General features: G+C 39.9%; 1 protein-coding gene across 1 annotated transcript; it reads left to right on the top strand.

Moving 5' to 3' along the window:
- The first annotated feature begins 50,496 nt into the window (after positions 1 to 50,496).
- SLC7A11 (solute carrier family 7 member 11) lies at positions 50,497 to 111,000 on the top strand. The gene is made up of 12 exons (XM_074821501.1): positions 50,497 to 50,773; positions 53,698 to 53,824; positions 57,894 to 58,009; positions 65,688 to 65,813; positions 68,050 to 68,149; positions 71,238 to 71,282; positions 96,643 to 96,766; positions 97,943 to 98,046; positions 98,545 to 98,641; positions 101,698 to 101,847; positions 103,553 to 103,730; positions 108,797 to 111,000. Exons 1-12 carry the CDS (start codon positions 50,497 to 50,499, stop codon positions 108,862 to 108,864), a joined length of 1,512 nt encoding a protein of 503 aa, XP_074677602.1. The 3' UTR covers positions 108,865 to 111,000.
- The last annotated feature ends 33,179 nt before the right edge of the window (positions 111,001 to 144,179 follow it).

Below are 144,179 nucleotides of genomic sequence, written 5' to 3'. Positions count from 1 at the left end.
CAAGGGAAAAATAATGATCAACTACTGGGTGCAGGAAGAAATATATGAGCCTTGAGTTCTTAAAGAGGCAAAACTTCTCTTAGATTTTAGCAGTAAATCCTATGTTGAGGCACGGAGTGGTATTTATTTAATTATACAAAAATTCATGCGGAGAGGGTGGAATGACGAAGCCAATCACACAGGCCTTAATTAGACAAAATTCTACTGAATTCGTCTCTCTTGCTTCCATTCTTTGGGAAAATGTTCTTGTGAAAAAGTTAGTTAACGCTTGGCTTGACATACCACAGTTATCCTGCCCTGTGATGTTAAAGCCAGTTTACGCTAATAGCTGCAACGGGGCCATACTTTTACAGAACAGTTTTGGGCGAGGATCGGGATATAAAGTCCTCTGTAGAGTCATGCTAATAGATGAGGCTTCCTGCAGGAATGCAAAGCCACAGGGGTTGTACGGTAAGAGAAGAATATTTATTATCATATTTTTTGCTCCTGGGCTGCACAAGCTCTGTCATGTTGATATGATACCAACATTTTAATTAGAAAATTCCAGAATGGAGGCTTTTAGCTGTTATATGCTGTGGTATTATCCTTTTATTAATACCAAAAAAAAAAAAAAAGCATTTACAATTAGCTACCCATGATGCAAAATCCAGTGAAATTACATTGGACGAATATAGGCCTACCTGCCTGCAATGTGTTATTAATAGCTAGCGTTAAAGATGATTTTGAGAGAAAAGCCACAATATTCCAGTTTTTCACCATATACTTGGAATAAACCATTAAGTCAAAAATACTGTCTCTTATTGTCTCAGATCTCCTTTATATTACCGTCCCTAAAATTTGTTTAAAACATAATTGTTTCATATGTTAAGTTTTTTGAAGGTAAGCTTACATCTATAAATAATCTTTAAAGTCTTTAAGCATTTTTCTCATGAGGAAGTCATGCTGGCTGTTTTGTATGTCATGATGGTCAGTAGCAATTTACCTTTCTTCCTCTAAAAAGACTTTTCAGGACCTCAATTTGCATATACTTGTGAAATGAATGGATATGAGAGTTGATGTGATTGCTTGTTTGTGAACGTATTTCAAAGGTAAAATAGTCACCACTGGATTTTCTTTGTCTGAAAACCAAGTCTCACATTTGACAGGCTGCTTATTTGTATTTGATAACTGACCATTACTTCTCCCAGCTCAGTCATGTCCTAAAGCCTTTATTATCTTGCTATTGTCTTGCAGGTCAGAGGCTACAGAACAAATTATTGTGATAAATGTCAATAGTTAATTTAACTCCCTTTAAAATTTTCTGTGTCGTAAACCTTAAATTAAAGACTAATGACATCTCTTTTATTATTCTCCATGGCAGTAAAAACAGTATTACTTCTGGCTTTGGCTCACAAGGAAAGGATAAAGTGACTTGAAAAACTGTTGCAAAAATATAGGGGCAGAGAGGTTTGGCCTACTGCCTTTCACATTTACCTGACACTCTGCCCAGCACTCTCAGTAAGAAGGTGGCTGATCCACTCAGCCTGATCCTCACCCTGCCTGGCAGCTGGTGGCTTCCCGGCATGGCTGGTCTCCTTTGGCACGGGGAATTATGCAAGTAGTCAGACCTCTCAGAGCTGTTTGAAATTCCTGAAGGTTTTGCTATTAATTGCAGTCAGCTATAATGAACTGCATGACAAGTTTTCTCCCCTTGTTCTTACATTGAGAAGGAAAAGACAACTAAATTTATTTATTTTTTTTTTTAAATGACATGCACGAGCAGAATGGGCATCCCATTTTACAGATAACACAGAAACTTGAATTCATATTGGAGCCAATTAATTCCTAGTGAAATTCTAACTCCATTCACTGAGGCTGGACTAGAATTAATTTTTAAAATAATTTTTAGCCATTGCCTTTGTGCAGTACCTGCCTCTGTTTTGAAGAATGGTATTTTCAAGCTCTTTCCTTCTTAAAAGGAAACGTGCTCTAAAAGGGTTATCCCCCAACACTGTGTAGAATATGAACTAGAATGCTCCACACTAGAATGTGTGGAGAGAAGAAATCTATGAAAAAAGCCCAAAACTAAGGGAGCTGGAGGAGATGGGCAGGGAACCTATTTTCACTGACACCTCTGATTTTGTAACCTCCCTGTAACTATAGAAAATTTGGAGTTTCCAGCAGAATGGGAGGTGCTTTTCTCAGTTTAATAGGTAATGTTTTAAATCTTAATGTTAGGGTCTATCTGGTTTTATTGTTATCACTTCAAAAATGTGAGTCTAAGCATGTGAGCAAGGCATTGTCTAATAATATGTGTTTATTTTTCACTAGCAGTTTCACTCATAGTAGGTACTGTGGAAGAGGCGTAAGTCTGTGATTCAGGCTGAAGTCATGAGGTATGACCATAGGTCACTTTCCTTGATTAGGAAAGTGCTGTATGCTACTAGGAATGCAAGCATATAGCGATGGATATTTCTGTGACTTGCCCTCCCACAAACTTTATGCAAAGAGGCTGACAGTGCTGTTAGCAACTACAGTCAGATGTTCATGTTCTTGATTATAAGCATGTAAAAAAACAGCCAAAAAAAACCCCAATCAACCCACAAGAAAAATTGTGAAGATGAATCATTTATGAAAGAGCAACAAAGGCATTGCCTTTCTTTGCAGATGACAAATCGTGACCTGGCATTAGATGTCACAACAACAACATGGTGTTACACATCTCATTATACCATTGCACCTGTACTGTCAAAGTATCTCTTGCCACTTGTGTGGTCTGTAGTGGTGGTCATCTGTCACACTTATGGATTCAAGGACAGAATGGCTGGTTTATGCAAGTGTTTCTCCATCATCTCTTGATTATGTCATTAGGTTAGAGGTGAAGTGTCTTGTGATTAAGTTTTTGAGGTTATATTCAGTTACTGTTGACAGATGCAGATACTTGTTAGTTAAATGTCATTCAAAAAGAAGTTTAAAGTTATCTTGAAGTTATCTATTTTTTTAATGTGAAAGTTATTTTGGGATTTTTGTTTTTAGTCATTAAAATTTTTTTGTTACCTAAATTGGCTTAAGGACTAGCTGGTTATTTTGTATTTTATTCTTCTGCCTACCTTGAGAAATAAATATTAATCATAGCTGCAATCTTCTTAGGCTTTCTGTGTTTAATGTTACACATCACTAAGAACTTTGAGGATCCTTTGAATCTTTACTGAGTTTTTTAGAGCATAATAAAATTAAAACAAATGGTGAAAAGCTGAGCAATGTTCTGCATTAATCCATCTGTCATGTTAGTCTTTAAAGTGAATTTTATTTTTTACCAGGAAGATAATTTTGGTAGAATTATCACTCTGTAATAATAATCTGGGAAAAGTTTATACGAAGTTTGATTATCTCCTTGAGGAAATCATAAATATTGGATGTTACTAACACAGTGTCACACAATCTTGATTTTTCTTCTCTGTTGAGATAGCTTACTTGATAAAGCACATGAGTTCAGAGATAAAGGTTGAGAAAAAAGGAAGGAATACTGTTGTGAATGGTTTTAGTGCTACTGACATTATACCATTTTCTCATTGCTTCCGCAAGTGCCCTCTGACGATGCAAGGTTTCATTCTTCTATTCTCCAAACCCACACATTCTATTTTGTCAGACTTGCAGCACATTCATGAAATGAGGACGAAGATCTCAGTGGACTCCTGGAGCAAATTTGTTTTGTGAATCTGAAAGGTCTGAAAGAGAGGAGCTTTATTTGGCGTCCTCCAACGTGTCTCTATTGAGTTGCCAGCAGGTCTTTAGTCAGTGTTTTTCCATGTCTCTTTCCATCTTCAGTCTGTTCAGAGGTTCAGGGTAACCAGAGTGCTCCACTGGTGTAATTGATTCATGGTAGAGTCCAGGAAGAGTTGAAGAAAATATGAGCAAAAATCCATCCAAGAAAAATAATCATTTGGAGGAGACAGGTAGGGGACCTTGTTTTCTGCCTGTGTGCACCGCATTGGCACCTCCACTTCCTGTATTTTCCCTGCTATAAAGGGAGAGTCTCATCAGCTGAAAGTTTGAGTTCTCAAGTATATTATCTGTGTAGCCCCTGTGTCATATAGCAGAACTGATCTCAAACTGGTAACCTGGTCAGCTGTGTGTGGTTTGTTAGTTTGTTAGGGATTTTTTTTTATTGGCATACAGGAAGAATTCTTACAAGGTGGAAAAAATATCAGTGGATTCAATTGTATTTTATTCCTATTTGTTTTAAAATACAGCATTATGGTTGTATTAAATTTTCAGGATGTTTTGAATGTTTGATCTGAGAATGAGAAAACCTCATAGGCTTCGGAATGGAAGTAACTGATATTGGAAGGGGATGAGAAAATAAATACTACAGAAATTTTGTAAAATATTTTAATATTGTGGATGAAATAGTTTTGTGAGTAGTAAGTAGGACTGGGGTTCTCTTGGGGTCTGAGCCTTTCATTTCTAATGTATCAATTATTTCTTCTTCTGAAATATACAGGGAAAATGCTAGGGTAGCCACCTTACTCCACAAACTATTATTTGAAAATAGGCAATTAGGAGAGCAAATAATTTAATATTAGTTGACAGCCTGTAATACAAATAGTAAGAAAAGGTAGGAGCCTAAGGAAGCAGTAGCTATATTTGGAGTTGAGGAATTAAAAAGATCTTAATAGTGAAGCATGGTAATAGCTAGAGGATAGGCACAAGAAAGCAGGAAATTGCTGGTATACAAAAAATTTGGACTCTGTGTTGCCACTGAAGCTGAGTCAGCTTGAATCTGAACACTAATTGGCACTCATAGGCTGCTCTCTGTACTTCTCCTTCATGACCTGGACCTGTCTCGGGTGATGGTATGTGCTGAGTACCGGAGTAAATGACAGTTGTGATGGACAAATTTGGGCCTCATTTCCCAGAGGGCTGGGTCTTCATTAGGAAGAATGTGTTTTGAAAGACTGAAAATAGAGTCAAGTCCTGGTGATACTAAAATAGCTGGAAGGTTTCATGTGCTAAGATTAGATTTATACATCCTCCCATTTCAGGAGGGAGAAAATGGGAGGATGTGTTGCAGTGAAGGGGTACAGCCTGGAGCATGAGAGTGAAATGGGAATTTCATGAGATAGGGTCATCCCAAACCTACAGTCAAACTTCTTGGCTTTCTAGATCACATAATTCATGGTATGGGAACAAACCTTATTATAGATCTTTCATAATGAAGAAGGACCTACCTTACATGTCAACTGCTGCCAGACCTGTGGGTGATAATACACGTACCACCTGTGTGAAAACCATTCCAGTGGATAACAGCAGTAGCAGCAACAGGAGATGAATGCCCTAAGACAGGGAAGAGCTCATTCAGCAGAAAAAAAAGGATATATGTTTTTCTTTGAGGAATTTATAATGAGTTCACAGCAAAGACTGAGCTGGAACAAATAATTAATCTTTCACTCTAGGCAAATCAGTAAAATGCATTCTGTTTTTAATTTTGGGGGGTTTAATTTTCTGTATGATAAATCTCCAGCTGAACAGTCGCTACCTGAAATGCAGTTTGCTTAAATATTACACTGTGATTTTTGGATGGCTTTTAATCATAACTAACTATAATTAGAATAATAATTTTTCAAAGTATTTTTCTTTTTCACTTTTTTAAGGAAAAAGCAAAAAACCTTTTTAATTAAATTAGAAGAAAAGTTTGTTCTTCCCTTTTTAGTGCTCATTCAGAATGCTTACCATTTGTTAAATTTTCTGCTCTTCTCTCCCACTATTTAAGGTTGTCTTTAATTATGCTCCATTTCTTCATGGCAAATTATTAGAAAGTAGAATCTGTAGTGGTGAATAAAACAATGTGAAGTTTTCTCTATTCTCTCAGAAACCTGGATTCTGAATAGCTTAGAATAATATGCAGTTCCTGAATATTATCTAATTATATGTGGCTTGGTTGGTTTTTTTGAACTAATCCCTAGGGGAACAGAATTACTGCTCTCTTTCTTTATAGTTTAAAGTCCCCATCTTGCAAAGACATTTGCATAACAGTTTAGTAGTTGTTCCTAATTTAAGAACTATATACCCCTCTGAGTTTGAAGTGTGTTTTTAGAGAGGCCATTTAAGATATCTCCTAGATTGCTGATTGGATATTTAGTTCTGTGAGGTTAGTCTACAGACACAGTTTATTATAGATCTCATTAAAAAATTATCTATAGAATGCGTATCCTTTATTTAAAATAGTGACATGGGATTTCAATGTCATGTTTGGACTGACTTTGCATTGAAAAATGGAGTTGGTTAATAAACACAGATTTATGGAGGAAAAACATCTTAGCTGGACAACAGGTGAAACAATCTTGATTAGTAATGGAGCCTGTTCCTTAAAAATCTGAATACACTATAAATATAATATGGCATTTGTGGAAAAAAAAAAAAAAAGGAGTGATCTTTCACATCGAATGGTAGCTCACAAGGCTAGGAGGTCTCAGCAAGACTGTCTCCTCTGGTTATTCTGATATTTTCTTTTGTTTTATGTTCTCCATGTGTACAATTGTGATTGTATCAGAGAAGTCATGGATTTCAGCAACACCTTCTGGCAAGGTTCTCCTTCAGACACTTACCCGTCCCTCCTCTCAGTCAGATGAGTCCCTGTTTATGGAGTGCCTACAGATGCTCTCAGGAAACCGCTTGTGCTGGGATTCATCTTGCCTGTCTCAGATATCTCTGGGGTTGATGCCTGAATCGGAGGCAGTCACCCTAAGCATCCTGTACAACCAAAGGAGAGAAATGTGCATTTTTAGTACACGATTCTCCTGACTAATTTTCAGTTCCTTCTGAGCTGTGGCCTGTTTCTTTCCGTTGACTCTAACGGCAGTCCTGAAAGGTATGGGATACTAGATGTAGGTATGTCCCCCTTGTCAGAGGAGTGACTCATTTCTGTATAGTAGTTGACATTTCTAATGGGTGTTGTCCGTGCGTATTTCATGAACTACTTTCTTTCACTAATACAGGAGAGCAGAGTAGAGGAGGAGGGATCTTGTAACACTGATTTTGGAGGAAATGAGATAATCTAAATACATAGGTAATCAAATAGTTTCCCCTAGAATTTAATTTGAAATTGAAGTTTTCAAACACAACTACCTCTGTGCTGTTTCTCAGTGGAGTGTAGCTTCTGTGCACACATGTGAACTCTTCAATACGTAAAAAATGGCTTAGGCCCAAATGAAATCCTACAAGTTTGTTCTACAACTTTATCTTCTGTGTTCTTTTGGGTTTTCTCAGCTGCACAATACAGGTTCAGGGAAGTTTTGTAGTTCAGGGTACCCTACAGATATGAACTATAGTCACAAAACAGGGACTGAGTTGGGGCTACAGATGACTGAAATCTTCTAGTGACTGGAGATGAACAGGGATGTTCTGTACTTTTAGTTTCAATTAAGAATAATCAAAACTTTCTTGCCTGTTAATTTGTGAGCTATAGAATTATATATTTTTTTTTTTAAAAAAAAAAAGATGTATCAGACAACTCTGCTGAAACATTTTCTCAGTGCTGGAACTTCCTGAACTAGTCTAAATACAAAAATATTGATTAATGTTTTGTATTTATAAAACTGATATTTCAGGCCAGAGAGATTTACCCTTTGTGCTTAGGGTGAACCCAGTAGTTTATGCTTGAATTAGAGGTACCTGATCTGGTACAAAAATCTGTTGTGGCTGGTTCTGATGAGCTTATGCCAGACTCTTTAAGAGATGCAATTCTCTACTGTTCCCCGCTTTTTCTCTGTCATACATAAAAATCAGTTTCCTGTATTTTAATTGTATCATGGGTTCATATAAAAACTTTACAAAACTATAAGCTAATTTAATGCTTATTGTAAATGTCATTCATAATGATACTCTTGTGCCAAAATTGGCTTCACCACTGGTTTCTCTCCACCGTGTTGGAGAAGTATATGAGCTGTTGATGAGTGTCAACATTTCATCAGAGACTTTTGCAGTTTTCTGGAAGCTCTGGCTTCTGGAGGGGAGACCCTCATTTTTTATTAGAACAAGAAGAGAGTGTGTTTTAAATCTCTTGGCTCAGCTGTTCTGCAAGGAAAAGCCTGAAAATACAAGCTTAATTCCTTCTCAGTGTCCAGATACCATGAGACAAAGGGATCCATCATGAGAAAGATATTTTTCAAAGGCATTTGAGGAAGGGGATTGTTTCAGGAGGGGTAAGGGCTGACTAATGAATTTTATAATGCCAGAAACTGGCAAGACTGTGTTCTAGAACTGAATTTAAACTGTGCAACTGGAGGTACAGAAATGACTTCTCCCTTTTATCTTGTGTGTGACAACTAACAATTTAATCTGCTCTGTTTGTTGTGCAGGTCGTATGCTCTTCCTGGTTAGTGGATTACAGGAACAAAAAGCACCTGTGCTTGCAAAACAATTACTCTGATCCTCTAATTGCTCGTGTGATATAAAGCAAGATAATCTTTCAGATATTAAACAGACACGTTTAGATTCTGAATAATTTGATGCTCAGCAGTGTGCTGGGTGTTCTGATCGCCCAGTTGAGGGCCCACGTTTCATTTGGAGGTCACCTTAACAAAAGAAGGTGTCATATGAACAATAACAGTGTGCCTCTTTGATCAGTCACTTATGCAAAGCTACTTTACTTCCCTTTCAAAGAAAATTCTTGCTGAAGTACAAGATGTGAAGTTCACAGGAGTCTTGACTGATTCAGGGTTGGCTATTGTGTAAAACAGTGCTGGGCATGACCAAAGCCTCTTCTGATCCTTATATCGCTTATACCACTTTGTAAAACTTGAGCGGGAATGTGTGAGCAGGGAGGAGCGGACTGAAAGGGACAGGAGCTAGATTTTCTTCAGTGCCTGTTTGTCCCTGGTGGGACAACTGTTTGCAAAATAAACAGTATCTTCTCCCCTTTGACAAAGGGGAGATAACTCTTTCTGTAATAAATATTTGTTTCCTTTAAACTCATCGTCTTTGTCACTTCAGTTAGCCCCTTCTCATCATGTCCATTATTTTACAAGAGTTTTGTTTCAGTTTGGTTGGTGGTGGACAGAGGAGAGAAAATAAGCTCTCGTGTCAGGGAGGGAGGACCAGGCTGGCAGATGCAGGTTGTCAGGGTGCTGTCAGCTGCTGCTGGCACTGCTGGAAGTTTCAGAGAGTCTGGTGCTAGTGGCATTTTACTTTACTCCAGATGGAGGCTTAATCCTCATAGAGATGTGCGTCAGGGTGGCAGCTGAGGCTGTTCCTGGCCTGCTCTTCTCCTTCCGAAAGAGCCCAAAAGGCTACTGCCATGTGAACTAAACCCTTCCCCAATTACCTCTACTGCTCCCTGATCCCCAGCACAGAACAGCTTCTCACACTGGCTTGCACAGATGTGTGCTCAGCAAGGAGTGCAGGCGTCCTTTGTACCTTGTCACACCCTTTGAGTTAGGTGCTTTAAAGGTAGCTGCTTCAGTATTCATTCACTGGTTTGTCGCCTCTGCATCTCTTTTGCTTGCTTTTTTAATGGTATTGGCTTGTATGAGAAGAGGAAATAGACAACTGGCCCTGTTAGAATTGCCACACAAATTGGCACCATATCATTTCCATGTTTATGCTAAGATAAACTTTGATTTCTGTCAGTTTTATTATTCAGATGATGTGAATAAAATCTGACAGTGTAACAGAGCACTCAAGACATGAATACTGTGCTTTAACACTAGCTTGAATTCACTGGGTCATTGAATAAAGTATGAAAAGAGCATGCCAGTCCAAAATCAGATTGTTATGTTTGCAGTGACTTGGACGCTCTGTTGCCTCTGCCTCTGTGTGCTTTTCAGGGAGTCTTTAAGTTACAGGAAAACCACTTTTATTTGCCCACACCTTGGCTTCCCCATTGCTTTGGATTTCTAACCCCAATATAGTTGAAGCTCTTGTACTCAAAGTCTAGCAAAACTTGTTGTCTTCATACCCTTATTTGTTCTCATTAGTATGTCTGTGATGTAGAGATTAGATATCCACATGATTAGAAAGAGACTTAGCTTTATGTAAAACTATTCCTTCTCCTTGAAGGGTGGTGGAGTAGTGTTGTCTAGGCTCCTTGGCTGGCCACCATCTTTTTCTCCATCTTTTCTCTAGATAGTTCACTGTCAGAAGAGGGAGTGCAGCAGGAATGTCACTGGTTGAGAACAATTAGTCCAGATAATTTTGATTTGTGGCTTAACATACAGTGGTTTTAGGGCTATGTATAAAACCAATGAGGCTTATAGACTGTTAGAGGTTCCAAAGGTCTCAGGATGTGGCTTAATCATTCTAGAAATGAACCAGCTGTGATACGAGTGTAAATCTGTCTTCTCGTCAGTCTCTGTAGTATAGTCTTTGTGCTTCTGAGGAGAATGTTGGACATCTCAGAGATGAAAGAGGTAATACAAAATGCAGGAAAGCTTGTTCTTCATATCGACCGGGGAATGTTGCAGATAAAGCAGCAACACAATTTATTGATTTGTGCATGTTGTCATATTCATGTTAATTTTTGAAGTGGTAATATTCTTAAAATAAGTATAGTTGTTTCTAATTGGTTTATTTTTAAAAAAACTGTGTTCAGTTCCTCTCTTCAGCTTTCATGCTTACACCTCAGACACATTGCAGTGAAGAAACTTGGTTTGTTCTTCTAGACGTTGTCAATTATAACCAGGATAGGCTTCTGACCTAATACAGTGTATATGCTAGTTCTGGATGAAATAGGTAATACTCGGCTATTTTTAGTAAGCCCCACTCATAGTCCTATTAAGTCTTTATTTCAGTAGCCTGCAATGAGGATCGGTTGAAATCACAAGACTGGGATCAGAATTAGAAAGAGTATTAGGAAACTGAAACTTCTGTTATCTCCCTCGCTTGTACAGAACTCACAAGGGAAGGATACGATGCTGAGGCTGCTTTTCCTAACAACCTCACCAAAAGCAGTTCTGAAATAATTTTGATTGTGTTGTACTTGAAGACAGTGATTGAAAGCCTCTTTGCAAGTATATTGTGTTAAGCAGGCGAAAGCCGACACAAGGACACTCTGAAACTGCTTTCCATTTTGCAGTTGGTAGGAGATGGGATTGTTTAGCAATAAAGATTACCAAACTGGCGACGTACCTACATGCTGTCTCTATTTTCTCACTGCAATTACATATACACACACACACACCCCCCCCATCTTCTCCAGAAGAACTGTCTGCATACCAATAAACTGCAAAACCACTTTCAAAGCTGTTGTAAGAAAGGAAAACAATGTTCACATTTTATCTTGTACTTCCTTCATATCAATCACTGGCTTGCACCTCATGTTTATTATTCATACAAGGGGTTGTAAGGGGAGCCATCTTTCCTTTTTTATGCAGGACAGATTAATTTTCTGGTCATGGATTATAGATATGGAGGGCTTTTGTTTATAAACCCATTATGTAAGCTCTTTGCCCTGCTTGTAGTTTATAGAGCATAGACAGCATGATTCTCTTCCCACTTACATGAGCTTTAGACTGCTGTAACTCACAGGAATTCACTTAAGTTATTGCTAGTTTACAGTACTGTAAGAGAAGAGTCAGAGAATACTTAGCTTTAGGAAAATAGAACAGGTTTGCAGGTCTCTGATATCTGGTATTATGTATTCCTGAAACCTCAAAATTATGTGTGTCTTGTAAGAAGGCATTTTCTTTATCAGAACACTGCTAATGGAATTTGTTTTGAAAATCAGGAATCTACACCATTCAAATAGTAAGCTTTCAAGTCTCTGTCACATTGGATTTGAAGTACAATGATGTCTGGAGAAGAGTACATGTATTTTTTCAGCCTGTACTGCTTGCTTTTGGAGCTTTTGGATTTCTACTACCAAGGTTTGCACCCCAGTGTTCATAGAAAGGAAACCTAGATGTGCAGGCTATATCCAAGTTAGTTACAAAGTTGTTATGTGCCAATATTGCTCGTGAGAATGCTGCTGTGAAATTGTATGTGTTTTGTACAGGACTTAGTTCTTCATAGGTCTGGAAATGGTGGGATGGGGAGTCTTTTCTCGGCTACCTCTGAAGTTGACTTGGTTAGTGGACGTTAGCTTCCTTCAGAAATCTTGCATAAATCTTTTTGGTAACATCAATATCTATCTGTTAGACCAAAAATTGAATTAGCATGTAGACTGGAGAAACATTTAGGGATGACTGCATGGGATGGGTGACATCATCTTACTGACCCACCACTGCTTGTGCTGTCATTGCCATGGGCAGGGAATTCTGTACTCCAGATCTGCCTGAACGGCACCATTCACGTGCTCCCCTTCCTTTTCTCTTTCGCTTTTTCTTGAGCCGTCTGTTTTGACTGCGCAAGTCAGGGGTCCTTAAGTAAAGTCACCTAGCAAGCTCATCAAAGCACTGACTCATGTTAATAGTAAAGTAGGAACATTAGTAGATCTGTATTTTCTGCCTCTGAAGGAAATCCATAGGGAACAGAATTTACCATACACGTGGAAGGACATTTAGCTAACAGCATTGCATCCTTTTCAGAAAATCGCTTCTCTGACTAGCATCTAGTCATTTCCTGCATGACCCTTGTATTATATTGGTCGCCTTGGTATGTTTTTCCTACATTACTTGTCCATACAGTGCTATTCTGTTGCATTATTAATGGCAACCTTTTCCCTGCATGCTGTCTTGTTAGTCAGCCATTGTTTTGACCTCTTGGCCTGAGTTATCCAGGAGGAAAATGTCAGTGGACAAACTTGTAGCTTGTTTGGTGCCCCTTCAAGAAAGCTGCTCTTGTTTTGTGGGTTTTTTTCTACCTGTGGTAATTTATAGCAACTGCCACCCTTGAAAGTGCAGAGCACAAAGGTGAGTCTATAATTATGGCTAAAGGCAGATCCCTGAAATGTTGAGCTTTGCTTTAGTGCTGTGGTTTGCATCAGAATTTCAGACAAGGCAAGTCCATGATCTAGGAGAAACAAAACAGCAGCGGGAGCCCATAACCAACTAACCATCTGACTAACACAGCTTGACCCAACATGTGATCAGAAAAGTGCAAACACAAAAGCTTTCTCTGGAGAAATGTTTGTGGATGGCAGCTAGCATTTGTCTTGTGCTGTCATATCTAAGCATGACTGCTTGATTGAGGTTTGCTTTTTTTCCATAGAAAGTGTATGATTGCCTGATGTTCATCAGTGTTTCTTGCAAGTTAGCTGTCAACCTGCTGGGAATTCCAGATCAGAATAATAATTGCAGGATTATCCTAGCTCTGCTGGACGATGTTACTTTCCTAACGCTTCCCCCAAGCTTTGTCTAAAGTCTTTTGTGAGTTTTTTTCTAGATGGGAAATGGAATGAAATACTTATTTTGCTTTTCTAGCAATCCCTAGATAGGAGAAGGGTTATGAATATTAAATTTTATATCTGGAAATATTTTCACTCATTTACTGTTGCCATTTTCCAATAAACACTTCATTGTAATGAATATTATTGAGGGCTCTGGCATATGATCACTAGAAGTGGCAATAAATATTTGGAGCTTAATGTTGAGCCAGTCTAATGGAAGACAGTGTTTCTTGTTGACTCCAGTAACTTTGGATCATGCCCTAAGTGCTCTCTCAGTCTTTCGATGTCTGCTTGTCTTTCCAGTGAAATCTGATGAACTTACTGTGAGATGCTGAGAGTGTTTGAAGAGTGAGAATAAAAGGAGGAACTGAGTTATTTGACAGTAGATCTGATAGAGAAGGAAAAGAATAATGTTGTAGGAAAGAAGATGTAATCTTAAATATTTACCACTCTGTTGTCAATGTCTCTGGACTGATTTAATATTGCATTATAAAAAAAATAAAAAGTAGATTGTGTGAGACACACTTTCATTTTACATGAAAAATAAATTTATCTGCAATCCAGTAAATGTTTAGGAAAGTTAGGATACTGTCTTGTATAAAGAACCTAAGATCAATATCACTAACTTTTTAAAAGGACCTAAAGTTGTGCTTTTATTGTATGTTATAAATAATGTTGTCCTTAGTATTGTGTCCTCAGGCAAACAGATCAGGAACTCTTTAAGGAGCAGAATTTGAGTTCAGTGTGCTCAGGTTTTTGCTGCCTGTGTCTAAACTCCACATACTTCCATATCCTTGTTTGTTTTTTTCGATTAAAAAGTTTGCCTGCTTTTTTAGGAATGGCTGTCAGTTCCAGGGTTACTTCTGGTTCAGACAGATACAGCTAAAGAACAAAACATTGGGTTCAGATTATTCCTTTAGGAGCTAAGCAGGGGTACAGTGCCTGGGATATCTACTAAGCTGGAATTTTTCAGTTTTTTGGTGGAAGAACAAAGTGTAAAGTAACTTTTCTAATTTTATGTGTAAATGACATTATTTTGTGAGTGAAGTTACATGGAAGTCGGGTCTTTTCCTGCTAAGCACACAGCTGTTGAAATGAATGAGTAGGTTGTAGCTTCTGTACTGCTCACATACAATTTGAAAGCATGTTTGTGTACCAGCACACTCTGTAGCTCAGTACAGGATTTGTACCAAGGCAGAGATGGGTCCTGAGTGGTTTTATAGCCACCATGACCAGTATTTTTCTTCTGGCCAGTGAGTGGTGAAGAGCCCATAGGTCTCACCATCTCCTCGGACCCAGGATCAGAAATTCTGGGCAAATGGTACCAGACTGCCTGCTTAACGGGCAGTTTTCAGGCAGGGCAGAGTGAAGTAGTTGTTATTTGTTCCCACATAAACCCTGTTTCAGGTGTTGAAATGTTTCACCAGGCTGTGGTCAGCCTAACCCAGGGTGGTGTCCCAAGAGCTATCAGTGTCAAAGGACTCAGAGAAAAAGTAGCAAAAACCACCCTGGATAACTTTTCAAAGACGAAGCACAGCTTCTCATTAGGTGTATTCTATATGTTATTGTCTGTCTGGTATATTTTCACATTGATGTAGGGATCTATTTGGGATTTATATGGACACTGTTGGATCCACACCCCCAAACCTTTGTCTTCGTGGCTTTGGTTTGTTAATTAGATTTAAATGTAATGTGCCCTGACTATTAATTTAATTACATTTTATTACTGACTATTTTTTTGGCAGTATCCTGTATCTAACTGTCCAGGCTGGCCTCTGAAGGGAGCTAGTTTGAAACATAGCTCCAAGGGAAAGGTTTAGAGAGGAAAGACTCTGAATGAAGGGTCTGTGCTGGTGAAGGAGATAGTGGTCAATATACACAGAGCAAAGGAGTATGATGTTTTTCTCTTACTTTTGTTTCCATTTTTTTCCAAGGCATATTACCATGCAAAATTTGCTCAAGCTCTCACACATCTAGAGAAGACCTCATAGGTAGATACACATAAATGCAAATTGAAAAAAATGCCCCCACTGAAGTAGTTATTTTAAATAGCCTAATAATAATTTAAATAACCTGTAAAGTTATAGTAGAAATATTATACAGAATTATGCATCTCAAGAAGATGCTTATTGGACCTCAGTGGATGTGTGCATACAGATCAGTAAACGTTAAATTTATTATTTCTGGTTAGTCTTAGAAACCCACCAAAACACTGAATTACAGCATGAAAGGACACGTGTTTAGGGTTGAGTTTGTGCTTAAAGCAAGGGCTGAGCATCTGTGTAGAGCTTAAATCTCCCTGCCCCTGTGAATTCTTCCCCAAATCACTGTCCTTTTTGAAGCCTGAAGTAGATTTGCTAATAAAGCACAAGTTGGTCTTTGGGCAGAGACTGCTGAACCACCCTTCTCCACTGGGGCTAACTTCCAGGAGGGACCCACCACCATCCTGGTCCTCCGGCATGGCTGGCTGCTCAGCAGGGCCGGTGGCTTTGTCAGGAATGCAGCAGTGAATTAGCATCAGACAGCTAAAGCTGTTCCTGCCCGTAGCTGTCTGCTCCACCCCACCGGTGGTAAACCAACTTTGATGTCAGGTTACCTTAAAATGCCGGGCTGAAAAGCGGGGTGAGTTGGGAGTTGATTCATGAGTGGATCAGACATCCATGCCTCGGGGGCAGCAACATCTGTTAGGCAGGTGGGGAGGAAGGCAGGGAGTGGTAGCAACTTCAGCTGTCCAATTTTCCTCTGCTGCTGCATGTCTATCAGAGCCCTGCGGTCACAGGTTGCCCTTGATTAAAATGTCCTTCCCAGGCTGAGAGTTGCCGCTCGTTGTTCTCAATGGGATTGAGGTTTACAGGATCAAAGGTTCTGGCTTTGCTCGACATATGGCCACAGGCCTATTGCAAAAGCGAACTCTTCCTACTAGATGAGCCTGAGCTGTGCGACGCTTTCTCCAGCCCTCAGCATAGGAAGAAGGAGGACTGCAGTTTGAAATTCCAAGAGCTTCCTTTTCCTCCTGCATTTTCAGTTTTTCTGATATTTTCTCCACCTTACTGGATTTGATGATACTTGTACTTAATTTTACAAAGCTTGGTCATTTTCTTTGCTTACGTTGCACTATGGTTTTCTAACATGTTTCAGGAAACCTTTTCCCTGTTCAGACTTTAAAGGCAGTGCTCATTCAGCTGCAGGCAGCAGTTAGCTATCCGAATATCACAGGGTTAGCCTGGTCAACAGCACACTCTTTTTTAGTGTGTCCCAGTTGTTCTCAATCTAAGGACCAGCTATCATAGACAAAAATACGTGGTCAGTCCTGGACGCTGTGGTCAAAATAGTTAACTTTAAAAATTTAGGTGTAATTTTAATTTTTTTCTGCTTTTTTTTTTTTTTTTTGTGTGTGGCTTTTATCTGTAGGAGTCTTTATGTGGTTTTATTAAAAATGATAACTGTCATTTATGATTTCCTGATGTCTTACAGAACATAGGCTGAGGAATGCTGATCATGTGAAAAGTTTTGCCAGCCTCTGAGAAATTTCAGTCACAGCCAAAGTCTTCATTAGTAAAGCTGAAGTTGCTGAAAGTTGTCATTTATGCTTGTATTTTCTTGACCAACCTTTCACATTCAAGTAAGATGGAGGGAGTTGGTTTGCCTGATGAAATTGGTCTGGTGGCGTACTCTGGGACTTTACCTAAGCTACACCTAGACTATATACTAAGGTCATATATGGTGTATCCAGGTGTCCTCTGTATAGAAGCTAGATTTCAAGAGTAAAATATGGCTTGGGACACATGTGGAACTGGGAGATGGTATGCACTCCTGCCTTGGAGTGGAGTGCATGCCAAGACTGGTAATACAGATGTAGCTCAGACCTCTTCTGTTTCTGCTTATGACAAAAATAGCATTCCTAAATAGTACTGCCTTTCTTCCTGGCATGAAATCCATTCAAAAGAAAAGAAAGACACTTGTTCTTATCTTTTATACTGAAGAAATTAGTTGCATTGGAAACAGTGCAGAAAGAATGAACCTCACTGTGGGATGTTCTGGCAGTACTTACTCAGCAGAGACAAATAAGGAGGGAGAACATCAGAAAGCAGAGGATATATGGGTAAGTGAAACAAGCCCTGTCATGAAAGGCTTAATCAGAAACTGAAAGTTTTCTCCTTGGTTCTCTTCATAATTTAAAAAAGAAAAAATATTTTCCAGCCATTGCCTCTTATTTATATGTATTAGTTAGTGAGAAACACAGGAGTAGTACTGCTGGTGCTCAGCCCCTGCCAAAGTGTAAAAGCTGGAGTGGAGCTCCTCTCAACTCCGATTCACTTCTGAGCACTGGAAAAATAAAAATACAGATGCCCAGAACAGGCTAAAAAAAAAAAAAAAAAAAAATCAGTAGTCCCAGTGAAACACATCTTTATACTCTCCAAAAGTTTGTTCTGCCTAAATGCTCATGTTTTTCCTATAGCCAGTTCACATCCCATTATTTTACAGTTATGAGAGTACTATTCTTCTAAGATGCCAAATCAGATATATACCTTAGAATAGGAAAATATTAGGCCAGATGCATCTCTCCACTCATTTTCAGTCTGCTGATAATGAGCCAAGATTGACTTGGCTCTGTAGAAGTACAGAAGTAGATTCAGATTAGTTATACACTAAATACACTTGCATGATAGTTAGGAAAAAATCTGTTCAGAACCCCCAAAAGAAGTTGCTACTTCTCTGAAATAAAACATTCCCCTTCTATATATACATCTGCTTACTTTCTCTTTTTCCTTTTGCAGACCCCTTAAATGAATGAGGGATTGTTTATTTTCAGTTAATTAAAACTATTGACTAAATTATTTCATTATCTCAAGTTTATTGAATCATTCTGCTTCTAGAGTGAGTAAGAAAGATTTGATCACATAAATATGTATAGCTTGGGAAAGTATCCATTTAATGTGGGAATTGGCATGGGTTTGTGCCAAATTTTATTTTAGATTTTTTTTTTTTACAAATAAAGGTCATCAGATATTTAATCTGTTTCTATCTCTCTGAAGTGAGTGCTAGCATTGCATTAGTCAGGTATAGTGTTGGGTGTGTTCTTACTCTTTACATTGCTTTCCTTCTTTCCTTCCAATCAGGGTCAGTCTTCTGCCTCAGATTAATGTATGAAGATAACTAGAACAGATGGCATCTCCCATGGGATTGCATATGGTTTAGGGTGGAAAAGGCACCACAGCCACAGACAGACTTTCGCTAGACCCCTAGCAGACTCCCCCAACCTCTTTTCCATGCAGCCCTTGCTACACAGTGCATCCCAACATGTCTAATTGCACTGTAATGAGGGATTAAAATCCCCAACTACGGCCTGCCTCAGAAGGACAGTGGGGAAGAGGGAAGGTGTTGCAAGTGCCATATTCCAAACTGCCCTGTGTTTCTGTCTTGTTTCTTCCTAGCCAGTCTTCCCCAACTCCTGTTTTCATATGTTCAGCTTTATATTTTTTCCGCTTCCACTGTAAGAACCGTTACTGAGGGGATGTAAGTGAAGTTGTCAACCAAATGTTTTCATTTTCACCTTTGAAGATTTGCTATTTCTTATGCTCCATCATTTTTCTCATTCAGATTTGTTATTCTGAGCAAGTGCCTTGGGGAAGCATTAAAATAATGTATGGACCTCTGCAGCTCCTGCCTCTACCCTTTCTCTAACAAGCATGTACAGGAGTTTGAGACCCACACAGGGTGCACGGATGGTTGTTAAACTAGGTTCCCCTCTTTGACTTTTAAGCATGTCTGCTAGAGCCTGCTCTTGAAGTCTGCTTTGCTGGCTGCCCGCACACCTCTGCTTCACCTCCGATCTTGGGCAGCCTTTTCCATCATGTTCTCAATTTCCTTCCTAATAATTCCTGGTTTCAAACATTTTTCTCTATCTTGTGATAGTAAGCCAGCATTTTCTACAGTGACTTCAGGGCATCTGAGTGGTACTACCTAGTTTAGAGCCACAACTGTGCAGGCGTGTTGAGGATTACTGTTTCCACGTGTACCATGAGGCACTTGCCAGTGTAGTATTTATCAAGTGAGAGGGTTAGAGTATGTTCACATGCATTTTTTTGCCATTCTTTGTAGCCAGCTTAATCATTCAGGGGAATCAGACCTGTGTGTCATGGACAGAGTTTGGCACTTTGCTGTCTTCTCTCTTCTCAGATTATTGATTTATACAGACACTGGGGATGCAGAATGGGGTGTAGCACAGACCCCACTGATAGCTTCCCTCTGCTGCAAAAACTGGCCCTTTCTTTTCATATCTTTTACCTTGTTATTAATTCAGGAAGGGATCTTCCCTTCTCTCCTGGGTACTTCCTTTGAAATTAACTGAAAGTTCTTGTGTAATTGAGGACGGACTGTAAATCTCTGGGTTCAGAGGGGGGCCACAAAAATGATCAGCGGAGGGTGGCTGCAGAAGGCGACAGATGGGTGTGATGTAAACTCTGGATAAATGTCAACTGCAAATAAAGTCACCTGTCAGGAAAGAGGATGCTTTCTTCTTTTCTATATAAAAATGATCAGAGGGATGGAGCACCTCTCCTATGAGGACAGGCTGAGACAGTTGGGGTTGGAGAAGAGAAGGCTCCGCAGAGACCTTATAGCAGCCTTCCAGTACTTAAAGGGGGCTTATAAGAAAGATGGGGAAAAACTTTTTAGTAGGGCCTGTTGTGATAGGACAAGAAGTAAATTTTTTAAATTAAAAGAGGGTAGATTCAGACTAGATATAAGGAAGAAATATTTTATGATGAGGGTGGTGAAACACTGCAATGTGTTGCCCAGAGAGGTGGTAGATGCCCCATTCATGGAAACATTCAAGGTCAGGTTGGATGGGGCTTTGAGCAACCTGATCTAGTGGAAGATGCCCCTGCTTATTGGGGTGGTGGGGGGCTGTTGGACTAGATGACCTTTATAAGTGTTCCTTCCAACCCAAACTATTCTATGATTCTAAGTTAATTAAGCAGGATGAATCTGGATTGTGTTTGTCTTTTCTTCTGCAGGAAAGAAGTTGTGATCTTTCAAAAATTGTGAAGGAATGAGATGATATCCTGTGCAGGCAGAAAAGCATACCTCCTTCAGATGGTTCAGTCTTTGTTGTGGTGTCTTGGAAATAACATGGGTATTTCTGCTAAGCACTCTGCATCATTAAATACAGTAAGATCTTTGCATTATTAATTGTTCTCACATTCTGTGAAGCAGGAAAACAGCCAAAGGTGCATAATCTTAATTCCCAGTCCCCTTATATAATTTAACTAGTGTTCAGTGACCTTTAGCTGGAGAATGATTTTTCAAAAGCCTTTTCAAAATCTATTTTTTACATGACATCCATACTTTCAGCTATGCCTGAGATTTTGCCAAGCTTAGGGGAAGGTCAAGACATCATATAAAACAGATCATCTTGCTTCTAGCCACACTCCAATAAAGAAATAAAATAGATCAATAAAGCATGTTGAAGCCATTATAATCCAGATTTTGGAAATTCCTGTTAGCAGAGCACTTGCAGGTATTAACAGAAAATATGTTTTCTTTAAGGATGAGTGACTGCAATAGCTGCTGTCACTCAGTGACTGAGAGCTTTCTCTGCATGCAGATATCATGCCCAGCTCAAAAATGTGTCATTCAAGTGGCAGTCTTGATATGTGTCTTATTATGGTCAGATTGGTAAAAGGAGAAGTATGTCAAAACTCTGATCACCCTTCAAGCTAAGCTAACCCTTTTTGGAAGCTTGGAAATTTTTCACTGGAGATGTTTGTACCTATGTAGTCCTGACTGGGCAACCACCGTTTTTCCCCCTCTATTAAGATAAAATGTTAAATTATTTAAACTCTGTTTTCTTGAAGATATTGATGTACAAATAGCAGACATAAATAATAACAGAATCATCAAATTTGATAATATGTCATCAGTGATTCAAACAGAAGAATTCATTGATCTTTTTAAATAAAAGCAAACCAAAATCCTCTGTGTACTCCAGTGCAAGGCATTCCCCAGGGAAAAAGAAAATCCAGGAAGTGCTTTATGCTTGACTTGCTGTGGTATATTTCCTATTATAATAATAAAAAATTCCAATTGTCACTTGCTCTATTTTCTAGCTATTCACCTTTTATATACATAAATCTTCAAGGGTGAGTTCAGGAAATTAAGATAGAAGCAACAAAGAGAGATCAATATTTGCTATCTTTTTTAAAGAAAGTTTTACTTGGTTTGAATGGATCCTGTTATAAAATATGGTCAATATGTTGCACATTTTGAACTACATCCTAGGCTGATCATCCATATTTCAAAGAAATAGCATAGAAATGTGGGCAAGACTGATTGATTTTTAGGGAATTTTTAGGGAAACTATTCTATTGTACAATGTTCATGTAAGAAAAAACTCCAAGTGTGAAACAGTTGCGATACAGTGATGTTTCTTATCTAAATAAAATCACAGGTTTTAAATGAGCTTAATTTTTCTATAGAAGATATTCTTCCAATTCCTCTCCTTGTGATGCTCATAGAAATGTAGGCAAAACTGAATGATTCTGTCTGAGAGGTCCAGAACTGAGTAGTCAGAAAAACCAATGACTAATGTCTGATTAATTCTAAAGTAGCTGAGATAAAGCTGCTATAGGACTATGTATTTATTTGTTTATAATGTTCCTAGCCCAAAGTGTTTTGTTGAGCACTGATGTGTTGGGTAACTTCTCTGGTAATTTTATGTGTAAGAGGTCTATATAGCAGTAAAGATACTCCTCCTGCCAGGTGAGGATTGTTTTCCAGAGCAGATGTTACACTTTGTTATGGTATTTAATATGTTAAAGGTTCAAGCTTCCAGAAGAGCATGTGAGTCTGTAACTGTGGTCACCCCCAGCTTCTCTGTGAGAGTAGAATAAACTCAGCAAAATGAAGGAGAAGTCAATTTAGACCCCTTGAGAATGTGGGCTATGGGCAGGAAGTTTAATGTGTTTTCCTGTTCTCCATTTCATCCCATTATTCTCAGTCTTATTTCTCATCTCTTCTTGAAATTTAATCCTTACACATACAAGTAGTTAATTCTAATGGACGTCTGAAGGGTGAAGCATTATATGCCAATGTGTGGTGTCAGACCTTGAGGGTATAAAATGGGAGTCTGAATCCGTCCTTCCTCAGGAGACAACAGGCACATGCAATCTTTCTTTTGTGTTCTGCTGGGAATAAAATACATGACTTCTATGTTTGAGTTCTAAAGCCCAAGGCTAAATTTATAGGACTGACAGTTGCTATAGATGTAGTGCTGTTTGTGGAGTGATCAGGCTTGTTCTGGAAACTGCTGACATGGATCTCTAGCTCAACAGTTTCTGAAGTTAATTTTCTGAGTAAAGTCATAACTTCTAGAGCCATGAAGTAACTTCCAAAGAGATTTTAACTTGCAATGAATTGGTTACAGTTTGGAGACATTCTAAAGCAAATGCCATGTAGATTTTACATGATGTCACATCCAAAACATATTCTTGGAAAATGGACACAGTTGAACTAGAGGAAAAAATACAGAGAATGGACTTTTTGTTTGCCAGATATTAATAACTTTAACATCAAAACTCAAGTACATCTTAAAAAAGAAAAACACATGCTGCTCCAATAAAGATCCTCAAGTAAGTCCTTCTTAATAACTATTGTTCCTATCCCCATTAGCATCTAAAGCAGATAGAAATGAAGCTTGTAAGTGCCAGAGAGAGATCAGCAAACTTTTTCTGTTGAAGTCACCAATTACAAAATGTTTCCCTTTTAAAGCACATCCAAGCATAACAGCAGTCTCTTTCTCAATAGGTTAAGTAATCTTTTCATTCGACAGACTTCATTTAATTGTGTACTCTTGGAGGGTGATGTGTTGTTTTCCAGTATTTGTTTACAGGGACTTTTATTCCTGGGAAGTTTTTAGCTGTTATTTCTTTGTAGTTTGTGGGGTTTTGTAATGATTTTTTTTTTATTCACTTCCAGAAAACTTTAAATTTGAGGTCTTTGTAAGCTAACCTGTATTTTCATAAAGTGATATGTAGGATTGTAGACCTCTGTTTTAGAAGTGAGGTATAATGATGTATAGCTGTGAAGTTAATAAGCTGTCAAGCATTAGGCATTTAAAAAAATGAAACTGTTGTTTACCCTTAGCTATCCAGAGATTCTGAAATACAGGCTCTGCACCAGTTTTTAAAAAGTCCAATTCTGCAGTACAAGGGGCATTTATTTACAGTTTCTTGTCTCATAATTTTGAGTATTATGAAAAAGATCTTTTTTCTAGAGATGTAAAATATAATTGAACCTAGAATATATGACTGAAAACATTCTGACGGCAAGTAGTCATTACAAATTATGCATTAGTGGGCCTCACTTGAAGCCGAATAGTATTGGATTGTTTATATTCAACAAAAAGGAATAAGATAGTATTTCCTGATATAGAGGAGCATTCCTTGTGAAGGTGGCTTTGCAAGCAGAGCTGTCTGGAAAGCAGAACTTACTGTCCTGAGTGCAGCACTCTGCAGCTCCTGGGACCCAGACTAATTTTGCTGTGTGGGTCTCTGCTGCTGTGTGTCCGTATACCAGCTCTTTCACCACTGGCTCAGGGATCTCCACCCAGCCCTCCACTGGACAGTGGGAGTTTGCCCTTTGCCTCTTTGGCTAGGATTAATTTGTTCAAATGTAGACCTCTGTGGTGTGTCTCCATCTGAGGAAAATGTTGAACTCCTTTTAGAAAAAAGGATGAATGTCTGGGGCATGTCTGATCTCATTCTGAAGGTAGATATGTGAAACAGATCAGATGACCCTGGCCCTAAAAATGTCCTCCTCTCTGCTCTTTATTAACAGAGCCTATGGTATAATCTATAGCTGAATGTTATGTAGACTACGCTACATGACCTGTCAAAGCTCAGTCATCTAAACCTAAATGTTGGCAGTTAAATATACATTTTGGGGAAATTCAGAATGGTCATAAACCCAGGAGTAGTAGCAGCCTGAGGACCAGAAAGCTGTGAATATGAATATTCACTTACTTGAGATCAAGACTTGCTTGCAAACGTTGGCCTTTGTCGGTTTACCACCTTTAAAAGTATAATAATACTGCTTTTTAATTGCAGATGATTTTGTGCTCTCCATAAAGTAAACCAGGCCTACAGTCATATAAGAAATAGACCATCAAGGTATGGCAAGTCTTAATCTCTTTGCACTGGCCATTAAAGATAACTTGATACAAAACCTGATATATTAATCCTGATTTGCATGTGTGTTACTGTCTATACGTATAGGACAATAGGATATTCATTACCGCAATAGCTATTTCTGAATGTACCCTTATTCTATTAAAAAAATATTTGGTACTTCTTTCCTTTCACTTCCTTTGAAAGTGTGTGTATGGAGTTGATTGTAAATAGCTTCACCTAAAGTGAAAGACTGAGAGGTACTCTGTTTCAGGATGTGCCTGTGGAATAAGATTTGCATCTGTGTGATACTTACATTATAATGCAGCTCTTATGTGTTGACCTTTTGGCTCTGGGCAATGTTAAAAATGCTGAATTTCCTCTTAGATGCAAAACAGCAGCAGTGTCTCAAATAGAAGCTAAAAGCATATCACTAGTAAACGATCAACTGTTCTCTGTTAACAGAGGCAGTCTGAAGCCCTTCATCCAATTTAAGTGATACCTGTAATAGAAGTGCTCAGTTTGGTCATTGGAATCTAAATCACACAAGATGAAACACGTTAAAATGCTGAACTAATATAGCTGCTTGGGACTGCAAGAAGGAAAAATTAATAAGAGACCATGGGATCAAGGTTGGCTAGCTGTGATTGAAAATTAGAAGTGTTGAGCACTGTGTGATTTCTTTGCTGTAAATGGAATGAAAGCAATTTTGAAAGCTTAACAAGTCTGTCTCCCTGTTGCTCTTTGTAATTCAAAGCAAGTGTCTTTGCTGGTAATTTCTGCCAGAGTCTCCTGAAACCCCAATAGTTAGGGAGAATAATTCTGTTTGTTTTCTAAATTCTGATCTATCTTTCTTCTTATTCCTTCTGAACACAGGAGTCAGGGTTAATTTTAGAGAGGAAATGCAATTTGAATGTTATAAGCAGTGGCATCTAGGTAACTTGCAGAGGAACTCTGCAGTGTGCCTTGGAGTCATGGATCCCCTTTTGAGATGGCTGGGGGAAAGTGCCACAGTTCTGGCTAGTCCAGGTTCCTGGATTTCTTTTTGGTGGAGTTGAGATGCAGCTGGACTATGGGCATGGAAGCTGCAATTTGATTCTTTAAATTATGCCTTGTACTGAAGCACCTTGCAATGTGATCTGTCCTAGTCTTGTCCATTTGATACTTAAATTTGAGAATTAAACATACTCTATCTCAAGGGCAGTATAACTTCCATCTGTTTAAATGCTGCATGCCTTTTGGTATATTGTATTATACAAGTGCAAGAAGAGGAAATCTGACCTTTTTCTAAGATAAAATATTGAGTGTCCTAGTGCCAGTGGACTGTGATGGACGATGCAGTATCAGGACTAGTACTGCTACGAGGAATGTTTTTATAAACTTACAGTTTGCAGGCAGTGAAAGACAGATAAAAGAGAAGTGATTCAGTTACTTAACTCTAGTAGACACCTATACCTGCTGATATAACCTCTGTGTGGCTTACAGATGTGATACAGGATCTATGGGATACCCGTGACCAGCTGGAACATCAGCTGAGGCAGGAAGATACCTGACAGCATTACAAATGGACAACAGACCAGTGTCTAGGCACATAAATTCCTCTCAAAGTGGCAAGAATTTAACAGTGACTTCCTGGCCCTGCTTCTGCTTTATTAAGCTCCTTAGTATGACAGGTTCTGCTCTCCTCTTCCCTTACTGGCAGGGTAATACTTTATGTCTTCTAACACTTGTTTTAAAAGTCAGCAAATTTGGGGATAACATTTTGACTATCACCATTATAAGGGAAGGATAGCTGGGTTGACACATTTTAACTGTTGCATAATTCATCCTCCTAACTAATAATTTCTGTAATAAATAGAAGATTTTCATGTTGTATTGTTCTTCAGCTCACAAAGAGGAGCTATACACTCTTTAAATTGTTCTGTGGCTTTTCTCAAGATATGTGTAAGTGAATAAGTAGGAAAACATCACAGCAAGGTTTCCAGAAGTTCAAATAAGTGTCTGTCTGGTTCCATGGTATATCAACTCTGCCTTATAAAATGACAGCTGCTGCACCTGATAAAAATGTAAAAGCTATGGTACAGAAAAAAGGTCATAAGTTACCTTAGTACCTATACAGTTGTTAACTACTGGTGAAGAGCCACTGTCTGCCACAGAGGGGTCGTACGTTTTAAGTGCATGGCCAACACAATCATTTATGCCTTTGTGTAGTCAAAGCAAACCATTCCATTTTATTTTCAGAGAAAGCACGTATAAATTTATGCCTATTTTCAAATGAATTCTTTTATATTCAAATAAAAGCAGCAAACATATTGCTTTCTTAGATACAACATCATTTTCCCCCTTAGGACAAGATGAATGTATAGAAGTGAATGGGAGATGTGAACTGCTAATGCATCACTTAATTTCCAGCAGTGCCTTAAATGATAAGGATTTAGACTTGCAAGCCTGTAAAGCTGGGTGAAATTTTTCAGTGAAAATGGGGGAAAGAGGGGGGAAATCTGTGACATAAATAATTCCCGGTTTTGGACAAGCTCTTATTGTGAGCACTCCTGTAAGGCACAATGTGGCCTAAAGTCATCATGCAGGAAATTTAGATGTGTGAGGGCCTCAGGAAAATACAGTTAGAAAATCACTTCCAGACCTAGTAAGGAAAGGCAGGACTACTTGGGTAAGAGAACAGTACTTGGAATAATACCTCAATAATTCTGCTTGCTGATTTGGTGTGCATTTATTGGCAATTGTTGTTGTGCTCCTTCCCCTCCCCCTGCCCCCAACCTTCTTTGTGCTTCCCAGATTTTCTTTTTAATTAGTTCTCTTTGGTCCTAACATGTAGGAGAATTAAACAAGGCTCTCCAGGCTGCTAGTAAGATCAAAATCTGTAAAATGAAATGGAAGATAGAAACGAAACTTTGTTTGAACATTAAACAAAGAAAAATAATTATGATGAAGATCATCATAATAAGATGAGTCCTCAATTACCACAGCAGTCTGGCCATGAAACTATAAAAAGGAGAAAAAAAAAAAATCCACCCTAGCATTTCTCATTTTAATTAAACTGTGTCATTTTTAAGTGCTGCCATAAATTTTACAACCAGGTTTATAAATCCTGATTTTGAGCCTAAGTCTGATTTCAGGTTGGGAGGTGCTGTGCCCACACAGGTTTCCGTGGATTTACATCAGAATAACTTTGATGTAAGAAAGGTCTTTTTCCTCTTGTGTAGACCAAAACAAATACAATACAAAGAAAGCAGCAGTTGAAAGACAGCAGATGCAGAACAACAGAGTATCAGTGAGCCTGGATTTTAGGTGCTACAATTAAACTTTTTCACTTTATGTACCTTCCTTTAGTGTGTCTATGGTGATGTTTAGTTGCTAGATAGCAGGGGATGTGTAGACATGAATAATCTGTGAAGCCCACTGGAACTGGGATGTGCTAGGAGCTCACAAGCTCTTCTGCCTGGAGCCCAAGAAGGGCTATTTGTAAAATAATATAGGCAATATTAAGAAAAACATACAGTAAAATTTGATGCAAGTTATTCAATTTTTCTTCTCTTATTGAGAAGTTCTGAATTTAAAAAGAGAAAAGTTGTTCTTAGGACAGTCTAACTATAATAAAGCCATTCCTTCAAGTTTTTATGGTGTCTTCTGAGAGAAAAACCTCACGCTGGTGTGCTCGTTTTAACTTACTGAGTCTCCACAGCATATGGAAAGGCTGAGATATACAAAGGTAACTGTGGCCACTCCTGAAATGCAGTAGTCTCTTAAGAGAGTGCACGACTGCATTGACAAGTTTCATGGAGGAAATGGAGGAGGTAGGAAAGGAGGGGGAGCAGGGTGACCGCAGGAGCTGCTGGTCATTGAACTGCAATTACCTGAGTAGAAATTTAATTAGGGCGCTATCACTGATACAGCTGATTTTATAAAGTCGCTACCCAATCTTTATTGATCCTAACTGGACTTGGAATTTATTGTTCCTTTGAAAGGAACCTGGCAGGCAGCTAAACACCACACAGCTGCTTCTCAGTGGGATGGGGGAGAGAATCGGAAAAAAAGTGCGTTGAAGGAAGGGAAAATAATAATGATAAAAGAATTAGAATATGCAAAACAAGTGATGCACAATGCAGTTGTTCACCACCCGCTGACCAATGCCCAGTCAGTTCCCACGCAGTGGCCCCCAGCCAGCTTTCCCCCCAGATTATATACTGAACGTGACATCATATGGTATGGAATATCCCTTTGGCCAGTTTGGGTCAGCTGCCCTAGCTGTGTCCCCTCTCAACTTCTTCTTCCCCTCCAGCCCTTTCACTGGCAGGGCATTGCTTAGCAACAACTAAAACATAAGTGTGTTATCAACATTATTCTCATATTAAATCCAAAACACAGCACTGTACCAGCTACTAGGAAGACAACTCTGTCCCAGCTGAAACCAGGACAGCCATCTATTTTATGTAATGCCCATGATGTGCTTTTTGGAATAATCCTAGGTGCTGGTGTTGGGATGGGGAAGTGCTCCTGAAGCATATGATGACCTTGGATCATTTGTGTAGACAATAGACAGCTTCAGTGTTCTCTCTTGAGACACTGTCCTTTCTCTTATTTTCATGGTAAAAAACTGCCTTTGTGATAGTGAAGAGATGTTGGTGTCTCTGCAACAGGTTGGTGGAACACAAGAAGGTTATCTCTTGGCTCACCACATCCTGAAGGTATGCGGGCAGTATTTTTTCAAAAATTGCTCCTGTGCTGCAATCAGCATCTTTGTGACCTTGCGGAATGAAAGAAGGCGTACATACTTGTTCATCTTCCACAGGCTTTCATTTTTGCAGTAAGAACAGCAGTCTTGCTGGGACCAAAATTACTGTCTCTGTGCACCATGAAAACTCTAGGGGATTCACCTGTTAAGCCTTCAATGAATATACATGGAGGTTGCTTTTTTTGCAGGTATGAGACTAGCACATCCATTCAGACCAGTGAGAGACTTTTGTTTTAGGAAAATTCTTATTCTCCACAGGGATATTGTTACAGTTATTCAGTAATTTTTACTCTTACAAAGCTATATTTAGTTTTATGCTTTTTTAATTTTTGTCTTCTACTATAAGCCTGCTAATAAAAACTTCAGACCTGTACAGCCACCTCTATTTTTGTGCATTTAGGAATAATTGGATTTTTTTCCATCTTTCTTTGTTGGATTTTAAAAGTGACACCATCTTTCCCTTGCATCAGTGCTGACAAAGCATGTTATAACTGAGGTGCAACTGCAGACTTGAGTAATGACTTAATACCCACCTTCATCTCCTGTTATATTACCAGAAGAATAATGTAATTGAACTATAACATCATTCTGGAAACTTATCAGTGGGATTAAAGGGACACCAGGCATATTTTGGCTAGTGTGTGACTTTCAGAGATACTTCACACGTTGCAGAGCATTATTACCTGGTTATAGCATCTATGGAATTTATTTTAAAGGAAAGCTAACTGTATAATTATTTGGCTGTGATGAAGTTGCTGCTGGTGTCAACTGTCTAGCACTAATCTCAACATTATATTGCAGCAGAATGCAGATGGCTTTACAGTCTTCCATTGTCCTACAGCTAGAAGTACTAGTGCCAGTATTGCATGATATCGCTGTTAACACAAAAAATCACCGCCTGCCATAGTAAAAATAATAATAATTGAAAAAAAAAAAAAGTGCACAGCCAAGCGTATTAGAGACTTCATTGTCAAAAGCTATCCACAGGACACAAGATTAGAAGTACTTACTGCCATGTCCTCGTCACAAAGGCTGTGCTTTAGCAGTTTCCTATTCAGCAAAAACCTAGCATTGACATCCCCTGCCATAGCTGTAAGGTGACCACGCAGCTTAGCCTTTTGCTCTGGTCATTCATATGTGGCTAAAGATTTGTTTGCGTGATGGATTTTTCCGTATCTTTTCTTACTGTAGTTATTACAATTTTAGAATTGCTGAATGTTTTGACCTCAGTTGCAGCCTAAGCTTATCCTTTTTCTTTGCATTCTATTCTGATATTATTTTCCTCCTAGCATACTACAAGGTTTGGGAAGACAATTTTAAGTAACAAAAGATTCAGAGCTGGGATTGTGACTGTGACAATTAAATGTTCTTAAGATTTCCTCCTGCTATGCTATAAATTAGTGAAGAAGTTTCTGTGAAAATACTAATCTTAACATGAAGTGGAGGTAAAACTAAAAAACCCATGTACAGTATTCTTTAATTACCTATAAAGATGATGAATAATTCCATAACATCTTAATTTTTATTTTAAGTATGCTTGAGTGTGTGATGGACAAAGAAGTGCTAACAGCAAAATTGGAACAGGTAGAAATGCTTCCTCATGCATATCAAATCTTTTTGACCTGACATTTATGACATGCAGTGATATGCAATTTCCAGAAAGACCACCTGCGTTTGAGGCAGCTGTTGGGACAGCGAGGAATGCAGGCATGTATTGTGTTATGCTCCAACCTTATGAAATGTCCATCTCCCACGCTTATTCACATAGAGAGTTTTCAGCAGAGGAGCAGAACTGTTGAAAGAAACGGAGCCAAGGACTCTGCAAAGCTGGGAGCTGGGCCATGTGTGATTGCAGATAGGAGATCAAAACATTAGATGTAGAGTAGAAATGGAGTTCCAGGTCTTCATAAAGCTGCAAATGGTAATAAAAATTGTGGGTTTGGAGATGTTCAGGAAGGATATTCTAAAGCATGTCATTGAATAATCTTCCTCTGACCACTTTTATGCATTGTGTAGAAGTCCCCACTATTGGTCTTCTTCAGTAAGTGCATATTTTTTTCTCATTCATTTTGTCCTGAGATGTTGCAACTGTAGTAATTCGTAAGACATCTATGTTCATGGATGACCTTTGCTTAGACAGTATCGCCTAGACCCATACTTTAGTATTACTATGACTTCAGAATTTTATTTCTCATAATTCTTACTACTTCTGTGCCATCAGCAATTTTTCTATTTTACCCCATTTCTCTCTTTGCCAATAAACACAGCAAAGCATATTAGTGTTATTAAAATTCTATTGAGTGTATTAACTTGATGATCTTTTACCTTAAAAAGCATTATTTTTCAGTTTTTAATTCATAACAGAACTTTTATTTTTCTTAATTACTGAACTTTATTGCACTGAATGTAAAAAATCTGTAAAAACATTTTTGAAACTCTGAATCTAGCTTCCACCTTCTGTTTCTCTTTTAGTAATTTCTTGCAGTTGTGTAGAGGAGGAGGACAAATCTCCTGCTCAGAAATTTCTAGTGAAAATTCTCATGTAGGCATTTTCATGCTGTCTACAGCAAATGGTTGTCATCCTACTAATCTTTAGTGTAGAGTTGTATGTTTATATATATGTATAATATCCTACATAAAGTACTAAGAATTGAGCGTTTTGGTAGAATTTTATGCACATGTTGGTTTCATACTCTATAAACAAAACACAGAGGAGACTAACTGCAAGAAATTTATTATCTCAGCATCTATGCACAGGGGTAAAAACCCTGCAGTTTTCTGATACGTTGCAATGTTTTTCACTGTCACCTCTTGTTTTTCTGAATACATTGATGCACTATTGTGAAACTCATTAGAAAGCTGGGCTGTTTTTCAAAGCTAGCTGCTCTTGCTTGACTGGGGCAGAAGCATGCAGCAGTAAGTTGTTTCTTCTGTGATTCCTTTTATGTTCTCAGGATCTGCAGGATCCCAAGTAAGAGCAAACTGTGCCTAGCCATGCTTATATGGGTAATGATATATTTTTTTGCCATCTAAGGGCAGCTTCTTGCATCTTTATCCCTTAAACAAGATTTTCTGCCAAATTTTGTCCATCACTATGTCATAATAATACATAGTGTTACTTTTGTGTAGCTAGAGAGCAGCTTGTTGTAGATTTGATCTAACATAATAATGTCTTGACATACAGTAGAGTACACACAATTACTTCAACTGATAGTTAACATCCATGGGAAAAGCTTTTCCTAGAGAGATGGAGCTTAAAAATAACCAGTGACCTCTGACTCTCCATCTGGCTGCACTTGGTTTAAAGCTGGGCTGTGTAATGCTAGATAAGCAGAGGAACGACACCACCTTTTGTTGCGAGAGCCTTTTATGGCCCAGAAGGATTATATGGATGTGTCTGAAAAGCAGAGGAGCTCAGGAACAGGTCACAAAGACAAACACAGGAGGGGGAAATTCAATTTTTTCAAGTTCCTCTTTTCCCTGTAATAAGTGTGCCCTCCAAACCCTCTTTTCCACTTTTCCCAGTGTTGTTTCCTCAGTTATCAATATTTTCCCTGGCCAAAGATATGTCCATGCCAGTGTATTTGGCAGACTACTGGCTTTACTTTAACACTAGGTGTCGTTATGTTGGTGGGTGGTCCTGTTTCTTGCTTTTGTTATGCTGACCCTGGAGCTTTGTAAAGGGACCTTGTACCAGATATGCTCTGCTGTAAGTTTACCTCACCTAGATGACTCCTTTTACCCTCCTTCAATGCTATGGGGTAGTTCATCTGGTAAAAACCTCATTCTGCTGCCTCCTCTTCTGAAGGGGCTTGCAATTTATCCTTCTTGTTGATGCACATACACACAAGTCCTAAATAGGTTGGTAGGTAATCATTATCTTGAAGTGGTAGGCAGTAATTGCTGTATTAAAATTCTATGTAGCTTATTTGCTGTGCAGGACTACAGCAGAATTGTACGTACCTCACCAGCAAGTTGATTAGATATGCTTTAGGCATCATCTTTTCCAATTTTTAAAAAATTAATCACGCATAGTTTTCATATTAACTTAGAACAGGGCAAGGGGTGAAAACGAGACAGTTCTTGCAGCACGCTCTGCGTGTTCTGTGTCTTTTTATGAGCCTAGTCTAACCTCTGTCTGCCTCTGACCCATACCTGAAGGAAGAAACGGAGAAGTATTGTAATGAATCCACCCTCTCCAGGCAGGATTTCTATTCCTCATAGAAAAGATGCAAATGAAAAAAAAAAAAAAGAGTTGCTGAGCATTCATGCTGACCTTGCCAGCACTAGAATGGCTATGGTAACATATGTTAGCATATGCCATGATGTTAACACGGTGAAGGTGGAGATGCTGTCTAGCAGAGGCACAGAGTATTTGCATAGTACAAAAAAATGACAAATGACATAACCTTAGCCTGCAAAAGTACTCAGCTATCAGTGAATCTCTTTCTACACCAGGGATTTTGCTATCTTTATTTGGCTTGACAAAGTGATTTAGTCTCCCCTCCCCTGCCAATGAGTGTAGTTGTAATGGCAAACCTTGCTGTACAGTGTCCTCTCAAAAGAAGAGGAATTCCTCTCAAAAGTATAGGAATTACAGCAGTCTAAAGATCCACTTTTGCACATCTAACAATGTTTGCGGGGAGAGACAGAGGCTTGCGTGGGCTTTTAGTAGTCACCCATCTTTATGTAGCTGATTGTAACAATTTTAGTGAAGCGGTGATGATCTTGCCCAGCTTCCCATGTTATGATAAAGTCTTTGGTTCTAGTCCATTGGTAGAACTGGACAAGGAAGCATGTTGTACCATGTGGCTTTATTTTCCATGACATTGGGTCCAGCTGGGTTTTGAGAACTGACCGAGTATTGTTGATGTGTTTATACTACAGATGGGAGAGATGCCTGCCGCATCAATGAACCTGTGTGGATGGACAGGGGCACTGGAGTAGCCACAGCAGCATGAATACCCAGGGTGAGAAGATGCCTGCGTGTGCCCATGTACAGAGTGGTCTGAGGAATTTCTGTTGTGTAGGTTGGTTTACATTTGTAAATTAAAGACCCAATCCCTGCCTTGAAGGGTTTGCAGCCTAAATCCTACTGAAATATATGGGACTACTTAGCAGATTAAGGTATAGGAGTCACTGGGTAGGCAGTGGGACTCGTGATGTTAGCTGTGAATACAAGAAAGGGGAAGTAGCAAGTGGTGAAAACAGAAGTCCCAGTATCCTCCCATGGTCCACAGTTATTTAGAGGCTATCAGTTGTTTTCCTCATTTTAAAAACAGAGTGAAAAATTCCCTCTTATTTGTTACTCGCATGGGGGAAGTTTTGAGAAAATTCCCCAAATTTTACATTAGAAAACCTGACATGTACTCTGAAATGAGCCAATTTTGCTGTTTGTAACTCACTAATCTGTAATGATTTGCACAGCAAACAGTGATGCCACAAGCACAAGATTATGATGAAAGTTATGAAAAAAGCTATAGAAGCAAATTATGTATTAGTAATGGGTATACTGAACACAACAGACAAAGGAGAGTGGCCTGCTTTCTATTTAAAACAAAACAAATTGCTTGATAGCCATGTAAAAATAAAATGATCAGTACCATTAGCGTCTCTGCAGTTACATGCTGAGATTAGTCAGTGATTATTTCATTGGACGAGATTCTGGAATAAGCGTAGTTAAATCACACAGACTCGGCCATGCTTTTCTTTCTGTATTGCTGTGCAGAAAGTAAATGTAACGACTGTCTCCCTTTTTCTTTCATGCAGATTGTGTGGTATGATAAATAAATATACTGCATTCCTGATTACTACTGCTAGCTGGTAGAGTTACTTTTGCAGTGGAGGTGGTTTATATTATAAAGTTCAATATTTTCTTGATGGTTCATGACAAGAGGTTGTCGTGCAGCCAACGCACATTTCTTTGAACCGCTAGATGCAAGAAGTTGCTTATGGGCCTTCATCCCTGTCTCCTTCCAAGAGAACATGAAGTTGATTTTTTTCTTCCTTTTAATTTGGTTTCTCTCTTTTTCATGTGTAACCTACGTACTGGGAGTAACAATAGAATTACCAATTTCCATGCACAAATGTTATTTGCTTCAAAATGAGGATCTGCCAAACCTACTTCGATCCATGAAATCTGTCTCAATGCCTCTTTTTTTTTTTTTGGTAAATTTGTTATTGGATCTCTACTAAAAATGTTCATGGCTGATTTATGTCCAGAAAACTTTACCTGAATAAGCAGGAGCTTAAGATCTCTGTGAGAACTGAATAGCATTCAAATAGTTAATATCTTAAACACAGCAAACAGTTTTCTCTTCAAGGGTAATGAAAGGTCTGAAACATAGATCCACTCTCTGGTGTAAGGTAATTGAATGAAGAATACACAAATTATAAGAAATGAAACAACTACAGTGGAAAAAATCCTGCTTATTTTATTCTGACATCCAAATTACCCCATTTTTGGAGCCATGTGTGAGAGCAGAGTTGGCCTAAATCAAGTCCGCTTGCAAAAGGGTATGAGAGAAAGATACTGCACTAAAGCATTAGTCTGTTTGTTTATAAGTATAGTGAGATCAGCCTCTCACTGGACTAACGTACCACTTCTTCTTATCTACAGCTCAGATTAGCTCAGCCAACTTTGTACTTTGAGAGAATTTTACTTAAAAAAGTGAAATACTACTTGTTTGAAGTTTTTCTGGGGGAATTAGTTTGAAATATTTAAACACTACAAAGGTTTCTGACCTAAATGAACAGTGTAAGAGACCCAAGGGTCTCTTTTACCTTTGGCTTTTTTTCCACCTGGAGAAAACTTAATGTAATAGTTACAATGTGCTATAATCTGTTTCTCGGAGGTCCCATTCTGAAATTTATCTTCCTCATTTTTGGCATTTAAATCTGACCACTACTTCCTGAGGAATTTAAAAGGGAAATGTTGAGATGTTCATAGTTTAAGTGCGTACAGATGTCAAATTGCTTTGTGAATGATATTCAACAATGTTAATGGAAAAAAAATAATCCTGTGATAGAAATTAGTGAAGATCAAGATTTGTTGGTTTTTTCTATATGTTTCCTTAAAGTTGTTGAAAAACACACCTTAGAAATCTTCCCTGTAAACTGAAAGCAAGAAATTTAAAGAGCACGGCCTGGTTTGTTTTTGGTTTTTTTTTTTTTTTTTTTTTTTTTTTTTTTAATATGAGTGGTCTAAAACAAAAGAAATAATTTCAAACAAAAATAAATAAAATATCTTTTTTTTCTTCAGAGTTGAAGTATGTCTGAAAAGGGCTTATGCAAATTCATGGTGGAGATGTGTTCTGGCAATTAAAATAGTGATAATTCAGATACAACTTTTCTGTTGAGAAATCTTAAAACTGCAGCTGTAGTCAACTCTTTGTGGCCTTTGTTGGGGAACCCAATTTGCCAGGCCTCGAAGAACTGCTGTGGTGGTGGCATTGAGCTAGTATACAGCAGTTAATGAGGTAACCAGAGATGACTTCTTTGTTGTGAAAAGAAGTGTTTCTAGAAAAGAAAGCTGGATAATAGTGGCTCAGTATTACCCACAGACCTCTGGCCTCACTTTTTTCCACTAGAAAAAAACCCTTTGTATTTTTTCTTTCCCTTAACTTTGAGAGTGCACCAAGGGAACACGTCAGGTTATCATGGAAAGGCTTCAACATGAAGTAGTGTACAAGTAATTGACTTAACTATTCAAACCTGGAAAAATGGTGAGATCTGTTAGTTACAATGTTTGTTTCTCCAATTTTCTTGCCATACTCAGCCTACCTACTGTGTGTGAATTGTAATTCTAGAAGTGGGCCAAACTGTGATGTCATTAATGTTTTGGAGATGTAGATGAGGGTGAAAGCTGGCCAGCTGATGGGATGAGGTGGCACAATGTTCAAAAGCAGCGGTGCTGCGTTCTGCCTTGGTGGAGGTGTCACTCCAAAGAGTGCCTTTTAATGTGATTCACCCAAGGCATTTCTATTTTATTTCTGTCTGCAATGGCTTTGGATGCTAACCCAAAGGTGTTTTTCTAACTGAACAGGTTTTGTTGATATACACACTGGGGACAGGAGAGAATGCAGAGATAAGCATGCAACAACTGAATTGTGTAAATGAACAGTTGTGACCCTGAGTTGTTCCAGTGGTTCTGTGATTTAATACTCTCTGCTTCGAGTGAGATTTACTACGCGGTCTGCATCCTCACAGTCTGTAGCACAGAATTTTGTTGTGCTAGATGCATCTGTTAAATGATTTCCAGCTTCCTTTATATGTTATTCCAAAAGGGGGAAAATATATAAAATAGGAGGCAAAAAAAAAAAAAAAAAAGGTGTTATTGCAGGACAGAAAGAAAGGAGGATTAAAAAAATGGAAAGAACTGGCATTTACTAGTTGGCTGTTCATGTTAATCCTCTTTAACACACACGTGACTTCAGCTGGAAAACCTCTCACATTTTTCAATCTGTTGTGAAGAAGCGAGCTTAGTGGCAGTCATAAGAACCTTTAAAAATCTCTAAGCAGTTTCTAGCCCCTCTCAGTGTCACTCTCTGACTCTGTAGGCTGGCAGACTGGCACTGCTCAGAGACCTAGGACCAAATGATAAATGCTAACCCTGTTTCTATATATTTCAAATAGTCTGTTGTACCACAATTAGTGGTTCAAAATGACATGTCAGAAATTGATGTGTGGATTTTAATGCTGTTTTTGAAAAGAAACTTAAACAGAATCTTTAGTTTCAAAGTGGAGTTTAATCATTTGTAGCATGTGCCATACAAAACATACCTTGGAATTCCCTGATTTCAGTTGTTGAGATATTTCAGAGTAATTACAAGTCCTGAAAAGACAAAGCAGAGCATAATTATGAAGGCTTTCCCTCTTGAATTACAGAGGTAATAAAAGTTTTTAAAAAAAAGATGTAGTACAATAGATCATTTTGTCTCTTGCATTGTCAAAGTTGGAGTAGGTTTATACATTGTCATTTGCAGTACTTATCCAGATTAATTTTAGATGTCTCGAGGAGCTGGATTATACTACCATATATGTCCAGAGCTACAGATACGGGGTTATTTCTGTTGTTTTTTCTTTCCTGGGAGGTATCTTAAATGGATTATCAGGAAATATGGGCTGACTGAGAACACTTTCACAAATAATTATGGTTCTTATGGCCTGACAGTGTGGAGAAAATTGTATGACAATGGTTTTAGACCTTAAAATAAAGCTTATACCTTTGACAATTCAGAAGAAATACCAAAAAGCTAGAAAAGAAAGAAAATGGTCAGGCTTGGGTTTTTTTCCCCACCATTAATTATTCTGTATTATCTGAGCTTAAGAACTGAAAAGAACAGCTGACTGCCTGAAATGCTACTGTATGCTGAGCTCGAGTTTGTTTGTATCTCTTTGGTGGTATCATACTGTCTTTATTTTGCCTAAATTTTTAACGCAGTGATACTGATGAACTTTACTGATGAGTCCTTTCATATTGTAAGAAATGTGATACGTAACTGTCTGGATACACCAAACAAGTCCTTTAGCTCCTCATAGATCTCACTGATTATGAGAGCCTGGATTTTGCTGTGTATAAATGCTTCAGTTAGACAGGTTACCGATAAACACTGTAAACCTATAGAAACTGAATGAAGGGTGAAACATGGAGAATATATCTGAGAAGATCTATTTTGCATGATGATTGTAGGATGAAATTCATTAATACATATGAGGATGTATTTTGTCATACCAAGGTATTATCCTTAAATCAGATTTTGATTAATTGATGCTGACAGACTCTTCCTACTTGATTTCCAGATCCTAGCTAGTATTAATGAGTGCAACGGCAATTTTAATACTGTGTTTTATAAATATGTGTGTCAATCATGGTTTCATGCACAGTTTCTTTGTTAACTCAAAAGATCATCTGTAAAATTTACATGTGCATGTAAATTTAAAAGAAATATATTTTTTTCCTTGTAAAATGATGCAGTGAGAGTGATTAAAAAGTGTCCTGGAAAGTGAGACATTATAAACAGAGGGAAAGCCCTTTAGGAATGTGACCCCGAGAAGTCTGGGAACCTGGTCCACAAATCCTTCTGCCACTAAAATTCTGATGGCAGGTTGTAAAACTCAGCGTGAATGTTGAATTGTATTTCAAATTACTTTTTTTAAATAAAGTAATGGTAAAGCAGTGTATGACTGTACTTAGATAAACCTTCCACCAGGTGATATTTGAAAGATAATACTTATAAAGGGAACAATATATGAATGGAAGCAGCCAGGCAGGCTGGGGGAGTGGCCATCACTTTATGCACACAACTGCATTTTCAACATAATTAGGTGTCTAATTGAGCATTATAATTTAACTGACACATTTAAACATGTAATTTATTTGAATGCACACTGCTTGTAATCTGTTTATAATGTTTTGCTCTTCAGGACGGTGTCAGACTTTAGAAGATGAAAATATCCTTCTGATGAACAGAAAAAGAACCAAAAAGAATATATTGAAGAGCCCTGAATGCACATGAATTTACATAATTTCAAATTAGGAGTATGGAAGCAGAAAAGCCATGCAGATAAAGTTAAGTATTGTGAATAACTGTAAGCAGCATCTTAATTTTAAATACCAGAGATGTACTGTATGTACTTCATGTTATCAGGTGATTGTGCAAAGCTGACTAGTTTAGCTGGCAGTTAGGTAGGAAGGAGAATTTGGTAACAGAGAGCTTTAAACTGCACCTCTGTCTTGTCTGGAGGAAAGAAACGTCCCTTTTTCAATGTGATAGATATTGCCAATATGTCAATGTTTATGCAGGGGGAGATTCTGAACCTGAGGTTGATAGGCTATGCCATGAGGTGATCACTGAATTACAGGGATTTTTTTTACTTCTGCACTGATCATGCTGGAGTGGTGCTGGTGACTGCCTGCCTGCCATTTTGCCTGCTGTTTCTGTCTTGCAGTCCTTATAGCAGTGCCTCAAGTACGGCTGTCTCTTTTCATATCTGAACAGGGACAAGGGCATATAATCCCTAGGCTCTGTTAAAATACACACTGAGAAGCCTGTCAACTGGTTGCAGAGAAAGGAGCCAAAAGTCCCTTCATTCACACTTGTGTACTCCCTGGTGTGCCGAAATGTTCACTCTCTGGGTGATAGCAAAGCACCTGGACATTTATTTTCAAGAAAAAACAAACCAATGCATATTTGGTGTTGTTCCCAGATTTATTTTTTTTTTACTTTCAACCTTTATTTGCTGAAAAAATAGTTGCGGGTTTCCTTTTAACCCAGTAAACTTTTGTACTGTTACACGTCATTTTATATTTTGTGGTGCTGAGTTTTGAATCTGCTTCTTCAATTACAGAAACTGCCAGCAGACATATGAAAATCCAGAGTATGGAGGCTGAAGCATTCCTGCTTTTTAGCTTTGGAATTATTTTTGCATACTCTGACAATTTCCCCTTATAATCTGAGTCAGTGATAGCTGCAGTTATGGAATGCAAGACGACTAATGCAAAATTTTACTGCCAAAGTAGAGAAGAAAACAACTTTTTCAAACCAGAGGTTGGCATAATTCCTGCCTTTTCTCCCCACCTTTCTTTCTGCTCTCTGCCCTCCCAAGTCTGTAATTAACAGAAGTGGAGAAGAAGTAGTAAATGTAAGGCCATGTGAGGGGAAATAAAAATGTATGGGCCTTTTACCCCAAGGAGTTACAGCTTGCTTTCTGATGAGACATACTGTGATTTCATGTCATTTGAGTTTATTATGCTCAGTGTAGTGTAAGAGGTGATGGAAGAAGTTCTGCCCCAGGTGTATGTGAGGTAGAGTTTTAGCTTCAGTCTTTAGCCTAAGTGATTGAAAATTGAGTTTGTGTTGTTTGTTTAAATCAAAAGAAAATGTACTGATTAAGCAGATGATACATTGGACTGTTTGGAATGGGAAGTTTACTTGATTTTCAGATTGAACAAGATGAATTAATTTATTAGGAGATCCTGCAGCTTATAGAGGTGGATTTTGTATGTCTGGATAGATAAGGTTGGGGTAGGATAAGCTCCTAAAATAAAATTAAAACAGGGTATGTAAAAAGCTCTCCCAAATCTTGGAGAGATTCGTCTATCACTGTGGAGCCACTGTGTTGGTGCATAGGTTCCGGAATATGTGGTTGCATGTGCATGCCATGGAGAAAACTGGACTTTGTACCCTTCATGGGGAGATGAAGGGAGAGTTAGGAAGATGGGCAGTGGCTCAGAGCATCGTTTCTCATTTCCAGTTCTCTGACAGAGTAATTGTCAGGAAGTTGAATTTCTATTTTGTCGCCCAGCGTGTTCAGAATAGCTTTTGTCAGGAGAAGCGATATTAGAAATATAATGCGAAATACATTCTAAAAAGTAAAATTCTTTACTACTTTGACCTTTTAGTCCTTTGCACTGTGCTTCATGGTGATATCCTACACTCTGTGAAGATTAGCAAGGCTATCCGTATGAAGAGGAGAGCCCATCAAAAAACTCTCTACTCTGGCAGTTTTTGGTATTTTGAGAGTCAGTGCCTCTTCTGTTCTTCCTTGATGATAAAGGAGCAATGAAGACTTTCCCATTTGGGAGGGGAGCGCTGGTGGAAGGGGAGAATCAGCGGAATTACTTCCAAATTTCCTGTAATAAAGTAGTTCCTATTTCAATGATACTGCTTATTCATGCTGTGTTGTCTAAAGAAAAACAGAAATTTCTGCCTTTGTACTGTGAGTTGAGTTGACTCTGCACTGGAGGGAAACAGATGTGGCAGCCCTCAGACTAGCTTAAGAAACGGCACCAATGCCAAAAGGCAATCTGGTAACTGCTGTTTCCTCACTGAGGTTTCCGCTTGGTTGCACGCTAGTGTGGACACAACAGGCTGGCTCAGCTGGCCAGTCAAGTCCTCCTCCAATGTGTAAGGCTGGCATAGCCCGAGGGGCAGGCAGGACAAGAAGTAGTTCTGGATTAAGATGCTTTGCTTGGTGCAGGTTTACCTGAGCCATCTGGATAATGATGGGTACCTGGATCAAAAGTGGATTCTACATTATTCATGGAGATTTATTGAGACTTGGGCATTCATAGCCCCCTGGAAAGGGGCATGGAAAAATAAAGAGGAAATTCTGAATAGCTCCTGCTTTAGCTCAGAATTTAGACAGTGTGCTTTTAAATGGGAGAAAAGGTGAGAAATAAAGATGAAAAATGAAAATAAAGAAACAACTAATGGCAAGATATCCCTCAGGTACCAAACTCATTACTGTCATGTCTGAGGAGGTGCCTCTAAATCTATGTTGTTTTCAGAAAATTGAACTGGGATATTTTCCCTAGTTTTTCTGAAAGGGTTTAATAAATTGAAGTTGATTAATTATTAATAAAAAAATATACTCAGATGATTAGCATTATCTCTCTGCTTAGAATATACTCCTGTCCAAAAAAAAATTTATTCAAATTTTTTGTTTAAATTAAGAATAAATAAAAGCCTGCATTATGTAACCTGAATAGAAATTGATACAGGAGCAGGTAGTTTCCCCTGACTTAAATTTCTGGGGTACTTTGACCTATTCTCCGCTAAGTGTTCACATGATTTACAGTGCAGCATCTTTCTGTACTCCCTCTTCAAGCCTTCTGTATGCAGGAGGAGTACCTTTTACAGGGAGGTATTGTGCTGCTTGAAAATGACCATAGTTAGCTTCATGTACTGGTTTTATTCAAGTACAATTTGTACTTTGACTCATAAAGCTGATGAGATAATAGAGATATCGATATACTCAGGACTGTATACTTAAGGGGAAGGTCCCTTCTGTGTGTGACAGGTTACGCAGTGGGCGGGATTTGCTTTTGCTATAGAGGTGGCTGACTACAGACATTTTCTAATCCATGTAATGGCTCCAAATTTCAGCAGCGTGTGTGAGAGAGCGCAGTGAGAATCTTTCATCCCATTCAGGATGGATCCCCTTACAGTGAGGAGCCTGGACCCCCTGGAAAAGTGTGAGGAATACTGTTTATATCAGTTTATTTTAAGGCAGGAGTCCTCAAAGTGTGCTCTTAGAGGCCTCTCAACTCTCTTCCTTGAAGTGCAGGCAAGATACTAACAAAGAAGAATAAAACACTGTAGTTAGTGTCAGTTTTGTTGTAAAAGAGCCTATGATAAAAGTGGAGGCATTTGGTAGAAGAGCTTTCTTTCTTAATCTTTGGACTAGATTGAATGTAGGAGGGATGGAAAAAGGCTAGCATTGGTGCATTATACACAGAGGGGGTTGAGCTGTTGGTTGTTTGTAAGCTTATATGTGAAGCATGAATTTGAAATGTACTTGGAAATCCATGTCGCTACTTTTTGTTGTCCTGGAGACTTGACTCCTGAGGCTCTGGATAACCTGTACCTCCTCAAATGCGGTGAGGGGGAAGAGGGCAGATTTCTGACATGGTAGCTGTTTTGCACAAAATTTGAAAATCTATAGTAGACAAGACAGAGATGCCCTCATCATGCCCACGCACTGCACGTGTCTGCTGTACGTTGGCTTCATAATGTCCTTACTAAATGTCACAAAGCATGAGAAAATTACTACAATTGAATAGACAGTGTCTCTGAAGAATATATTGTGAATGTGGAAAAGAGGAACTTCGCTTTCAAAGAAGAAACAGAGGCTGACCTCAGCACTAAGATGCTCGTCTCTATTGAAATGTGGGAATAATATATGGAGCCGCACTAGTACAAACTGCTGAAGCGCCTTGGCGGTGCTCCAAACGAGTGCCCTTTCTGATGGAGTTTTTAATACTTCAAGAAGACATAGTATGTGCATTTAGATGCCAATAAAATGATTCCCAGTAGGATCCATAGGCTGCATTTCAATGCTAAATTATGATGACAGTGTGAATGATGGACCACCAATCACCAGTGAAGCATTTCTGCACAGACGTGCTTTTGCTTTCTGCAGTTTAATCCCTTCTTGTGGCAAACTCTGTCACTGCTTCAACCCTTAATTGAGATGCTTCTGTCCGTCTGTCTCAATGCACATGTTGTGCCGTTGCTGCTGACTCTAAAGCAGCCCTAACTACCTGGCAGTTTATTGACTGGAGCCTGACCTTATTGCGTTCATGACCTGCAAGAGGCCACAGCCAAGACTTGTTTGGTCTCCAGACAAAAAGCTACATTAAATGAACCAAAAGAGAAATCCATAGATGCAGCTATTGCTGCATCTGGCAATTGAGAGAGGAATGAGAAGGGAACTAAAAATCCCATTGCAATTATTCTTGGGCAAGAGGGTAGTTTTCTGTTTCAGAAAAATCAAATAACTTTGAATGTATGCTCCATTTAGTCGAAGTTGTATGCAACAGGACGGGAATGAGCTTGCTAAATCTAACAGGAAAGAAGGGTGACCTTCTGTTAAGGGTGAGAATAAGGAACTGGAGCTCAGGTTAAGACAAGTGATCTGAAAGATTTCCCCATAGAGTGGTCAGTAAATTAAAACTTTGCTTAAGTTCTTGAAATTCCCTTTCCAAGATTCTGGATAGATTATTTTGGTAATAGAATTCATCTATAATTCATATATGGCTGAATCTGTCATGTCTGTGAATTGGGATAAGTATCATTAACCTTTTTAAAAAAACAAAAATTTGATTCACAGTGGAAAAACATGATTCACATAAAGTGCAGCACCTGGCCAAATGGAGGAGTAAGGCAAATGCCCAGGATCCTCTTTCTTGTATACATGATACTGTATAAATTGTATGAAAAATACAGTAAAAGGGAATAGAGAGTAATTAAATAGCCAAGCCTAAATTTTATAATCTAGGCAGCTGTTATATGATTTATGTGAAGAATTCTCATCAGGAAAATGGAGAAATGAACTAGGAAAGAAAACATTCTTGGTGTTAATTCTATCTATCTTGAATTTTTTTAAGAAATTCTAATTTTTTTTTTCAGAAGTGCTGATTAATTCTGTTCACATGCTCAGCCTAGCCTGAGACAACTCAAGTAAAATCCTGACTCTCTGAAGCCAACAGCAATCTTGCCATTGTGCCAGGTATCTGGCACATGCAATTTTCACTGAAATTTACCCTGAGGTCTTGATTTCTTGAAAGCTGTGGGGTATCTCAATGTTTGCATCCAAAAGCTGAGGAACAGTAACATAGTGACTCTGAAAATTGTTGTCTCATTCTGCTGATAAGAAGTGCAAACAGAAAACTCAAGAATAATATTTATGTACAGCATTGCTTAGGTTACAATTGAATATATCCTGATTATGAAAAATTAGATGGTATAATGCACAATCATGCTTTCACATATACAGGACTTCAGTAAGAACTGGCTTTCTCTCATATGGAGATTTCTTGCTTGGTACTGGGCACTAATGATTCTTGTCCGCTTAAAAAAAACTAAAAATCATTAATGTCAAACCGTTCAGCCAAAATCACCATGCCTTTTGAGAAAAACCTTTAATAGTGAGAAAAATAGGAGGGATTTCTGAAATACTTTTTTTTTTTTTTTTTCTTTTCTGACTGAAAATTGACTGTCAGCAATCAGCAAATTGGAGACAGGGAAACTTTCAGAAGTATTTGTCTTCTAAACTGCTGTCATTGTCTGCAGTCTTCTTGGAACCAGATTTCTATTTGCTGACTGCATAGACATTTTGTTGGAAGCTTTTTACTGAAAATACAAGAAATAACATTTGAATCGCTTTTGGATTTCTTATAGGATTTTGTCTTATTTTTAAAGCCTCTGGGCTGGATGTGTATTCCATTCCTTCTCACTTTTTGTTTTTCTTCTAAATATCTTCTTTGTATCCGGCACAAAGTGGAATGCAAAATAATTAAGCAAGTAATCTGTGAATGTCTGACTACAAAATACACTCCCCCCCAGCATTCTCAGTAATTTTGCTTTTAACTAAAGCTTTGACCTGTAGTAGAGACAATAACAGATTGGTTTAGTCCTCTCACAGTTCTAGGTTTGCATTATAACTTAAAAACCTGTCCCAGTCTACTGAGATTTTTGTATACTTCATGATACTTTTCTCACTTAATTCCCAAAGACACCTTAGTTCTTAAATTTCTTACAGATTTTTTTTTTTCCCCTAATGCTAGTTAAAGTATTTTTCAACACTAGAAAATGAGTAGAAAATCCCCAGTCAAAACTTTTCAATGCTAGATTATCTACATGAAACAAATACTTTTAGGTATTTTGCCCTCCTTTGACATTTGAAACCAGACTACTGCCTTCCTACAGGGCCACTTTCTGAGGCTCGCAAACAGCTTGGCATTATACGGACAGGACCAAGCTCAGTTTTTCTAAACAACTTTTTCATGCCATGCCACCCACATAAAAGAGTTTGGGGCTTTCCTCGCCTCTTCAGTCTTGACACATTTCCTTTTTTATTCCCATGGCTCCAGTCAGTGTGGCAATGTGTGGCCTGGAGGCTTGGCTTGTGACTCTTTGGATTTGCTCGATGCAATAATCTGATATAAAAATGCCCGGAAGGATTGTCAAGGTATGCTTGCTACACCTAAAAACTAAGGAGGTTTTGTGGGCTTGAGAAGTGGAAACTCAAGTCCAGGCTTGAAATTTAGGTCCTTCACTTTGTTCTGTGTGTGTTGTAGTGTTCCCATAAGGGCAATGCTTTTTGTGTGCGTTTCATAGCATTCTCCATGGGAATATCAAAATTATAGCTTCTTTGGAATCAGAGATGCAGTTGTGTCCAGGTATTTGGCACAAGCTCTACTAGCATGAAAAATGGGGGTGCCCCCCCTATTGGGCATGTTCAGCCTGTGGAACACTGTAGTAACATTATTCCTTGTGATGCTCAGGTATTTCATTTGCGGGAGCAGTGTGGTGCAGCTGACAGAAAGGTTGTGTTACACACACCGTGCAAGATCCCAGCAGCACAGCCGGTCCTGGTCACCAGAGCCCACTGATTACAGGAGGTGACTGGCATAGGGAGGTGACTCCTTCGGCCAGTGGTTTACCTCTTTGCAGGGTGTAGGCGTAGGAGGACTCACAGGCAGAAACAGACAGTGGATAGGTAGTTCAGGGCTGACGGTGAGATTCAAAAGGAAAACATTTCACAGTGATGATCTTGGTTATGCTTTAAAATGTTTGTTTAGGAGGAAATGTCTATAAATTGGGGAAAAAAAAACCCCACCAGAGAGGAACAATAAAAGGCTGTGCACAATGCCAGCTGCCATTAGAGGTTGAAGGTTTATTTTCAGACCATCGGTTTTAGAAACATTGCTTCAAATAATTTCATCGGTCTATGGAAAATTGCACCTTATACCTTTTTGTTCTGTTTTCAGAGTGGATTTTTATGGAAGAACGGGGCTGTTCTGAGTGTTGGACAGGTTGAGCCCTGTGCTTTCAGAAGAGCTCTCGGAAAAGACATTGAGTATTGTGTGTTGTGGTTGCATAGTGAGACCATGGTTCTTGCTCTGAGATGAATAGTTCAAATGAAAGTAGCTGGTGGGCTGCAAATAATCAGCACAGATTTTGTGAGTATACTGTATAATGGGGGGTCCCAGAGAGTAATGGGCCTTTTCCAGTTTCATGCCCTCCTTGGAGCTGGGCTTGGGTGATGAAAAATTCTCATGAAATTTCCAGAATATAACAAATAATCCCCCAGCATCAAATAAGTATCCCCTATCCTGGGTGGAACTGATAATTGGAAGTAAGGCTTGAACTTAAAGGAGAAAAAGTGCTCCTATTTTTTTGTTTATTTTTAGTGGATAGCATTGAGAAGCAGTGTACATAACAGTGCTCACTGGGAAGGCTCCAAAAAGCGTGATCACTAGCAAGCTGCCAGTAGTTAGGAAAAAGAGTTTTCTGCATCCAGTCTTCCTCAGTTCCCACCTTAGAAATTTCTCTGGGAATTTCATATGGTCCTAAGCTTTGCATGTGTGTTATCTCTATACCGCAGAAGAAGCAAGCACCCTTTTGCCTGCGTGGGGGAGCATTAATAGCTATGTCCAACGGGCAAACAGGCTGGCTAGTGGTCAAATGAAATTTGAAAGCCTTTATACTGTCCAGTGTTTTACTGAATAGCTGATGCAGACATGGATTGTTGGGAGCTGCCTCGGGATCGTCTGGGAGGTTACTGAGCTTTTGGTTTGATCTTGGAGCCATCTTCATGTGTAAATAAAGGGTAAGTATTAGTTAAGAATGATTATCTTAAAGTATTAGATGTTTTAAGATGTCATGTGTTTCTTCATTAAACAGCCTTTGAAAATTAAAATAAAGGTCATCAGCCCAACCCAGTTCTGTGGTTAATGCTTTTTCCTGGTTTGATTTGATCTAATTAGTTACTTCAGGCATTTATAATCTTATTGGGGGACAGCCTAAGAAATGTACATCTGGGGAAAATAATTCTACAGAGCACACCACCTACTTGTGGCTCTGCATGTAACTGGTGCTGTGAAAATTGGCTTGCTTTGGACTGTGCGGTGACCAGAGGAGGTCCTGCCCACAGCCGGGCCGTCCAGTCGCCCATGGCACGTGCTTGGAGGGGCAATCGCTTCCCCCACAGGTCGGGCACATGGTGCAGTGACAATGGGAGTGTGAGCTGTACAGAGAAGTGAGGGATCAGCTGCTGCACACAGCAGCAGATGGAGAGAGAAGTAGGATGTGTCCAGAAAATAGGCAAGCACTACCAGTATGTAGTCAAAAGCTACAATCCCTTTGGTTTTTACCTGTGTGCATTTAAACCAGATAAGCTTTTTTAATGCCTTCTTTTATCTCAGTACAAATTATTATAGATGAGTTATAACTGAAAATATGAGGCTTTAAAAATACTGAAGTTTTACAGCTGCAATGTGTTGATACTCCAGGATCTCCTCTTTCTCACATAAATTTGAAAGCACAGTAGTGCTCTGAGCTCAGTGCCTGTTTTTCAAATGATAAAGTGTTTTAACTGCTATCTTTTCCCCCCCCTCAATCCTAGGTCCTAATTAAGCAGTAACTGTAAGAGCAGTAACTGAAGGAATCATTTCTCTATGCACTGATCTAATCTGAAGCCACGAGCAGCTGCAATAGTTATGCTATGAAGGATTTTTCCCCTTTGGCATATATTGTACAGGCTGTCCCTCAATTAGATTACAAGTGCTTGAAGGCTATTGATTTTTGCTCTGTTTTATGAGAATGCTTCTCTTTTTAACAGTTTAATTTCTCAGGTTTGAATTTGAATGATCAGGTCATGAAACAAAAGTATTTATGCATCTGATTACTTGTTTATGTGGTCAGGGAAGCTCTACAGCACAAAACCCCCTTTCTGATTCCTGAGCCGCTGGAGATCCCGTGCTCTGGGCTGTTGTCGTCCTCCTGCCAGATCACACATGCGAGGTGACTGTAAACGTTAACAGTATTTCTTAAGGGGAAGTGCTGTTGCGGTGTTGGTTGCTGACATCCCAGAAACACACTGCATGTATGAAAATTACTGTACTGTGGAAATAACCCTGGGTTTTCATTAGGCTGATTTGGGTGTGTTGCTAGGCAACTAGGGGTAACAAGGGGGTTGTATGTATTATTTAGGTAGGAACAGGTCCCTGTAGAGATTTCCAGGTAAGTAACATAGATGTCAGAGAGGCTGATCAACTGTGACACAAGAAGTTAAGCCCTGCAAACTTAACTTTCGTTAAGCGGAGTTTTTCAAGAAAGAAATTGGATTAGACCCAGAGATGACGTATCCTGTATGATTTCTTTTCCCCTTGCGCTCTGAGGAGCTTTGTGTTAGGCAGGCTTTTGTTTCTGGCTCTGAGTCGCTTTGAAAAAATTTGGGAGTGTGTCTCGGGGTGTCTCGGGTGATGTGCTTAGCTTGATTGGCTCGGTTTACTTGTGAGTGCTTTGTTCTTCCCACCATTCTCAGGTCGGTTGTGCAACATGCCCCTACTGTTTAAAAAGAAAAAAAAAAAAAAAAAAAGAGAAATGCTGAGTAATGCCAGAGGTTTCTCAAATGGCTGATGCAAACCTGGAGAATTTGCATCATCATTCAGCTGGAGTAACTTGGTATGACAAGAGCTTAAATACAAGTCCACGCGGAAGCTGAGCTGGTTTCCAATGATAGGGCAGTACCAGCTCACAGTGTGAAAGTGCAGGTGTTCCTGAGCAGTGCTCAGATCGCAGTAAAGGCTCAAACACACTTTAGGAGCTTGCTACCTGTGTGTAGGATCAGCTGGAAAGATAGGAGAGGGCAGAGGAAGAGACTTAAGTAGTTGGCTACACAGAGAGGAAAAAAAACCTTGAGTTTCTGCTGCAAACTTTTTTTGCCTGTGCTTGCCGTCAGTGTGCTGGTGGCACTGTAACATGTTTAGGAAAGCTGCTGTAACCACGGTCTCTAATGGAAACTACTTGCAGGGGCAAACTAATGGTAGGTTGCCCTCTATGGACAGCGGACAGCCAGCCCAGGAGGGAAAAGTTGTGCTGAAGAAGAAAGTGACACTTTTGAGGGGGATATCCATCATAATTGGCACTATCATTGGAGCTGGCATCTTCATCTCTCCCAAAGGCATCCTGAAGAACACAGGCAGCGTGGGCATGTCCTTGACTGTCTGGACAGTGTGTGGTATCCTCTCGCTCTTTGGTAAGTCCCTTAAAAGTTTCTAATTGGTCCAGAGGGGCGGCCGGTGGATTTATTGCTATTATTTGTCTGATTTTGCCATTGGATAACAAGGCACAGTGTGGAGCTTGAGGACCAATAGGGCTACAGAATGTTTTTGCTGCCTGATAGGTTGCATGGAGGGCGCAGAGGTATGCAACCCCTGTCCGCCCGGTGCCTGATCTGTAAAGATTGGAAGCATAAATTATTGTTTCTTATGGGTCCCTAGAGGAACAGGAAAAGTAAATGTCTATTTTATGCCATACAATGTGCTGTACGTATAATGTTTTTCTTCTGGCTGTAAAAGGTAGTTTACGGTTTGCTTGTAAGGCCCCCGGCAGCTGGGGATGCGGGTCACGCCGCTCGAACACTGGCGAAATGTTTAGACAGCTCGACTTAGTTCCCTGGAGGCTAGAGCAAGGTCCGAGAGGAGTAATTCCCACTGGACATAAGCTGTATCGGCATGAAAGGGAGCAAAATAATAACACTAATAACCTCTCTCCCCAGTCTTGTGTTACTGCTCTCTGTTCCTCACTCATGATGTTGCTTTGAAAGATTGAACTGCAAAAAACAGTATGATGGGAACAAATTTGTAGTGTGAATTTTATTGGTGGCCTGCCTATCATGACAGTTTTTACTAATTTTGTGTATTTTTGAAGAGTGTTAAATTCTGAGGAATGCCAGTTTATTTGTTCTGTACACAAAGCACCCATTCAGAGTGGAAAACCCCACCCTGGCCTCTGTGGGACAGAGGGGTCCATTGACCTACTTAATGAGTTAATCTCAAAGAAGCTGAAGAACTAACATGAATATTGGCTTTATTTAAAACAGAAACGACTTGTTTTCTGGCAGGAGGTAAAGAGAACAAACACGGACTAACACGTGTCTGCTTAATAGGTGGAACATGCAAATGACACCCTGTGTAAATTTGCTCAGAGCTTAGAAGAAACATGGACTGTTTACAGGCTAAGCCCACCCAAGCCAAACAGACAGTGCAAGCAAGTTAGGACCTGTTTTGGTCAAATGTTAAATGTATTGGTACAATGTACAGCGTAATCTGTTGTACAAATGTGAAAATCCTGCCTGTATCCAAAATTCCCCTATAAAGACAGACCTCGGATACAATTTGTAACCCTGTCAGAAGACCTTGGTCTTTAGATTGAGTCAAACCAGAATTTTCCTAAGCATTGCTTTTTTGGCTTTAATAGTAGTAATTTTCTGGCTGTGAAGTAAAGTGTGTACAAAAAAAAAGGGCTCTTTTATAGATGGATTTTCTAGGTCATTTTCCAGATCTCAAGATACGAAGAACTGTGTAATTTGGCCCAGCAAAAGATACTATCTCTTTCTCTGAATGGACCTGTTACAGTTATTTTTTTCATATCTTCTATGCCATGGGTGTTTTTAATTCCCTGCATGACTTAATTATAGTAAAATCACATGTAAAGATCACTTGAGGTCTTGCTGAAGCTGTGTGTATCGAAACACAATTGCATTTCATCATGAACCTTAGTGGAAGAGTCTGGCAAGAGAAAACCCATCAATAGCTTTTTTTTTTAATGTGGCTGTAAGAATTCCTTTACATTTTCAGGTAAGCTGAAGAATAGCAGATAAAAACTGCCACATTTTTGCAAAGCCCCAAACAAAGCAAATGAACAAGGATGGAATTTGTCATAACGCGGTACAGCTTTAATGGGCTTGTACATGTTATGTGGTTTTGACAACTGTAGTTTTCATCTTAAGTGCTGCAGCATAAAAGCATGCAGGGAACAGAGCCGAAATCAGTTCAGATATGTTTCTGATCTTAACTCTGTGATGCAGTGTTTACAAAGTTTATTACTGTTTTCATCTGGCTTCTCAGACTCTTCTAAAAGGGCTGTCTACATTCATCATACGTGGTGCAGTTCTCTGTTGATGCGGTACACCCGTGGCCTGAAAATCCACTGGCTTTGTGACTGGGTGATTATTAAGCAACAGTAGCAGATAGCTGATGGGTGAAGAAGGCTTCGTGAAGGTCCTCGTAGTTGTAGCATGCTGTTGCCTCCTCTGTAATGGCAGAGACCATGCGTTGTGCTGGCAGCAGCCTGAGGGAGCTCTCTGGGAGCTGCTTCTTGCTGGGAATACTGCTAGCACTTGTTCCAAAGGGGCCTGAACCACTTCTGCATGAACTACTGCAGCAATGTGATGATGATTTGTGTTTTATTTTAGTCAGTGTAAGAGCACCAAAGGATGAAATGAGCCTCCTGCTATGAAAACATGGTCTGTATTTAAGGCAATGCAGAAATGAACTGAGCTTTCATTGTGTTAGCAGTACACAACAGCACTGCACCAGCGTTGAAAAGCCAGGGCTAAGCCATCTCCCGAATTTTGTATATAAAATGTTAGGAGTACTATTGAGGAAAATTCTTAATCTGCAATTCCTGCTTCCAAGTTTTGGCCAGTCGATTGTTTTGCCTGTGACTGAGGAGAGTTGATACAGTTTTCAGGCTTTTCTTCAGAGGCTGAGCCAGGCATCTCTAAGGCTGAAAGGAGCTGATCATCATTTGGTAACAAGCAAATGTGTCAGAAAGCTTTCACTTAGCAGTGCAGTCAGGCTGGCTGGGGAGCTGGGGTAGCTGGTGTGACACGGTGTTTTGTTGTCCCTCTTCATGAGATACAGATGAGTAATGAAATGTGTTGATAGCAAATAGTTTGTTCAGTGGCTTTGCATGTAAATGTAACTGAATATATGTACAGTTTGGTTAACTGCAAGTCTAGCTGGATGAATTAAAACTTATAAAAATGTTTGGAAAAAAAGATTAAAATATATCAGAAATAGTTGTAACACCATGACAGCTCCATTGTTTAGCTTATAAATATTTTGAAAGCTATTTCTGGATATCTCTCGTGATGCCACAGTTTAATTCTCACAGGTGCCCTCTGCTATGCTGAACTAGGAACATGCATTAAGAAATCTGGTGGTCACTACACCTATATCCTGGAGGCCTTTGGCCCATTACCTGCTTTTGTGAGAGTCTGGGTTGAATTACTCATCATTCGGTAAGTGTATTGTGGCTTTTCTGTGTTTCTTTTCTGATAGCAACACACTTTTCAGTCATAGCGAAAAATCTCCAATATATGATGGGCAAAACAAATCAAATATATCTTGATCAATGAGCTGTGTTCCTTTAGTATGATTGCTTCAGTGAATTTCACAATGCTATTTTGCTCATCAGCATTGAAACATTCAAGAAGACATATGTACATGCATGGGAGGGTGAAAACTCAATTTTAAGAAAACTGCCTGCCACACCAGTTCAACTACTTACTTTACTTTTGCTAAGCTTACTGTATTCGTTAATGTCATTAATAATGCTAATACCCATACCTAAATGCAGTATATTGGAAGAGGGAAGTCACCTTTACATTTTCTCAGTCTTGCAACTAGCTTTTGGAGTGCTTGCTGTTGTGTGTGGATACAGGAATAACTCCTGGTGAAGCTATTTCCCAGTAGTTCTCAGATTTGGGGGCACCATGTATTCTTTATGTGTCAATTCAGGTCCCCAATTTTTGTTTTTGTGCAGTGTTGGAGAACTTAGCTCTTGATTACTATGAAAAACACTAACTGGCCAAATAAAGCAACATTAAGTCCTTACATATCTAAAATGTCCAAAGTACTGTTTTGGTGTGTAAGCCTGTGACTCATGCAGCCCTTGACATTGTACAGGTCAATTAGAGTATGAAGATGCTGGATCGTCGAGTCCTATCAAATAAATTTTCATAATGTAAATGAATCATTGCATCAAACTCAAATATGTCCCTTGGAATTTTTTTTTTTTTTTTTTTTTACAGTATTGCTGAGACTGGAGAGCTTGTTACATGTAGAACAGGACAACTCACTTAAACACAATGACTTTGGGAATGCTCCATTCCTGCCTCAGGCTAGTTAGCACGCCTTTTCCCTCTCTTCTGCAAGCAGCAATTAGTCACAAAAACACAAGCCTCATTTCAAATCACAACCATGTTTACATAATATTGACAAGTTCTAGCATAGACTGTTGAGTTTAAAAGCACTGACAGTGCTGAGTCATTATGAATCCATGAAGCTTTATCTTGTTTCCGGAGGAAATCATTGTGTATGTCAGATGGTCCCTTACATCCTCCCCACCCATATGTAACCTTTGAATTAACTGCATAATTTCCATCAAATGTGATGAAAGAGCAGATGTCTTAACCATATTTACTTTATGCCAAAAAGGAAAACCAGACAGAAGAAACAGACCCATGTTTTCACTGTGAGAAGCACAGTGCTGTGAACATAGCTATAACATTGCACATCACAGAATCAACAAAAGAGAGTAGTGTTAGAAAAACCCCCTTTTAACCTGTACCTTACTGGACAGGGGAATCTTATTAACCTAGGCACAAATACCCCCAAGAAACCAGGCTTTATAAATTCCTCTCCTTGCAGAATTACTTTTTTTTATGTATGACAGTGTCCCAGGAGTGTCATGAAAACAGTCTTAGTCATCGTGATCTGCCCCACACCCAGAAAATAATCATCTTGCATGGGAAGGAACATCAATGGATTCTTTAATCATCAAATCTGAGAGGCAGCAAGGGAGGTGTGCTTGTTATAACTTGCAATGATCAGAGCAGCGCTGCTGAAACTCTGTGTAGAGTTTTATATCTGATTCCTGCATCGATAAACTAATTGGCTGCAGCTATCAAAGAAGTTGAGACCTAATACATAGCTAGTTTTTTGTTTTTTTTTTTTTTTCAGTAGATGAAGTTGCAGACACACTTCTCAGTTAAGCCTTTTTTTCCTCTGAAAGATTGCAGGATTATCACACCCACAGGCTGGTGGAGCAGCCACAACCAAAATAAACATTTCCTGCTCTTGTATATCTTTTCAGTCACTATTTTACGGTCTAGGACACACTTAAACTCTGCCCACATGCTGATTAAACTGTGCCAACATCACCTGCTGCGTAGATGTGCCTTATGTTGCACTTCTCATTCAGTACAAGTAGGAACCTTTTTCTCCCCAAAAGTCAGGTTGCGGGCATATTACATACTTTTTTTTTTTTTTTTTAAAGCTGATTTTCAAACAAGTGAAGGCGACTGTGTGAATGCATTGTCTGCAGTTCTTAACTATGGTGGTTGCTAAACACAGGCTGTGTGAGAGTGCGCTGCCAAGTGGCTCACTCACCTGTGGTACGAGCTGGGGCACTAGACCTGCTCCTTCCTGGTGACTTTTTGTGCTCCTCACCCCTCAGTGAAAACTGCTAATGTACTTTCCATCTGCTCCTGAACACGCAGCTGTAAGGAGGCTGCCGGCCTGTCTTCAGGTTTGCAGTCAAAAGGGTAATCCCCCATTCCTTCAACTTCCACCTCTGCTGGTCGACTACACTGCCAGCAACATCTCCCCCCAACCATGGGAATATGGGAGACACAGCTATTTATTAGAGCTACAGTTTAGGAGCTTTGTTTTAAAAACATAGTGGTGTGGATAGCAGTGACTACCTCTTTAATAAGGCCTTTCTTAAAATGAGAGGGAAAAATTCAAGTTCTGGAAAGAGGAGCTGGGACTGAGGAAAAAAGTCTGGGAAAGCTCCAAAGATCTGATCTTTCATCTGATCTAGGACACTTCAAACTACTTTTGGCAGGCTGCAGTATTTAAAAGCCAGAAGCCTGGTGATCTTATGTAAACTAGAATTATTGCACCGAGGTAAAGTCAGTAAATGTCTGTGTAAATCCAGCGCAGAGGCCATTTGGTCCTGAGTGAAGGCAAAAGTTGCAAAGCGAATTGTTGGCCAGTGAGAGTAACAGTGCTCATGCGTGGGGGACGCACAAAGAGCAGCCCTCACTTGTCCACTCACAAACTTTTCGAGGAAGATACTTCTGTTCTTTGCTGCCCTGCAGTTTGGTCCAACGCAATGTATGACATTTTGGTTGAGTCATAATGCGAAGAAAGTGGGTTTTGTTTCAAGGGCAAAACTCTCTTGTGGAAAATTCCTTTATCGTTCGATGGAGAATAATAACATATCTGCAGAATTTTTACACTCTTCCATTGAATTTTTAGCAACTATATTTTTATTAAAATTCTGTAAGGTGAGGCATTATTTTTTAAATGCTCTAGATTTCACAAGAAATTTGCATGGACTCTTGTTTAACTCAAAAATCCTTTGAGGCAGAATCATATGACCTTTTGTCCTTATTGTGTGTGAGTGGGTGATGAAGCACAGATACCACCAGCTGTCCTAAGAAGGATGAAAGTGACCTCCCAAACCAAACGTGAACAGACCACTGGAACTGTATTATGCAGACTGTGTCTCATCTGAGGCACAGGGTAATTTGCTGTTAATATGTGTCAGTGCTGAGGCTTCTGGCAAACATTTAGCTTGTTTCAAAGAGAAAGGCTGTATGAATATTATGAGTATTTCAAATTTGTAAATGCAACAACTACATGCCTTCATGTTTCTCTGTTTCATGGTAGGTGCTTTCTGTACTTTGACAATTTTTGCTCTCACTTGCAGTGCTAGGAAGCTGTTAGTCAATAAAAGGAGTAAATTCTGTTTGCATTGTAGGAAATCCCATTTTAATTCATTTTTTGCATTTTCTCAGATTTTAATAACAGACTTGAGTAGGTTTTGGACGCTTATTTCAGTAAAGCAGAATTCTCAGCTTGATTGAAGTTAATTTGCTTGTGTCTCTGAGGGGTGAGATATACCTGGTCACTAAAATTCAGTCCTGAATGACTTTTACTCAGGGTTTTGCCCATGTAATCTAATTCTGGCCATGTTCACTTCAAGTGAGTGAATGAAGATTTCAGTTGATACTTTTCTGTTTCTGGCTGCTTCACAACATGGAAGTTGTAAGAGTGATCCTGGTAAGAAGTGTTGCTGTTAAGATCAGAACTGCTGAGCAAAGCGAAAGTGCTCCTGGTTTCCTGCTACGTCCAGAAATCATGGCACATGGGAGCATAGTTACAAGCAGTCACCAAAATTAAGTATGGTTCACAGTTTTGTGATAGTAAAGTTACAGCATGATCCCATAAGAATATTATCTATGTACTATTGCAGATTAATTTTGTGATTTTTTTTTTTTGTTGTTGTTTTTACTCTAGCCCTGCTGCCACAGCAGTGATATCGTTGGCATTTGGACGTTACATTTTGGAACCTTTCTTTATGCAGTGTGAAATCCCAGAACTTGCAATTAAACTTATTACAGCTGTTGGCATCAGTAAGTATCCAATTTTAGGATTCAGGGAAGGGTAAAGATGATGTAAATTGGAAAAAAAATAAGCAGTTGCACACTGAACAGGTAGTCATTTGATGTGAATCATTACAAAATGACTGTGCATCCAATGCCAAGGGCATCAGCGTGACTTTTTGCCTGGGTATGTGTGTTTGTGAACATACACAGTAGTAAAAAGAATAGCAGACTTTATTAATGGCAGGGAGAATCTATTGCCAAGGCTGATTCTGTTGCCACTTGAATTAATGGCAGAACTCTCATTACTTTTGTGAAAGCAATTTCAGTCCCTTAGAGACGGTGAGCCAGTGCCAGAGATATGGAAGAATGATTACCTGATTTTAAGTGCTTTGCTCTGCCTCTGTTTTAGGAGGCAATTGAGTGCCAAGTATGATGCCATGAAGAAATGTAGTTCTCTTGAGTGGAGCACAGGCAACATGAGATCATCTTCCATAGTTCCACTCTGTCCTTCACAGCAATAAAACTTTGAGGCACTTGTGGTTCAGGAAGCAGGAACTCAGCTGATGACTGGAAGCAGGGTGTACAGCTTATGAAAATACACGTCTGTTACCAGCAGCTTGTCCTGTTCTTGCTAACTTTGCAGTTAGTGTAAAAGGGACCATTTAGGGCTACAGAGAACTGATAATTGCCAGCGGAAGAAGGGAGGCTACCCTAAAACCATGAGCTTTACAGTGTACCTGTGCTGGTGTGGGAGGAAAGCACAAATCATGATGCGATGCCGTGTGCCTGTAGTGCTAGAGGCTTGTTTCCAGTTCTCTCTGGTCACTGGTGATGACTGTCCTTGCACATGTGCACACACATTCACATTCAGCTGTGCTGGGAGGAGAGTGCAGGGTAGACCTGAGTAATTAGTAACAGATTGTTCCTTTCAATTTGGTCAGCACATTATCGGAAACAAAAGGACCGGAAAAAGGAATTAAGACATGCAAAATGATCAAAGGCACACAGGAGACCCCTTCGGTTTTGCACAATAATAGGTTCAGATGACTTTTTGTTTCTTTGAGGTAGGGAGTTCAATTGACATTGAAATTTCCAGTCTCCAGATTACTGTGGCTTTTTGTAGGAGCTCTCTTGATAAGAGTCCCCTTCTGCCAGGAGTGTTAAAAAAATCAGTATGTGACCACATTTCTTTCTAACTTAATTATGCACAAACTATAGGTTTCATAGGAATAATTGAATTAAGGGCTTGAATTTTGAGGTCAATGACTTTTTATAGCTACATCTGTCTGAAATATTTCAGTGCAAGATAAAGGTGAAACAGATGTTCAGTAACTTCAAGGTCACTGAGACAGAAGGAATGTTAAGTGAGGGCTCCATCAAAGCATTTTGTTAAGTGCATGTGATTCAAGCACAATAAGTGAACAATTTGAAATAGGTTTTTATTGCTTTTAATTTAATTGAAAATCTGTGTGATAAGCTGGGGCTTTGCAAAGTAATTAAACAAAGAAGTAGCATTGCAGGGGGGGTGGAGTTATGCTGAAATAATTACAGCCCAAAGGGAGAGAGGAGTTCACAGCAGACTGCTCCTATGGTGAGCGCGGGCCTGTACAGCGCAGGTAGGATGAGCTGTCACTTCACTGAAAGAAGGGATTCTTGTAGAAAGCCTGTAATGGTGAATGGGGCAGTGCTGAGGAAAATAGTGACATGTCAGACTGAGGCTTTACCTTTATTCTTTGCAGTATACTCTATAGTGGAATTTCATTTGTAGTAGGTTTTGATCACATGCTACACTTAAGCTCAGGGATCCCAGAGTGTGTGACTGTTATTCTTGCATGGTAAGAATTAGCTGTTGTGGTGGTAATTGTTATGAATGTTTTGTATTGCGCGTGTAGGCAGTGATAGGTAAGATTAAGGTACTGTTGAGCCGAACAGACACAGTGGAGCCCTGAAGATCTTATAATCCAATTTAATGGTGCCAAAGGTAATGTTTGCTTCCACTGAAGATTTGAGGTTAATCAGAAAGTGAACTGATATGCTTTTTGTCTTCTTAGCCACTCCTGGTCCCTTCTCCCTCCTGTACCTGATGACAGAGTGCTCGCTGTGTATATGGCTTTATTGTGTGTGGGGAAAGGTAGTGGGAAGCACCATTAAACTCTATCCTTGGGTGAGACTTCATTCTGTAGTTTTACCTTGTCATTTCTGATCATATTAGAAAGGGCAGGAAGAGATTTTGAAAAATCTCCAGTTGATCCCCTGCCCCCAAACACAATCACCATAACTAAACAACTTCTGGCAGATGTTTGTCTAAACCAGTCTTAAAACCTCCAGTGAGGGAGTTTCTAAACCTCACCTAATGCTGTAGCCCAGTTTTTTTTCTATCCTTGTCACAAGACAGCTCTTCTCATTTATTTTTTTCCACCTAAACCTCCTTTTCTGCAATTTAAACCCATTATTAAAAGGTTGCCTGAGATGAATGTGACCAGGATTACGATGGGTGGTAACAAATACTGTTGGTCCTCTACCAGCTGCAAACGAGTACTACTTGTAGAGGGGCTACAGCCCATTCTGCTCCCCACCATTCCACCACAGTGCCTCTGCAGTGAAAAAGGAATGATGGAACTGCAGAGAAGGTGTAGATCAGATGAGACTTAAAATGGAACTACTGGAGATGGTGGCTTTTTAAAAAAACGTCATTCTTGGTTTATTGTTTATAGGAAAAAAACATGCTGGACACGAAATTCCCCTTGAAATCCCATCCATTCTGAGCAATTTTGAACAATCTGTAGAAGCAAATCTGTTCCACAATATGGTGCTTTCATGTTTTTTTAATTTTATTTTTATTTCTTTTAAAATAAAAGCAAGCAACCCAAAAGTCCGAACATTTCAGTGGCTTGGTAGAGAGAAGGATGCTTGTGTGGAGGTTCTCTTGAGATATCCCAGATATCTGACCCTCCAAAGCAAAGCCTGACTCTTCTTTTCAAACTTAGAAGTCACTTTAATTCAACTGATATTTCTGAAGCACATCTTCGTGAGGAGAAAAACCTAGGCAAATATGGGACATGCATATCTCAGTCTATCATTCTGCCATAAGCTTTTTCTAAACTCAGTCAATGTAACTGTACATGAGAGAAGAGCAGACGTTGCAAAGATATCTAATGGTTACAATTTTAATGAAAATAAATGGCCAGGTAGAGGAGAGAAAAGCTGGATGTGCCCCAGCATAGGGAAGGAAGCTGAAGAAAATGTAAACAGGAGATGAAACCTTCTAAATGCCCAACTTTGCTTGAGTAGGACACAAAGCAGAAGGGATGCCATCTGCCTTTGGTCTGATGCTGAAGACGGTCTTTTTAGGAGAAAGAGTTAAAAATTCATTTATCTCTCTAAGTGAAAGCTGGTAGAATCCTCCATATTTATTGTTTCTTCCAATGAAGAACATCCTATCACTGTGCCTATCAGCATTGCAAAGCATGGTGATAGTGCAAAAAGACCTATATTCATATATTGCTTTATTTGGATCTTTTAATTCTACTCCTAATGGTAAGCCTAAGTATACCGGTAGCAGGAAGGGATAAGTTATATTCTGCAAAGGTATTGAACTCTACTATCAATGTGTAACCTGAATAGATACATAATCTTAACTGAGCCTGTTCTAATCTTCTCACTTGGCCTCCATATCAGAAAGCAGATAAACAGGTTTCAGCTATTAAAAATTGTGTGACTGTGAAAGCATGTTACCAACTTGCATATGTTTTTAAATTTTTTACACTCATTTGTGTGTATTTTGGGTGTTTTACACTGCAATAATATATAATTTCCCCCCTTTTTTGGAGGTCTGCCAAAAAACCTCAAATACCCCAAACTATGGTTGTTAGAGGCAATATTATGCTTGAAAACCAAGGTCAGCTGTACAGATCTATCAGTGCTTGCTGGCAAATACTCTATCCCAAAGCTTTATTGTCATAAATTTGGTGTGTATGTGAGTCTATAGTTAGTTGTGGTTTTTTTTATCATGGCAGATGTTACAGATGTCGCTTTCTACTGCTGATAGTTTTCAGACAAGCAGTTTAAATTAAGACATCTCTGGGCTTGTAGGGATAGCAAAAGCTACTCTGATGGGTGCTTTTGTGCCTCCTGTGACTTTATTTTAATTCACACATTAGGATCTGCAAATTGAGGGTACATTTTGGCTTGTGCGAATGCTTTGACCTTAAAAGGTCAAGTTAGGGGAGGACAGATTCCTTAGTTTCCCGCTGAGGCAATGGTACATACATTTTCGAAAAGTAGGCCAGGATGTGATGTTTACTGCTGCTTTGCCCATTAGATTTCATTATCCATCTATAGGTATAGTTGTATGAAGGAGAGATTGTGAAAAGCAACATGGTCGGTGTTACCATTGTGTTTGATTGGTCATGAACACCATTTTGTTCTCCCTTCATAATCCCCTCAGTTAGGATTCATCTCACGTTTAGTTAGGCGTTTAGTTTAAGGTAATTGTCTGTGCTCCCCATAGAGTTAGTGGAGAAAGAGGGAGACACTTCCTGAAGGCAACTCATCTCATCTGAGATAAGCATCTGAAAAAGGTGTTGTTATTCATCCTCTGGAGGTAACTCTCTCTTCATTGAGGATGCAGCCACACTAGATGTCTGACTTTTAGTTAGGAAAGCTAGAGATGAGTCCTCCTTTCACTGCCCTTTTGTCTGTGGAGTTGCTGCTTTCTTCTGATCTTTGCTGTGATCCTGTATCAAAGAATCTGCAATCAGTTTCTTGAAGTATCTCCATAAGGCCCTACTCATAAAAGAGAGGTGTTGAATAATTACCATAGTCCCAAAATATAATTTCCTTCCTGAAACCTGGCACAGTTGCCACATTCCTTTCCTGCTCTTTGGCAGCTTTCTCCATGACTCCTCTTCTCCTTGCCTTTCACTACCCAGTTGCTAACACAACCAGTATGGTGCTGATAAGTGATAGCAGTATAAGCCCCACATCCCTGTATGTCTGTTATGCACATAGAACTGCTAAGACTAAATATTTTAAGCCAACTGTAAATTATTATAGCCTATTAAGTGCAATAAAATGAAATTCAAAAAAGTACACAATTGGTCTCAAATCTTCTAAGGACTTAAGTCTCAGTTCTGCAACCTGAACTACTCTATTTGTGCAATCATCCAACTCTGCAAGGGACTTACTCTTATGGAGGACCACCAAAACTAACAGCACGTGCACATATAGTGACCCTTCAGTTTCCTGATTACATGAAGGTCCTTGCAGTGTCTGTTTTGCTTTCGCTATTTGATTAGAAGGCCTCAGATAAACATTTGGCTGTCTTGAACTCACAGTTAGGGATGGAGAAGGTTTTAACACAGCCTGCTCACAAGCAGGCTGTCTTCATGAAAATACCAGCCTGCATTTTTTTCTTTCAAGCCAGTGTAGCTCTCACACAGATTTGGTGCTTGTGATTTGTGTGTGCTTGGCCAGCAAAGAAGGTTATGAGTTTCTGTGTGAGTTGATGTTCTTACTAGTCTGCCATCCAGTGACATTTTCATATGTGTATCCGGAAGGTGAAACTGATACATTAGAAAACCTTGAGGAGGGCTCTCTGCAGGGAGGATGCTCATGTTAGCTCTTCTGACCTGTGTAAGGTAACAGACTGATTGCTGCAGTCACTTGAACTCTGAATAAGCTGGATGCCAAATTGCAGATACTTTCTTACACATAAAACCCTTCCTTGACATTTTCTTGTGGCCTGGTCCCTGCCTGGGCTTTGTCTTCTTGGAAAGAAAAGTATGATATCCTGAACTTCCTAGGAAATTTGAAATAAACCAATGTTTGTTTATGGCACTGGAGTTTCTTTATAACTTAAACACTGTTGGTCAAATAAATATTTTAAATATATTTTGCTTAAATGGCAGTTGTTAACCTTCCTGGTAATCAAGCCCTAGGAAAAGAAGGGGAGGCACAATCAGCACTAATGTTCAGTAGCAGCCTAAAGGGATCTTTCAACATTTAAATGAGCGAAGGTATGTCAGGGTAGTATTGGGACAATAGAGTAATAAATCAGGCCCCTGGGATTTTATGTTTCCTGCCAAGTATACATATACATGGAAGTAATAAAGCAAAAAATAAGTATTTGGATCTTAAGTGATTCTTTGCAGAAGTCCAAGTGATTTCTTTGTGACTTAGAAAAGAATGCCTCAGTTCTGAAATATGGTGAAATACAGAGCTGGAAAAATATTTTGACCTTTAAGATCTTTTTCTGGTGAAAACCTCACATTAAGTGATGTTGCAAGTTTATGTTGACTTTGATACATTGTACATTTGAGAGTGGGGCCCTCTCTTTCCCAAACAAAAATTCCAGAAAATACTTCTTTTTTTTTCCTGGAACTTTCATTAAAAATATCTAAAAAATACATTGGAATCCAGATTACTTGAAATTTTCTCCTTTTTCCATTAAACCAAGACTACTTTTGGTTTAAATAAAAATATTTTTTTGTGATATTTGCCTTTGGTCTTGTCGATGAACAGATCAGTGGGTTTTGCTGCCAGAAAGCTTGTACCATGCCAGATTTACAATGCCAGCTCATGCAAACTGTGGCAGGAGATTGCAACTTGTGTTTTTGTGTGTTCCAAGATGTGTGATATGGCTGATGATACAGACAAACTGGTGTTCTTGAGAGAGTTTGAAGTATGGGAGGACTGTGATGAGGAGCTAATTCATTAGCTCTGTACAGTGGCTAAAAAGAGAAGATGAGTGAACAGTCTTGTTTGACTACATTCGCCTTTCTCTGCAGCAGAGGGGGAAAGGGAGTCTTTATCTAGTGAAATGACTCCCATTTTCCATTCTTTAGGTATTTATTTAATTTTTTTAAGATGTAAACTCATTTATTGATTCTGTTTTGCCAGGTTAATTGTTTAAATAAACTAGAATAACTGGCACTCAAATGATAAGACCTACCATGCTCCTGTCAGTCAGCGCTGTAGTAAAGGCCAAAAGATGCCCTCCCTGACCCAGAAGGAGATGTGAGCCAAGCAGGCAGGATGTAAAAGCCCTTCTCACTTACCTCTCTGCATGTCGGTGAGGCGCAGACCTTGGCTTTGTTTTCAGGAAGTAAAAGCTCTCTGTTTCTTCACCAATTCCCAACAAGGATGGGCATGTTACTTTGCATTCTGGCCCTCCTGCCTCTCTGGTGGTATGGCAATAAGGGAGGAGAAAGAGGGGAAAAGAGGAGCATGGGTAAATAAGGTAGTGAGTGACAAATTTATGTGAGGCCTAAACGGAGGTGAGAAAGTTTAATATTATTATTAATTGTTATTATTTTCTGAAAATGCAAATCTCTACCTGAACAGGCACTGATACAGAAATCTGGAGTGACAAGGGTTGGGCAATCAATATCTTTCATCCAAGGCAGGGTCCTGCCAGCCCATCGTCTACCAACAGCTAATGACTATGGGTACACGAAGCTGTAATGTGGTGCGGAGGGAGCCAGGCAGAGAACGGAGAGATGGATGGGCCACGCAGTGGGTCAGATAGAGGGGCTCAGCTCAAGCGTTTCGTGCAGCGTCTGGAAGGGGAGTGCGAGATGTGGGAGGGCAGCAGATGGAGAAGGTTATTGGGGTGTATTTCCTTTAATGCGTCAGGATCTATTGTGTTTGTGGCGAGTTCAGTGGCACGAGTGTTTCTTTCTGACTTCTCTTTTTCTCCTTGCAGCGCTAGTGATGGTCCTGAATAGCACAAGTGTCAGCTGGAGTGCCCGCATTCAGATTTTCCTTACCTTTTGCAAGCTTGTAGCAATTCTGATAATTATAGTCCCTGGAGTTATCCAGCTAATTAAAGGTATGAAATGAAAAGTAAATGCTTTTAAAGTGCTTTTATCTTTACCCTCCCCAGTCTTTCCCCACCTGCCTCCACCAAATAATGCTTATAGCAGCAAAATCTCTTAATTAGTCTGTGCTTGTTTAACTGAACCTCTGTACTGTCATGTAATTGATTAGAAGTGGAACTACACTGGGATGAACTGGTATTTTCTTCAGCATGTCAATGAGTCTATTCGTATCAGACTCCTTTTTTCAAATGAGCGACAGGATTGCTCTTCTCTGTAATTTGCCTTTGGCATGAACTTTGTGAAAGGGGAAGGATGGGTTTTAATGACAGATGGGAATACCCCCCCACCGAAAGCATGTGCCTAGTCTGAGCAGAATATGTCCCCTTTAACTGGGCTAGTGCCTAGGCCTGCTCAGTGCTGGGTATGTGGCGGTGGAGGGGGCTCAGAATTGGAGAATATATGAAAGAAACAGTATCATGGATGCTGTTCTACCACTTTGATGATGTGAATTGTGAAGTTAAAGGTGCTGTACTGGCAAGAGAAACTGTAGCTTTCATGTGCTTCCTGCCTGCAAGTACTGGATGCTCATGCTGCATGCATGCTTTACTTCTTCCAAGTGAAAAACTAAAGCATACAGCTAAAGGTAATAGTCTGGGGCTAACCCAAGCATAGGAAAGGAAAGCAGAAGTGTTTGAAGGGCCAGAATTACTCTACAGACTCTATCAATGTTGCTGCATAAGCAAGGAGTGTGAAAACACACCTTTGCTCCCCTCGGCAGCACCCAGCATGGACACAACTGATCAGGCCTTTCCTTGGCTCTCTGGAAGTCGTTTGGGTAAAGCCATGCTGGCAGAGAAGCTCTTTTCACTGACATATGCTCAGCTACCTGAGGAGGCTTTTCCATTACAACCCTATCAGCAGCGGGTATTAGATGGTGACAAGCCCCAGCTCACTCTCGTTACAATAACGCTAGACAATAACTACGCAAAGCACAAGGAGCCATTCAGCACAGAGGGTCAGAATGGGGAGCACGTTTTAATGAATCAGTGGCAGATTTTTATCTAACAAAAATTATCACAGTTGTTGGTTCTGTCCCTGGGGATGCTCTTTTATGATGTTTCACAAAGCCTCCCATCTGAGTCAACAGCACAGCTAGGCTCTGCAGTGAGCTCAATTTCTCAGCGACAGGCAGCTCTCTGTGGTTAGCAATAAACTCTGAAATAAAAGTTTTCCTGTGTAGTGCTCTGCTGATTCACTCTTTCTGTTTTCATGTTTTTCACTTCCTTTCTGGAAGTTGTAATGCCTCTTCCCTCACCTCCTTTCCTGTGCAAAATTTCTCTCTGTTCCCATCTGCCCCATTTTTCTTAGCCCTTTGGAGCAGATCAGACCCAGGTTTTGGTGGGGTTTGGTGCCCCTAAGTAGCTTAGATAGTGTCCCTGATGCCCCACTGGGACCTTCCTTTAGCCACAGCTCTACTCTTACCCAAAAAACCTCTACTTCAGTGGGAATATTGTTTGAGGGCTCAGTAAAAACCGAGTAAATGGTAGAGGATTTGACTCATTGCTAATTCTAAGTCTGAATGAATTCTCCTTCTTCCTGCTCCTTTTCTGTGGAGGGATTGTTGCTTCTTGGGAAATCTGAGATATTGTAGGGACGTCTTGCAAAACATAGAAAACCTTGTAAATGGATAAGAGTGTAATACAACTCTTACATGTTTACATTTATAGATATGTAATTCTTACTTAGATAACTTATAAGTATGTAGTTCCCTAACGTGGTAGGGAGTTACTAATTTTTTCCGTGGTAGAAATGTTTAAAACATTGGGTTTGTTTACCTTAAAATTGTTGCTTGTGAGTGAAATGCTAGTAATGTTCCTTCTGATTAAAATGTTAAACAAGTGAAATTTTCCACAGCAAAAAATATGGAGCTCATTCTGCTCTTTCATACTGATGTAAATCACTGCTGGAGATGACAGTGCAGTGAGTGTCATCAAGCTCAGAATGCTTTGAAAAAAACGAATAGGTCAACTTCTGCTATTGCATGACTAGGGACACCACAAAACCTTTTACAGTTGCTGGCAGATTACAGCTGCAAGGGTGGGGTCAGAAATTAAGGTCAAGGGCAGAACTTGAGGTCAGTGAACTGTTGGGTGATTAAATGTTCCATGGTGTGATATATTTATTTGTTTTAAAGTAGTAGGTGACCAAAGAGCATATTTTTCAATATTGTTTTTGTTGATGTTGCAGGAGAAACACAGCACTTTAAAAATGCCTTTGCGGGGAATGATGCCAGTGTTATGGGATTACCACTTGCTTTCTATTCAGGAATGTATGCCTATTCAGGCTGGTAAGTTGTTGAAACCTGTAAGTATTTGTTCTACAACCAAACAGTAATATGCTCTAACAAAGACCTTTATTTATATGAAGAAATGAGTAGCATGTTCTACATCTTTTGCCAAACTACATCATGTAGTAAGAGTAGATCTCACCACTGTTCAGTATGCTCAGTATTCTGCAAGCAGCTCTACAAAGGAAAGATTTTTCTTCTCCAGTGTACAATAGGTAATCATGCATTGAACACTCAAGAATCAGACTCTTATTTCTGTTCTTAAGACTAGAAATAAAGGCAAAAGAATGGAATGTTCTTAAATTTTCATCAGGGATTTTGATAAAAGAATTAAAGTCATAACGAAACTTTTAATTTTTGTTGAACGAGTCAGTAATTACATGGAAAACAAATCTATGAACTATTACAAAGTTGTGTGGACCTCCGCCTTTGCTTTGTAAAAGCAGTATTTGAAGAATGAGAAGTGAACCATGATAATACGAGTATAGATGGCAAAACTAGGTAAAAACCTAGATTCTTATGCCTCTTGCTCTGGGAGGACTGACCTCACTTAACAAGAAGTGCAACTGGCTTCCATAGAAGTCAAGTGCTATTGACTGGGAGCAAAGGTATGAGAATCTGCCTTCAAGTATCCTGCTCAGAACTTTCTTTCAAGTTCTTCTCCTCTCCCCCACCAAAGTATGCAGCAGCCAGTTTGAAAGGTACCGCCAGTCTTCGAATCTGCCTTACAATTTATTCATGCTTAGTGAGGGCTTCACATCGCACCGTGCCAATGTGCTTTTGCAGCAGCAGTGCGGGTGGGAAAAAAAAAAAGACTACAGTGCACAGAGTGGGCTTATTTTAAGATAACTTTGTCTGCAGGTCTTTCCTTTCCATAGCCTCATAGGCAGCCAAGTTCTTTGCCTCACACAAAAGGCAAGGGCTGAGAGATAAGGGCTTTATTTATTTAATTCGGAGGGACAATGGGCAGAGCATTTGAGTTCTCTGCCTGTCTGTAACTCCCCAGCTGCAGAAGCATTATAAACATGCACACTGAAGTACTGAAGAACTTTTATATTAAATGGTGGGGGGGGAAACCCAAGAGAGTCCAAAGCCTTTATCTGTGATAGATATATAAGAAAAGAGCCTGGCATTCTGAAGCCTCAAAGAAATTGAACTCATTATGTGGATAGTCTCTACCTTCTTCCCTCTCCCTCTCATATAACCACCTCTGTCTCTCATATCCATACATGTGATGGTTTCTCCCTTTTAAAGTATTAACCTAACTGTATGTTTTTGTATAAAGGCAATTTTAAAAGCTCTTTTAATATTATTCATCACTGAGGCAGAGCTTGTAGAATTCTACATCAAAAATACGGGTTTTTTGTTGCTTCTTTGCCATTTCTCTCCATTTTCCACCTAACATTCCAAACCCCTACAATAACAATCTTCTCTGTTTTTTCCTTTACACCTTCTGACTTTTATTCCAAGGTCCTTATTTGGCACTGATAAAAGAAATTAGTAGGAAAAGACCTAATTTGGCTAGTGGTTCTTCCCAGCTGCCTATTTGTCTTTGTCACCAGCTCACATTGATTGCCTTAGAGCACAGAAGAGCTGACCATTAAGTGGAGTGTCAATACCCTCGCACTATCAGTTTCATGGGGCTAAATCAACCCAATAAGCTGAATGTGAAGGAGTGTTGGAAGTGTTGGTGTTGTGTCCCAGGATGCAGGCAGAATTTTATGCATAGCCTATGAGACTATTAAGTTTTAACAACACAGCTTTAAAGAACAAAACAAAAGTAGTATCTCTTATATGTGTGGGTTCATCCTGCAAAGAGCACATGTAGACTATTTGGTATATAACAAACTGGGTGAAAAGGGACAAGTAGAGAAAGGAATGCAAGGAAGCAGTAAAAGGACTGATGCAAGGTTGTCAAATTATTTTTGTCTAGAAGCAGGACTAAGACCAGAAAGAGGTAGCTGAACATCTTGTCAGAAGCCATCTCTCCTTTGAACTCTCCCAACCTCTTCTGTTGTGCTCTGTGCACTACCAAGTTTAGAAACAAGTACTGAGGTTGTTGTATAAGATGACAAATTGGCAAATCTATTTTTACATAATTTCATGCTCAGTCACAAAATCACATTTTTTAAAACCGTGAGCCAGCGCTAGCTTGTTCTGCTAACCCAGATTTGGTCCAAGCCTTGTGATGGAGAAAAGTTCCCAGACTTTCTGCCAGATCAGGTACCAGTTTTTTATTCACTGTAGCACTGTTGGGTCAGATATAATTTGTTTTCCTGTATAAAAGTAGAAAGTCAGCATAAGCACTGTATTGACTGCTGTTTAATTAACCAGGATGTGACTTTGTGCCCATGTCTGAGCCAGGCGCATCTGTGCGATGCAGCAATGCACAGACCTAATGCTAATAAATGCAGAACAGAGGGTTCAATGACCTTGAGGCTTACAGTTGCTTTGTATGCAGTGCTGTGCCTGGTGAGTAGTTCCTATGAATTCCCACATGTAGCTGTCTCTTGCACGCCGCTGGAATACAACCAGAGTGTAACCTGTGCTGGAGGTTGTGTAAGAGCACACAGGATAAGCACTCTGGGTTTGTGATTCTATATGACACACTAGTGTCAAAGTCCTGGGTTTAGGAGGGTTTTCTGAGGCTTCATTTATTTTTATTGTTAAGAAGTCCTTGCCGAGTACCCTGATGAGAATTTTTGCCAATATAACCTGAAATTTTAAAAGGCTACAGCCACAAATGGAATATGGAACTTGAGTGTGTTTGTGCATTTGTGTATAGGATTAGGGTAAACCATAATTTGCCTGGCATGCTGGGGAAAAAGATTTAATTTAATTCCACACCGACATCACATAGTTTTTGTCTTTTCTCTGCTTTGCTGTCTTTTCTTGAGAGTTCCCTTCCTGAGTGTGGAGATGAGGGAAGGTTAAATCTCACACTCTCCTTAATCCAAACATCAGTGTGCAAAGTCTACTATAATTAACAGCAGAGCTTAACTAAAAGCATGTTCTTGATTCTTTGGGAAAGAAATACAGAATCAAAATCTAGCAAGGCCTTATAATACATTTTTATAACTCTTTCTAGGTTTTACCTCAATTTTGTTACTGAAGAAGTGGAAAACCCTGAAAAGTACGTACCCAATGTTTTTCTTGACTTTTGAAAAATGGTTGCAAAATTTAAAATGCTATAAAAGTAGTGATCTTCAGAAATTCTGCATGCTGGTCAAGTTTCTTGCTTTCCAGCAGATCTGGTATCAATTTGAATTGCAACTGCTTGAAGATTTGGTATTTTTGGCCTGTCGTGACCTTGTTATGTATTCTGCTTTTATGTGCACAGAAAGCAGAAAACTAAGTAGATCTCCAGGGCTCTGATTCTCCCCCTCAGGATACAAGTAACTACCAGTGGCTTCTTTTAGTGGAAGTTACTGGTATCCTGTCAGGGAAATCTTGCCCAAGAAACTTATCTGCTGCAATATTTGGCAGTTTTGCTATGTTTAAATATTAATCAAATACTTAGTTCTACTTGTTTTAGGTGTCTCAGAGTTGCAGGATCTTGAATACACATAGCACAGCATCCGATCCAATTAAGCCGAACAGAGGATATTGGTGGGAGTCTGTTTCAAACTAGAGATGAATAATTCTCGCAGTGCCTGTCTGTAAAATATGGAAAGAAAAGATGGCCGTTAGGGAGAGTTTGATTTGGCAGGTCTATTTTGGTAGATATGTTTTGGTATATGTGGCTAGTAATAATATTAACCTTTTCTAAAAATTAAAGAAAATATGCCTTGTCAAGTCAAATTGTGTTCTTTGAGGAAATTAGCAATTTAGTTGACTAAAAATTAATGGATAGATATAATTTCCTAAGGTTTTTAAAATATCATACCTGGATGGGTACTAAATAACTTACTGTTTGAAAAGACTCCCAACACTGTACACTCAGAGATTATGAAGCTACATATCTGAGACACGTCAAGAAACAAAAATACCCCAAACAGCCATCAATGGAGAGCATACAGAAGGTTTTTATTTGGTTTCTTCAAAGTCTGGACCAAGTCTGGTGCTGTTCAGTATTTTTTCCAGAGACCTGAAAATGATTATAAAGAAATTGATGATGAAATATAAGGATGGCAGAAAGACTGGCAGATTTCCATTGTTTCAGTGTCTTTGAGAGATCTTGGGTGTTAATGGGCTCTTTAATGTGATCAGGATATGTATACCAAGGAATGTAAGACTGCAAGATGAAACCAGACAAATGCAAGTAGAAAATACAGCATTGACATTTAGCAAGGTGGTTGACTAATCATTAGCACAGATATCTGTGTACAATCAGGTTTTTCACTGGTAGCCTTAAGTTCAGACAGAACACCTTTTTAGAAGCTGTTCTTTAGTAAAATACAAGTCTTTTGGCTCAGTGGAGAGCAGCTGGCTAATGCTTCCCAGGCCTGGGACAGACACACAGGAACTCAGACTAGATGATCTAGTAGAAAATCTGGGTTTAACTACCAAGGATCTGTGTGCTTTATAAAGTCAGGGGAGGTAGACATTTTAAAAAAAAACCTACTTTTTTTTTTTACTTTTGAAAAATCGTTGTATGGCAGACTGACTTGAAAAGAAATGTGAAACTAAATAAAGGAGTGAAGTTATTTTGCTTCAAGACTTCTACTGTTTCAGGAAATTCTGAGGAGACGGGTTAGGAGCTGGAGTCTTGGTGATGTGATCAAAAGCATTTGCTAGAAGCAGTACAATTTGTAAATTATCTTGTGGTTACCATCAATACTGTGTGATGTTTTTAAACATGGACATGGCTAATACCCTTTGAGACTTTCCATATCCTTATCTGTCTCTGCAGTCCTCTTAACTGTATGGTGATTAACTGGAATTATTGATAATTTTCGTTACAGCTTTTTTGATTTATGTTGACTTTTTTTCCTTGTGGTTTGAGTCAGATGAGCATATATTTTTAAACATGTTGCCCTCTGCTGCGTGGGACAGAAAGGCATAGTTCCTTTTTTATTTTTCTTTTTTTAACTAAGCACCCATTGAAGCATGTTGTATCACAACTAAGAAAAGTGCTGTGGGTTAGATTTTGGGATTTCCTTTATTGCAGCTGTGATGTGAGGGAGGGAGACATTATCTTTTCTGCCCCAATCTTGGGAGAGCTTCTTTGGTCTCCAGGTTACCCTTGAAGAGCTGCTGAAGTTAATTGTGCTGCTAGTGGGGATGCAGGACCAGGGGACAAGCTACATAGTCTGGCTGGTTCGGTGTTTTCCAGGAAGGCTCTGGAAAAAGCAGCTCAAAGTTACATGTACAATGTTGTCACAAAGCTGTTAAAGCTTTTCTTCATCACTCTTCTTGGGGTTGCGCTTTGAGAGGACAAGAAGGGAAGATCCCCAGTGTTTACAGCAGGGTGCCTGGGATCAATCTCCATGCAAAGGTACAAATATACAGTAGAAGACACTGGGATTTTAAACATTGCTAAATAAGTGGCAGGTGATGGCAGGGCAAGTGGATTGTTACTGGCTGTGCTGATGGAGACCTCTGTACCAACTGTAAAACGGGGATTCTGGACTCTGTTAACCTGAAACAAGCAAATAAACGAAACAGTTGGAATATATTATTTTTATCCAGTTGCCACCTGTGAATGGCTCTGTTGGAAAGATGTCCTGCTGAACAGGGGCCTGCTCCGCCACCGTTCCCAAAGATACAGGGCAAGGGAATAGTGTGGACTAATCCCAGGGGCAACTGTCTCGGCTCCCACCAAACTCAGTGCAGGCATTAGGTGAGCTACTAATCGTGTTGCTGTTGTAGGCATTCATTAGAACTCAACTGCTTTTTTATTTTTAACTAAAATGTTGTCTTTCATTCTTGTTGTATGCCTTATGTTAAAGGCGTGGAGGTATTCTGTAGCTGTTTTTAAAGGGGAAGAGGGAAGTATAGGCTTGAACCACCTAGAGTCTGTAAGAGCTCCGGGTGTGCAATTTGTAATGTTTGTCAATGGTTAGGGATGCAAATTACTTACAGTGACAGAGGTGATCACAGTGATGCCTTCTGCACTGTGTGTGCCAAGGTAAATGTTTGCCTGAGAAGCCGTCACAGTTGCGTATTTCCAGGTGTGCAGCAGTTTTTGAAGTAACTGACAGCTGGTGCTGAGATGAATGATCAGCACCGTCCCCACATTAACCAGCCTGCCTCAAGCCCGCAGTGAAGTGTGCCAAAAGACTTGTGGGGAGCACAGGACAGTTACAGCAAAGGGAATGCAGAAATGCTCTAGCAGAGAGAGGAGGTGCAGTGGAGCTGCCAAGGGCCCAAGTTTGTGGAGACCTGCCTTTAAGCCCCTTTTTATGTGGTGAGTCCTGACTTCCTCTCTCCTCTTGTGGTATTGTGGAGGGTGAGAGAGACAGATGGGTCAGGGCCCTAGAATATATCCTGAAATGCACAGGAAGCTGGAAACATCTATTTTTAGACATTAAAGTTTTCCAGATAGGGATTGCTTTGTTTGCTGTGGTGTGTGCGGCACCAGGAAACCTTGCCGGAGTACAGCAAGTGCCATGGGAAATGTAGGAGAGGCAGGGGAAGGGGGGATGCTCGTGACCTTGCCCAGCTGAAAGCTGCCTTTGTGCTCCAGTGGAGTGGCTGTTTGTACCAGCAGAAAGGGCTCCTGAAGGCTGTGGGAGTCTGTGTAGGTGCAGCAGTCTGCTCAGGCACAATAAATTGCAGATTTAGGTCTATAAATAGGATAAATACTATGGGCCTGAGGCACTGAGATACCTAGGTGATATTGAAATACTAGATAGAGAGAGCTGACACAGAGGCAGTGGAAATGAGCCAAGTGGAGAGGGAAGCACCCTTTAAATTATAGAAGGGAAAGGAAAAAAAAATCTGAAAGTGAATGCCATTACTTTTTGAACAGATTTTTGGAAGTAGTGCTGAATTCTTACTTTGGAAATGTTCCAGTCTCTTCTTTTGTATAAGAAAAAGGGCATTATTATAACCCCAATTACCATAAGATGTAAAAGTAGCTGTTTCTGTCTCCTGCTAAACCCCCTTTTGATGTCTCATTTGTAAGCCTGGACTCATTTCTTTATTCCTCTTTGTTGAAGTGTTTCCCTCATGCAGCATTAGTAGGACCTGAAGCAACATGAAGTTGATGTTTGTTTTACAAGAAGCTCTAGTTGCAGTGTTCAGTTGCTTTAATGTACAATTTTTTTTAAAGAGCCTGAAATAGTTTTATTATCGAGAATATGTGGAACAACATTGAAGTGTAATAACAAATTTCTTTTACTTTTGAAAATTATGCTTTGCATGTGTGTGCTGCGTCAATAGTGATTGCTCTTTGAAATGAAATATCTGAATAATCCTTGAAGCAGAGCTTCACCAAAATAACCTCATGCGGCCACGTCACATGCAGCTTTGATCTTTTTTATTTTCTTACATTATAAGGATCAGCCCTACTCAAACTGAGGTCGTATTGTATTGTCTAAATAATAAGTGAATGGAGGAACAGCCGGGTCTCTGAGAGAGAATATGTCACCTGAAAATTGACAGGAGTCGTGTTGCCTGGAGCAGTAAATTTAGAGGACTGGAAATCAAGCATGTTGAACTTTCAAACTCATTTCTTATACATAGTCTTTGAGCTCATCTGTATTCTTGAACATCCACTCTGTACTCTCAAGAAACAGACCAAGTTTTTTGAATCAAGACCCTAAAAGCAACTCATGCCCAAACAGTGCTTCCCTCCTCCCTTCCCAGGCAGAGCAGAGTCCAAGATCAGCACTCTAGTTTGTCAGGAATTTTGACGGACTCCAGATGAGAAAGTAACATAGGAGTGTTTTTACATTGCAGTAATGTCTTCAGAGCCTCGTCAAAGTCAGGCCAGATAGTGTCAGATGCTGGCCAAAAAGAATCCTGCTTTTAAAAATTATGTTCTGCATGTTCAGTATGAGCAGATGATGAACCCAAAGGCTGCAGGTTATAAAGATTAGGCTCTTGTTGGAAGAGAAAGAAATTATTATTTCATTTTAAGGGAAGGGAAGCTAAGACTTGAATTCCTTAATGACTTCGAGGAAGTCTGTGATCAAGTGAGCAACTAGAGGCATTGATTCACAGTCCTCCTTTAATTCAAAATCATATTATTTATTTGGCAGTGTAAATTTTTGTTAGTGTTGTTGAATTTAAAAAATATTTTTCCTTTAGAGGTCTTCAATTTCAGTTGTATAAAATGATAAATAGGAGATTTTTAAAGGATGTGAATTCTGAAAATATTTTACAGCAAAAGTTAGATTCCTTTGCAGTTGCAGTTAAGTATTGCTGCTATTTGACATAACCCTTGTTTCTTACCCCCCCCCCCACCCCCCCCCCACCCCCATTTGGCCATTTCATTTGCAAATATTCTGTTTCTGTTTGTAAAATAACTTTGATCCAGCCCAGGCAATCTATCATTGTTTAAAAAGTTACACAGTGCAAAGAACATATTATTGAGATGTATAGTGTTTATAAGCCTGGTCTCAGATTGATAAATCATGTCTTGTGCTGTTGAAAAGCCAAGAAATGAATTGCTTTGCTATGACCTTGGGGTCTGAGATTAGTCAGTTTGTCTATTAGATTTTTCCAGTGCTCTTCTCACTTCATTTATTCCTTCTTTTCTAAGAAACCAAGAAGCAATAGATGTATAGCAAGTCACCAAGGCTTGATGGCATCAGACATTTTGTAAAACCAGGATATCAAAATGTTTGATATAATCGGGTTTTATATTGGGTTTAAATAATGTGAGTGTCATGTCTAATTAATCTAATGTGTACCACCCATTCGTATTAATTAAAGTTTAAAGTCATACTTTGCATCTGTGAGGACTGAGTGAGCGAGATGTGGTATCAGAGGTTTTTTCAGGGTGTCTAAGCATTATAGAGATGCAGATGGATGGAAGGGGAATGGTGGTAAGACACTAAAACTCTTCCAGCTCCCTAGCTGTTTGTAGCCATCTGATTTTTGGTACTTCACATTAGGATGTGTACTGCCCTTCCAAAATCAGTCAGAATCTTGAATTGCTCTGTTACTCACTACCAATCTAGATCCTGACTACTTATTCCTAGTAATCATAAGAAGGAAAAATATTTTTAATGTTAATTGAGAGCATGCAAGCCTGTGCCATTTCTGCCTCTGTTTCTTTGTGCAATTTTATTTTATAATTTAATGTCAAGCTCTACTCTGAAGAGGAATATTAATATTAATATTGATTATCTTAGGCACCAGAAAAGGAATAAAGTCAGAAGTTTATCTCCCTGCAGCTATGCTGTCTAGAATTTCAAACACACCTCATCACTGCTCTTTATTCAGGAAGGACAGATGATGTAGTTGAAGCACTGAACTGAGACTCAAGAGAACTGACTCAGGCACAAACTTGCTGTGAAAATGGAGGGTGGGTTACTTCATCTTTTCTTCTTCTGTTTCCCTCCTTTTCTCTTCTCCCCACCTTTTGTCTATCCACTTCATGGAACGGGAGGTATCACCTCCTGGCTTCATTTTTGGAGTATTTACGTCCTTTCAAGGTCGGGGGTAAACCATGGGCTATGGGGAACCAAAAGAAGTTTATGTGGATTTAAGTATCTACACTGCTACTCCTTGAACTGAAGGCTCTAGCAGATTTATTAAGCCCTGGGTGTGGCTTCTGTAGGCCCTGGTCCTGTAAAGTCTCATATGGCATCAGTGGAACAAGAAAGTGTGTGTAGGTCCCTACATGAGTAACTAGCACCCGGGAGTGTTCCCCATAGGGATGCAGTCTTATTGCTAGATAAACTTTGGACAAGCCTTTCTTGCAAAGTATCTGGTTATAAACATAGTTCAATATGTAGTTCATAGTTCAATAGGTTTAAGTCTGGCACTGGATGCAGGTATCCTGCCTAGATATAAGCAGAATAGCTTTGATACCTGGAGTTTGAAATCTTTCTTATCCACTTATCCATAAAAGATACATTTGACTTCAATTCATTTTTATCACATCAGGCTACAGTGCCAAATATTCAGTGCAGAAGTTATAGGAATACATTGTGGTATTTTGTCTGAAGATAATCAAGAGACAAATGCTAATCTTTCAAATATTTTGCAAAGCCCATTTTCTCATGTGAATTCATGATTACCTTAAAGGGAAAGCCAGGTCTGTATGTGAGCATTTGCATTTTTTGTTTGATATATTATTTGTGTCTTGGGTTATTTTTCATTTGAATACTTATTTTCCATCATAGAATGAGGATGTTCTAATTACTCTCCCCTCAGCTATCTTTGTGTCACTTCAATAGAAATCTTATTCTTTCTAAATTTTACTGTATATAACAGCATAATAGGCTACCTAAATTCCCTCAGTTATCTGCTAAGCAACTCTGAAGATGAGGTGTCCAAACACTGGTGAATCCAACACCACCTTCCACAGTTTAATTGCACTCTGTATGAGGGATAAAATGATAGATTCACAATCATGTCTTCGGAACTATAAAATCCATTAAAGGGGAGCTGAATCTGCCAAATAAAGAAAACAAATTAATTTACTAGATCAAATATACTTAAACAAATCTGAGCATGGATTTTGCTCTTTGTAAATTCTATGAAAAAGCATTTAATTAAGAATGTGATACTGTAGTATTTGTGTGTGTCGGAGAGGGAGAAATAGACAATTACTAGCTCATTGGGGAGCTGGCTCACCAGCATGAAACTGTTCTTGATAAAATGAATTTTACTTTTTCTCTCACTAACCTTGCTAACTACTTACTTTGCACATGCATCACATTGTCAACTCATTCATTATAGTTTTTTATAAATGACTGACAATTCATTTCTGAAACTAAGATGCCTTGGATGCATGTTTTTTGATGGGTTCAGTTTTCTAAAATCTCAGTATAGGAACTAATATTTTGCACTTCACGAATTATTTTTTTTAATTAAAGAATGCTACTTCTCTTGCTGCAAGCTGGAAATTCTCTTATGAGGGTTATTCAAATGTTATGAGTTGCTTTGCTCTTATTTATAATCTTTTTTCACTAAAACTCCTAGCTTGGGAGACTTTAATTGTTCTATAGTTTGGTACACAGGAGCTTCCCAAACTGTGTCACTTGAAAGACCATGGGTACAACATCAGGCTGAGAATTGCTTGACAAAATATTATGTAGGAGGCAATGTAGGCATTAGCTGTGACATGATATGCTTCATAAATACAACTTGTTGGTAGGAAGGAGTAACTATTACTTAATTTTTCACCTGATCTCAGCTAATTTTTGGTGATAGTTTGAGGCAGCTTGGATTCAAAACCAGTTACAAAGCCAGAGGGGAGAAGTATTGAAAATGCTCTTTGGCCAGCTATGATCTCAGCTTAGACGTAGCAGTACCGCAGTCAGATTTTCTTGCAATGCCTCCTAATTCCTAATGTGGAATGTGGTAAATCAATAAGGAATAAGAAGCTTTTATAAAAAGCCACCAGACTTCCTTCAGGACATATTGCTTTTGCTGCTGCACTGTCCTGCACGTCAATGAGTGGAACTTTTAGACTCTCAAGTAAAAGGATCTTGAAGGAAAAGTCCATGCTGGAGCAACAGATGCTGTGGCAGGTCCAGCTGATTTCTAGCTCCAGCTTTTTCTTCTCTCTCCCCTCTCCATCCCACCCCTCGCAAGACATGCTGTAAATGCCTTAACCTTGACAATCTGTTGATTCTGCCCAGGATGGATGCAGTTAAGTGAGCCACATGTGAGACATGCAAATGTTTCAAGGGCTGTAACTAACTGTGTTAGCAGTTTGAGTTAAAACAGGGGAAAGGTCAGGACAGAGTTGAAATTGGTAACCCGAATTAAAATCCAAGTAGCTGTGTCTTTGGGTGTTTTTTTTGTTTTGGTTTGGTTTTTTTTGTTTTGTTTTTTTTTTTTTTTTTAACTTCAATTACATTGAACTGGATTTTTGGATTTGATAATCTGAATTATCCTGTACTCTTGTATCACAGACTTTTCTTTGACCCTGGAATTTTTGAGAGTTCTAGCACACTAGCTACCATATCTAATATCTCATAATTAACTGAGGATGGAGATTCAGTCCTTTAGATCTTATTTTCCCCTCTTTTAGGCTGCTGAACGCAAATTCTTTTTATCACACCTGGGTGTTCCTTGCCCCACCAGTGCAGTGGGTCCTCCTCAACAGCAACGCTGTGTCATAAGGGAGGAAACAGAGAGCACAGATGGAAAACATGGTGTGCCATGCAGTTTGAGTCTGGGGTGATCCAGATGTATGCAGAAAGACACTCTGCAAATCTGAAGCCCCTGCCTTGTCTTTGACACGTGCACTTTGTGTCTGAGTGGTGCTTTGAATTCACCAGAGCAATATATGCAGACAGCAGAGGGTCTGGGAAGATGACTCACTGGATGAATTCACCTGTCATCTGGAATAGGGATCACAGAGAGCAAAGGCTTCAGCAGCAGGGATAACAAAAAGACTGCAGATTTCACTGGGCACTATTCCTCTTCCTTACCTCTGCAGACAGTCAGAGGTGGCTGCTGTGTGTGTGTACTGCTTTCCAGAGGTTGCATGTTTTCCTTAGGCGTTTAGTTAGGGACTGATCTAATGGGTTCTATCACAATCTGTAATGTTCAGGAATGTGTACATGACACACATTCAATTTACGTTGTTATTTCTTTTTCCTTTTCTCTCGCACAGTCTCTTTTTGTTTTTCCCCACCCCATGTTTTTTGGTGCTCATATCAGTGCTGAGTCCTGTGGTGCAATTCCACACCACGAGAGGGAGAGATGATCCTTGGGTGCAGTTTTCAGGCACCAATATCTTTGTCATTGGCAGCTGCTTTCTAAACACCAATTTAGCATTTGAATTTGTTCAGCTGACTTCCAGTCTTTCTATCACCTACTTCCACTTCATTATCTTTCTATTTTAATGTAAAAAAAAAAAAAAAGAAATGTGATATTCTGTTTAGAAATTGACTGAAGTGAAGAGCTACTGTGACAGGGTTTAAACTAATATGCCAGTCAATATGTGTAAATTAGAAAAGAGACTGATGTAATCTATAGCATTTGCAAAGGTTTCAAAGATGTACCTTAAACATTAATTAAGACAATAAGGATGTCTTATAAAATTAGAGTTGAGGAGACTAATAATTCACTATTGAATGAAGAAAAGGCAAGGTCACTTGTAGAATTGCCTGTTCTATCATTTATATTCCTTGTATAAAATGCTCCTACTCACACAAAAGTCGAGCTGATAGCTGTGGAAATATTCAGGACTAGGAAATGCATTCATACCTAAGCTTTGAGGGCATACTAAAAAGAAAAAAAAAGGTAGTTGTCTTTTTCTATCTGTTCTATTTGATTTTTGTAGTATGATTTATTATTTCATACAGAGTCAAAGTTAGCTTATATGCCTAGCATGGATGTTTAAGAGTGAGTGAGTGGAAAAATGAAAGAACAAAAATGAATGCTGTAGATGCAGGGCCAGATCACTATTGCTGAGCCTGAGTTTTAGCTGTGGGTATGTGCATTGAAATGAATAGTGCTATCACTATTCTTTTCCTCCAAATTGTCTGACATAGAATCTGATTCCAATTCCTCTTATGTCTCAAGAATGTAATAAGATATTGCAAAGGTGTGAGTACAGAAATCAGGAAGGTAGTCAGCTACCTGAAAAATCAAGATATTCAGCAAACATAGCTGGAGGATGGAAGGGAAAAGAGAGGGGAAAATATAAATTGCAAATGCGGACGCCATAATGCCACACTGCTATATGCCAGGATGCAGGGTTAGTAGTGGTTCTGTTCCTGTGCATGCTGTTAGGAGGGAGGAGGGTAAGGCAGGTTGGTAGAGCAGGCTTCCTGTGTGATGGTCTTCCCATCAAGGCAGTGTCCACATTAAGGCAATACTTCAGAAGCCATTGCTTTGATATGTTTCTTTCTGTTTATGTAGACTCTGTGGTTTAAGATAAAAGGCCCAACTTGAAATGAAAATGACTGAATGAAATCTCTCAGAGTTCTGGAAACATTTGAAACTTTTTGAAGATTACATGTAGCTCTGAACATGCACCATCTGGGCAGGCTCCCATTGAAGGAGGGGAGAGGTTCCTGTGGGCTGACCGGTAGGATGAGTAGACAAGCAGGTGTGTGGGCTGCTGTGATGCATAGCTTTATTTTTTCTGATCCAAGAGTAGTGGAGAAAAGGGAGTCTTTCTCCCCATCTCTTCTACAGGGGATGAAAATATTTCAACATTTTGATTTTTACAAGTGACTGCCTTTGTCTGTTTAACACTGATGATGTGAGGTGTCACAATGGGTACAGGTGAAGTTATTGCCTGGAGTGTACAAGGAAGAAGCAAACATCTGCATGGAAGTTGACACTTCAGAGGCAAACGCTCAATCAGGTTTCTCATCCTCTGCCAAGCCTGTGGTACCTCTTTTGAGGAAGCAAAGTTCAGGGGACTCAGCTGGAGCTTCCTGCACTCCCTCCTTCCTCACGGCAGTGGAGGTGTCTCCCCAGGCTGCCAAGCACCCCACAGGTTTGTGGGAGCTGGCTGGCTGTTGCGGATAGTCTTGCAGCACCTCTGGCTCAGAGTCTCACAGAGCTTTGGTGGCTTTGAGGCGTAAGGATGTGATAAGCCAGCATGCTGGCTTCAGCTTTGGGTGGTGGCTGCCCCGGCTGCCTCTGCAGTAGCTCTTTAGTTTATGTCGCACAGCATCGCATCATGACGGAGCGGGTCACTCCTTTCCAGACCTTGTGGCTCAGTTCGCTTGCCGATGTGATAACCTGCTGAGTGCAAGGTGTGTTTGCTTTCCTTTTTTTTTTTTTTTTCTTTTCTGTTTGTTTATGTGAATGATTGTTACTATGAATCGGCCTTGCTAAGGAAGTAAAACAAATGTTTATTCACAGTCTCCCGTGGTGGTTGGCAAAACCTTAATCTGCTTTACCAGCAGGCTAATGTAACAACAAAACAATGTAACCTTCGAAGTTTCCACTGCCTTGCCTTTTCCTTCATTTTCACCACCTGAAATACATGTGAGACTACTTTAACATCTATTTCTCTTGCACTGAGGGACATAGCAGTACCTGTACAGAGGAGTGACAGTATCTTTTTATGGGAACCCCAAGCTGCTCAGCAGAATATTCATTGCAGGAATAAAAATCTCTTGCAAGACTGATGTACTGCTAAAGGTCCAGAGCTGTAAAACATACAGTATTTTACTGGAGAGATCATGGGTCTCTCAGGGCTAAGCTAGTTCTTCTCTTGGCTGCAGTGAAGGTCCCAGGCTCTTATTAGATATTTTCATTCTTTTTTGGTGGTACGTAAGCAGGTGGCCTGACTGAATTTACTGGAAAATAGGTGAGACAGCAGTGCATTAATGGTAGATAGAAAAGTGAGGAAACTCACCAGATGAGTTATAACCAGATGGGGGAAAAAAAAAAATTGTCCAAGTAGCGTTCAGATAAAGCTGTATCTATGCACTTACAATGTCAGCCAGGACTCTGAGTCCTTCACACCAAACGTACTAGGCCAAATCAGCAAACGTTTTGTTTATGTAAAAATTACTGACTTGAGAAGCATTTTTTCAGTTAACTGTGATGTATTGTCTCTTTGTATGCTAACGCAATGCCTGAAAACCCTGATAACCGCTATCAGACCATGCTTTGGGCTAGCACCTGGTTAAGGTGACAAAGTGCATGTCCACGTGAGGTGGTTCAGAGCCTGCCTTTTGATACAGGGCACAGTCACTGTGGCTCCCCCACAGCCTCCACATTTATCACCTTGGGCCCTTGTGGGGGATGTACTCTTTGTGAAAGAAAGCACGGGTGGTTTGTACAACTTTTGGTGTTGATGCTGTTTTGCAGTGTGGGCAAACCGCTCACAGGTTTTCCCCTTCTCATTTTAAAACAGAAACCTGGTTTCCTCTGACGCTGGTGCTTTTATTTCCTTATTTACCAATGGCATTAACCACGGGGGAGGTGATTCTGAGCACTCGCCTTAATGTTTTGGTCTAAGATTTAAATCCGGGTTTCAAAGAGCACTGAAATCTCACTGTAAAACCCAGCAGAAGCCAAGAAATTCCTTATGAAATTGCACAGATGTAGAGCGGTCTTTGCTCATGGGTACTGTCAGTTACATCCTGCATATAGAAAAAAGGGGAGTCTCACAGTCATTTTTCCTGTTATTTTAAAAGCAAGCCAACACCCACTACCTACAGGTAGTTATACATGGCAGAGATTGCTTGTTTAATTCCCAGTGTGATGTTCTGTTCTGTACAGTGGTGCATCCTTTTCTGGCTGCAGAAGAGGATGAGCTTCTTTGTGCCCCTTTTGTTCCCTTTAATGCTGAGCCTCAAAAATGACAAAGTGCAGAGTGCTAAACCAGTGTTAGATGAGCATGGTGTTATACCAGAAGCAGTAGCAGCACCCTACATGCCATTAACAGTGACCTTTTCTTAGAGCATCATCTAAAACTCTAGGCTGATGCCGGCAACTAACTGACAGAGAAAGTGAGATAGCATTTTTAACTGGTATAAAATACAAAATGGGAGAATAAAACACAAATAAAGGGATGGGCTAATAAAATTGCAAGGATAGTATGTTCTTTATTGCACTCATGTGCATCAGACTGGAGTTTTATAACTGCACAAACAGTTATTAACACATGCAATATCATCAGGAGTACTTATCCTTTAGAACAACATGGTCAAAATATCAATAGCAATGGTATTATCATACTCAAGAAAAGGAATATATACCACTTGGTTCAGCTAGCAAAATAACTTATTTAACTTTGACACAGTCTTTTTGGATGAGACATTCAATGGGGTTGTCTTATTTGATTGTTCAGCTTTAATGAGTAGTGAAATTGCTGACTTGTATTTAAGCTATGTAGTAGTTGTATCGAAACAAGACAAATTGGCTTTGTGCATCTTTCCTGTAGATGAGCATATCCCTTTCTGTGTGATCACAGAATTTCCATCAGAGGAGGCTGCAGGCTCTTCTTACCCAGCGAGCGCTCAGCTTTCTGTTGCCCTTCACACCCGTTCCCTACATGGTAGCTCTTTTATGGGTGTGCTTACGGGTGTGCTGATGTTCTGGAAGCGGATCACTTATAGTGTAGCTTATACTTTTTGATATTTGGCTGTGACTATATTGGAATTTTAAAAGCATGGTGACAGTGATATTTAACTTAAAAGAATATTGTTAACTAACAACCCATAAGGGTTTTCAATCATTTAAATTACAGTAGAGCCTATATCCATGAACTGTAAACTAAGAGGATTTATATAAGATTATAATGGCTTCAGAGGAGCTGCGAAGTGAATAATCTGCATTTTACAAGTTGCACTGCTGTGGTCTATTATGTCAATCCTCATTCACTTGTAACACTTGTTGTTGAGCAAGTACTGTTATTTGCATCTTCACCTTGTCATTATGTTTTGTTTATTGCAAAAAAAAATGGACTACATAATAACAGTATTTAATTCTGTGGAGTACGACAGAATGAAATGTCCCTTAGAAGAGTAGTTTGATATCATCATTTGAAAAGACCTAACAGCAGTAGAGAGACCTTCTCCACAGATCATGAGAATGGATAGAGAATAAGAGCACTCTAGTATGACAAGAGGTTTAACTTCTGTGTAGAGTTATTTTAGAGAAAAGAAGAATTAGTTTCATCCTACAGTGGAGGAATGACAGGCACTTCTATTTTTTCATATCTGTTTTTTACAGAAAAAAAGCAGCTGCTAAGCCAAAATAGATAAAAGTAAAGATTTATCCACAAAGAGCATAGAAGACCATGAAATTCCTTTTCCTTGGGCAAAACTTCATTAGAGGATGATCTTCTTGTGGGTCTAAGGACAAAGTATTTCTATAGATGTGAAAAATAAACAGAATCACTTTAGGATTCTTGCTTGGTGCTTGTGAAGGCCATGAGAAGAGTCTTTTTCTTAGCTGTAGGCTATCCCAGGCACAAATAGGTCCCAAGTATAGGCCACACAGGCATGGTGTTGACTATTGTCAGAGTCAGGATGCTGTCCTAGAGGAACTACCCTGGAGTGTAATGAATTACATATTTTCTCTGCTCCGAAGAAAATAATTTCCCCCACAGTGGCCTAAATCCTGACATCTGCTTTGTGCTTATTTTGGTTACTGAAACAAGCCTTGCAAGCACTTTTGCTAAACTATCACATAAATTTGTCCTGTTTCACAGAGACATTGTTTTCTCTAGGCTTACTTTCAGGTGCAGATGTCAGGGAGGCTGGTATGGGACAGGGTGCTATGGAGTGCCAGGATGTAGAGCTTTTGGATGGCACCAGTACATGGTTTTTAATAGCTTTATTTTGAGTCAGAACAAGAGACAGTGCAGTAAGTTCTGTATAAACCATCATTATCACTTTCATTTTAAGATTTTTGCACAGAAGGGTAAGCGCATCATTGACAGAGGGTACACTGAACAAACAGTGTACGATTGCAAAGATGAGTCAGCCTTAAAATCCTACGTCTCATTGACCATACTGTCTAAGATTATGGAAAAAGATTAATAATTCTGGCTATTTCATGTCACTATCCAAACTGGAAGGAACTTCATTTGCAGAATGATTTCAGTGCTAAATTTCTAAGGGTTATGTTTAAGATTTCTCATCTTGGACACAGAAAAACAAAAATCTAGCCTTACTGGTGATTTTGAAGGTTTTTTTGTATTTCTCTTCATGACATCACTTCATCACTCCTTAAAAAATAAAAAAAGGGTATGCTCTTCTCCTATGCATGTGATTGTAGTTCAAGTATTATGAAGTTTTAGCGAGAGAGGATTTCAGCTTGCTGATATTTCTTTTCTCAAAGCACTGAAGGTAATAAAATAGAAAAAGTTGATATTCCCGTTTGAACACCATTCAAGCGCCTCCAGTTACTGCACACTACAAAGGCATATTTCAGCTCACACTTGGAGTTTTTTGGATTTCTCTTCTGTGTCAGAACTTAGTAATTTCTTACAGAATGGTTTCTGTGCTATATGGGCTGTCCCACATCTGTAGCCAGTCTGTTAGGCTGTCCTTAGCAAGAGCCTCATTTCCTTGCTTTCTGCAGAGAAAACTTTATCTGCTGGACAACCCCCTTCATGGCAGTGCAGTATTGTTAAGACATCTCCTTTTAATTTAATTTAAACCCTTTTATATCTTTTAAAATGCTAATGCTTCAAGGCACCCGCAGTTACCATTTTTCTCATTTTTAATTCCTTCAGAAGAAAAGCCTTTCTTGGTAAATGATATTTCCGTTTCCATGGTGCTCCTTATTACAAGTGGCTGCTCTTTTCATCACCGAATGGTATAATTTTCATTCATGCCGAAATATCAATGGTAACATACAGCAGCAAATCGTTCCTTTATGATCCTTGGCACTGTGGAAACTCTCCTGATCAAAATTAAATGTCAAGGAATTTAACAAGTATGAAAAATCTGACTCCTTTTATGCGCGCACACACACACACACTCCTCCCTCCATCCCTCTATGCACCTAAGCATTTGTCTTCCCCCGTTACCATAAGGAGTCATTAATATGCTACCACTGATGCTTCCTAAAAAGTTCAGCTGCAGGGCCGAGGGGGCGGCGTTCCCTCCTGTACCCTCCGCCAGAGCCGAGTGAGGTGGTTTGTATTCAGACTGTTTGTTCCCAGGTTGTGAACCTGAGCGGCTCATTTTGGGAATGATAGCAGCCTCGCCAGCCTGCTCCCTTGCATTACTCAAAGTGTCGTTTTGCCATTTGCCGTGCCATAAATCAGAAACATATGTCCTCACTATAGACAATAGAAATACATACAGATCAAGGCAGGGCTCTGCTTCTACCCCAACCCTGCTGCCTGCAAATGCTCAGGTACCTGCAGCAGCATGGGAAGGGTGCTGTGACAGCCAGCATGGGTTTTAGTGGGATTCCTTTTACAAACATCGTAATCTCTTTCCCTGGCCATGACATTATTATTATGTGGTAGCTGCTGCCTGCTGGCTTAGGTTTCCCAGCTATGAGGCCTGATCCGCTCATTTCCCACCTCAGGTTCCCTTGTTTATACTGCTAAATATTCCCACCCAACCACTGCCTGCGCTCTGCCGACTGCTGCCTTTGTGCTTCACGGGAAAGTGGCTGTGCAGGATGGCAGCTCTGCCTGCTTGTGAGTCTGCAAGGAACTTCAGGAGACTTCGTCTTTCCGATGAAAAGTGGTTCTGCTCAGGGAAATTAGATGGTGTTCATAAATCAGGTGCTCAGGGAATTACTAATTTCAGATTCCCAGGAGAGTCTTCTGTAATATATAAAACTACTTTTCATATGCAATTACATCACACCCTTCTTTTTACATTTAAATCTGGCAGTGAGGTATGCGTCTGTATGAAGCAGTTACGACAGGAAGTCAGACTGGTGATCCTGTGCTAGATAAGGCAGCTTGGAGAAACTGCTTTCAATTGTGCCTCTGCCCCACTCCCCTTCATTTCCATACAGGAGCTAGGTACAGGCAGGGGTTTTGTTTTTACAACCTCATGTCAGGTTTGTGGTTACGGCTTCCTTGCCTCCAAGCAAGCACCATGATTTACTATTGCTTCTCACCATAATCTAAGCTACTGGCAGTGCTGTAAGCACTTCCAGCAAATAGGCTTCGGAAGAAAATAAAATGCTGGAGCTTGTGAAAGAGCAGAGGTGCTCCCTTCATCTCCTAGTTGAACGGGAGCTAGGCAATAAAAGTCAAATCTGAAGTTTTGTGTCTCTGGTGAAAAAGGTCACAAACTTCCTAGAGTACATGAAAATTTCCCACAAATGAAATAAAGGGAGGATGTCAAAACACTGATGTTAGGTAGAAGCATGGAAGTCATTCATCAAACCCAGGAGTGACAATATATTTGTATTTGAATCCTCTGAATTTAGACTATGCTGCTTCTTAAAAGGCAAGCTTTTGTGAAAGAGCGTGGCAGACACTGTTTTAATTACATGTCCAACCTAAACCACACCCTTATTGCAATACCTTAGATGAATGAGCATCTTCATCCAAGCATCTTCATTGACATTTCAGGTTCTGAAATGCCAAATGCAGATCCTTTGCTAGAGAATCTGCTCAGCTTCTGCCCACATTTCCAGGCACCTGACTGGTCTCCAGTTAAGCCTCCCAGACTCTCTGATAATAAGCATGCCTGAGTTCCCAGGGCAAGCCCAGCTCTGTGCAGGGGTGGCTAGGCCTGACTATTACAATGGAAAAGAAAAGCCAATTTAGGTCCTTGGAGGGGTGTGACTTGGGGTCAAGTTGCAGTGCAAAATAAAAGCTAGGTCTGATTATTCCTGTGTCTCTTGGAAACAGTCATAAGCTTCGTACAATAAATTTGCAAATAAGGTAATGTGAAGATGTTGAATCCTGGTACTTGATGGACATATGAAAAAGGTTTACTAAAGAAGTGACTGAGAAGTCACAGGGGATGATTTATATCTTATGTTTCAAGTCTGTGTTCCATTTATTTTTTTAAGAGATTTTTTTAAAGATTAAACCTCCATTTTACTTGCCTTTCATGTTGTTTCAGGAGCTCTGTGTACTGCTTCTTGTGTTCACTTTCCTCTTCCTAACAGTGCTCACACACTTGCTATGTAAGAAAGATGCATGGTTAAGCAGAGACGTGACTAATATTTAGCGTTGTAACCTCAAAAGTCCTTTGTGGATTTAGCTGTCATCTTTAATATCTGCTGTGTTGGCTTAGTTTTCTTTGTGAATGACAGGAATGTTAACCTCTCCATGCAAAAAGATTCAGGATCCTGCTTGAACGTGAGAGCCCTCTCTAGCTGGTAGTCCAAGTTTCAAGAGGAATCCATTCTGCTCTTCAAAGAATGGTGTTTCATAAAAGGCATTAGCTTGACAAATTAGGCCATAACATAAATGAATATGGTGCTCTGGTGAGATCTGGCTTGCCAGCCTGAGTTGGTACATGATGTGACCACAGCCAGGTTGAAATTTCTATTAAAATGAAGCAAAACACCTTGTAAGCGTAACAATTATCCTCAGTCTGTCAAGAGCTGTTGACAGATCTGCTTCTGCTTGGGCCTTCAGCTGGGAGGGTTTGTCTAGAAGGAGATGTCATGGAGAACAGTGTTACCCTGTACAATTGATAACTTTCTAGGTCTTAAGTTTTAGCCAAGAGAGTATTTATGATGATTTGCTTTTTAGGAAGGCCTACTAGAAAGGATATTGAAAACATTTGAGAAGTTAATCAAATCAACTGCACTTCCCCTCACACTTGTAACACAGTTTGACCCTTTAAAGTCAGTTGGTCATAGAAGACCCCTTTTATGAACTGTAACCAATTATAATCCAAACCAGTGAAGTTGAACACTGGGAAGAAACCCAGTAATTAGGTGAAGCAGAAGCCTTTTTCTTCTCTTGCTAGGTGATAGAAAGCGAGTCGGATTTTAAATCTAGACTGCAGCCTGATTCTGTACTCTATTATCCCAGTGCTGTGCTGCTGTGTCTCTGCAGATGTCAGGGGTACAGAACCAATGCTTCGAAATGGAGAAGGGAGCCCTTTAATGCTTGCTCCAGCAGCAACATCCGTGGTGTGTGTGGTGGCATAAATGAGAGTGTAGATTAATAGCTAGTCTTTCCTTTTTTTCATTTCTCCCCTGGAAAATCACAATCAAAAGAAGATGAAGAGAAGTCACATAATTTAATAGCGTCTGAGCTGCAAGCCTACAAACAGCAGCTCCAGTCTGGAACATAAGGCTGGAACATATTGGGAGGCAGTGAAGGGGGAGAAGCAGTGATCTGCTGAGGACCACCTTTGCTACAGTAAACAAAATAATAATAGCTTGTTGCTAAAGTTAGTCATTGCCGAGACCTATATTAGCATTTACAAATCCGAGGATTCGAGTGGTGCTGTGATGATTCCCGTCCCTCTTGCCTCTGTATTCCTTGCTTTGATTCTGTCCTGGGAGGTGGCCTTCTTTTAAGTTTTGCATCCTCCTTTTCTCCTAACAGATGGGTGAGATTGTAATTGTATCATACGTTGACATGGTGAGAACCATTTGATCCCTTCAGTGTAACAGGCTGCCTTTAGGCTGCTTTTCACATGAAAAAACATGCATCAGAGATAAGTAAGTTTCTATTCAAACATACTGCTTTCCTGTTCAGGGTTCGGGACTGCTTCCGCTCACAGAATGACCAACCAGGAATGGCAAAAGATATAGATCAGGCTCTGGAACACAGCACTTACTAAGCCAAGCCTATACATCTGCTGGTCTTGCACTGAAGTCCTGAGAATATTAAATTACCAGGGCTCTCTTGTTTCTTTCTGTATTGTATTTGGTTATTTGTTCAAGTGTCAGGTTATTTGGATAAATTTGCACTTGTGACTTCTTCTGCCAAGCTTTGGCCCTATGGACAGTGCAATGAATGATTAGATTTTTTTAACAGTGCCAAAATCCAGAAACAGTTCATTTGGAAAATTGCTTAACAGATTGCAAATGGTGAATAAATTATTGCACAAGGGAACTTTTGAAAGGATCTTGAAACTCCCATGGTGGTAAATTTTCAGCTCAAGAAATATAGCATATACAGGCTCGTGCTCACGAAAACCAAATAAATCCTTGCCTGGAAACCATGTTTAGGACTCTTCCCCCCCTTTTTACTTTTTTCCCTTTTTTTTTTTTTTAATTTTCTTTTTTCTTTTTTTTTTTTTTTTTAATTTAAATGTAACAGATTGTATCTTTCATAATTTCCATAGCACAGTAAAGATGTGGCTTATCTCACCTAACTTTACCAGTAATTAATGTATTTGTATAGACCACCTTATTTACGTTTCCTGGCTGGGTTCCACTGGTGCAGCTTTTTCCAGGACAGTTGACTCAGACTGAGCATTTGTAAAACCTGGCTTTGAAATGGACACAAGGAAACGATTTTGGCACGGCCTCTAAACAACAAAGGATGTGGTGACAATGTTTCATACTTGTGAACTCAGCTGACTTGGTGGGGCCTATTTGATTGACTGTGTGCTTGTTGTTTCATAGAAAGAACAGCCCGCAGTGGTCACAGCTCTTAGCGTGTAAAGTTTGCTGTTATAAAAGTTGTCATTAAGCTGGGATATGAGCTGTAGACTTCTGGGAATGTTCCTTGGCTGATTTATTGACATTGTTGTCCTTATCCCCAGGTTCTCACCCTGGCTTTCTTTCCCTTTTTTCTACCCCCCTGGTGTGCTCTGTGGTTTTTTTCTCCTCAAAAATATTTGTAGGAGGTACCAGAGCAGATTATCAGAAGATCTATGATTCTGCAGCACTGAAGGTCAAATCCAAAACCCAGTGGATATCCTGATTAACTGAACCCTGTGCCCTAGCTCCAGGCTCCTTAACAGGCTCTAGAAGGAGGAAATTTGCTTCCAAGCCATATGTAGTATAGCTTGGCAACGCATTTCAGTCCTGTATAGCCACAGGATGGGCTATAGCTGTATTCTTAATGCTGAATTTCTCTGATGGCAGACTTCTCAGTCTTCTTCTGGGAAGCACAAGGTAGATGTGCTCTTTTTTTAAGCTGTTGTGATTTTTCATTATAATTGCTTTGAATATAGGGCAGAAGGAGAAGATTTGACTTTGAATAGTAGCTAGGGATAGGTAAATCTTAAAATGTGTGGAGATTCAATTCAATTTTAATCAACATTCAGATGTTTAGAAGGTACCCTAACTGTCTTTCATCTGATTTTATAAAGACTTTTTAATTATATTGCCAATATTTTCCTGATTCAGGTTTCCTCAGAGGTGTTTTTTTTTTTTTTTTTTTTTCCTTTTGATACTTATTTTCTTCAAAGTTCTGGGAGAAGAGATGAATATTGCAAAGAACTTTCCTGGCAGCAGCTTTCCCTTCTACCTGAGGATCAGCCTGCTTGAATATTGTCTTGGCAGTAATGCATGAGACACTTCCAAATCATTGTATAGGCTTGAGGCTAACGTCAGCACTTCAAGGTCTACTCAGAAAAACAGCTGATTTGAAAAGAATTCTTCCTGATTTTGAAATCTGTTGAGATTTCACTCTGAGGTGAAATGCCAAAGGAAAGCACTGCCCTACAGTAACCAGTAGCCACTCCAGTGCAAGTTCAAGTCCTGGGCCTGCTTTAAGTAAATGAAATATTGCAGTCTCCCGTATCAACACACACAGTGCTATGGTTTTTAAGCCATTGGCCATTCTGAGGTCTTTACCTCTTGGACAACACTGATTGTAAGATTTTTTTCTTCTAAGAAATATCATACCCGTGGTCAGTTTTCCCATCAGAAGTTTTAGCTTCAATGAATCAAAATCTTAAAGTGAAAAATATTTTTTTCTTGAATTTTCTGACTCCCTCTACTTGAAAACTTGCAGCTAGGTGTGTGACAGTGGTGAATTTGTATTATATCAGAAACATGGCTTATTGATGTGCTAATACCCTGTGTTGTGTTTGATTCATAGTATACAGAAATGAAAAGGTGAAATCTGCATCGATAGAGGCAATTTAATAGAGAACAGAACTGAGGTATGATTTTTCCTGATTTGGAGAGAAGATTTAGAAGTCTAGGAGAATACCTAAAATACAAGAAAATTGGTACAGTGATCCTCCAAGGAAAGGAGGTAATCTTTATTAGTAATGGCATTACAGTTTTTATTCCAGTGCAGTGACTGTAGTTCATAGCAGAGAGTTTGATAATGGGATCCTGTTGCAAATTGGGAACTGCCTCTTAAATTGGATGGATAGAAAAGACATGATTAAAACTCTCGCTTAGAGGTTTTACATACGGTTCGTACCTGTCTGTCTGTGCTTTCAGATGATTCGAGGACCAAGTGTAAATCCGAACTGAGGTGTCAGTGAGAAATGAACTGTACCGTATTACTCATCCCTGAAATCTTGAAACTGGCCTTTCATTTTTGTCTAAATCTGTCACCGAACACAGTGGCTAATAAGCAGCACTCGGAGGGGCTGTGTGCGAGCATACGGCAGCCCTCTGAAGGCCTGCTCCTGTTGGGAGACAAAAGGAAATGCGACCTGAGTGCTTGCTTCGCTCAGAAGATGAGGACTCGGGAGCTTAGAAGTCACGGCATCCCTTTGTGCTGCTCCAGGCGTGAGTTATGATCTGCAGACTTTTTAATGAATACTGCTTGCTGACTAGATCTGCCTTGTTTTTTGGGTTTTATTCTTCTCCTGAGTTTTTGGTTTTGGTTTTGTTTTTGTTGGTATTGCTATCCAAGGGGGTTAATGCTCTTCAGCATAACAAAGCAGGACCCGGAGTGTTAAGAAAATGGTCATGTTTGGAAGCATGATTTATTTTTCCCCTCGGTTTTGAACTGCCATTTTGTTTTAGAGGAAATTAGACTGGGATTTAAATTAGAAGATAATACAGCAAGCAGATGTTAGAATGGACAAAGATAGTTTGTTAAGTTTAACAATGTGGTTTCGGTCATTCAAATGGTATTTGTAAAAATAGTTCAAATTTGCTATTTTTGGCTGGAAACATTTTTTTAAGGTTGGAGTAAATGTTGATTTATCCAATAGCTTGATGGTTGAAGCATTCATCTGTGATGCAGAAGATATAATTAAAATCTCTGCTCTGAGATGCTTTGAAACCATGTACCCCTACCTTGAATGAGATGCTAAGTGGATTGAATTCAATTTACACACAGGTCAGGTAAGAAGCTTAACTACGCTGGTTGCAAAATATCAGGCAACTGAGCTACAAAAACATGTTTTGCAGAGATATATTATCAACACGCAGTTCTGCAGTACTTAAGTCAGTAACTTTATGTTTTTCCCAGCAATACAACACTTGTATTCTGGGCTGTTTGCTCTGGTCCTTGCTATTGCCTTCTCCATCAACAAGCACATCCTACAAACTGACTGCCCTCCTTCCAGCTTCTTCACCTGTGGCCTTGTGTGTGAGGTAGCAGTGGATTAAGGCAGCATCATCATGTCTACCCAGATCTGGTGCTGCAATATGGCACGATCCTCTTACCTACCTGTGTGTGGGTTAATGACAGTATTTGATACCGTGGTTTCTAAGGTGGGCAAGATGTGCAACAGCGATACTGTCCCGCTTTATTTATTTATTTAGTCTCAGTGTAGAGCTTCTTTTCAGCTCTGTACAGGCATACTGATGTCAAGGATATCTTTGAGAAATAAGGACTGGTAGTGAAGAGGATTCTTACATCCTAAACCAACTGTGTTTCTTTAGAGAAAAATATCAGAAAATAATGGATCTTTGTGCTGGTTTTCAAAGCACCTTTTCCTTTGAGGTAATTGCAATAGTCCTTTAGGACTCTGCTTGTGGTTTCTTCTGGGACACCAGAATTCCTCGTTCCGTCTCTCCTTTCTCCCACCTGAGGGGGTGACCTTCACAATGAAGTTCTCTAAATATGGCAACCTCTCCATCTCTTCAAAAGCGATCTTAATATAGATAGCTGGAGGGAACTGGCCATGAAGCAGGAGCTCTCACCTCTCAGAGGGAGAGCACGTACTGCATGTTTCCAACTGCAACTCTTGGCCTTGGAATTAAAGGACCAAACACTGGTTTCAGATCTGAGCCTCCTCTTGGTGTGGTGCAGATATCAATGATATCAAGCAATGATATCAAGTGGAAAGAGACTAGAGTAATGCTTGAAGCATCTGGGTTTCATTCCTAACTTGAACATTTGCCTGCAGCATGGCTTCAGGCAAATTCACTGTGTCTCTTCTTTAAAATAGAAATAATTCTGCTTTTCTGTTTTGCTGACTGGGAGGACATGTTATAGAAGTTCAGTGTTATTTATTGGTGTGTTATTGTTCTGTCTTTTAGTGAAGATGTCAGGGATTTTGTACTGTTCAGTGGTATCTGTGCTGTGTTAACAGTACAAATCTGTGCTGTTCCTATTTCTGTGTCATTATCTGCCCTCATGTGTCACTGAATAGTGAGAGAGATAATTGCGATATGTTAAGGTGTGCAAGGGAATAATTGCACAGAGAAAGAAAAGGCAGAATTTCATATGCTAGACGTTTTGGCATCCAGGGGAAGATGTCACACCACCTCCAGGTCGGCAGTCATTGAGTGCCAGTAGGTATGTTGGAGATGCCACTGTGATTGCTTTCCTGCTAGACAGAGCTGGATCACCTGCATCTGTCATCTGTCTTATTGCTGGTTGAAGCACTGATACCTGCTGCCTTCCTATTGGGCTCGTCTTGAAAGTCGATACGGGTAGGCAGCTCAAATGGGCCATATTTCTTGTATGGGAAGCATGGGGACCACAACCTCGTGGTGTCCCCAGAGGACTCCTCCCTCTAATGGTTTCTCACCTCTTCATTATAAACCTATTTGCTTTGTGTAGATGGCTTTGTTTAGATGTGTTATTTTTTACTGGTAGTTTCTAATTATGATATTGTGGGATCACCAAATGTGCATTCGCCATCATTAGTGGCTTCTTCTCATGTTATTTGTTTCATGTTCAGGGAATAGCAACCAGATTGCAAAATAATGAGCTACCTTGTGTATTTCAGAAACATACCCCTCGCAATATGCATTTCAATGATTATCGTCACAGTTGGCTATGTGTTAACAAACGTGGCTTATTTCACTACAATCAGTGCTGGGGAATTGCTGCTTTCAAAAGCTGTAGCAGTGGTAAGTTACAGAAGAAAAATACAAAGCTATGTCCCTGCTGCAGTTGTGTTTGTTGATATATTCTTATTTCCAGGGGAAAAAAATCAGGGGACATGTCCAATCAGGCTTTTCTATGGCTCCTCTTTTACCCCACATACTAGCATCCCTGTGAAATTAGTCTCATTTTTGACTGATGAGTGGGATTGCACTTAAGGCCATCAATGGCATTTGTAATGTAATGTTAGACTGTATTTATTTACCTGATATAACAAAGTCAATAGGACTTAAATTTCATAGCCAAGTACATGCTTGAAAAATTGTGTTAAATTGTAGGCCAGACTCCTGGGAAGCAGGAAACACAGATGTTTGTGGAAGCAGGAGCTCTGAACTATTTTTTGTAGCAAGAAGCAGTAACACTGTGTCTGCACGAGGTGCGTCCAGAGTACTTAGGAAGGGGGTTGCTGTGAATACTGGAGTTCATTTGGGAAAGAGTTAACCTGGCTTGGAAATAGTGCTTTGATTGTTCTTGCTGAATTGTGGTGATGACACTGATTTTTATATTTATGGTATCTGACTCAAAATGAGGAAATAAAAATTTCCATTTACTTTCCAGTAGTGACAGTGCCTGTGGCTATTTCAATTGACGTGGCATTTAAAAAATGATCAAATTCTGTAGCTCATGGGAGATTTAGAAACAAAACATTTTGCAAATCTGAAGAAAACTGTGCAAGTCTCCTGTGGTGCCCCAAACTCCAAATTAAGGCTCTTCTGGTAACCTAGAACAATAAAGTGTGAATGGATGGACTATACCACTGGGTAGCGTTAGCTAAGTAAAATGAAGGCTGGAGAAAAAAAGGTTTAGGTAAGCAGATCAGACCTTGATCCACTCAGAATGGGTCTTCTTTTTTGGAGTCATACTGGTCTAAACTGACATAAATCAGGGCCTGATTCCACCTTCATAGCATTGCCTCAACAGGCAATCTTCCACATGCAGTCAGGAGTAAGCGTGAGAGACATCACCCGCAGTAGCCTTGGTGTTATGAAGTAAGAGGTAACAAATGCACAGCACAACTTTCAGTGAGATGCAGAAAAGGGGTATAAATAAAACTTACCATACTTATTAGTTATTTGTTAATAGTGTAAAATTACTTTAATGTTTTATGAAAAATCATTGTATGTTTCTCTCTCCTCTAACAGACCTTTGCTGAACGACTAATGGGAGACTTCTCTTTAGCTGTACCAGTATTTGTTGCTCTCTCCTGCTTTGGATCTATGAATGGTGGCATTTTTGCGGTCTCCAGGTGAGCACTGCTAATATTACACGGGGTGAAGCACGTGGGGTATACGCTGAAAGTAAGGAAGCAAGGGGAAGGGAGAGTGGGATTCATTCCTTTAGCAGGAAATGAAAAATGACTATAATGTTTACCAGGTGTGGTGCTTTTTCTCACTTTGTTCCTGTTGAGTTTAGCATCTTATTGTTAAAACCCTTTGAATGGTTTGGAAATGGATCCCTCTGAGCATAGCACTTAATTAATGGCTGTTTTGTTTCATGTGAAGGAGGGAAATAGGAGGGAAAATATTAATTAATTCCAAACACCAATCATAGTGTAAGGTGAGGAGAGAACACCTTCAGAGATTACTTTGATTTCTGTGTATGGGCTTCTCCTGTTAGTCTTTTCATTCAGAATACCTCAAACAAGCCTAAGAAGTGCTGCTGTGCTCTGTGACTTTCATGAGCCGCTTTGCCTAGTCACAGTAATGAGCACATTTAAAGTCTGTCCACATTTATTTCCCACCAGGATGTTCTTCGTTGCATCCCGCGAGGGTCACCTTCCGGAAATTCTCTCCATGATTCATGTCCGCAAGCACACTCCTCTGCCAGCTGTCATTGTTTTGGTAAATCATACAAACAAATGTTCCTGCAGAAGAATTCATATTACAGGCTTGCTCTGGAGGATTCAAACAGAATTTGGGCACTGCTTGAGTCTCATTTATTAATGTGTATGTGGACTTTGGGCAGGGCAGAGGACAGTAAAGAGAGGAATGAGATTTGGGAGTTGTTCTTATTCTATCATCTCCTCCTTGCTATCCTGTCGGTAGCACTTGACTGCCTACTGCTGCAACCTAATTCATGTCTTATTGCCCTTTATTTCTAAGGACCTGCTAGTGATGAGCTAGTTCCCTTTCAGAGAAACAAAATCCAGTTAAACAAACAAACAAAAAAGGGATTCATTTAACTGAAAGTGTAGCTAAACACCAGCATCTGGGAGCACCCTAAAGGCTCATTATACCACCTTATAGTGAAAAATGCAAACAATTATGTACTAAGATAATGGAAGGGGAACCCTCAGCAGTGCAGTGTAGCAGTGATTAAAAAATGAGAGAACGTGTGCCTGGGCAATAGTCTGTGAATTGTCTAAGGAAAAACACCAGTATTATAGTGGAAATCCTATTACTGACTTCTAAAATAGCAGCAGAACTAAATGTTGGCCATGTGTTTGCATTCTGGACTAATTTGTATGGTAAAATGTTAGGACAAAATGTCAAAATACTGACCTCAAACCTCAGTTGCATAGTGCCAAGATGATTTCCACTTGTAGTCTTCATAACCGTGGGTGTTCAGCCCCTCTTTTGGGACCAATGACTGTAATGCATCTGGACAGGCCTCTGCATCTGTGGGGAGTGCTGGCCACAGCAGGAGATGCATGTACATCTATGAGTCTATGCTAGTAAGATCAGATGCTTGTACTGGAATTTAAATCATTTTTTGCTATAGATGCCTATAAGATCACTTCTGAAGTGCCAGCTGAAGTGTTGAATTTTATATATGCACATACAACTGTAGGCTTTCAACTTTTGAAAATTAGGCAATGTGATTATGGTGAAAAGTTTTAATGGAATTCCTTTTACATAAGCATTTCCTTTGCATTTTACTTCTTCAGGCTGAAATAGTCATACCTTTCAGGTAAACTGCATTGACTGTTTTCTGTGGAATGAAATGCACAAAATGTGGTTTTTTTGTTTGGGTTTTTTTTGTTTGTTTGTTTGTTTTTTGTTTTTTGGTTTTTTTTTTTGTTGTTGTTTTTTGGTTTTTTTTTCTGAAAGACATTTTCTGCTATTGCATCTGGTCCTGTTACACAAGTGCGTTGATTTCCTTTGAAAAAGTCAGATTCTCATATGACGATGGCTTTCTTTCAGAGACTGTTTTGGTTTTTTTTTTTCACCCTTACTGCAACTACATTAGTTGCAGGATATATTCTGCATCAATAGTCTGCATTTTAGCATTTTTGTATTTTATTACTTCTGCCAAGGTCTACACACTGTAAGAAAGGAAAGAGATCTTGAGGAGAAACTGAGAATATGACCATGTTCAGTGTTTGAGGCTTGTTAAATTAAAATGCATTTTTGGGAATTAAGAAATCTGTTTATGTACATATGTCTTGGTATTTGATAGATGTGTGTGTAGCAGCTCCAAGAAATCATGCAATGTGATTGTAACCATATTTCTTTTTTTTTTTCTTGATAGCTTTCCTTCCCTGTTCATGGGGAAGGATGGTTGGCATTGCCATGGTTATATCTGAGATTTTAAATGTTTAGGGACTGAGTCTATATAGAAGAAATCTTGCCCAATATAATTCAGTGGTAAAATTTCCTTTGACCTTTACAGAGAAGGAGTTTGCTTAATATCTGTGTGTAGAGAACCAAGCACTTTGTAAGGCATTAGAGGTTGGAAGCCAGAGACCCATATTTGAAATATTGATCCTTCTGGTTCAAATCCATTCTGTCTTCACTGTTTAAAAAAAAAAAAAGAAAAAAAAGAAAAGAGAGAGAGGCTGTGAGTTTAGACAAATTAGTTTTCCTTACATAAAGATATAGGCCAGCATTTTACTGCATCTGCAGTTGACTTCACCTGTTGCCTTGTTATAAACCTAGAGAGGCTGTCGCTGCCAGGGTCTTCACCCTTGCTGAACAATGAGGGTTACAGTGAAGTTGACTCGTTCCTTCATCCCCAAATGCAAGGACTGTGTCATTGCTGGCATAAGGTGTCTCATGTGGGAAGTGTGGACTTGCCTGCAGAGTTGATCCAAGCTACAAATACTCTCCTTTTGTCCAGAGATTATCCTGAAATAGATCCCTGTAGCCTACACTAATCATCTAACCCAAGGCGGAACACTCTAGTTTGTACATAAGCTTTTGCCTGCCTCGCAGAAGTGTTGTATCTCAAAACAGCTTTTTAATGAGGAAATGTATTTATTCTAGTGTCCCCTCTCCTCCTTGCTGTTCAGTAGCCACCTGAGTGACAGCTCAATGCTTCTCTCTGCTTAGAAACGTTTGCATTTCTGAAGTGCAATAAATCTACACCCTGCAAGCCTGAAAGGCATACTGCAAACACAAGCTGGTGGCAACCGGGTGTGCCCAGGTGGCATCCCATGCTGTGTAACTACCCCCTACCATGCCCTCTCTGCTGAGCTCCCCTGTTCCAGCCTGGGGGAGTATAAGACTTTATCCTTCCACAAGACACCTAGAAACCTCCATTTTCATATGATCAGATGTGACCAAAATTTATTTTGATTTATCATTTGCATCAGTGATGAGCAAGTAAAACTGCAGTGGGCTAGTATATTTGTCAGGTCCTGAGAGAACGGTGCCCAGGATGCTCAAGCATTTTGGTGGTGCCTGTGTATTTGTCTGGGTCATACAGGACAGATATGTATTGATCACGTGTGGCCACCTGGGACAGATATATATTGATCAAACATGATCTCAGGGGACAGATAGGTATTGATCACACACCTGATTGCATGACAAAGGCAGGCCCAAAGTCTGTGGCCCTCAGGTGTCTCTGCAAAAGGCTCTGCTGCTTGTCCCTGTGGAAAAATTTGACATCACTGCTGTACAATAATAGAGATCAATCCACTAAATCCCTCTTATGCTCCGAATTTCTTTTGCAGCATCCTCTCACAATGATAATGTTATTCAACGGGGATCTCTACAGCCTCCTGAATTTCCTCAGTTTTGCCAGGTGGCTTTTTATTGGACTAGTAGTTGCTGGGTTGATTTATCTCAGATATAAACGTCCTGATATGCCTCGTCCTTTCAAGGTAACCTCCGCTCTCTACTGTTTTACATGAATCCTTCTCCCTCCTATCTATCGTGTAGTCAGACAGTAAAGAAACATTTTCTGATGTAGAAAGCTAACCTCTTTTTCAAGAAAAACAGAGTTAATAGAAAACAGTCTTTTGCACTGAAGGGTGTCCAAGTGTTTTTCTGCAAGCTCCCCAGAGCTATGCCAGCTGTGTTCCCTTCTGAAAGATAATTCTTGCCTCTTCTCTGGTGCTTGGGGGACAGTGACTGAAGGTTCTGTGCCAAAGTGAAGGTGTTTGCTCAGTTTTGCCTGTCTGTCGCGTTGAGGCACTGTGATGCAAGCTGTGTGAAAATACCTCTAGTCCTGTGTAGTCACAGAGGGTTCAGACTGCAAATATTGGGGTTACATGTGCCAACCTGCTTTTCAGCCAGTCCTCTATTTAATGTCCCCTTTGATAAAGGTCTGAATAATTTTGCCACCAGAATTCATGTCAAGCGTAAGCATTAATATTAAACATTTATTTCATTGCCTATCCAATATCAAATATGCTAATTTGATGTGCAGATAAGTTGTTCGTGCTATTATTATGATATTTGGGGCTTGCAATGGATTTGCAGACACAGTTATTTTGAACCCAGAAAGAAAATGCTAATAGTCTGGCCCATTGAACAGTAGCTGTTTTGGCCTTGGTTTTGCCATTCTTCTTGCTTATTTTAAGTAACATCTTACAAAGTAAGTTGTTCCATTGTGTATCTGGAAAGATAACGTCCATCATGAAAAAAATGGAGGAATCTATCCCTATTTATATATTTCCAAGAAGCCTATTCTGTGAAGAACTAAGAATGTGCGCTGTTGCATTCTTGTAGGTATATCTGTAAATAAGAAGGTCAACAGCACAACCTATTTTGCTTTGATTTAAAAAAAATGCTTTGACAGTGCACAAAAGAGGAACAGTAATGCTTCAAGGCATGAAAGGAAGAGAATAATCTCCAAGGAATTCTTCAATTCTCCGTTACACCAAACATCTTGCAAGCCGTGCCTGTAGGCGTTTCCTTCAGAGAGGTGCTAACATAGGGATTGTAGTGGTGTTCTTTAAAATTGAGAGAATTAATTTGAAATTGTTATTTTTTGTACTTTCAACAGTGCCACTGATAACGTTATCAGTCATACAGTCAGAAAGTGCTTTTTCCATAGCTATCAGTTGCATAATGCTTTCAAATATCTTTATCACTAGTCAAATTGGTGTTTAATTTGCTCTCTTCCTGCTAGATTTTGATTTTTACCTTAGGAAGAAAATCAATATGTTCTTAATAGTTTTAAAAGGTGACTTGAGCTCCTGGTTGTGTTTTAAAATGTTTCCTAATAGGTAATTATCAAAGAGGAAATCTTTACTGTTAGTGCTGCTTACTTATCTACTGGGGGATTAGAGAAAGGTAGTGTAACTTATTTACAGCCCTTACGTTTTAAGAGACGTAAAACACTGTACTGTTTTAGTGTGTAATTAAAAGAATTCTGTGGTACTCACTGCATAGCACTCTGCATAGCCTGGCTTCTACAGTCACTGACATTTTGTGTGCAGGTTCTAGATAACCATATTTCTCCAGAACTACACCGTACTGCTGGGTTTTATCCAATTTGTGCTTCATGGAACATTAAATGCCATAGTCATTCAATAACAAGCTCAATGTAAAGTAATGTTTTTTTGTGTGGTTATGTTTCAGGTGCCTCTCTTTATTCCAGCATTGTTTTCCTTCACCTGCCTCTTCATGGTTGCACTGTCACTTTACTCTGACCCAGTGAATACAGGGATTGGATTTGCAATAACCCTGACTGGAGTTCCTGCCTACTACCTCTTTATTGTATGGGACAAGAAGCCAAAGTGGTTCAGAAAGCTCCTAGGTAAGTCCCAGTGGGACTCCTCTCCTTTGTGCTGACTCTGGGAATTTCTCAGGGCTCCCCAGTTGTGAAATCCTTCCAATCGATCCTCTCAGCCGCTCTGAGCTGGGGATGACAATGCAAGTTCCTTTTCGGTGCATGCTATAGCATTGTTCTGCCGGTTACAATCAATGTCTGCTAACTAATGAGATACGTTTACATCAAGCCTGCTCTTCAGCTAATGATTGACTTTAAATGAGTGGATGCTTCTCCTCCTGTCCCCTTCTCCCCTCCTTCCCTCCCTCCCTCCCTCCCTCCCCTACAGATATCTGATTCCTTTTAAATCACCCACCTCCCTCTCCTGGCCGTTGGCCTACACTAATAGAGGCCACTAACAATTACACTCCTAGGAGAATCAGTTTGAAAAGATAAACATCACAGTTGTGATGGCAGGGTGGGCTTGGTGCTCCCTGCTGAGACCATGTGTCTGTGGACCACTGAGGAGTATTTGGAATGGGACAGGCTCAGGCAGGCTTGGTATGGGAATATTGTCCTTAGCGGTGGCTCCCGACAAAATTATAGCAAAATATACTGTGCCTGACACACCTCTGTGGAAATTGTTCCTGTGCTTCATGAAAAACGACTTCTGTGTGACTCGGCTGTAGTATTTCACACCTGAAATACACTCAGAATCATTTTTATACCATTTCTGAAAGTTTTTTATATCATTTGTGGAAGTTCTGATGTGTTGGAGAAGGGTTATTTGGAGCATTTCAATTAGAAGGAAGTCAGTATCATTTATTACAGCTACCCATTCTTTTTTTTTGTTACTCATCATGATAGGTTTCCAAAATGGAGGTAATTTTCAAAACATGAACCAAGAAAATAGGCAAAATATTTGAGGAATGACAGATAATTTATTAAAAAAAAACTGAAAGAAAATCTCTTCTGCTGCAAAAGAAAAACTCAACCCATAAATAGTTTATTTGTATAGGTGCTGAATCACAGATACATACCGGCTTCTGTGCTTCGGTCTTAAGGGATGATTTAAAATGAGCTGCTCACAATAAAAGAATGGGCTTTTTATATGTATGTTGTTATACTATAACATTTTATATGTATTTTGCCTCTATAAATATAGGTTATATAGGTATATCCTATATGTTGTAGGATCTATGAATTTCCCTCTCAATTCATGCTGGAAAGTCCATAGACAATAGGGTAGAAAGTACAGAAAAAGGTGTTCATTTAAGGCCAGTACACTCTGGTCGCCTTAATTTTATATCCATAAAGTTATAAATTACTTGCAATGTCCTGGGAATGGGTAGAAAGCTCCAGTACAAATGAAAACAGTTGTATGCAAAAGGACATTCTATTAAATAGTTGGTTTTTGTGTCTGTTTATAATTTCTCAGCCTTGACATTTAGGAGCTAGGAAATTTTCCCTTATCAAACCCAGGAGATTTTTGGCATTTTCTGTGAAGTCTCAGAGGTTTTGGAATACAGTTACTTGACACTCTGGCCACAGGATGCCAGTGTTGAACTACATTACTTGGGTGAGAGAAAAAAATATTCTCTTTAAGGTAGACTGGGTAGATGTGAAGCTTTTTCTGCCAGCTGTGACAATGAAGGTGAATCTTTTAGCTTTTCAGATAACACAAAATTTTCCTCCTAGAAAGAAGGCCTGGTGCCTGAGTAATACCTACGGATGGACGCAGTGTACTGTCTCAGAGGGGAAAGCAGCAGTTGCCAGTCAGTGGATGAAACAGCTTGTTTTCTTTGCAATTATTATTCCCAAAATAACAACAGTAATGACAGAAAACTGATGCTGACAGTTTTGGGGTGGAGCAGAGTAGAGATTTACTTGTTAAATAGAAAGATTACGTTTCTCCCTCAGAAGAAGCAATAAACCTTCTGTGTGGAGTCTTTAAACTGGCATTATTTTGTGAGTGTTAAGGGAGTTCTGCTGTATAGCCTGAGAGCATTTTTCAAAGGCATTGAATGAGGATAAATTCACTTAAGGTACCTCTGTGAGATATACAAAAGAAAAGTCACTGGGCAGCTGCAAGCTTGATATTCTAACCCTGAAACAATATGCATTAGGTGTACATAGGCATGAAAAAGTAATTCTAGATGAGGTAAAGGACAGCATGAAAAAATGGGATTGTCATTTAAGAGGTGAATTTTTGCCAGATTAACTGAGTAACTTCCTTTGAAAAGAAAACTGATTTTTCTAGACAAAAGAGGTTATGATAGATCCAATCTACTTAGACTTCAACATAACATCTCATGTAGTACCACATGGGGAGTCAAAGCCTGTTAGTCTGAACATTGTGCTAACAAGATTAGTCCCAGGCTGCTTCATCTGTGCAGCTCAGCGCATGACCAGGGTGGTGTGGGGCTCTCTTGACCCATTTCCAAAGTCATCTTGTTGGGGAACTTGACTTGTTTAGCTACCCAGACATGCTTTGGAGATGAGAGATGACTGCTGCTCATAAACCCTACATGGAACACGTGCTATTGAAGTAAAGGACAGCACTGATGCGAAAACACATGGGTACAGACCAGACCCACATAAGGTTAGACTGGATATTCAGAATAGGTAAGGATCAGAGAAGGATGTTGAACAATCAGGATGAGTAGTGGGATAAAAGATCCAGCCTAAAGATGAGTACATTTACGAAAGGGGTTTCAGGCTGGTTACAGTAGCAAAGTCCTAGAATGGGTTACCCAAGAAATCCTTTCCAAGGCAGAACGTCTTTGTTCTGTATGTCTGAACTGTCCTTAATGGCATTTATATTGCCCATTCTCCTTACCAAATTACCGTATTGAACAAAACGTAACTTCACACTTTGTGGGGTTAATAGAGTCTGGGTGGTATTTTGCAGTGAGAATAACATTTTGTTCTCTCCTCTTCCAAAGAAATTTTGCTGTAACACCAGATGTGCTGGGACAAATCATTTTCAGCTAGTACAGGCTTCATTTGACCTCAGCTTTCTGGCTGTTTGTAGAACTAATGTGAAAATGAAAAAAGTCAAGCCTAGCAAATCCTACAAAGCAGATCGGTGTGTAAAAGGATGTGGCACCAGCATGAGAACGCTTCTGTTTGGACTTCCTCAGTTGAAAACCCAACCTTAGACTCTTATTTAAAACATCTATGTCTTTACAGTGGATTGAATTACACGGAGCTTAAAAGTTGAATCCTGCTTTCTTCATAGCCTGAGCCCATACTGGAAAAGAGATCTGCATATATAACAAAATGTCTTTTTCAGGGTTATTTACAAACAGCAGAGGATGACACTTCCTCACTCAGGGCATAGTGTTATATGCTCAGTTTGCTTCTCTTTGTCAAGTTTGTGATATTGGGATCTGCAGGAAATCATCTGCACATTTTGCTGTCGCAGGTTTCATATCCAGTCTCATACATATGGAGTAAATTACTGCTTTCTTTCCTCATCCAAGCTTTATGTGGTGCTTAGGTAGATGCCCGATCTGACTTTTTTATAAAGGTTGTCCCCTGGGACCTATTTACAGTGAATTTTCCTCTTGAAAGGGAAAATTAGGGTTTGGTTTCAAGTTGGGGGACACGTCTTTACTGTCATGGTACGTTAAGTTGTCTTGTTACAAATGTGAAACCCATCCTGTAACTGCAGGTACTGCTCAAAGCAAAAAATATAAAGATACTGACTGGAGACAGAACATTTTTTTGGGGAAATACTCCTTACACTGTCTTATCCTGACTATATTGCAACCAAGCAAGTACCCCAGCCCCCCCAACTTGTCTGATTGCTCCTCCATGGCTTCATCCCAGCACAGGGCAAAACTACTGCATGGAGACAGAAGAGTGGCAGCTGCCTCCTGCCACAGTGAGGGCAAGGTCTTGCTGCAGGTGGCTCTGTCTGGTTTGTCGAACAGGATCTTAAAATCACAGCCAGCTCTCGAGATGCTCAGGCTTTCCCTCTGCTACCATATCCTTTTCCAAGAGCTGTTACACCATAGCTCAGCTTGACAGAAAGTCTGTTTTTCTTCTTCCTTTGCTCAGTTTCAATTCTGGAAGGAGTGGGATGGCAGGGGCAAAGCCCTGCTGGCTTCCTGCTGCTGGCTTTCCTCCTGCCCTTCACCCTGGCCATGCTCAACCCAGCTCTGAAGTCCCTGCTGTGGGTAGGGGAGGGAGACGAGAGCAAATTGCAGTCCCTGTTGATTCTCAGCCTCTTTGACCCCATCAGTTTACAGTCTAAGGGCAACCTGGCTTTGCACTGAACTGGTGACTTCCAGAGAGAAGAGCAAAAGATGGTAGAGTCTGCCTTAGGAGAGCAGGAAAGTAGTATCAGTTCATATCTTCTGTTGTGCTGTTTTACCCTCCTTGCTTTTACACTCATGTAAATGCAGACATGACATGCTAGACAAGGAAAATCAGAACTTTCTCTTTACAACAACTCCTGCTTGTTTAAAATGGGTTACTAAAGAAAAGTAACAAGTGAAAGGAGTGGTAAGAGAATGCTCTTTTACTATTCTATGTGTAAATTAACCATGCCATTTATGAATCAGTACCTTAAACAGAAAACCACCAAAAACACCAGAAGGAAACAAATGTCCAGTGTGACAAAAAGACAGCATGAAGTTGCTTTGGATGTGCAACATTCTTAGACCTGTGAAGCTTTGTAATCTTTGTTTCCTTTATTTTAATTTTTTTTTTCTTTTTTTGCCTAGGCAAATCTTGACACAGCTGTTTGAACTCTTTCAGACTTATTTCAACATTGCAACTTTGTTAAAACTAAGCAGTTGTGCAGTGCAGTCATGCTTTAAGATAGCCTTTAAATGCATTCAGACTTTTATTGAACAAGTTTATACCTCCATACCTTTCCATTATAATTGTATATCATAGCCTTGGATCAGAGGCAGAGAAAACATAGTTAAAAAGAAAAACAAAATTGAATCAGACATTTAAATTATATGTGCACCTGGTATATATGACTGCTGTGAACTGTATGTGCAAGTAGGCTGTATGGCAGCTAAGATAATTCTCCTGACTGCTTCTGCCTTCTCCATCCCAACCAAAACTTCCCATGTGTATGCTTTTTATCTTTCCAGACAGGGTAACTGTAACGTTGCAAATCCTCTTGGAAGTCGTCCCGTCAGAGGAAGACCAGAAACCATGATCTTCATGTACAGCTTTTGGCTTGGTGTTTCATTTCAACCTGAGGAAGAGGGGAGGGAGATTTCTCCCCCTACCTAATGTTCTGCAAACTGGAGGAACTGAGATGGATACCGAGCGAGTCAGTTACCAGAACTGTATTTTATGATGTTGATTTTATGATTTTTTTACTGTGGTTAGTTTATATGCAGAAAGCAAGAACTTGTGCGATGAGGGAACTCATCTCTTCACTATTTCTTTTGTTACAGTGTCATATTTTAACAAACCATAGGTTCATTACACTAGGATTTTTGTTGTGTTGTCACTGAAAATAGGTTTAAGCAACGTGTAAGTAATAACCAGGTGTACTGTGAAGAATGTATCCTGCTTGCTGTCCCTGAAGAGCCCAACTCTTACCAGAGAAAGCTCTGCTGAGATTCACTTACTAATGTTCTTCCCATCATTCCATTTGGCAGCCTGATTTGACTTCTTTTGGCTTGCTGGGAGCACCAGCACACCAAGGCAGAAGCACAGCAGATTCCACAGCTTTGTGGTGGCAAGCACAATGTTTTTTCATTCCAGAATTGTTATACTATAACCAATGGGAGCATCTTCTGAGAATTAATATTTCTTCCAGTGGGCAGGGAGATTTTAGCCTGGAGGCAGTAATTTCATACGTGTTAAAGTCTGGATATGGTTACTGTTTTTACCACTGTTTCTTCATGTACATATGTATAGGAAATACAGCAACTGAGCAATCACCTTCAAATAAGTCAAAATATTTGAATGTGACCTCCGCTGCTGTTTGAATTTTCTATCTGGAAGCATATGGACCTGCAGTTACCAGTCAGGCAAACCTGATTTTAAAGTTTTATATCATTGTCAGTGGACAGAAATGAATAATAGTCACTGGTGGGAATACTGTATAGGCATGGCAATAAATGCAACACCTATTTATGAATAAGGTATAAGGCAAGCTACAACAGATTTGTTGATTCGAGTAGGATATGTGCCTAATCTGTGGGCTTTTCATTCAAGCACACTCCAGCTAACTGGGATTTGAAACATCAAGGAACAGGTGCTCTGCTAATGTCTTCTTTCGGGTTTTATCTTGGCAAAAACAGAGAAAGGCCATCAAAACTGATAAAATCAAACAAAATTCATTTTCAGAATGATGTTTGAGCTGAGATTTGGCTCAAATATGAGCTGAAGTTTTGCCCTCTTTTTCAAGATAGTTGTAGATAAATAAATTTTTTAATGCTTAGAAATTGAGTTTTATATTGTTAGTTGAAGACTACTCAACCTTAAGGTTAAGGTTTGCTATCGCTCTGTTAAGAATATAATGCTTAAATATTGAATGCACTACTTTTTGAGCTGTTTGCTATCAGGAAGTCATATGTTTCATGAAAACTTTTATGGAACTAAGCAACATTAAACTTCCTAAATTGGGAGAAAAGCACAACTAGTAGCCAGACCACTACAGTAAAGGGAGACTGTGTATTGTGTATGTGTTGTATATATCCAGAATATCTACCATTTTAAGGGTGTACAGTAAAATGTCTTAAATTTATACATGTTTTTCTTTCTTGTATTTCTATGGTAGAATTTCATAGAAGTAGGGAAATGGGAGTAACTGATTATGAGAAGAGCAGTAATTTAAGACACAGAAAACACTTTGCAAACAATATTTTAAATGTTTTCTGTTTACAGTAACTTAAAGTGTTATTTGAAACTTTTTTAGGCAAACATTTTGAGAGAGATTTTGATGTTGACAGTGCATGTGTTTAATTAGTATTCACCTTTGGGTCAGAATTCTGCTTTTGAGGTCACCTCCTGCCATCCCAGTTCACCAGGGTTTGGCCTGTGTCATTGTGGAACATCTTCAGAGTACACAAACTGCATTTCTCTCTGATAAAAATAAACTGCCTGACTCCCTCCAGGGGCACATCTAGCACACTCCTCTGTGGATGGATGCTGAGCACGTGGGATCCTGCCAGAGCTAGTCCAAAGCAAAAACCTCCTGAACATTGATAGTGTGAATGCTGGGTTTTCAGCACCAACTGTTTCATTCCACATATTGTTCACTCCTATTGTGCCGCGTTACTTGAAAGTTTAAATGTAGGCAGTGTTAACTTGTAGAAATAAATGGGCTCTGTAAATATAACTGAATGTTGCTTTATTTTCCCGTCGTGGACTTTAAAGTTTAGAAACGTTTCTGAAGCCTGATTCAATGACCACATTTTACTAGGTTTATTTCATGCAAGGGGTTAATTTGTCTCAAGAGCAATCCTATGACTCACTGATTGTGAAGCTGTATATTTTGGGAAGAAAAAAATAATTGCCTGTAAAATAAAAAACTATTTTTTGGAAAACGCACAGGGATTCTAATTTCAGGTTTAGTTTCTTTTAACACGTATAATCACAATACAAAATATTGTAATTGGTTTTCCACGTATTAAGGACTTTCATTACACCTGGAAGTGAAGTATATCCTCACAAATGGAGGAAAAACAGGTTAAAAAACTTTTTTAAAGCACCAAGTAATTTTTAAAGACTTTAAAAAGTATTCTCTCCAGAGTCATGAAGGAAATTCTTCTAGAATAAAGGATAAGCTTTACACATTTTTTTTCTTATTAAGGCCTGAGATGGTTAGGCCAATGAGACTACTTCTGTGGAGAACTTTAGTCACCCTTAATTATTTTTTTTTATTACCCTTTGCACCTTTTTATCAACTGACCTCTGTCAAAACATTTCTTTGTTTTTGTTTAATTGGGTGCTGCTGTTTTTCTTCTTTGAATTTGTTGCTGTTCTGTGGTATAGGCAGAAGTGTCACCAAAGGCAACAGAAATGAACATTTTATGTGAGTAGCAAATACTGATGAGGTTTAGCTCTTAGAGAAACAGTTCAACACCTGAAACCTCCAAAGATGCTGACCTATCTTTGCAACTCCTGGCCTGTACTGCTGTGTGGCCTAAGGCATAATTTTATTGGGGGGGGGGGCGGGGCATGTTTTCATTTCTGAAGCCTGCTCCCAGCTCTGCATGGGCACAGCATGGCTGACCTCTTCTCTGGTGCCACGTGCTGCAGGTCTGTCCCTGTCAGTCCCTCGCAGCCCAGGGCTCTGCCGTGGCTTTCGAGGGGCTATCAGATGGGAGCCAGAGGGTCCTCTCTTCCTTCCCTACATTGCATCAGCAGTACATTCCTTGTCTGCACCTGGAGTTTTCATGATTCATTTCTGCTACTCCAGATAATCTTTATACACAGGAACCAAAGCAGATGAGAAAGAATCTAATTTTTTAAATGAGGTTCCTGTGATCTGATAAAATCTGAATTGTGTATGTCGTGTGAAATACTTCCAGATCCATCCTATATAGATCTTTTCATAGGTATTGTGCCCTTTTTGTGTCTTTGTACGTGGACAATTTTGGTACAAGACAAAATACACTGAGGTCTTTGATGTGACTGGCAGCTGCAAAGTTTTAGTGGTGCTTTTTGTCACGATGGCACGGGGTTTGTGAAGCAGTAGTGCTGACACGCTGCCAACAGCCAGCACTTTCCTAGGGTCACTGTGGCCTCTGGCTGTGGCTGAGGAGCAAAGATGCTTTAGCACGATGCCTGTCCCCAGCTCCTTACCTTGTCAATCAGCTCCCAGGCTGCAGCAGTTCACTGTGTGGTTTTAAGTTAACCTGCATTGATTTTGGTCTGCCTTAAAATACTGCGCCATCAATCATGGTGTTTTAGGAGCTGGCTCTGGGACCTCTCCACAGTGGAGAGAGGTAGGTAGCTCAGAGCTGCTGCTTCAGCAGTTGAACATCTAATATCTTGTAGGACAGTGTGTATGTATGTATATATTTGTATAGACGTGTTCGTTATATTTTTATGAGAAAACTTTTAAGTACTTTTGGAAAAGCTACTCAAAATGAGGCAACTGTCTTAACTTTTATGCAATATTTTTTAATTTTTAGTGCATTTTTCACTTCATACAGAAACTGTTGCTTATTTTTACTCTCACTTGTGCATTTCAAAAGTTTTCTTTTAATGCTAGTGTACAGTAGCAAAAGCATTTAAACTGATTTGATATAAATATGCATCTGATTGATGACAAGCTGGCTTAGAGAAGGACAAGCCTGAGAAAACTAAACTGCCCCAGGATGTGATGCATTCCATGCTAAGACAGGTATTTAAGGTAGGTGAGATGAGCTGATCTCTGGAATTGCTCATAGCTCTATTTTTCTTGAAGGAGGAGACAGGATGACTAGTTTAGGCATGCTTAATGTGTTAGATAGCTGAGTGGGAGTGAAATAAACACTAAGTTACTGTAGCCAGTATAATAAAATTACTAAAAGCTCTTATGTTCTAAACTGATTGATGTTGAGGACCACAATTACCCTGTAAGAATTATGTACTTTCAATTCAAATTGCAATAGAGGTTTCTTTTGACTAGAACACACTACATTTTCCAGATTTTCCAATTTGAATTAAAAGCAAAAAGCTTTGCTTTTCATCTGCCTTTGACTATGTATATATAAATATAAGTCTTTGGATGATTGTGTGTGTTCCTGCTTTTTGATTTTCAGAGGATGATCAGCCTTCAATTTAAGAACACTTTTCAAAGATTATTTTGCAGGAAAAGATAGAAGTTACCTATATCCACAAGATAGGTAGCTAATTGTGTTGATGCCATGAGATGAAAAGGGCTTTCTATAACATTCAGTACATCCAGAATTTTTGGTTCAAGCATTAGACATATATCAATATCCAGACAGATTTTAATCAATATAGGTCTTAGAAAAATGGGTGTTGATCTTTCTTCAGGAGGAAGTAGATATTTCATTTCATGACCACCAAAGTACAGATGGCTTGTATAGCAGAGCCTGTACCAGGGAGGACATTGAAATCCAGTGCAAAAGATGTATTTATGTCTGGGAAGGATGCGAATGACAAAGTCCAGCAGTTTGAACTTGGGAAGAAGTGGTCAGGGGGATGTGCAGGACAATGTGTGATAACCCCTGAAGGGCTGCTTCCTAAGACTGGAGTCTTTTCTGCAGCGACTGTAGTGTCCATATGGCTGCTGGCACAGACAAGGCCAGTAACAAAAGTCAGTTCAGGAACATCACTGGACCTTCAGACTTTTCAAATGGCTTACACTCTTTATATGTAGTCTGTAAAGGTGTTTTTTGTGCAGGCATCATAACAGTAGTGAATACAACCATCCTAAGAAAGTGTGCTTGTGCCCATGCCAGCTTGTAGACCACCTAAGGTGCTGTGGACTCCCTCTCAGCCTGGGTCTCCGCCCCCCCCCCCCTCCCCCCGCCCCCAGCAGGATCAGTCCCCAGGGAAGGCTGTGCTACCAAGGGGGAGATGGCAGGGTTGAAATATCCCTGTGCCCAGATAAGAGCTTTTGTCTGCAGAAGATTGCAGTTTTGACATCCCCCCCTTGCACTCTTCTATCCAGTTCTCTGTGGTGATGAGTCTGGAGTAACTCAGGAAAGTCTCCTTGCCTTAAACACCTACTGGTGACTTGTTGAGACTTGGCAAACTGATGTTGAATTTCCTGCTTGCCTTCAGAAGTCTATGTATTTTTCTTGCATGTTAGTCCACGTTTAATTTGATTTCTGTTATTGTCTTTTTGCCAAGGAACTGGTGGGGAGCATGTGTACAATTGACACACCAATTCTGTTTACATTTGCTTTCTTGTTTCCTTTTTATTCAAAGGAACTTTTGAAATAATTTTTTCCTTGAAGTGCAAAGGCCCAAATAGATAAAACACCTTTTTCAACAAAGGCTTGACTTTATCAAGAGAGAGTTTGGATCCTCTTTACACTCCCTGTAACAGGAATGTGTACTGTGTTGTGATCTAAAAAAAGCTTTGTTATTTTCTAAATATCATATTGATGATGATCCAACATGGTTATAAAAGCACTGTGGCTACAGTCCACTTTACGCTTCTGTAGCTCATTCTGTCCTCACAACATAAGCTACAAAGCTTTCCCCCTGCTAAGCTTTTCTGTAGGCCTTTTTCTGCTCCCAGGAATTCAGCTAGATCTCCTTTGAAAGGGAAATACCATCCCTTCCTTTGGGGTGCACCTCACCACCTAGAGTTATTGCTCTGGGTGCAAACAAGTGACCGTAGCTGAAGACAGGCACCTTGCTGAGCCCAGAGTTTGCTCTGTTCAACCCCTCTGTCCTGGGTTTTATGAAGTAGCTAGCTTTTGCAATCACCACTTGTACTTACTCTGTTTTATAAAATCGTTTGCTATGAGAAGTTTAAAAGTTATGGGACAGTTTTCTAATTTTACCCCTTACTGTTGGCTCTGCCTCAAGAAAGCCATTTGATGCAGTTTTAGCTGCCAATATTTCTTTGCCACTCAGTCATTACAGCGTAATTTGATCTAAAGTACATGTATAATTTGCTGCTAGCAATGCTGGCTTGTCTTAATTATGACATCCAGCTGATTTCTAAGGATACTAATCAATGAATATGCATAGCATAGAAGACAGACTTGTACAGATGAATGAGCAAGTCTTCATGAGAACTTGAGCTTTCATGGTACCTACATATCAAGCTGTTTAAAAGCCTCAAGGCAGGATCTCTGGCTTAAAGTGGATGGGGGTTTTCCAAAGGACTTGTGACACAGCCCAGGACACAGTGTGTGCAAGGCCTGAGGTGTTTTAGACAGTGCATATGTGTGCATTCTGCACCTGGCAAAATTTCTGGGAGAAAATGAGGAAAATCTTAGAGGTATAAATATGAACTCCTAGGCAGATGATGAGTCTTACCATTTCCCCAGTGCTTTCTCCTACATTCACTCTAACTGAAGGTTACAAATAACTTTTCACTGAAAGCATTTCCTTTCAGTGTCTCCTCTGCAAGCCAGCTTTTTGAGACATCTGTATTTAATTTTAAGCTGGGTGTTATTCTTACCCATCCACTTTCGATTTTTTTAAGCCTCATATTTTTCCTCATCTGAAAACTGTCATGTCATAGAAAAGCAGTTTTCTAGGCTGTAACAGTACTTTTTAAAAGTAACATGATCATGAGTTATGGTCACATAAGAAACTAAAGCCTTTGCAAGCAGCTCCTCCCTTACAGGCTCATATAGTTTTGTTTGCAGATTGCAACCAGAGGATCTTAAAGATTATCACATCAAATACTTAGCTCCTCTAGGGTATCTCAGATGTACTGCAGTGTTTTAATAGAATCCTTGCACTTGCACTCCAACACCCCATTAGAGGTCCTGACATGGCCAACTTGCGTCAGCAAATTTGGACACATGACAAACCCTGCTAGAGGTTATGAAAACTCTGTGGGGATATTGACAGATTTGGACAAACTGAAAGACTGTGTGCACAGCAGTGAATGTTATGATTAGCCATGTATACTTAATTACTTGCATATTTTCAATTAGCAACAACTTCATTAAAAAATATCTGTTATCCATTTCTAGGGGGACATTTCAGTTTTCCTGGGCTGTTTTCTTTTTTCTTTCTTTCTCTTATTCTTCTTTTCTTTTTTAATTTGGAGCATTACATTCAGTGCAGCTCTCTCAGGTGTTCTGATTACCAGAAAGCTGGGACAGGCAAAGAAGCTTTTAAGGGAGTTCGTGATGTATTTTTACTTGACATACTGCACAGTGCAATTCAATATTCATAAATTACTTTTGGCTGCTGTTAGTATTTCACAGCTCTGTTTGCTAATTCATGTGCCAGATATATTTTAAATGAATCATTAAATGCCAGGAGATTTGATGTTTGTTCCACATGCAACAGCTCACTATTGAACAAAACTCCAGCACTTTGTACTGATGCTAAACCCTAGCTACCTTTGATTTTATAATAAATATATGAGTCAGAGGCAGGATAAATCAGATCCTGTACTGTCAGCTTGGCAGAGATGATTGATCATACCTTTCTGACAGGACTGCATTTGACTGCAAGTCTCATGCAGCCCTACTTTAGATCATACAAAGGCATCTGGATGATGAAAAGCACGCTAGCTTAGAAGATAGCATACAGCGCTGCACCAGTGTCATATTTATCTAGCGGCATGTGTATTCTACAGTGCTTCAGGCTGTAGCTCATGCTAATAATTATCTCTTGTATTGAATACACCTTGACCCATTTTTATTCCTTTACCCATATTTTAAACAAAAGTTATTTTCAAAATCCTTTCCAAAATGGATATGTAAAGCCTTTATCTAAAGCAGACACATGTGAGTAATAAAATACCTCATCTCTGCACTTACTTAGAGTTGCTGCTTCTAGAAATGAAATCATTATATGTTAGTCAAAAGGTTAGGTGATCACCCAAACACTCCCCTTATTCCTGCTTTAGAAAAAACCTGTCTAATCAGGTATTGGAAACAATCTAGTCCTACAGATTCAGGTTTGATTTGTGGGTGTTTGGCTCTTGACGATGGATGTCTGCACCAAAATTCTGTGCTTGAAATACAGTCTGAAACCCAACAACTTCTCTGGGCAGAGGGAGTGAGGGGGAGCAGCATGTGGCCATCTCCCCTTCCAGGGCTTGTTGGTGAACGGTTTGTGTAGCCACAACAATGTGGCTCATTTGGAAGCTGTGCTCACAGAGAAATTGTATTTCATTCATGCTATGAATGTGCCTGCATACAAAACACAGACTGGTGCAGTACGATGTGGGGGGTTTTTTCTCACAATTTTTCAAGATGTCATTTGAGCTGTTTTTATGTTCAACTTGTATGGCTTTCATCTGGCTTTCTATTATATTATACATGTGGTTTTCTGTATATACGTATATATGTATGTATGTATGGTTTAGGGCTGGTGATGCAGAGGTGCATTCCTGTGTTGCAAGTTTAAGAAAATCAATAAAGTATTATTTAATGCATGTCAACTTCATTTTTAATACTATTTCTAAAGTAAATTGCAGAAAGCATATAACCATCCACCGTGGAATAATACACTGATATAGAATGTGTGAGGAAAAGGCAATAAGCCAGAATCATTAGAAAGCTCAGTGCACCACTCCAGTAACACAAAGCAGTCATAAACCTGAGGTTGGAATTGCACACAGCAAATGGTGTACACCAGTAAATCTGGCCCTAGTAGTTTTATTGCAAATGACATACAAGCCAGAAAAACATTTAGATAATTGAAATTAACACTTTTAACAATGATCTATAAAGCAGTGAATAATAATTAGGAGGTTTTTTCAGCTCTCTGTAATAAATCTACAGTACTTCAGAATCTGTTTTTCTGCAATATAAGTGAAACAAAATAAGATGCACCCTCTTTTCCTTATGCATAGTTAATGGGAATATACTTATTGGTAAGGTATCATACCAGCCCCTGGTTTGCCAAACAACTGTGCAGGAAGTGAAGGCTTGTTATTTTGAACTTGGAACAAAGCTAGATAGAGATGGAAAAGGTAATAAAAGGGAGCTACTGGAAAAACATAACACATTAATTTTTTTTGATTGATGCAAATCTGCACCTGTGTTTACTCATATGAAAGTGGCTGTGCATATCGGGTCATGTGAACATAGCTCTTGGATAGATACAAATGCTGCTGCAAACCTTGAAGTCCTTTGGAGGATGTAACCACTAATATAAGGTTTTGGGTAGTCTTTTCTGATACTCTAAGAAAGAAAAAGTTTTCTATTTCGTATTTCATCTGTACCGTATTTTTCAACATTGCTCTTAAAGTACAACCATTTCCTTCCTTTCTGACTAAACTGATGAAAGAGAAGATTGAATCTGTCAGGTAATAAATCAGCTTTTTGATATTGGATCAGTTGTTTGAATCACTGTTTGACCATGTTATTGGTTGCTGTCTGTCATTACACTGCCTTCCAAAGGCACTGAATGCAGAGCCTGCTATCTGAAAGAGCCCAATCCAGGTGACAAGTCTTTAAAATGAGCCTGGGAAGAAGTCTGGGTGTCAGTGGGAATGCTGCCTTGCATGACGTTATGCACAGGGGTGAAATATTTCTCTGTGGATTAGAACCAAAACCCCAGCTGAACCCCTTTAAAAGCTGAGCTTCTTCAAGCAGTCATTGCAGCAGTTCTGAAACCAGTTTTGCTACCTGGGTTCTGCACGGAAATCTGGCCATCGCTTTCCAAGCTATCAATCTGAGCTCTTTCATGAATACCAAATTCATTTCAAAAAAATCAGATTCAATAAAACAATTTCTGTAGGGGAAGCAGCAGTGGTGGGAGAGTGACTGAAATATGGTTTTGCATTAAATTCCCTTTTTTGCCAGATGATAAGGATGCTTCAGAAGCACTACTGCAAACATTTTAAAAATAAAACCCAATCCTCCAGACTTATATAAAACCTTTTCACTCTAATAAAAGTGGATAGGTGTGTGTGTACGAGTGTGTGAGAGAGAGGAAATAAAGCATTACAGGTGGAAGCAGCACGTAAGAGCAATGCTCTGCGTAGTAATGCTGAGCTGTTGGCCACCGGCCACAGGGAAGGAACAAGTGCTGCAGTGGCAGAGTTATGCTGCCTCAATTTTGGGATGTCACTCAGATATTCACGTCTCTTCTTCCGAGCACCTCCAGTGTCAGCCTTTCAGGTGCTGACACCGTGGAGAAATTTGGCTGGAGTGTTTTTTTCCTGTCCGGGTGGAGGAAATGGGAGGCAGGAGCTGCAGAGCAGAAGCAGTGAGCCTGGAGAAGCCATCAGCCACCGGGGAGAGGCAGCCCGTGAGCTACAACACTTGGTTCCTGCTCTCACCGTACCCAGGGGGACTGTTGAATTTAATGAGAGAAAAGTCTGGGGAAAAACAGGTGGCTTTTGAGAGCCCACCCAGAAACCAGTGTCTGTGACAAATGTAAGCTACTGGAAGCTTGCAAACCGTAAAGTCTGTTATACTGAGCTACAATAGGCTCTATAGAAGAAATAGGCCCCAAAACTGAACATATCAGTACTGCCAGTGTTGTGTGTATTTCTGTGCTCCTGTCTCTGTGGGGGATAATTAATTCAACTCCCTGGAGAGGCAAGCACATCTCAAAAAAAAAAAAAAAAAAGCGTCATTTCCTCAGGGCAGTTGCAAAAGCTGTCTTATTTTAGGAGGCTGGAGAAAAGAAGAAAGTTAACAGTAGGGAGACAGACTAAATTGAGGATCAGGGCAATACACTGACAGAGTCATTGCCTGTAAGAAAGAATGGGCAGAGTTTTGTCCACGTGAATTTCAAATCATGGTGACTTGAAGAGACAACTACAGGCTTAAAGTCCTCCTAAAGGAGGATGCCAGAGAGACAGATCTATCTCCCCTTGCCAGAGAAAACTGATGGCTGATGGATGAAACCTGAGGGCAGGTAAGAAATGGCTGGGACAAGTTATATTGACTAGGACTAAGCTGAAAAGAGGTCAAAGTTCTTGTGGTATTTTTTTGTACAAATACAGAATGAACATTCATATAAGCCTTTCAAGTTCTCTGGTTTGCCTTCTGTATTTTCCCCCTATTTATGTTCAGGCAACAAATTTGTCTGAGTTCAGGTGAATTCCACTACGAGGCCTGGTCTGGCTCTATGTGTGTGTCCCAAGAGCCACCAGCCACCAGATGGGACCAAAACAAGCAGGAAATCGAGACCCAGGAGTTTCTTTGTATTCTCTGCAATCTAACCTTTTTTTTTATTATTTTATTTTTTCTTATTAATAATGTAAAAGGTTGATACAGGTCTATGAATATAAAAGTTGCCGAATTGGCTAAGAGCAAAGGTCCATGCAGTGTCTTGTCCCTGCCATTGGCTTTTCTTCTGAGAACAAAAAAGTATTAGAAAGATGGACAGACAAACCTTCCCTGACTTACTTTCCAGCGACTGGGGTGGGGGGAAAGGAGTCCCTGAGCCAGCGACTGCATCTGGACTAGAACGTTTAATAGCTGTTGGGAACATGGACGGACCCGAAAAATGTGCGTTCTCTCCTTTTTGAACCTATCTAGGAAGAAAGTTAGCCATTCTTGTTTGTACTGTTACTGTGTAGTTTAAAGAAGGGTAGTTTGGGGGTTTGGGTTGTGGATATTTTTTTTTTCCCCATTCTGGTTTCTTTTACTTTAATTTTCTTCCAGGTCAGAACTAATCTTTAGGACAAACCACATATTTCCAAGTTTTATGAGAGGCAGCAATGCTTTTTAACGAGTTGAGTAACAGATGCTATTTTGGCCCTTGTTAAGGGAGAGACACCTAACAGATAGCTGTGCCATATGCAAAGTGCTTTAAAGAAATAACCGAGTATTAATGAGTTTCCACTGAAACATTCCCACCCAAATGTTCCTCTTCAGACTCTGAAATGGCTGAGCCAAATCTCACAAAATGCCCATCTGCAGCAGGTCCATCTGCCCACAGCTGTGACCAGAGTTGGTCGCTTCATCTTATAAAATGTTCAGGCAAGAGGTGAAGAAAGAAACAACGCCCTCACAGGTGGACCGGGTGGATGTGAGCCTTCAGCAGGTACTCACGCAAATCCCGCTGAGTTCAGATGACAAAGGTGACACACGGCCCAAGATAGGTTGTTCCCAGTCATGCACCCACCCTATTCCTCTGCAGGTGCTTCTGAAGAGGCACACAAATCACCTCTCTCTTCACTTTTACAAGTGCACTGCCTTCCCTGGCAGGGGAAAACTCCCTGAAGCACTGCTTTTTTGAAGATGCTTCTGTCCTGCCTTTCTCCACCATGAAATTTAGTCTGGTAACATTTGTGGCTCCCCATCCTGCCCTCAGCACACATGCTTCTAATACAAATTAATTTATTGATGTGGTTTGTTACTAATACATGGACAATGAATTTTTTAATGATTGTTTTTACAGTTGCATCTCCTTTTTCTGCTAATATTGTATCAATTAACAAATTGTGGGTCCCTGAGAGTCATCTGATATTCAAGTGTATTTGGGAAATACTGTTTTGAATTCTTTAGTCTACAATCAAGGAATTATATCCATAAAACAATTGTGATTGGTTAAGACAGGCACATAATATTGTTCCTGTTCTGCTAGGGTACCTATTCCAAACATTTCAGTTCAAATGATAATGGAAAGGGCATGCACAAAGTGCTTCAGTTGCAATTATGCCTTTGAAGTAATAAAAAAATATATTGTTGCTGTCTTTTACAGCAACAGGTTTTGGTTGTCTGTTTTTTGGAGCACCTAATCTGATATATTTTGAGCTTGATTTTCAGACTTAAGAGGAATTTCCAGAGCCTTAATTTAAAAGTTGTAGGCTCTATTTGGAGCAGTAAATTCATTTTTTTTCCCTCTGAACAGTGCATGTATTGCTCATTGGCTTCCAAAAGTGCTTCCAAATTTTTGCCTGCAAAGCCTGCAATTCAAGTCGATTACTAAAAGATTTTGTTCATTAAAAAAAAAAAAAAAGCTTTGTTTTTATTGTCTGTGGCCTGGATACAGTTTATATTCTTGTATTCTTGGCAATGCTAGGAGCAGACCAGGAGCTATCATTCCAGAGACAGCTATCTGAAGTCTAGGCACAGTTATGGATTTTACATTAACAGCCTATTTTGCAGAAATCCTTTACTCCTCATTAACAAAATACAGGTCTGGTGGGTATCATGACACTGCTGCTCTTTTATTTATGTTTCTGTTATTTCAAAAATTGATTGTAACTCCACTTCAGTTGCTTTTCCCATCTATTATAATATGCCATATTCGACATGTTTCTTTCAGACAACAATTCATGTTCAGAAGTTCTGGTCAGGAAATACTATCTTTCTTCAGTTCTGTCTGGTTTTCATTAAGTTTATTTGTAGTAATTGGTAACGCTGAGAGTCCTGCATTTGGTTTCCAGTTGTCTTACTGTCAGAAATCTTCAGTATCATTCTGCCTTCCTTGGTAGACAGTGTTCATTCTTGTACACTGCTTCAGGGTTTCCTTACGAAGAGATTATCACCTTGGTAGAATACTTTTATAAATGTATTTATCTATGAATTCCATTTCCTTAATGATGTATAGCTGGTTCTGCAATAAAAAAATATAAATGAGCCCATTAAATATCGCTTTATAAAAAAACATTAGGAAAGGCCTGTTATGCTGTGTTATAATTTCATCCCTATGTTTCCTGTAAATTGTTCTAAATGTGATACCTCAGGATATAAATATTCAGTCATCTTCCCTCTGCAGTGCTGAAAGTCTTCTGGATCCTCTGATCCCAGAGCATACCAAACTCCTTACTGAATGTCTCTGTATCAAAATGACTGGTATCACTTCACAGAGAGTACGCTAGCTTCAGACTGGGTTACAACAAAGCTCTGTATCCTACACGCAATGGGTCAGAAATGGCAGGTACAGAGACTACCTCTTAACATTACCAAAACTTTACATAGTTAAAACTCAGGTTTGTTTTTTCATATACATACTTTATTGTGTCTTTTTTTTTCATGTCCTATAGCACAAGAAGATTTCTCTTGGCAATTCCTTTTATTTTCTCTCTTTATATTTTAGGAGTCAGAGAAAGGTAAAGCTGCAAAAAGGTTATCTCCTTTTTGAGTACATTTATTTACATGTATATAACTAAAAATGGGAAGGGGAGTGCTTATTCTTCCACCTCGATTTTTTCTCCTTTAAATGGATCAACCTGCAGCAAACAAGTTACATTCCAGATGCATGAACAGCCTTCCAGAAAAAAATAGGATCAGATTAAGAGCTGACTTTGCAGCTGTGGATGCTGGATCTTCAAAGCTGTATTTGTTTCACTTGCCTGTAACCATCGGAAAACTAAGCATTTAGTCAGTGCAAACGTTGAAGGTCTCTGTAGTCACTGGAGAGAAACTGGTCTTTCCAGGAGGTGATGTGAGCTATTCTGGTGTATGCGGGATGAATTTCTATCTGTCTGCCTTCCTCTTTTAGTGGAGCTGTACTTTCTTTCTCTCCAGTACTGTTGGACTTTGCTGCCTTTCATACCGATATCCTTTGACACATCTCAGCTCACAGCCATTTGAGTACGATGGGTTTTCTCATTGCTCCCTCTGGAGGAGTCTGCTTTTCCCCATTGACCACGGAGAACAGCCTTAGGCTACAGACAAACATAACCTACACATCGGACTTCAGGGCAGCTGAAGATAGATGAGGTAAATCCTGCTCTTTGAAGTAGCAGTGATAAACCCAATGAGATTATCCATCCAACTAGCAGTACATATGCCTGGGTAAGCAGCCAGGATTATGTGATGAGGGAGGAAAGCATCTTGCTAGCTGGGGAGAATGGAGAGAAGGGGGTGCTTCAGCCCCTCTCCAAAAGGTGTATTGGTGCCTTTCACTGGGGCACAAGCAGTGACCTGCCTTTTGCAGATTTCATAGTCAAGGAGTTAGGGAAAAAGTAGGTTTTTTCTTTCTTGCAGGCAAACTCAAAGCCAAAAATTCAAAGGAGAAGGTGACAAATATCCAGTGGTCAGCACCAGCAAAGGAAGCCTTCAGTTCAGATCTTCCCTCTTCTGCAGCGCTGCTGGGGACTCTCTCCGTCCCTTCTCCTGAGGCTGCTCCACTTCATCCAAACCCATCACGTGGTCACTGCAGGAAGTGGTAGCAACAAGGGCTCTGAGAGGAATGCTTCTGCATTCATGGCCATAAGTAGTTTTTACTCCCATATTCTTTCTCTCAAGTACCATTCAGGGCAAAATGGTGCAGATGATGAAACGATAGTTTGTTTTCTGAAACAAATAAGCACTTCAGAGAGAAATCTACTGTTTTGTGCAGAAGAAAGTCAGCATTAAAAACACACAATCAGTAAGGCTACGAGGAAAATCTACCATTTGTATAGAAAAAGAATGCTTTACAGCCCTAATCCATTACTAAAGGTTCCCATTCATCCTTGGCAATGAGATCAATTTGTGCTGAAGATTTAGTCCTATATGTGTGAATTGGAAGTGATCTTATTAGTGTTTTACTACATCAGGTCTGATAAAGTCCCCTATCTATTTCGGTTAAGCTTCTATTGATCCACTTAGGAGATCAATTTGGTTTTCATTATTTTTTGGGGGGCAATTTCATTTGTCTCAGACTGAAGTTATGAAAAAAGTATAATGTAGCAATTGAAGTGTGTGTGCATGCATGCGTGCAGTCTCTCACGTGCGCACACAGACACACACATACATATTTATGTAGCAGAGCTGCCTGTATGGTGTTTTCAATTTGCCCTCTTGGTTCTTCAGTTTCTGATACTGTAGTTGGATCAGACTTTGGTGGCTGAACTGCAATATAGCTATGGAAAGAATAAGTTAATGGGTAACAGAGACTTTCCTAAGTTCGGCTGCAGTCAAAGCTCCATCTGCAAGTCAGAAAGGGCAGTACAAGTGAAAGGTTTCATGTTTCCAAAAGAAAGCGAAGGGTGGCTGCAGAAGGCGACAGATGGGTGTGATGTCTAAACCCTGGATAAATGTCAACTGTGAATAAAGTCACTGCTGTCAGGAAAGAGGATGCTTTCTTCTTTTCTATATAAAAATGATCAGAGGGATGGAGCACCTCTCCTATGAGGACAGGCTGAGACAGTTGGGGTTGTTCAGCCTGGAGAAGAGAAGGCTCCAGGGAGACCTTATAGCGGCCTTCCAGTACTTAAAGGGGGCTTATAAGAAAGATGGGGACAAACTTTTTAGTAGGGCCTGTTGTGACAGAAAAAGGGGCAATGGTTTTAAACTAAAAGGTGGTAGATTCAAACTAGATGTAGAAATTTTCTATGATGAGGGTGGTGAAACACTGTAACAGGTTGCCCAGAGAGGTGGTAGGAGCCCCATTCATGGAAACATTCAAAGCCAGGTTGGACAGGGCTCTGAGCAACCTGATCTAATGGAAGATGTCCCTGCTCATTACAGCGGGGCTGGACTAGGTGACCTCTAAAGGTCCCTTCCAACCCAAACTATTCTATGATTTTTATGAGGTATGTTAGGCAATGCCCAAAAGTGGAGGGGAACAGGGAGGAAAGGGCTGTGAGAAAAGCCCCTTTCTCCAAAGTATCTGCTGGTGGTTTTAGGTCTGCCTTATACCAGTGAAAACAGAAATGGCTCCTGACAGTGACGAGTAGAGATAAGATCTTGGCCCACATGAGAGTTCACGTCTTGCACTCATATGGGGTAAATACTCCGCACTTCCCATCAGCAATGCATGAATCGGGACCGTGCCTCTCAGAGATGCCAATACCAGGATAAAAATAATTGTACAGTCAAAGGACTACACTCATGGTGAATTTGAAAAAGTTTTTTAGTACTGCCATGGCAACTAGACATCATTGCATTTCTTCTCTGAAGTGCATGAAGTTGAAGTCATTGAATAATCACAAAAAGAGGAGTGAGAAAGGCTGTAAGAAGTACCCCTGCTGGGTTATTTTTCTCTGTAGAGATGTCATAGTCTAGTTACGTTTATTTATAGCTATATTAGCATAAATTGAACTTCAATTTTTCAGAAAGTATTTTGCTGTAAGAATACTCTGTGTCTTTACTGTTGTTGTTCGCACTCCATAGTCAGATGAAGTTATTAGCAGAAGGCCTATAAATTCAAGTCATTAAACTAAGTATCTCCCATTCAACTGAAAGTAGCTCAGAGTAATACATTGAAAACATAAAAAACCCTTCCAAATTGAGAGATAGTCCTCTTGACCACACATCTGAACACTCTGAGTGACCTAGCAAAGACAACTGTCACTCTCCAGGCACTGTCTTGTTTTGTGAAGTAAAAACTGTGAACACATTTGTCATGATTTCCACTGAAGCAAAAGAAGACTGGTGGGAATGGTGGATCTGACGCAATGTTCAAGACTTTCAAAAGTTTCTAAGTGACTTGGGAGGTCAGTGCTGTCCCTATGGTCAGATCTTAATATTTCCATGGATTTAAGTATCCTGCCTGTGCAATACAGCTGAGCTAATATCATCATCCTATTTCTAAGAGGCAGCAGATGTTACAGTCTTGCAATCTGTCTTCTCGTCAGAGGGAAGCTGGGGATATAAAGGCCAGAGTTTCCTTGTGAAACAAACTTGTTTATTGCTACAATCTCCTCTACAAAGCTTGTAAAACAGCATACAGAAACCTCTCTTTTCAGGAGAGCCTGACGGTGACACAGATGCTAAATTATTTGGAAACTTCATTTACCTCAATAGCTGTGAATAGACAAAGAGTCTGAAGCAGAGCTTGAAACACTTTGCTTTTCTAACACTCTCATTCCACTTGTAGAGACCCTCAGTAGCAGACCTGAGTGCAGTCAGTACTGCTGCAAGGACCAGTCACGGATTCATAGGGAGCAAGACACCTCCTGGCATGGGATCTACCAGTGCCACCTCGTGACTCCCTGCAAAATCATGCTTGGATGAGCCTGAACTGTGGAAATATCCTGATATTCAGAGGTCTTTAAAACATGGCATTAAGTCTACCTTCCTTCTTAAAATACTGCCCATTAGTGCAAACTTTTGTGAAACTCCTAATCTCAGAAAAAAAAATTCAAATCAAAACACTGGGGTACATTATTACCAGTTACTCATAATTTCCATTGATTAAAATACTAAAAATAGTGATTATCATTACTACTCTGTATATTTCCTTTCTGGTGGTACGGCAATTTCTGCACCATATGTATGCTATTCAGATAGTTCCTCTTATAATACTTACTCAGATTTGCTGATAAATATGCAATTTGCAAATACAGTCCCCAGGTGAGTAGGCCATTCCTAGTTAGCAAACTGATTCTGTCACCTATAAATAGGTATGTATTTAAGTGTTTTTCCAGGTGTGACTTAGACACACAATATTGGACAGAGTGTGGGCCTAGTAGAAGGCAAAACATTTTAACATGCTGTAGAGTAAGCCACCATTTATCTCTCTCGTGTGTAACCTTTTTTTCTGAGGGCAGAATTTTTGTTTAGCATAAGTGACAAACCATGTTAATAACAAGGAAAAGAATAATGTTTCTGTCTTGCACTGCTGCTACATTTAAACTTTGCAAAATTGGCTTTTTGGGTATCAAAAAAATCACAGATTAGGAAAAGGAAAGGAAAGAAAGAACCGTTGTAGGACTATGCAAAGATAAGTCACACAGCTGCTATGAAAGCAAGCTCTCTTGCTGGAATGTCAAATAAAAAAGAAAAAAAAATGAAAATCAATGGAATCAATTCTAGAAGCCATCTGGTCCCTATAAGGGAGGAATTAGAGTATAAATGCAACTATCTCCCTCAACCTTTCATCTCTGGGAAAGGTGAAATTTTAAGCCATGATATCCTCCATTACTCATCTCATTAGTCATCTTACTATTATAATTGGTATTGCTAGGCTAGATGCCTGAATTCCAGCTTTTAACCTACCCCTGGTGAATAGGGAGTGGAATTAATCAGCTCTCTCAGGGCTGGCTGTCCCTCTGTGAAATGTCATCAAAAATCCGAGCACATTTTGTGAGAGGGGGAAGGATGTTGTTCTGGAAGACATCCTTCAATGTCAGTATATTTTATAAATGGGCCTCAGGAACTGGACATTTTCCTAGTTTTGTTTATGAAATAATTTACTATCTCAAATGGCAGAGGAATTCAGCTCAGGATTAAAATTGTGCTGGTTTCGTCCTCTTCTTTATACCTCTGCCTGTTGATTTGCATGTTGCTCCATTTCTTTGTAGGACTTCTAGATTTGCAGACCAGAATCACAGAAAAAATTGTGTTGGAGGGGACCCCTCCAGCTTGGTCTAGTTTCCTTATCTAAGCTGGGCAACTTCTACACTGGACTAGGCTGCTCAAGGCCATGCCTAGTGGAGTTTTGAATGCCTGTAAGGATGGAGACAGCACAGCCTTTCTGGTCAGCCTGCTCCAGTATTTGACCACTCTTGTGGTGAAATTCTGTTCATTGGCTCAACTGATGTCTTTTGCCTCTTGTCCTTTCACTGTTCTTCCTCCAGGAAGCATCTGGCTTTTTCTTTTGTAAAACCACTCACTGGACAGCTGAGGACTTCTTGCCTTCTCCACATTGAGTGGCTTCCTTGGCCTCTCCTCACAGACCCCCAGCCATCTTCATAGCCCTGTGCTGGACTTGCTCTAGTATGTCCATATCCTGCTGGTACTGGGGAGCCCAAAACTCGGCACACTACTCCAGATGTGGTCTCAGGAAGTTCTAAAAAGAGAATAATCACTCCCTTGAGTCGCTGCCTCAACTCCTACCAGTACAGCCCGGTTTATGGTCAGCCTTCATCACAAGAGCATACTGATAACTCACATTGGAAGAGAAGTGAGTACTTTCGAGATAAATTGAACTGGAACTACTAGAAAGGAAGAAATATAATGCTGAATGAAGGAATTTTTTTCCAGTATAACATCCTAATTTCAGTTGTCTGCAATTGTTTGAAACTTCTACTTTAGGCTGAAACCTTGGAATAGTCACAAAGATTAACTTTAGACACTAACTACAGAGTTCTACACTTAGGGGATGTTTCCAGCGGTGGGGTTCAGAACAAGCAAGCGATCCCACCTGCATGGCCTGAGATACAATACAGAGGAGCATTTGCAAACTTTGAGATGAATCAGTGCCTTTGAGCTCAGTCCTTCATTATATATGCAGACAAAACAAAGATAACCTCTCCCTGTGAAGTTAAATGTAAGATTCAACATATCCATCCACACCCTCAGATATCTTATGTGAAACTGGGTATGTATTTTCTTCAAAATATGTGTTTTGATTCTCACTCTTTCCTCTAAGGCACTACAGTGTTTCCTCTAAGGTGCTACAGTCCTTTACTCTGCAGGGTAGATATCCACGAGCAAAGGTAAATTTAGCCTTAAATCAGATATTTTCAGATATTTTTCTGTCTTACAAGTCTAACTCTGCAAATGAGAAGAAAACCAAAAGGAAGAAAGGGGAAGGATGCATTTAACACTTGCTCAAATATGTTAAAAATGCGAGAATCATCTAATCAGTATCACAGACAACGGTACTATTGATGTCTGGGTTAGAAGGGTCCATAAAACATCTATTCCGCTTGTCACCAGCCTCCACAGGTCGCAAATCACTCTGATACCCGATAGTCAACATAAGACCTGTGGTAAGTGAATCAAAGGCAAAAATAATAATGAACCACAGGAAGCGGCACTGGAGAGAGGCCAGACACAAAAACAGAGAAAGACTGAAATTAGATCCTATGTATGTGTATGTACATAAACACCAGTGTCGTATGTCCCTATGGCACAACATTTTGCCAGACAGAACGTACATTTGAGCCTGGGGATCACTTTGTACTCCACACAATAGAGAGCTAAAGCCCCCATCTTTTTGTCCTTGCCAAGCCAACAGGATATAAAATCTGTCTAGACATGAAATCTGGCTTACAGGCTGATACTGAGTGTGTGAGTAGGACAGGGAACTGGGGACATTAGACATTATTACCACTAAGAGTCTATGAACCCTCAGACAGTGTTTTCAGTGCTCCAGGGGAAAGGAAACCTCTCCCACTGCGCGGCATGACACCACACATGCCAGGCAAATGTGGCCAGCAAATAAGAGGATTAAAATGGCAAAAATAGCAACCCAGGCCCCTATCAGACTCAGGGTAATAATAAAATAAAATCTTACTTTTAGGATTTGGCATGTATAAGTGATCTTCTGAAAAAAAGCAGGAGCTACTGCTGATGGAATAATTAAGGCAAGTTTGGATCTTAAAACCAAAAGAGAGCATAATTTCATTTGTTAATATGTCTGTCAGCACCACCACCCCTGTCCCCAACTATAAGGCAAATTTTCACATCTTTTGAATTTTTGGCTTGTTTAAGAGCTTTTTTCTGACAGAGACACATGTGTATATATATGCAAATGGTGAATTGTTTTTACAGAAGAGTATTGGTCAGGAATAATTAATTACTTTTACCCCCAGGCATCACTGTAAGGACAAACCCAACTCCAGGGTTACAGAAATGTAGACCTTAAACTTCTGGCACTCCTAAGCAAGAAAAAGTATGTATTTTATCACCAGTTGTTGAAATTTATGGCATTGAAATAAAGAGCTAGCTAAAGGCTGACTCAGCAGAATGTACTTGCAGCATGGGCAGAAGAATGCCTAAGTTATTTTTGAGGGGAAGAGCATGTCATCTAAATTAATATCGAGGAATTGCTTCATAAGTCATCTCTACAGGTGCGCTGCACTACACTAGTGAGAAGACCAGAGTTCAATGTTATACTCATTTTGCAGATGTAGTACCAATTCATCTGGTTTGGATCTTTATGTCGTTTCACACAGGCGACTTGTAATGACATTATATTAAGAATTAAGAAAAACTCACTAGCTAGACCATCAAACCCACCATTAAATCCAAGCTAACTCTTCAAGGAGCCTAATTCCTGGACTACAACACTATACCATATTGCTGATAACTCCAGTGAAAAATTTGAAATATAGTGTTTTCCACCAAAAGAGAAAGAAATGAGAAACACATAAGAGCAGGCAACACTGCACCATTGTTAGTGTGTTTTTCCTCTACCTGTAGGGAAACCAAAGCAATTACATTTTAAAGCTTATGCTGACCCTGAGTGTTGCATTCTATAGACCTGTGTTTCAAACTTACTATGAGCTCTCTGAAGAAGTCAATATTAGAGAACAGAGCTAGTGGAAATGGAAAGTAGAGATTTCTTTTCACAGTCTTGAGATATTCAGAAGCCCTGGAGCTTTGGATTTTATTTTTTTTTAGGGAATAAAGAAGTATGTGTGTGAAACTTCCAATGCAAAAACTAGGGGAAAAAACTCCTTGAGAAATTCATGGAGCCCCTTACCTGTGGCAGCCTGCAAGTGCAATCTGCTCCTGGGCTATGAATCACAGAATAGTTGCCAGGCTCTTGACAGCAAAGATGCTTCCAGGACAGACCCTGGGTTCCTGAGAGTTGCTCCACCTGGCTGGAAACCAGTCATAATTCTCAGGGCCCCTCTCACCAAAATCAGCATGTTTCTATTTGGTATTTTGTGTTTGAGGAACCTGGTGCTTTGCAATGAATATTTACTTTGCTGGAAATTTTCTGTCTGTCTGTGTTTGGGGTTTTCTCTCGGACAAGCTTTGGCATTTATTAAGACAATTCTCTGGCCTGGCTTTGCTCCAGTAAGGTATGGCCTTGTTCCAGTCTGCTGTTAATGACAGTACAAGAGTGACACAAACCAGTCAGCTCATTATTGTGCAGAAGTAACAAACTGCACAAAATAGTCTATTTAACAACAGGGAAAATATAAACTTGACAAGGTTTAGAAGCAGACTAAATATAGTTAGGTGCTGGCAACTGTAAGAAGCATAATGTAATCACACGTTCATGCTTTTATTGAGCACAAAATTCATTTGAGAAAGAAAAGTGGAGAATGCTTCACTCGTAAGTGGTATTGCTTGTAAGGAGATAGTTGATTTCTCCAGAGGGTTGCTTGATGAGGGATTGATATTTTGTTCCCTCAGTTTTATTTTATTTTTTTAAGAATAGAAACTCTTGCTGTTACAAATTATAACCTTCCTTTCCTAAGCAGATGTTTCATTCTTTCTGATAGGTATTCAAGGCTTTAGCACTTTGTGACAACACTTTGAAAACTAAGAAAATGCCCTTTAGCTCCCAGCATATCTATTTTGAAATTCATTGCTTGCACTGTTTGGATGCTGACTGTAACACTACCAGAACAGAATCGAGATGTTGATGACACGCTTGAGCAAAAGGAAATCATATAACCCAGGGTACTCAGTACAGCCCTGAAAATGACTGAAGTGCACCAGAGAAAGCAACAAGCTGTAGCTCTCTTTTAGAAACAGCTTGCTTTTGAGGCTCCTTTTCTCAAAGGATTGAGCTGCCAGAAGACCAGGAAGAGCACTGTTATGAGTCAAAGAAAAGAAAACATCTCTAAAGCATCTCCAAAAATTGAACTAATTCCTGTGTGCTGTTTTGTTGGCTAGTCTCATAACAAAAGTTTGAAGATGGTGCTTAAATACTGTAGGAAGTGCAGAGAAGGGCAAAAAGTGTACTGCGGGGAATTAAATGAATGTGTTATGTATGAGAAGAGGTTTGGAGCGTACAATATCTCCAGGCCTAGAAAGAAGGTGACAGAAGGGGATCTAATTGCATTATATAGTCCCTGAGGAGGTTCATGTAATAATGTATGACAGAACGTGTTCATACTTGAAGGGAACAGATAAATAATCCATAGACCTTGTTTGAAAGGAAGGAATGAAAAGTTCAGACTATCCATGAAAAACCTCTAGTATTTCTCCCACAAGGGTCTCGACAGCATAAAAACAGGCTAACAAATGAACTAATTATACCAGGAAATATATATATATGTATATGCACACACAGGTATATTTCAAGGATTGGATGTATTAGATAGCCAGAGATGAAAAGCATTTGTTAATATATCATAAATAATCCACAAGCATAGGTATTTCTGCCTACTCTTTATCTACAGTTTTTTTCACTTCTATCGTGCATGTGCACGATCTTTCTTCTTTCCCTTCTTTAATTTTCTTAAGCAACGAAAGGACATAGGAGATTGCCCTTTCCTCATGACACAAGGTTTCTTGACCTGATGCTACCTAAGCCCTTTTTCTGTTCTGGTGCCTCAGAAACACTGTGGGACTGTGAAAGAGAAGTGTCTCTTTCTCCCTCCAGGGAGAGGAACTGTGTACCATGGCCCCAAAAAATCTCCAGAGGAGGGTCCCCATTGCCTGGAGCAGGAAGGGAGACCTCCAGGTCAATGGTGACAGTCTTCTTCAATAATGAGAGAGTGTACCCATGCGGTTCTTCCAGTGCTCCCAGGTGAAGGCCAGTGCCCAGGCCTGGCCTGAACGGGGAAGTCTACGGGGAGAAACCAGACCTGCCCTTTTGGGGCCGCTCCCTCTGAACAGAGGCAAATATCAGTCGAGCTTTAATGGCTTGTTTGCCTGAGTAAAGATTAAAGGCCTCGGGACTGGTGGAAGTTTTGTTACGTGCTTTTTTGTTTATTCCGCCTGAGAGGAAAAAAATATGAAACATGTGGCAAACATTCTGTATGCAGGAGAACAATGGAGCCAAGACAGTCCGTGACAGCAGGATCACACCATTTCAAACTACACATTTTTTTTGAAAGTGTAGACAAATTGCTATTGTAATTATGTTCAGCTGCAACAATGACAGATATACTCACAGAAGAGATAACAATGATTGCTGCAGGCAAAGCAGTAACACAGTTGAGATTTTTCTACTGTGAGGTTACCCTGACTTTGTACACACCGATATATCCCCAAAGTCCAGCTGAGCCTTGGTGACCCACCGACACGTTGTGTTTCAGGCAAACCAATTCCTGTAGTCAGAGGCACACATGGGGGTGACTGCACTTGGCATGGCATTTGCCTGCATTGGCTTTCCAACTTAAATCACTTTTTAATGTAAACCAGGTGAACCTGCACACTGCAGCTGTGACGCCTGCTCCTTCATGGAGCCCAGCAAAGGTCCTTAGCAGACTCCAGCTGCCCAGGCAGCGCTGGGGGGCTGTGCTTGCTCAGCTGCCTTGGTGGCCAGCCCTCCATGGCTCAAACCTCTTGCTGCTTGTGAGGCTTGTGCTGCAGCCATACTTTTCACCGAGAACCTCAAAACTGGTGTTAGTAAGATAGTATTCATAAACCTTCTCTGAGGGGTTGTCAGTATAGGAAAGGTAGAATAGCAATATAGCCAGAGAGCATTGGTGTTCTCTGAATGTTTTCCTAGGATATTTTAAGACAACACCTGTGGCATGGTGACTGCTTATGCAGACCTCCAGCCTCCCAAATCACCAGTCATCAATCCTCCACAGATTTTTCCTATGTTACAAATTGCTGTGAACACTGGGGAGATATGTGGGGAAGAAGAATGGGGAAAGATTACTGGTCTAGTTATTTGGGTATGTAGGGGTTGCACACCCATAGGACTCCATTAAAGATATTCTGTATATCAATCACATTTAGCAAAATGAATAAGGTGGTGCAGAAATGTTTGTGTTAGCAAATTAGTTCCAATATTATAAGGTTATTTATTCTGAAATACACAGGCACTTTGAAATCTACAGCTGAATTTTCTGTGCTAACAGGCAACCTATTTTTTTCTCTTTAAGAGGTTTAATTGGTCCAAGCAGTAGGAACGACCTTGTCAGAACAATGAGTTGTTCTCAGATATCTTGAGAAGTGCACAGGGTATGCTGCTAACTGTTGCACTTCATTAGATAGTGCATCTATATCTGGAAAGCTCAGAACTCGTTGACTGTGAATCATAGGGGATCGCTCTTCCTATGCTTCCTGGTTGTATAATACCAGCAGGCATTACAATGTCAGAAAATTAACTTCCCATCACAAAGCTTTAAATGTTGCTTTGAACTGTATATCAAAAGAAACTGTATATCATTTGTCGCTCGTGCCTCTTTCCATTGAGAAGTCCCCATTCCTCAGAACTGTTACTGCCAAATGTTCCTGTGCGGAACAAAGAGAAACCCAGTGCCTGGCGATCAGTCCACTCATGGGGCTTGAAGGGTGGCACAGGTACCACGTGTTAGATGGGTCGCTGCCAGGTTACGGGTTTGGCAAAACTGGAAACTTTCTAGGGGACTTTTAATATTTTTTTTGTATTAAATCTGAGCTGATTGATGGTGGTTGGCAATGCGGTGACTACTCTGAGTAACAAAAAAGGAGGGACTGGTTCTCACTCTGAAAACACAATTCCTGTGTGCATAAGGTGTGTTTTATCCCTGATTACATGTTCCTGGAGGTGAAAAGCATTCCTGTTTAGATGCTGAAATCTTCTGATACTGCCTTTTTGAGAAAGCATGAGGTAACTGAAGTGTATGCGCACATGCAGAGTAGAAGCACAACAAAAACAAAGGTGTTTTTTATGGGGTTTTTTGGGAGGTGTGGTCCTGGCATCAATTTTATGCCTTTATGTTTGTTCTTTGCATAGTAGAGATCTACACGATCTTGAGCAGAAACTTGGCATGGGAAAGGTCAGCAAGATGCCTAGAAATGAACTGATAGGAGTGTCTGCTCATCATGGCAAGACCCAAGTCCCTGCATGGACCTGCTCTGACAGGACCTTCTCGATCCCAGTGCCCCAGCTGTCTTGAGGGAGCCCAAAGTAGAGGATGACTTTCAATGGTTCTGGTGGATGGAGTAACCACTGCAGGGGCTTTGTGTGGTGTGTTGGATGACTAAGGTCACTCCCAGTGTGTTAGCAGACTCTCTGTCTTCAGTCCTGGAATGTTCTCAGGATCTGTGATGGCCATAAAAATGAACAGAGAGAATCCCTGAAAGGACATAGGCCAGTATCTGTCATAGCATCTGTCCTACAGGCAGCTATGTCCTCCTGCCTGCCCTCTGCCCCTAATTCCCTCTTAGGTCCCTGAGCCAGGACGCACTAACTCCCTCACATGTTTTTTTATGAGAGCATAGCTGAAAAACACACTAAAACGTATGTTTGAAACCCAGAGAACAGAAAGCCAGATTGTGCTGGGAAAAAGTCCAATTCAATATATGTTAAAGAGTCATGCTGCTGTAAGGCTCCATCATTCAAAGTCATGTGATACAAAAAAATGTACAGAATACTTAATTTTATTTTAGTAGAAGTAATTTTGATTTGAGGTAGGCTGCATACCGTCTACTGAAAAAATAATTTATAGACTTTAATTGTAAAAAAGATAGAAGCCTTTTGCTTCAAAGAGCCCATCAGCAAGCTGTCTTTCCTGTTTTATCAGTAAGCAAAGCTGAGAGCAAATAACAGATGGGTATGTCCCTTAGTGCCAGCAATGAATGTTCATGAAATATAGCACAATCTCCCTCCAGTGTGTTATGTTTTTTTAACAGTAGTAGTAGGTGTGGGGCAGGATGAGTAACTAGCTCAGATCAAAGGTCCTTTTTTTCCTACTGAGAAGATGGCAGCGACTGGCATTTGGGCAATGACTGTATTATTTTGGTGTGATTGTTAAAGCAGACACAAACAGCTTTGGCAGACATGTGGACTGGATTTTAGGGGGTGATAGCAGCATAAGGAAAGTTTATAGGTCTGGATTCAGATCCCCAAAGAGAACAAAAATTCCGGTTTTCTTCCTGCCATGTCAACAGGCAAATAAGCCTGTTCTAGCCGTGGAAAAACCAATATTAGATTCCCAAATGGGCTTAGTGCTGCGATATGGAACTTGCAGGCCCAGGGCAGTTTGCATTGCTCAGGTAGCTGGATGGAGTACCGGAGGAAGCATGGTTGTCTTAGATCAACAGCCTTCCTGGGCACACACAGCCCAGCCCGGTTATCAACGGGTGCTGTGCTAACATAGCCAGGGCCTTTCTGATACCCCATGCTGACTTGAGTACTGCTGCCAGGCTTTGTCGATATACTTTAAAGGACTGAGACCATGATTTGTAAAAGCCAGGATGTTGAGTAGGGAGCTGTTTAGCAGAAAGGAAGAGAAGGGTTTAGATGCCTTACTCGGAAATGAGGGAGGGAAAGGTCTCTGTGTATCTTCAGGGTGCACAGCTGTGAAGGCTGGCTAGGAGGGATGGGTGAAGGCTGGTCAATGGTTCCCGCCTCCAAAAAAGCAAATGAACAGAAAAGTCCAGTGAACATCGGGGAAGCCACCAGTGTCACTCCAAGCTCTCTGAGGGCTTGAGGGGATTTTGGCTTCCACCACTACCATGAGAGAGATGTTAACTCCCTGAGCATAGGGCTGGGGTTCCTCACTGATTTAATACTGAATCAGTTGTTGCAAGTGGAGCCATTTCAGCAGGAGAAATTCAGCGTGTCCCTAGGTGGTGAGGGAAATGCCTGCTGGTGAATGTTCCAGGGGATTTACCATGGCACAGATGCTGGGTGGGTCTGTGTGTGTCCAGCCTGCAATAGTCCTGTGTATTGCCAACAGGCAGATTACAGCTCAGTATTTTCAGCATCTAAAGTTCAGGTGAAGGGCACTTTCAGTGCCAGACGGAGAGCTCAGTCTCATCTGGAAAATCTATTTCTTACTCTCCAATTACAAAATGTACAACTGTTTTGCATACGTTCACTGTCTGTTAGTTTATGTTTAGCTACTCGGCTGTTATTCTAGCTGTATTTAATAGAAAATGCCAGAGGGCCAGATGGTTAAATGGTGTAAATCAATCAATTCCACTGATGACAACTGATTTTCATAAGCAGGGATTCTGGGCCCTTAGAGTTAACATGTCCGTATTCATACACCTGGGTTGGTTTAATAGAAAAGCAATGTCATATATTTGGAAACAAATGGAAACATGCAAATTGCAGTGGGGCTTCAGTTGTGATGGTTCAGACTTGGACTGTGAAATAAGTTTCAAAGCCATGGGACTTACTCTGGCCTGCTATTCAAGTTATCATACAGCTTAGAGGTATAAGTGAAGTTGTGCTTGTTTCACCATTATAAAAGCATCCCAAACATTTCAGATGACTGCATTGGTGTTAGTTTGGATGTGAGTTGAGTTTCACTTGGTTTAAAATTTGGACTACTATATCTGCAAAAAAAAAATAAAAATACTTTGGATAGAGGTGATGTGAATTCAGATTAAACTCAAGTTCAGATAGAATTTCACTAGGGTCAGATCCCTTATGTGCTTGGGAACAGTAAAGTTCAAGGATAGCACACTAATTCAGATTAGAGTTAAAGGAATATTTTACATAAAACTCTGTGAAACCAAACCAAAACTCTGAAACCAAAACCACCTGATTTTTAGCACTCCTGCAATAGAAGAATGAAGAATATTCTATGGAGCTCATGCACCCATAAAAATGTAAACAAGATGACATAATTCTAAAAGTGAGATTGTGGCATGTTTTGAAGTATAATGCTGTAAAGAAGCCATTGTGGAAGTAATACCCCCCCCCCCCCCCCCCCCAAGCAAGAATCAGTACCAGAAGATCTAAATATGTTGCATACATTATTCTGGACTGAAAATACTGCTCTGGGAAATAAGCATGAGATGCTTGAGTGACAATAACCAAATACAGAAACAACAACAACAAAAAAAAACAGCCAGAAAAAAGATGAAACAGCACAAAAGGTGCAAAAAGATTTGGGGAATTTGATAAGCAGAGGTACACAAAAAATTCTTTGGCCTTTGTTTTTGCAGTGGTTTTTACACTTACATTGTTGAATGCATATCAGAACAGCTGTAAAATTCCTGTACGTATGTAGAATTGGGTTCCTTGGAATATTTATCATCTTGTCAGGGGGAAATCCTTCCAAATTTATTTTAGTAGCTATTTGGTTTACTTAAATTTTTTTGTTCGTGCAAAGGAATATTAACTTCTCATGCATGTGTGCCAAAGAGTAACCTGGATTAAAAAAACGGTTCCCCTGAAGAAGAAATAAAATTGGAGTATGTAGGTTACCAGTACTACATAACTGAATACTAAAGCACTGCCTATAAGAGTTATTTGTATCTATTATGTATAAAGAACCAACAGAGGAAAAACTGGTGATAAAACACTGTGTAGGCATTATGGGGTTCTGATAGTAAAAAGAGAAAAGTGTGAGTGGTTTATGATATCTTCGGACTCCCAAGACACTTATATACCTGTATCACATTTTTCTAGTTCCAACACTTTCATTATCCTATACCACTGTGAGGAGCAACATAATTTTCCTGCATTTATGGCTTGTAGTGGCCAGTTTAGACACAGGTTTCCAGGGAAGAAGGTCCCCACCAGTGCAATATTTTGCATATTTTTCCCATTAAAATGTCTCCTCCCTGTGTGCTAAATCCTAGTGCTGTGGGGGACCGGGGAGCCTGAAGATATTTCTTGCAGAACAGCAACCCTCCTGAAGTTTAACAGAACTTCAGGAGAAAAAAAAAAAAAGAGAAACACTCCTTTTATTTATTTATATATATATATAAAAAAAAAATCAGACTTGATGCCAATAAAGTGAGTTTATATTGTTTTCATTTGCAATTGTAGCAGTAACGTTCCAGAATTTTCGTGGGAGCTTCAATACTAAGAAATACTGAGTTTTCAGTTTGCAGACTTGCGGCTGTTTCTGATAGTCCAAAAACCACAGAGCATGGCTCATCCTTTGCCATCAGTGGATGACAGCATCCCGACTGCTTTTAAAGAGGCCTGACTTGCTTTTTTGCTCAGAGAAAACATTTTCCAGCAAGTCTTACTGCTGGGCTGGGCACCTCCCGGAGAAGGAGCAAACACCAGGCGACTGCTAATCTGGAGCCCGTTTTTTCTCCCTTTTTACTGTGGTTTCAGTCAAATCGCGGGCTCGCGAGAGAGTTGCGATGCTTTGCTGCTCCGCAGGACTCACCGGAGCTGCTTTTTCCTCCCTGCGTGGTTCCGTTCTCCCCTCAATACCCACTAGGTGGTAGCAGCACCCCGGCTGCGAAGTCGCGCTCCCGTGGGCATTCCTGGGTGTGCCTTCAAAATGTCGCTGCCGTCGCGATTTGCCTTTTGGCGGAAGGGGTCGGTCTGTTCTGCCGTGCTTCGTGCTGCTCTGGGGAGGGCTGTCGCCACGAAGGGTGGGCCCAGCAGTTTTTAGGGGGTGAACCGACCCTCAGGACTAGGGGTGCCCCCACGGTGACTCCCTGCAGATCAGGCTGAAGCCTGCTGAGACAAATAAAGGAGAGAAGAATGATCTCTGCAACAGATTTTTTTTACTCTCAGCTTACAGATTCCTTATCTTTTACATACCCTAATTGTGTATTGCAATATTTAAGACAGATCACAGCTAAGAGGAAGGTCATTAACAATGTCTGAGAAGCTCTATTTTAGCAGTTACAGTTTGCAACATGCAATCCTTACTGGTGTTTAAATTTACTGTTGGCTTAGATGCATCATTGGGGACAGAAAACCTAGAGCTTGTTCTGCATTTGTTTTATACTTTTATCACCATAACTACTCAAAAGCAGTATTCTGTCAGAAAATACAATTTTAAAATGGAGCCAGAAGTACAAGCTCCTGCCTTTCTTCTTGGGATTTAGAGAATACCTAGAATAATAGAAAAATGGACTTAAGTTTCCCAAGCTAAATATTACCAGTTGTGTTTTGAAAGACATTTTTCTTTAAAAATTCCTTTCCATTTTTGCTGTCCTCCCGACCTTTTTAGTCATTTTGAGTGGCAGGTATAGCAAAACAGTGCGATGAGAAGGGTTTTGAAGATATCTGGTAAATTGAGCAGCAACTGTTAAATGTTCAGAGGGAAAGGCAGGGTTTTTTTGTCTATGAATAAACGAGAAAAGGCAATAATTTACTGAAGATTAGTGAGGAATAAGGAAGGATTCTTGTGTGTGCAGTCTGTATATTGCCCAGAGCATAGTGAATGAGGCATGGGTCAATGTGCATTTTTCCAGTCATGTCTTGCTGAACTGTTTCAGATTATGGGATCTTCTTGTTTTCAGTCACACTCTTCGTAAGATAGCTAGGAAATTACATAAAGACTAACAGTGACAGTACGTTAAAAACCCAGATATTTTGCTCAGAAGGCAGGTAGTGACAAAATTAAAGCTTTATCTCAGCCATACTAATGAGATGCAATTCCATTGCAGTCTTTAATTACATGATCACTTGGACCAGATCTTCAATGCATATAAATTGCTGTAGCTTTATTAAAGCCAATGCCAGTATACACTAAGAGAGAATGTGATTCCTTTTCTTGAACAGAGCAATTTTCTGAAGAAGTACATTCATTGCTAGAATTAAAAGAATTACTATGTATAAAATATTTTAATGGCTACTTACTCACAGGTGTAGGGGGAGTTACACAAACTTACTGAGAGCAATGCAGCAGGAAGTGTGTTGTTATTATATTTCACCATTAAAGACTCATCATATACTTATAGACTGTATCATCATCTGTATGCACAAGGGGCAGAGCCCTGGAACCCATTTTTGGCTGGCGGCTGCCTGACTGTGCAGCTTGCCCATTCCCTTAATGTGTTATTTTATGGGGCTGCCCTGGAGCCCTCTTTGAATATTATTGCAGCATTTCCTTCATATACCTCTAACATGGCCAGGACGCAAATATAGCGCTACTAATGCCTCAGCCTATTTTTGTTTCGCATCAGCAGCTAAGGGGAAAGAAGCTAAATCTAATATTTCCAGCCCTCCCCATACAATTACTTTGATTATAAATACATAATGGTTTTGGATTCCCTGTGCTAATTTGATGCAGGTTCCCTGTGAGCATTAAAGGTTGCTATTAAATGCCCACCAGTTTTCAATAGCCCAGTAGGCGATGGCCTGGCACAAAGCTACCAACTCGGCCTCATCTCTGACAGCAAGGCTGCGGTGCTGGATTGAAGTAGCAGACACTGCAGAGAGGACCCAGGTAAACCCTGTGCTTGCTGCCATATGCATGCTCCTCCTGCGTGTCTTGATTTTTCATGAAAACTTTTGGGTTTTTTAAATTTCCTGGAGCTTAATTAATAAACATGACAACTAAGTGAGAGTTGGCACAAAGCCCCTTTCCCATCCAGCACATGGGCATAGTAGGGTAATTGTAGTTATTTACATTTGGCATCCAGCTGACTGAACTAACTGCACAGTATCTTTTTTTTTTTTTTTCTCTTGGAGTAGAGAGGCTATTAAATTAAACAGGTTAATGTGGCTGCAGCATTTCACCCCCTGCTATCCCCGCAGCCATAGTAAATCTGCCACCTGTTTATTTCCATAAAAATTCAATTACAGCACCGCCAGTTTATTCTTCTTATGTGAGCTGTTAACTTCAGGCAGTTTCAGACTCAAAGAAGTGCGTGGCCTGTTCCTTTCCAAAGCTGTTCTTTCTGATTCTCCTCCTTAGCTGGTAGCATTTTTTATTTTTTCATTTTTTTGCAAAGTATACCAGCCCCACACCACTTGAAAATGAGAGAACAGATTTCTGCCATGGTGCCTTGCCCTGATGGTGCAGAAGGCGAAGTTGTATGCACCACACACTCAGCACACACCTCATCCCAAGCAGTGGGTGTGCGCTGCAGGGCACGAGCAGAGAACTGGCTGGAAGACGGCAGCAGCAGTCGAAGGAGGTTAGCTAAACAGGCTAATGACTGCTGCGGTAAACCAGCGCACTTTTAAAATCATGCTTTTACTCCCTCCCTCCCTTCCTCGTTCCCGACTTTCTCTTTTGAGAGATACAAACCCATCTGACCATAGCAACTGGTGTCCCCCTTTGGATTTGGGCCCTGGTAGGTAAAGCACGATCTTTACAAGATCATCCTTGAGACTCTTGTCATTGACTCAGACGCAGTCAGGAAATGACAAGGCTGAAACAAAGCATTACCTACAGCTATGTATTTTACTTGCAGACAAAAGCCCTCCTGCTGAGGGAAACCTTGGTGAGCAGAAAAGGGCCCTTGCAGGGGCAAGGGACCTGGGCTGGCTCTGTGCTGTTTGGCAGGGCTCACCTGGCTGCCACAAGAGCTGGAGCTGGGTGGCACGACAAGGAGGGGAAGGGGAAGGCATAAAGAAAAGTGGACTGGCAGACTTGTTTCATGATGTCACTTTGTCCCCTCAGTATCCCTGAGGGAATGATAACACTTCATTCTATACAGAGTTTAGAGAGTGTTGGACGAAATATGAGTACCGCTGTTTTGTTTGGGTTTTTTTACATAAATCTCCCCATTCCTGCAGCTCACAGTTTCAAAAACTATCATGGCCTTTCTCTCCCATATTTCTGGTGGGAAAAATAACTTGGAAATGTTATTCTTCCAACAGTCTAAATTCTGGCCAGATGCCTGATTTTTTCCATTTCATCACTGCTCCCTCCTTTCCCTCCTCCTTATTTTGTGGTCAAGAGCTTGTGCTTCTGCCAAAAGCAACAGTTTTAATGGGGAGCTTGAAGGTCAAAACTCAGAGAAAGAAACAGCGTGTGACTCAGAAGCAAAGTACATATGCTATTATCCTTGGTTCTGGTATTACTGGTAGTACAGGCATGGAAATTAAGGATCTTTTGGTATATGCTGTTTGCTGGGGGAGCATTTAAGGCATTAAGGGGATAAGAAGGAGGGTGCTCTGACTGCAGAGAAGGGAAAACTGTAGGGTTAGTTCTTAAGGCCAGAGGGTGGGATAGCTTCATTTTAAAAGCTGCAGTAGTTAGAAGTGCCTCTTTTGGGGCTTAACCAGAGATCCAGGGGCTGAATTCCTCCTGCCTCATGTCTTGCTGTGCCCTGGGACACTGTAAGTGGTCACCAAGCCTGTGATTTCTCTGTTACATCCCTGTGGCAGCGTTTGGCAGAGGTATAGGTTATTCTGCACTGAGCAAGGCAAGGAAGACTTGGACTTGTAGAGCTCTTGAGAGAGACTAGATTTATTAACCATGCTGCCGTGGCAAAAAGCCAAGCATTTTCCTCAAAAATAATACCACACCACCAAAAAAACCATTGGTTTATAAAAACATCGACTATTATTGTTGCCTGTTGCATTATGCTTTTTGATTTTTGCAAATGT

The sequence above is a fragment of the Strix aluco genome, chromosome 4 (genome assembly GCF_031877795.1).
Source record: "Strix aluco isolate bStrAlu1 chromosome 4, bStrAlu1.hap1, whole genome shotgun sequence".
NCBI lineage: Eukaryota > Metazoa > Chordata > Aves > Strigiformes > Strigidae > Strix > Strix aluco.
This window is presented reverse-complemented; position numbering and strand designations above follow the sequence as displayed.

Coding starts and splice junctions, on each gene's coding strand:
- SLC7A11 (XM_074821501.1), top strand. CDS start 50,497: ATGTTTAGGAAAGCTGCTGTAACCACGGTCTCTAATGGAAACTACTTG. Junction 68,150..71,237: donor ATGTATGCCTATTCAGGCTG/GTAAGTTGTTGA, acceptor AACTCTTTCTAG/GTTTTACCTCAATTTTGTTA. Junction 71,283..96,642: donor GAAGTGGAAAACCCTGAAAA/GTACGTACCCAA, acceptor TGTGTATTTCAG/AAACATACCCCTCGCAATAT.